This window comes from Bactrocera tryoni, unplaced genomic scaffold (genome assembly GCF_016617805.1).
Source record: "Bactrocera tryoni isolate S06 unplaced genomic scaffold, CSIRO_BtryS06_freeze2 scaffold_11, whole genome shotgun sequence".
Lineage (NCBI taxonomy): Eukaryota > Metazoa > Arthropoda > Insecta > Diptera > Tephritidae > Bactrocera > Bactrocera tryoni.
The window spans coordinates 13,675,482-13,787,566 of NW_024395824.1; the positions used below are offsets into that span (position 1 = coordinate 13,675,482).

Sequence of the window (112,085 nt, forward strand, 5' to 3'; positions counted from 1 at the left end):
AAGACCGGAAAGTGAAAGCTGCTTGAAAGCCATGTGTAAAAGAATCGTTTCTGGCCACTCCCAAGTGAATGGCGATCAGAGAACTTTCCTCACTTGCGTGAACTTCTACACATGACTCCATGAAGAGAGCTTTCCGGACTCAGACCTTAGAGTCTATACACAAACACACGGAATACATTAATAATTTAGCGGCAGCCATGGTTTTTAATTTACACTTTTTTGTACAATGTTCTGTGCAAGCGAAATCTATAAAAAAGATACATTATACATATACTATAATAATCATAAAATAATGAAATTTGTATTCTTTACAATCACTTACCTTCTTTTTCCATTATTCTCAAATGTAAGGATGAACACATGTGTTAATCGATGATTGTGTTTTTAAATTTTTTCATATTTACTTAACAATAGATTCGGATTAAATGCATATGTTAAGCATTTATTATAAACTATTTCAGTACTAGTTTTCAATAATTGTACTGTGCAATTATTAATAGGAAGTTTTACTGCTGAAATTTAGTTAAAGAAAAACTAATTGCATGCAATCGTTTCATAAATTACGATTGTGCACTTGCACTCATCTCTAATAAGCTAAACTAAACAGCTGATTGCTTGCCCTTCTTTTCACCATACTATTTGGTGAATATTTTTGAGACTGTATCTGCCAGAATACCATAATGAGACATTCTGACTAACAGAGTCACTAAATTACGATTGTAACAACTAGAAACATGAGATAATCGTGACAAACAGAATACCGGCATAAGACAAATAAAGTTGAGTGTTAATTTAATAAACCAATAAAGTAATATAATTTAACTGGCGCCCAACGTGGGGCATGGGAAGAAATATTATAATAAATTCATAAATTTATATTCCTCACAAAGATAAAAGGTTTAACATAAACTGGATGCTGCAAGTTTTTAATTAAGGCACACTCTCAACCTTCGGTGACATTGGAAGAAGGAGAATAAGGAACCTTTCCAAGTGTAAAAAAACCACCACGTGGCAAATTTAATTATCAAGCAACGGTTTTTAAGAAACCTCATTTATACTGCGTTAAAAAACAATTTAGTTAAAATACGGAAACAAAATTTGTAAGAGATCTGCTCAGTATTTTTTAGAGATATAACGTATAAAAAACTATTTGAAAACATTTATAAATTTTTCTTTAAAATATGTATATGAAAAAATTATATCGTTTGAAACTACGTGTTTAACTTCAAGTTGATGAGCGACCTTCAATTAGCTAACCTTTTTGATACATTAGTTTTAAAAGATAAAAACGAAATAAATATGAATACTAATGAACTGACAGCTATTGTTACTGCAGCGATATCAGATGCATTAAAAGCACAGAAGGAAGATTTTGATAAAAAGTTAGATTAAATGGCAAAACAGTTTACTAATACACGGACTGAAAACGTAGAATACTTTGAGGAAGTAAGAAGTGTAAGGAATGTGCAATGTGATGAACCCTCGATCTTGCAAAATGTTTACCTGAATTTGGCGGCAAACAAGAACATGATGTGTCATGGAGGCAGGCGGCGCACACAGCCTACAGATTATATGAAAGGAACGACGGAAGTGCTAAACACTACCAAGCGATCGCAATAATTAAAAATAATATTAGAGGTTTGACGACAATAGAAGGAGTCAACCTTCCGAAGGAAGGTCTCTTTAATACAAGACTTATCAATTAGAATATTCTAGTGCTCATAAAAACCCGAATTATCAAAGTCATTACAATAATCAAAGAAATAATACTTTTATTCACAAGGATGGGCGGGAGTAATTGGAATAAATGAATGTAGACCCATTAAAGTCTCGACTTCGTCCCGAAATCAATTCAAATAATTTTCAAAGGTTTAGACAAAGACAGTTTTCTCAAAAAACTAGTAACCAAGGACAGCATGCTAAACGCAGATCAGATTTTGATAGGAGTACTGGGCCTAAATTTCAAAGAATAAATCACATTACGCAAGATACTGTTGATAAAATTTCTTACGAAAACGTAGCAGAGAATGAAATTAATGACATTGAAGGAGAGATAAATTTTTAGGGAAAGAGCCCTGCTACCTTGGGTTAGCAGAACAATAGAAGCTGAAAAAAAGGTTATTAAAATGTTAATAGATACAGGTGCTTCGAAAAGTTACATTAATCCCTTTAACGAACTAAAGGTGATTGAACCATTAGCTAAACCATTTTTAGTAAAATCAATTCATGGTTCGACTAAAGTGATTAAGAAATGTACAATAAATTTATTCGGAATAAATTCTGACTTTTTTATTTACCTACCCTGATAAGTTTTGATGCGATAATTGGGCTTGATTTACTAACGCAGGTTAATGCCATAGTGGATCTAAAAGAGGGATGGTGAAATTACACATGACATTGGAAAAGAAAGTTATTATTTACTAAATGTGGAGATAAATAAAATAAATATTATAAAAATTCAACACAATAACATACCTCTTGAAGTGAAGGGAGAATTTCTAAAAATGATCGAGAAACGATCAAATGCATTTGCAGACCCAAATGAATATTTACCATATAATACAAATATCGTTGCAACCATTCGTACAAAACATGAAGAGAATATATATTCTAAGTTATATCCTTATCCATTAGGTGTAGGAGATTTGAAAAATTAAATAAAAGAACTTTTACGTAATGGCATTATTAGGCCCTCGAGATCTCCCTATAACAACCCAATTTGGGTAGTGGACAAAAAAGGTTTCGACGAGTTAGGTAACAAGAAAAAACGCTTGGTAGTAGATTTTCGAAAATTAAATGAAGTAACAATTGATAATAAATATCCAATTCCAAATGTAGTGTCGAAATTGTTTAAGATTGGTCATTCGCAATATTTTACAACCCTTGATTAGAAATGAGGTTTTCATCAAACTGAACTAGCAGAACGAGATAGAGAGAAAACAGCATTTTCTGTAAGCAACGGGAAATATGAGTTTTGTAGACTGCCATTTGGTTTAAAAAATGCCCCTAGCATATTCCAGAGAGCTATAGATGACGTCTTTAGGCAACAAATAAGTAAAAACTGCTATGTCTATGTAGATGATGTTATAATATTTTCAAAAACAAAAGAACAACATATTGAAGACGTAAACTGGGTTTTAAAAAGACTTTATGATGCTAATATGAGAGTGTCATTAGAAAAGTCACATTTTTTTTTAAAACGAAATCGAATACCTTGGGTTTACTGTGTCAAGAGGAGGCATTAAAACATGTCCGGATAAGGTTCATACAATGTTAAACTTCATTGCATTCATTGACGAACATAATGCTAAATTGCATTATACACCAGGAAAAGAAAATAATGTGGCCGATGCTTTGTCCCGGCAGTAGATTAATATGGTGGAACAAGACCCTAATTCTGATTGTGCAACGATCCATAGTAAACAGTTATTAACTTATACCATACAGGCGGCTGAAATACCCATAAATTGTTTCAAAAACCAAATTATTATATTATAGAAGAAGCTGAGAATTCATCTAAACGAACTTTTATTATATTTGGAAATAGAACAAGACATATTATAAATTTTCGTAACAAACACACTATTTTAGGTATTATTCAAAACCTTGTCAACACCAACGTAGTAAATGCAATCCATTGCAGTCTACATATTCTAGCCTACATCTAGCCAACACGATCTAGTAAAATTATTTCTAAATACCAGGTTTAAATATGCCAAGAAATTTGTGACTGATATATTCGATCCAAATGACCAGCTTGAAATCATAATTACAGAACATAATCGTGCTCACCGCGCTGCACAAGAAAACGTAAAACAAATTTTGAATGACTATTTTTTTCCCAAACTGGAAAAAAAAACAAAAGACATGGTAAGAAATTGCAAAATCTGTGCAAAGGCAAAATATAATAGACATTATCAAAGGCATAAGATTGCTGGATTTTTTAACAAGTTTAGACAAGTTTTCCAAATTTGCAGTCGTGCAAACTGTAGCATCTAGAACAATTGAAGATATAAAGCCCCAACATTTTTCCTAATGCTAAAGTCATTTATTGCGATAATGAGAAGTCACTAAATTCCCATACCGTCCGATATCTTCTTGGAAACAGTTTCGGTATTGAAATTGTTAATGCTCCTCCACTCCACAGCATATCTAACGGACAAGTAGAGCGGTTTCACAGCACATTGGTGGAGATTGCAAGATGCACAAAGTTAGAAAGGGGTATTGATGACAAACGGGATTTAATTTTATTGTCAACAATAGAGTACAATAAACGATTAACTCAATAACTAGTAAAAGTCCAATAGACATATTTCAACCCAGAACCGACAATTCTAACGTAAGTAACGAAATATCATCACGGTTCAGACGCGCACAGCAACTAGAATTAATTACCCACAACAGGCTGGTTGAAACAGTCTTGGCAAAGAGAAACACTAGACTTGGTGATAAATTAACTCCTCTCTATGAAGAACAGATAATAGATAAAGATTTAGGAACAACAGTTCTTATTAAAGGGAGGGTGGTTCATAAAGACAATTTGAAATAGGTCGCATTTTTTGCTTGAATTAAGAACACAAAATAATTTTTCATGTAAATATATAACGCAAAGGTTATTAAAAACATGCTACATTAACTGAATAATTGCTAAGCACCAGTCTGAATTTATCGTAAAAAAATTTCAACTGATTGTAAACTGAGCATTTCACAAAATTCATTTTATTCTATCAACATTTTGTGCTTAGGCTAATGAAGTTAAACATTTTTGAATTATATGACTAATTTCTAAGGAAATATTATAAAAATGTAATAAACAATATTTAATCTAAAAATTAAAATGAATTGTATGAAACATCTATCGCTTATTCCAGAACGAATCCATATTTCAAAATTATTTGAACAAGTATTCTGATTAAAACGGGGGCAAGAAAAAATGCTATTGTGTTTGTATGTAAGTTAATTTAATTAAAAAATGTTGGCTTAAAAGGATTTTGATATTTTTAACAATCGAGCATGTAAAATGTAAATGCACTCGTTACGGGCGAATGTCTGGTGGAAATCCACGGCGAACTGGCGGGACAGTATCCCGATGAAAGTCTGTAGGTGATCGTTCATATAATGTTTAATGAAGCGCGCAGGATGGACCCGATCTAAGTAGAGTAGAGTAGGTGTCGACGCGGCGTAGTGTATATGTTAACGTGTTGATGATCAAATTGTGAGTGTCGAATGTTTATGTGTTGATGGGCGAACTGCAGCTGACGAAAAGATGGCTTTCCCGTTGTCGCTTCCTTTTGTGAGTTGGGTTGCATACGAAAGTGGTGTGTTCAGGGGCGTCGCGAGGATCCAGATCATGGGGGGGTGAGTCCCTTTGAAATGCCGACTCATTTCAAGAATTTGCCGATTTAATGTATATGTTTATAAATATATATAAAATAAGGATATCTTCATTTCGTTTATTAGAACATTTGTTTATTCGAACACTCGTTCATTTGAACGCCGATTCACTCGCTGATTTGAATTTTTAGCATTGCTGTATACCTATATGATACGATATGATAAACTAATCATAATCTCCTTCGTCAATTTAAACAGAACGAGTTTCTTGTGAATATAAATATTGCACATATAAAAGTAAATTAGGAGATAACCGACTTTTGAAAGAATGACGATCGATAGTATATTCATTCTTCGAACTTAAAAAAAATATATATTCAACCACTGTTATTCGAACATTGTAGTGTTTTAATAATCCTCGTGGAAATTACGAAAAGGACTCTTTTTAAGCTTGCTTCCGCAATTATAGATTATTACTATTTATTGCGTTTTACTCAAGTTAGAATTTTCATAAATGCCGGCTAGTGAATTCGCAATGGATATGACGTAAAAATTAATGTGCAATAATATATTTTGATGAAATTCTTAAAAATATTCAATAAATTTTGACAACAAATTTTCGGGTACTTGGCAACTCTTACTGGAATTGCCGAAATGAACTTTCAAATTTTTAGTTATGATATGAAAACGGCCGAAAATTCCGACTGTTTCATAGATGGGGGGGGTGTCACACAACCCATACCCCCCCTCGCGACGCCCCTGGGTGTGTTACATTGGTGTTGTGTTGTAATGTCATCAGCTGTGATGAATTAAGCTGGCGTATTCGGATGCGCCAGTTTTACCGGATAGAGGGGATGGTTGCTTAACTCATTTAACCATCCTGGGCCCCCTAGGCGAATATTTTGTCTAGTGGTATACGTATAGGTATGTATTTCGACGTACTACTGGTGGAGTAGCCGAAGCGCGGAAGTATTTCTTGATAAAGTTGTAATATACTCATGTTTGTTCGTGCGTGTAGAGAACGGATTTTGGTTTGAAACATACCCATGTATTTAAATGTGCATTTTAATATGCGGGTAGGTGCTTAAGAGAAGCAACTTTATTTTGCGGATTTATTTGATTTTACTGACAACTTTTTGTATTTGCGATTTTTTCTTTTTATCGTTTTATTAAGTGGATTATTTATTATTTGCCCTTTCTGTATGAACGGCAATTGTTTGCATTTAATTTATTCTCGGCTAATGAAGGATAGTAACTCCACGCCTGGCTCCGATATGGACAGAATGGGTACTCCTTAGCACTGGAGTTAGGGCTGTGACAATAGAAGGATCTTTTGCGAGAGAGTGGCCGGTATTTGCGAACGGCTTCATTAGAATTAGAATTTTTTAAGTGGGATGTTCAAGCTTTACAACAGACTCTCACCAACTCTGATGAGGAGCGCTTATGAAAGAATGATAAGAACGACCTTTGCTTTTTGTAAGCCTGAGTGCGTCACACTATCGCATTGGACTTGTTGAACCTTAATTTTGTTTAAGATTTTATTTATCCTGAAAATTTACGAAAAAATGTTGATTTTTCGACTTTTGATACAACTGTGTTTATTTGTTTTTATTTTATGTTTTTATGTATGCGCTAATTTGGCGTTTAGTAGCCCGCCACCGCTCTAGGATCTGTTCAGAATTGTTTTGTTTTTTTTTCATTATTGGCGAAAGCCATCCTGCGGGGCCAAAAAGTTGTATGTGCTTTTAATATAGGAGGCAGTTTCCCTATATCTCGAAATTTGCTTAATTGTGTATTAAGGTATTGATTTTGTTTTTTCTCAACTTGAGTTGTCATGGTAATAATTGGTTCTTTAATTAGTCCACTTTGTGTTTCGCTGTGTAGCGTTAGAGCTTTTTGTGCCTTTGAGCAACATGGTGTCTCTTGGCAATTTTTAAAATTGTGGATTTCGGGATTTGCTTTTGCTAAACCCGTGGTTTCTTTTGTGTAAGCGTTTTTTTTTTTTGGAGTAAGTTAGGATATCTGCTGTAATGAAGCATTGAATGGTGTCTTTTGTGACAATGGAAGAAATTAACTTTGCTTTTGCAATTTTTATATGTATGCGCATGTGACAGACAATTTGTGCAAAGTCTTTTTGACCTGACAAAATTATTTCGTTCGTTAACTGTTAAGTTAACCTCTGTTAACCTCTCGCAAGGGGTGGGGCTGACCTCAGGCTACTACCGGGGTCACAGCTGGCGGATAGTGGACGGCCTACGCTAAGTAGGTTAGCTGCGAATAGTAATACGCAGCCCCCGACCAAGAGCTGCAGGAGAGGAGGGCTTGGCTCAAAACGCCTAATATGCCCAATGAACCTCCGGCGAAGAGGCGAGAAGATGCCGCCTTTAAATAAGCGTCCACAACCCCCATCAGGGTTGCACCGAGGGAGAACCTACCCACGAGAGGACGGCAACAAAGCGACGAGGGAACCATACAGTAAGCAGCACCAAAAGTGCACAGACGACGGCGAAAAACCCTGCGCAAGCGCCCATCAGAATCGAGGCCAGTAAGGTTCTGATTATGGAATACTGGAAACAAATAATGGATTAGTCTGACAAAGGGCTGGTGAGGGCAGTATTCTATCACCTCAGTAGGTAAGAGTGACATTTTACCGAAATGGCTGGCAGGCTAATACTGCTCTCGCCTCCGTCTCGTTAAAACCCTGGAAGGTCTTCAAGTACGTTTAATGCACGTCGCCAAAATTTTTTTGGTTCAGTTCGTTTCAGGTTCAGTTGAGATGAGCTCCTGATTCGTGCCTGAACCTGGCTCTGAACACAAGCTCCCATAAGGACTTGTGTCAACCCTAACGTGGCCTCCCTGCTTGCATAGATAACCACGGGGTTCATAAAGGGCAACTGTTACAACGTGCGGTAGCGCCTTGAAGCGGAGACCCACTAGATCTAAAATGAGTACACCACAACAACAACAAAAACACCAACAGAAGGAATCACATAAAGAACAACAAAACAAAGATGCTCAAGACGAGGAATACGGACCGTGTTCCGCAGAAGTAGTAGGATGCTTAGATCCCCTATACTGACCATCACTCCCAAGCAAGTCGAAAAAGCGGGAGAAAAAATAGCCTTAAAAGAAACTCCTGTCACACAGGAACCACCAGCAAAACAAACAGAAGGGAAGAGCACCCCAGTGGCCACCACAGAAGGACCTCAAAACTCACCGAAATAGGAGTACATCACTCAAATGAGACGAGCAGAAGAGGAATCTTTGGAAAAATGTAAGAGTATCGTACAAATCATGAAGACGGCGATGGCAAAGCAAAAGAACGTCAGCTTGGATGTCAAGAACGGAGCGGCACAGCTGGACGAACTCTTTGATGTAATGAAGAGTTACCGCAGAAACTGGCTCATCGCAGAAAACGAGAAAAGACGCGGACTTCTAAGCAGACGGATCATGACCCCAGAGCCAACAACCTCGAAGCGGCGGGCGACAAGCCCAGTGGAGCCTCGAGAAACAGTGCGACCAAGAAGCGAAAAGGACGGCCAGTGGCAGAAAGTCTTGCCCAAAAAAGCAAGGAAGACACTCACAACCGAAGGAACGGAAAACAAAAACCCAAAAGAGGGAGGACAACAAGGGAGGAATACCGTCTCAAACCAGAGAGCAAAAAGCAGGCCCAAACGACAATCGGAGGCCGTAATCATTAAGCCAGCAGAAGGAAACAACTACGCCGAGGTCCTCAAGAATATCCGTAGCAAGGTAAACCTAAGAGAAGCGGAGGTAAAAATCAAAGGGATCTGCAAAACAAGAGGCGGGGCTCTACTACTAGAGCTGGAGAAGGGACAACCCACAAAAGCCAATTTCTGCGAGGCACTCAAGACAACCCTCCGAGAATCCGCAACTGTGGCCAACCTTTAGACAAAAGCATCAATAGAGATCAGAGACCTCGACTCCCTTTCAACAAAGGAGGAAGTAGCAGAGGCTGTAAAGAAAGTGCTACAAGACTCCATCGGAGACTTGACGATAAGCATAACAGCACCTAACATAAGAGAGCAGGTCAGGGCATATATAACGCTCGACGAGGATAAGGCTACACTGATGCGACAGGCACGCATAAAAAACGGCTGAGTTAACTGCAGGCTCCGACTGAAAGAAACCCCAAAAAGATGCTTTCGCTGCTTTGGACCAGGACATTTAACCTGGGACTGCAAAGGGCCCGATAGAAGAGGAGAAGGTGTCTGCATAAAATGCGGCCAACCAGGTCACAAAATGATAGAGTGCACAAAACCTCCCTCATGCTGCCTCTGCGTGGAGGCTAAACACGAAAAAGTTGACCATATCCCGGGTTCCGCGAAATGTATGGTATATAGGAAATACCAAAACAAATTAATATCTTACAGGCCAACATGCATAGATGCAAGGCTGCTGACGCACTACTCTCGCAAATGGTGATGGAGAACGCCTAGGAGTTAATCATCATAAGCGAGCAATACCAAAAGAAAGAGAGAGGTACCTGGCTGGAAGATAGCAGCTCGACCGCCGCTATATGGCTACCACCAGGGAGTAACGCCATCGCTGTAGACAAAGGGAACGGCAATGGTTTTGTCTGGGCCAAATGCGACCTTTTTATAGTCATTGCTGGCTACTTCTGACGCCAAGCGATAGCATACAGGAATTCCAAGAAAAGCTCGACAATATTGAGGTTACAGCCAGGTCTATAGAAGGTCAACTAATAATCGCCGGAGACCTAAATGCCAAAGCCGTAGAGTGGGGTATGCCAATACGGATTCGAGGGGAAAGCGCATCCTAAGAGAAATGGCTGCGCGCCTAAGTCTAATAGTGCTCAACACGGGAAATACAACCACGTTTAGAAAACCGGAATGCGAGGAAACCACACCGGATATTACCCTATCATCAGAACGCATGGCCGGCTCAATATGGTAAAGAAATGGAAAGTCCTGGAGGATTACACTGGTAGCGATCACCAGTACATTTGCTTCACTATCGATACTGGAACAAACGCTAACCAGCACAGGAAAAAGACTGCAACACGGAAGTGGAACATTTCGAAGCTAAATACTTCGAAACTGATCTCTGCAATAGACGACCAAAACCCATCTAGCAGCTCCCCAAATAATGCAAAAGAGATTGTCGAGCACACAATGTTTAATATAATAAGAGCCTGTAAAAAATCAATGCCCAAGGCTTCCCACAGCAAACATAAGGCAGCAGTCTACTGGTGGACTGAAAATATCGCCCAACTCAGACGCACATGCCTCCGCCTTCGCAGATCCTACACGAGATCCAGGCGCAGAGGAGCCGCACCCGAAGAAGCCGAGTAATACAAAGCAGCAAAAAAGGAGCTGAAGCACGCCATCGACGACAGCAAAAAGAAAAAATGGGAGGAACTACGCGAGGATATAAACAGAAACCCCTGGGGACTCGGATATGAAATAGTTATGAAGAAACTCGGCGCTCGAGCAAAGCCGCCTGACTTAACCGCTGTCAAAATGGATCACATCGTGAACGCGATATTCCCCACACACGAAAGCAGGGCTAGTGATCCAGAACAAACACTAAGATCTGCGCAAATCCCCCTGTTCACCCTTGAAGAGCTGCAGTTAGCCACTGGCAAGCTCAAGGCCAACAAATCACCCGGCCAAGACGGGATCCCAGCAGAAATCCTCAAAATAATCGCTGCAGAGCGCCCGGCAGTACTACTGAACATGTACAACGCCTGCCTTGAAACCGGAATATTCCCTGAACCATGGAAGAAGCAACGGCTAGTGTTAATCAGTAAAGGAAAAGGAGACCCCGATTCGCCATCAGCTTACCGTCCTCTATGCATGATTGATACAGCGGGAAAGCTATACGAAAGCCTCATAAAACCCAGACTCGAAGCGGCCATTAACGAAGCTGGAGGATTGTCCCCTAGACAACATGGTTTCAGACCCGGCAGATCAACAATAGGAGCCATAAAATGCGTCGTCGAAAGCGTAGAAGCAGCGCAGCGTAAATGGCGTAAATATAAAAGAATAGTGTTACTGGCGACTCTAGAAACGCTTTCAACAGTGCTAGATGGGTGGACATGATCGACTCTCTGGAAAAAAGCTTCAAGATACCCGACTGCCTCAGGGCTGTGGTGCGGAGCTACCTTAGCAACAGAAATCTGCTTTATGAAACTAAAGAAGGGTCACGACAGATAGCGGTTACGTCAGGAGCAGCACAAGCATCCATTCTAGGCCCAGACTTATGGACTTATTAGCTACGACGCTATAATAAAATTAGAAATGCCAGACGAATCATATTTAATTGGCTACGCGGACGACATTGCGGCAGTAATCACAGCAAGGGACACAGAAGAAGCGCGAAGAAAGCTGAATCAGGTCAATATACGGACGCAAACATGGCTTGACACACACAACCTCCAGCTCGCTACGGAGAAAACAGAGCTACTGCTGCTAACAAACAAGCACATACCTCTCGAGATAAGCACGCACACAACTACGGATATTCTTAGGACGCAGAGAGCAGTTAACTACCTAGGCGTAAGACTGGACCCCAGACTAACCTTCTGGGTTCAAATCCAGCACGCCGCAGGAAAGGCAGCGAAGATCAGAGAAGAAAAGAGAAAGCTCCTAATGTCGACGACAATAAGCGTCTTACTATACGGATCCGAGATCTGGGCAGACGCGCTTAAAAAGGAAAACCGGCGTCAGGTAATGGCCAGAGTGCACCGCACCGCAGCCCTCAGAGTTGCATCAGCGTACCGGACAGTATGAGGCGATAATGCCCTAATTGACCTTCTAGCATATGAAAGGAAAAAACTGTGGGAGCTAAAGAAAGCATCCAATATCAACAAGAGCGCAATTCAACAAATAAGGAAAGACACAATAACAACATGGCAACAAAGTTGGGAGAATCAAAGTCGCGACAGATGGACGGCCAGGCTAATAAAACAACTAGACTTATGGACAAGCCGTAAATTCGGAGAAGTCGATTTTTACACAACTCAGTTACTATCCGGTCACGGATACTTCAAAAAGTACCTCCACAGAATGGGAAAAGTCGAAGAGCCGTCATGCCTATATAACGACGCGACAGAAGACGACGCTGAACACACATTCTTTGAACCTGGTTGGCCCAATAAACGCGGACAATTTAGTCAGCGTCATGTTGGAGAGTGAAGCAAACTGGGAGATCATCAAGAATTTCGCAGCAGCTGGACGCAGGTCCGCAGATGTAAATCTCTCAATGAGAAAAATGGAACGCCACCCTGAAGTAATGCAAACGTGGGCGATGAAAAAAAAAACACCTCTCGCAAGATGTAATTTTATGCCCTCTTTTGCATAGTTCGCATGACGTTTGGTTCTGATGTGAACATTTATGTTTTGTAAAAGTTTTTGTTTAAATTATTTTTGTTACTAACTTGGGGTCTATTTAAGCTTCGGTTTTGGTCGTGTTTAATGTTCTTTTTTTGATTATTTTTCCTTCTAACCTTTCCGCAATTTCATATTGGGTGGTGAGAAAATCTTTCATTTGTGGCCACGTTGGGCACTTTTTTCGTGATGAGAGCGATTGCTCCCATAGAAGTAACGACTTTTCTGGTAATGCGGCGGTGCAAATGTTTACCAGAATAGGGTCCCAGCTGTCTGTTGGAATATTTTGTGTCGACAGAATCGACAAACAATTAGAAACAGTGGATTGTAGTCTTACAAATTCTTCACTTGTTTCTTTCTTGATTTTAGGCAAATTTAATAGTGTCGTTACTTGTTTATCGACCAGAATTCTTCCGTTTTCATTTCTCGCTTTTAGAGCTTCCCAAACCAAATTGAAATTATCGTCATTAAGAGCGAACTGTTTTACTATGACACCTGCTTGACCTTTTGTCTTGTATCGGAGGTGATACAGTTTGATGTAAACGTGATGTTGATGTAAACGGCTGTAAACATGTCCCGGAAGGACGGTCATTCCTCATAACCTCCATAGAATGTTTCTGTGTCACATGCGGCCACTTCGAGGTGGATGCCTGAACTTGCCTCTTGACTGTCTATTTGTGGCAGCTCTACTCTACTGTGGGGAGTAGGTGCAGTTGCTTTAATTAGCTTTAATTGATCGGAGATCATAGCTTTTGTTTCTTCATATTGGTCTAAGCAGTTTCCAAAAATATCGCAAGCCGATGATTTAAAATTTTGTGGTAGATCTGAATTGTTAGAATCTATTATGGCCTCATGAGCCGCTTGGAGGCCAGTCCAAAAAGTTTTGAGATTTTGGCTCTTTATTTCTAATAACGATTCCGAGTTTTCGTGAATCGCTGAAGAGGCAAATCTAGTGCAGTATCTTGTTAAACTGTCACTCTCTGAAATAAATCTAGCAACCTGTTTTGAGCGTGTAGCTCCTGCAGGTGTATTTTGATTTTTTTTCGTTATTAACCATTTTTGTTACATTGTGTATTAAAATATTTCTCAAACGAATTAAATTTTCCTAAGAGTAAAATGATTTGAATAAGGCAATTGAATTGAAACCTTTTTTAGGTAAATGTTTTTATTTTCAGTTAAAGTAGCTAAAAAACGAATATGTTATTTCGTGTTATTATTACTGTTTCTATTTATTTGCCAACTAATAATATTTATTTATCGAAAGCCTGAACCCCATGTCAGTGTGGAACTTTAATCCGAACTAAATCTCCTACCGTCATGTGCCGTTCCCCCCGGTACCACCGTCAAGTATTACGTCGGGAGGATGGTTGAGTGACACTCAAGCGTACGTGATGGTCAAAATGCATTCAGTTACAAGTTGCATTTACTTGGCCCCACCTCTGTTGGTCTGATAACCCCCCTCGTTCATTGTTCGTCGCCAACCCTTCCCGTCACGTCAACGTTTGTGTGTTTGAGTCGTGGTTGTCCGTTACATTTCTTCTCCGCTCCGCCGCTGTTCGCTGGCACGTTGGGATTTCATTACCCTGGCTGCAACTTCGCAAGCAGCTTTCCACTTCTCTGTCGATTCGACCATTTGGCTTACCAAATTTTTGGGAGTTGGGTCTACACCGAACGCATCTTTTAGGTATTGCCTCTCAAGATTATACATATTTTGGGCACTGGAAGAAGGTGTGTTCAACATTTTCGACGGTATCGCCTCCGCAATAATCACATGTGTCGTATATGCTTTAAAGCAGCCATGCCCTGTGAGAAGTTGAGTTAGGCGAAAATCTACCTCACCGTGTGGTCTATTTAGCCATAGTTCGACATTGGGGATCAACCGGAATGTCCAATAATACTTGGACTTGTATGTATGTATGTGCTTATGAAGGTACTTATGTTTTGTGCAATTGAGAGCTCGCTGAAGAGATCAATGCGCTATTTACATAAGTATGCACGAATTGCTTGTGTGTTTATAAATATGGTTATCTTAACCTTCCTCGGTTCTTCGGGTCATATTGACCCGAATGTAAAGTTTAATTTATAATAAAAGTAGTAATATTTAATAGATTTCATAACGGCTTCGTGACAATTATTAATTATGCATTTATTGTAAATTAGTATTGTGAATTTATGCTGATGTCTGCTAAATTAAGGAAATACGCATTTTTTTTTATTTTGACCCGAGTATGAAAGAATCCTTGGGTCAGAAATACCCGTCTTTGATGAAACCATACTAAACGTCAATGCTTTGATTCAAACATACAGCTTCTAAGACCATATTTATTATTGTTGAATATCAATTATACCCAAGTCACTAAGCGATTAATTGTTGATGGTAATCTTAGAAATATTGTTTCTAAGTGGGTAGAATCATATTGCTTTCGTCGCCCTCTTACAAGCGTTGACAGTTTTTTGTTTCATTAGTTATTTGTACTCGTCGCGTTCGGTTGTTCCATGATTTCTCAATTTATAAACTACGATATAAGTTCTGAAAATTAAATAATAAGTGAAACAGAGAATAATTCTGATGGAAATCCTACGGACAATATTCAACCAAATTGGAACATTGGAAGTAGTAGCGATGAAGTACCTCTTTCAAGATATAAGTATGACCAATAAAAGTGTTAGTGAAAATGAAATGTTATCAAAAAATGGTGAATTTGTGTGGTCGAAAATCTCATTAGAAGGAAGAGGTCATTTGGGCAGCGCAAACCTAATAAAACTTACACCAGGAATTACCAGATATGCTTCTAATCGCATCAATACATTTAGAAGCGCTTTTGATTTATTTGTAAACAAACGCATAAAATCTATAGTTTTGAAACAAACAAACATGGAAGGAGCTTCACGGTTTGGAAATGAATTCGATGCGATGGATGAAATAGAGTTAGATGATCTAGTTCTTCTTATATTTGCTGGCGTTTTCAAGTCTAACGATGAAAGCCTAGACAGCTTGTGGTCTGAAGTTTATGGACGACCTATATTTCGAGCAAAAATGTCCGTAAAACGGTCCAAAAAAATTACCGCCATTTTGCGTTTTGATAAACGTTCGGATCGAGAAGAAAGGAGACAGAGTGATAAATTAGCAGCTATAAGATATATATGGGATGAATAGGCGACACTATTGCCTACGTACTATAATCCGAATGCAAATATCACAATTGACGAACAGCTACTTTCATTCAGAGGTCGGTGTTCTTTTCGCCAATATATACCAAGTAAACCGAGTAAATACGGCATAAAATTTTGGATTTTGTGTGACAATGAAACAAGATATGTTCGTTCAATTCAATGCTATACCGGAAAACTTCAAGGAAATGCTCCGGAAAAAAATCAAGGAATGCGTGTTGTTTTAGATCTGACAGAGGGCTTTCAGGGCTACAATCTGACATGTGATAATTTTTTTACATCATATGAATTTGCCGAAACACTCTTAGACTGTAAGCTTGCCGTTCTTGGAACTTTACGCAAAATTAAAGGCCAGATACAATTAGATCTTTTGGATACGAAGAAACTAGTGTTTTCATCCACATTTGCATTCAATTCAAAAATGGTTCTTGTCTCATTTATTCCGAAAAGAACAAGAACGTAATTTTACTCAGTGCAAACCACAATAAGATTGAAATACATGATTCAGAGAAAAAAAACCTAAAATGATCATGGACTATAACGCAACTAAGGGAGCTGTTGATTTTCTAGACAAAATGGTTTTGGCCTATAGTTGTAAACGAATGACAAGAAGGTGGCCTGTAGCCATATTTCATAATATGTTGGATATCTGATGTTTCAATGCTTACGTATTATATTGTGATACCAATCCTGATTGGAAACAGAAGAGGACTGTAAAAAGACGTCTGTTTTTAGAAAAACTGGGCATGGAGTTGGTCAATGATCACATTGAGCGTAGAAAAACTCTTCCTCAGACAAATGCATTGCTGGAATTAGTACAACGAGTGAAGACAGGTGTTACTGAGACAACAGCTACTTTCAGTGCACAGAGTTGTAATAAAAGAAAAAGGTGTAATGTATGTCCGTTATCAAAGATGTCAAAACTTCGAAAATCTGTAAAAAATGTAAGAAACCCATATGTCCAAGACATTCGGAAATTATGTGCCTCTCATGTTGTCAAGAGGAACAAATGTCATAAATTGTGTCTTTTTTATTTGAATAAATATATAACATAAATAATTCCATCTGTATTTAATTTATAAAAACAACACCGAGTTTTTTCTAAATCGGGTCAATATGACCCAAAGACCTTAAGTTTGCGTAGTATTTGAGGAACCGAGGAAGGTTAAGCAATCGAGAGCTCGTTAGAGAGATCAATTCGCTTTTTGTATGCAATCCTGCTTGTTTTTGTTTGCCAAAGAACAAGGGGTATTGCCGGATAGTAGCCAATATGGACTTTGAAAATTTGAATATGTGCGCCCACAGTTTTTATTTAACCGCGATTTGATTATAGTTTTTAGTTACAAATAAGGAAATTTTATTTTCGTAAGTGAATTTTAAAATTACTGTTTTGGAATTTTAAGATTACTTAATTTTTTTTTTATAATTTGCCCTTACAGGCGGATTCTACACATATTGTTGTACTCATATATAAATGTTCATATGTACATGTGTTTGTTAGCACTGCGAAAAGAGCGCAAAAACGAATTGAGTAATGTACAGGTATGTTTCCTATGCACTTATGTTTGTATGTATATATGTATATATTTTTGTTATAGAATTGAGAATATAATGGAAATATATGTATGCCTGTTTTTATACTATCGCAACAAAGTTGCTAAGGAGAGTATTATAGTTTTGTTTACATAACGGTTGTTTGTAAGTCCTAAAACTAAAAGAGTCAGATATAGGGTTATATATACCAAAGTGATCAGGATGACGAGTAGAGTTGAAATCCGGATGTTTGTCTGTCTGTCCGTCCGTCCGTCCGTCTGTCCGTCCGTGCAAGCTGTAACTTGAGTAAAAATTGAGATATCATAATGAAACTTGATACACGTATTCCTTGGTTCCATAAGAAGGTTGAGTTCGAAGATGGGCAAAATCGGCCCACTGCCACGCCCACAAAATGGCGGAAACCGAAAAGCTATAAAGAGTCATAACTAAGCCATAAATAAAGATATTAAAGTGAAATTTGGCACAAAGGATCGCATTAGGGAGGAGCATATTTAGAAGCAATTTTTTTGGAAAAGTGGGCGCGGCCCCGCCCAAAACTAAGTTTTTTGTACATATCTCGGAAACTACTATAGATATGTCAGCCAAACTCTACAGAATCGTTTTCTTCAGGCATTTCCTTATACAGTTCAAAAATGGAAGAAATCGGATAATAACCACGCCCACCTCCCATACAAAGGTTATGTTGAAAATCACTAAAAGTGCGTTAACCGTCTAACAAAAAACGTCAGAAACACTAAATTTTACGGAAGAAATTGCAGAAGGAAACTGCACCCAGGCTTTTAATACAAATTGAAAATGGGCGTGGCCTCGCCCACTTATGGACCAAAAACTATATCTCAGGAACTACTAGACCGATTTCAATGAAATTCTTAACACCCTGATGACATGTACGAAATATGGGTAAAATCGATTCACAACCACGTCTTCTTCCAATATAACGCTATTTTGAATTCCATCTGATGCATTCTCTGTATAATATACACATTAGGAACCAATGATGGTAGCGGAATAAAACTTTACACAAATACGGTTTTTGAAAAATATGTAAATGACTGATAATGAAATCTCGATTATCACTTTATCATGCGAGAGTAGAAAATGTTCGGTGACACCCGAACTTAGCCCTTCCTTACTTGTGTTTGTGTTGCTTTTTATGCTTTAATTTTAATTTTTGCCTTCGCTTAATAATTTTAAGCAACCCTGCTTATTTCTTAATCAAGTATGGGTTTTGCTGGATACGGGTGCAAGTGAATATTTGAATTTTTATTTTGTTGGTAAGGTAAGCTTACTTACATATACAGCAGGCATTCAACCAATATTTAATAAATTATACATAAATGTATATACATATCTAATGCGTTAAGCGGTATTGCTTTTTTGCTTTTACCGTGTTTAGATTTTTTTCCTTTTTTATCAAGCCGTTGAAGCGGCTTTTTAGCAATACATATGTATATATTTGCATATAAAAATTAAAAGAAACATAATACTCTCACTTTGTACTCGTATGGTATGCATTGCAGGGTGTATTTATGTGCATATATTACTGCCTTCTTCTATTTGTTCCTCTCTCTGCGTTCCAGCTGGCTACCTCCTTCTGTCGCTGCTTGCTTATTTGTTGTAATTATCTCACCCTTTTTTTATTTTATTGGTGCTATGGTTTTTCGCGCCCGATTTCTGTTTTAGCTTACTGTTTTTTTTTTGGTCACCACACTTTGTTTGTGTTTTTGTTTGAACATTTTTTTTTGTCACTTCACCGTGTTTTATGTTTTCTTAACTGCTTGGTAGCTTTATCTTAGAAATGCACTCTGTGTTTTTTGTTTGTTTTGTTTTTTCACTGCACTGCAGCTACTGTTGATTCTTTTTTTTTTTTTGTTTATTAGTTATAAGTATATGAATATGTTGGTCTTTTTTGATTTTTGTTCTGGTTGAGTCACTGCACTGGTTTTTTCACTGCACACTGTTCTTTTGTTCAACTGCACTTTTTTTATTTTATGTCTCGTTTTTGGATAAACGTATAAAAACATTTTTTATTTTCTATATATATGTGCATAGGTATGTTTTTAATTTAATTAAAAAATGTTGGCTTAAAAGGATTTTGATATTTTTAACAATCGAGCATGTAAAATGTAAATGCACTCGTTACGGGCGAATGTCTGATGGAAATCCACGGCGAACTGGCGACAAAGTGTCCCGATGAAAGTATGTAGGTGATCGTTCATATAATGTTTAATGTAGCGCGCAGGATGGACCCGATCGAAGTAGAGTATAGTAGGTGTCGACGCGGCGTAGTGTATATGTTAACGTGTTGATGATCAAATTGTGAGTGTCGAATGTTTATGTGTTGATGGGCGAACTGCAGCTGACGAAAAGATGGCTTTCCCGTTGTCGCTTTCTTTTGTGAGTTGAGTTGCGTAAGAGAGTGGTGTGTTACATTGGTGTTGTGTTGTAATGTCATCAGCTGTGGTGAATTAAGCTGGCGTATTACGATGCGCCAGTTTTACCGGATAGAGGGGATGGATGCTTAACTCATCATATTCCATTAAGAGATCATTCGGCATGAAGCAAACAATTCTGCACTACTACACCATTATCTTATCGCTCTACATTCTGTTTTCTTAATCACCAGTGGCGTAGCTAGGGGGGGTGCGAAGGGGTCCGTCGCCCCGGGCGCAACGTCTTGGGGGCGGTAAAACGATCTTCGCTGTTTTTTAATATTCAGAAAAATACTTCAACTAATTTTTTTACAAAATTTATTATAAAAGATAAAGAGTTGTACACTCACAATGCAATTATCTGAATAACAATGAAAAATATTAATTTTTACTCGAATATGTACTCTTCAGTCTTTGAATTTGTCTTATAGTGGGTTGTCAAAAAATTCTTGCGGCATTTTTATTGAATTTTTTTTTTTATTGAAATTGAAATGAATTTTTGATGACTCATGCCCAGCTCTTGACCAATGCTACGGCTGCTACTATGCCCGTCTCGCAATTTTCGACGACAGCCCTTCCGGAGCGTGGCGCATCTTCGACCACCTCTACACCAGAACGAAAACGTTGAAACCATCGTTGTGCGGTGAAAATGGAAACTGTATCGGGTCCATAAACTGCACAAATTTTATTGGCGGCTTGAGATGCATTTTTGCCTTTATCGTAGTAGTACTGTAAAATATGCCGTATTTTCTCTTTATTTTGCTCCATGTTTGCGACACTATAACTCACAAACGACTTAAAAGAAACGACAATCAATGAAACACGTGTTAGCGCGTGAAATGAGCTTTCCAAAAAGGTGCGACGAATAAAACTAGAACTACGCGCTTTCAGCGCCAACTTGCGCAAATATCGCAAGACTTTTTTGACAACCAAATATCTTTCTTAAAAATAGTGACAGAACTTAAAAATGCACTTTTCTAGCTTTGTCTAGCGACGTGTCACTCTCACAGTTACCCTATGCTTTGAATGTAACAAATACTTTTATTTCTCCAAATTTTCAAAAATGGTATTTAAAAACTCCAATTCGGGCAGAAATTCCTGCAAATTGTGTCAAAAGTGTACAAAATATTGGGCAAAACTGGGTTTTTTCTATGGCTTTTAATAAGATGTCTTCTAACTTTACTATCAATTTCCTCAAAAACCGTATTGTGAGAATTTTGTAACTTCAGAATTTGCGTGGCTTCTAGTTCCTAAATTGTATATACTTAACCCTGGTCGAGACCAATGGTGCTTGGCTAGGCCGTGTATGTATGTTTACATACATTTGTATGGAAATAAGTGTTGTATTTACGCTCGTATACGTACTTTTTTTGAAATTTCTTACCTCTCGATTTGGTTTGGGCATACTCTGAACTACCTGTAAAAGAACAAGTAAGGAAGGGCTAAGTTCGGGTGTCACCGAACTTTTTATACTCTCGCATGATAAAGTGATAATCGAGATTTCATTATCAGTTAATTACATATTTTTCAAATACCGTATTTTTGTAAAGTTTTATTCCGCTATCATCATTGATTCCTAATGTACATATACATGTATTATACAGGGAAGGCATCAGATGGAATTCAAAATAGCCGTTATATTGGAAGAAAGCGTGGTTGTGAACCGATTTCACCCATATTTTGTACATGTGATCAGGGTGTTAAGAAAATATTATATACCGAATTTCATTGAAATCGGTTGAGTAGTTCCTGAGATATAGTTTTTGGTCCATAAGTGGGCGAGGCCACGCCCATTTTCAATTTGTATAAAAAGCCTGGGTGCAGTTTCCTTCTGCAATTTCTTCCGTAAAATTTAGTGTTTCTGACGTTTTTTGTTAGACGGTTAACGCACTTTTAGTGATTTTCAACATAACCTTTGTATGGGAGGTGGGCGTGGTTATTATCCGATTTCTTCCATTTTTGAACTGTATATGGAAATGCCTGAAGAAAACGACTCTGTAGAGTTTGGCTGACATATCTATAGTAGTTTCCGAGATATGTACAAAAAACTTAGTTTTGGGCGGGGCCGCGCCCACTTTTCCAAAAAAATTGCTTCTAAGTATGCTCCTCCCTAATGCGATCCTTTGTGCCAAATTTCACTTTAATATCTTTATTTATGGCTTAGTTATGACTCTTTATAGCTTTTCGGTTTCCGCCATTTTGTGGGCGTGGCAGTGGGCCGATTTTGCCCATCTTCGAACTTAACCTTCTTATGGAGCCAAGGAGTACGTGTACCAAGTTTCATCATGATATCTCAATTTTTACTCAAGTTACAGCTTGCACGGACGGACGGACGACGGACGGACAGACGGACGGACGGACGGACGGACAGACAGACATCCGGATTTCGACTCTACTCGTCACCCTGATCACTTTGGTATACATAACCCTATATCTGACTCTTTTAGTTTTAGGACTTACAAACAACCGTTATGTGAACAAAACTACATTACTCTCCTTAGCAACACTGTTGCGAGAGTATAAAAATGAAACTCGTATGCGGCTATTAAAGTGAATGATGATTAAATGAACGCATTCCTTTTCGTTAATTTTTTGATTTATTTAGGAGCATATGAATCATTTTTGAGCGATTTTTCAATTGATTTTATGATGATGAGTCCTGAGGAATACAAAAAAACATATGTAATCAATTTTCGCATGCTGTTGACAAACTGGATTTGGAAATTTAGAACAGAAAAATCGAGTTTTACGACGCAATTTATCGCTTTCTTGAAAACAAAGTCGCAATCTCTCCTTCCTTTGAGTGTGTCAGCACCTTTTGGTGTTGAAGCTACTAATCGTGATGGGATGTTGAGTGAACGACCGAAAAAGGATTCAAAAGCCAAACAACAAGATAGAGGTTTGATGACATTGGGATTGTTCATACGATTTTCGATATTGGGCGTTGCCAATGTTCTCGATAAATTGTAAGGAAAAGTGCGTCGTGCATCCTTTTTATCTAGATAGTCGATTTCTTTGCAAACTACGAAAGCAGCCAATCCCATCACATCCAACAAGTTGCAAAAAAAGGCAAATGTCCATCGTTGGCCGTTTTGTAGTGTAATGGGTAACCATCTGATTCATGCATTCCTTGTTGAATAATAAAATAAAATTGCTTCCGGTTTTTGGCTTCACCTTCACAATTCTTTGTGTAGTGTAAGGTTGAAATCAAATTAAGGCAGTCAATATAACATAGCTACAAATCGAAACGAGATTATCGTGAAACCCGAAAAGAGTAGAAAGCAACGGACGAGACGGATTTTTTTTTCAATTCTTCGGGTAAACACTTCTTATTGGCGCGAATAGTACCGACGAAAGCAAGTCCAATGGTAGCCAATCGTTTGGCTCCTGTCAGTGTTGTGAAAAAGTTATCAGCTCCTATTGTTCTGCCGGTGCTTCCGGACCGTTTCACAAGTTTAAGTAATACATTTTCTCCTTGGTTCACTTCATTCTCCCCGCCTTCCTTTTTTCCCGTGTACAATATGCCTTGCAATGGGTATTTTGTTTGTGAGTCACTTGCTCACCAGATTTTCACACCGTATTTGGCTGGTTTTGATGGTAAGAATTGCGTAAACTTTGTCTTGCCACGAAACGGAAACAATTGCTCATCAATCGTTACATTTTCATGCGGCTCATAGTTTCTGGCGTCAACAACTTGAATCGTTTGAGTGGCATCGCCGCTCGAAAGATGGGAAGAGCATCTGTTTGCCACAAAAGTGGTGTAAACTGCATATTATTGTGCGTTACACCACAAGCAATAAGAATGCAAATTGGTCTCTTCCATAACGATTTGTTTGACTGATGATAATGAATGAAATATTGGTAGTAAAAAACTGTTTGAATACCTCAATGGGAACAGAGTTTTGTTGCCTCGGTCCAGGCCTAAAGCGCATAATATTGTGTGCACGAGTACAAATTGTTTCATTAGGCTCTTTTTTCCATACTGTCCCATCTTTACCGTAGTAAGAAGTTTCAATAGCAGCTGGAGTTTCACGCTCTTCTTCTTCTACACCATCGATTACTTCCTCTTCGTCGCTATCTAATATTTCATTTGGCTCGATTTCGATTTCATTTCCAATATCCGATGCATCTTCAAATGGCACATAATCGACATCTCTATCATCGTCATCGCTTTCGAATGGATCCACTTCTTCACGCACAACATCATTATTTTCATTGTGAATGTCATTTACCAATGCTGATGTTAAGCGATCATAAAAATCTGCACTGATGTTTCTAGAACGTAATCGTGTATTATACATATATTCCACTTCATCACTCATTATTATAACCAAAGCGAATAAAATAATAAAAAACAAGATGAGAACTGGCGCGAAATAATTTTCACAGTAATATGTTGTGCGTTCAACAATCTGTCATCAACTGACTTGCATAATACAAAAGAATACAGAAAACGAATTCATTAGAGAGAGAGAAGAAGAATACTGTAGCAAAAATAAACACACAAAATCCTGGTTTTCTTCTTTTGACTGTTTCCCTCTTTTTCTCTTCTTTCGCACGAACAAGTCGAGCGCAAAGAGCTCGCTATAGAACCGAATGAACATATTTATTTATGCATGTGAGTATGTTTATTTGAGTGAGTACAAACCAATTTGGACATGTAACGAACATGAAAACAGATAAATCAACCGTGCGAAGTGATAGAAACATACCAAAGTTCATATATTTTCATACGATATCTAGTCTAACCAAGCACCATTGGCCTCGACTAAGTTGTAATATTATTGAAAATTCTCAAGCGTTTTTGAGAAATAAAATTGTTTTCAAATTTGTTTGGTTTTGTGTTTGTTTAATCTTTTGTTTTTAAGGTATAGTCACTTAGCACAATTTAACCAATTGCCTGTACCGAACACTTGAACTTACGGAAATTGCGACTTCGAAAAAAGCGAAAAACGAGAAACGCGAGCGAATTCTTTGGCAGTCTAATTACAATTATTTCTTTATTCTAGTTCATCTAGTTACTTAGCCTAAGTCTTAAAACTAACGGGATAGAACAGTTTGAATGGAAGTATACAGGTATGTACAAAAAGAGGTAAGTAATTCATTTTGTTAACTTATAAATAGTAATAGATTAAGGTAAGTATATTTAACATTATTAGGGTAAGTACAATTAAAGGAAAATTTTATAATTCAAAAATAATATGCATTTCAGAAAAGTAATAAATTTTCATTTCATTTTATGGTGAACATATACATATACAGAAGTCGCTTGACGCAACACCGGCCACCTTGACAGGATCAGGATCCTTCAACATCCATGGGCAATAATGCAAGTTTATGAATTGGGCGCTTAATGGTGCCCGCCTTGGTTACGTCTGCCACTCGTACCTTGCCGTCTTGGCCTTCGATGGTTGCGTCGACGCGGCCGATTACCCACTGCTGCGGCGGCACGTTGTCTTCGTGAACGAGGACGAGATCGCCTGGCTGCAGGTTGCGTTTGGGGTGGAGCCATTTGTTGCGTTCCCTAAGGCTCGTTAGACATATGTAGTTTGGACCACTGTTGCCAAAACTGTTGCTTCAGACAGCAAACAAGTTGCCATCTCTCGCAGCAACGAATTGGGTCCGTTGGTACTTGTGCTGGGGGCAGTGCTCGCAGAGGACAACCTATTAAAAGGTGCGCTGGAGTTAATGCTTCTCCGTCGTTGGGGTCCTGGCTCAACGGTGTTAGGGGACGCGAGTTCAAAATGGCCTCCACTTCGGCCAGTAGCGTTGAGAGCTCTTCCGTCGTTAGTAGAGCGTTGCCGAGTGCGCGAACGATTAGATGCTTGGCGGACTTCACGGCCGCCTCCCATAATCCGCCGAAGTGCGGCGCCCTGGGTGGTATAAAGCCAAAGCTGAATCCTTCTTCGGCTGCGAACCCCATTAGTTCTGGCGCTTGCGCTAGAAACGCCTCCTTCAGCTCGCGCAGCTTGCGGTCGGCGCCGACAAAGTTGGTTGCGTTGTCGCTGAATATTTTCTGTGGCATCCCCCGGCGACCAATGAACCTTTTGAGGGCGAAAATAAAAGAACTAGTAGATAGGTCCGAGACGAGTTCTAAATGTACTGCTTTTGAAGTGAAGCAAACGAAAACTGCTATATAAGTCTTAACGGGTGGTCGACCACGTATTTTTAACGTTGTATATATGGGACCACAAAAATCTACGCCACATATCAGAAAGGGTCGTAAAGCTCGAAGTCGTTCAACTGGCAAATTTCCCATTATTTGCGTTTGCAACTTCGGCTTTCTTCAATTTCTTACGGTTCTACTGCAAGCTTCTCTGGCATTAATTAGCCATATGCGTTCTCGAAGAAGCGCAACCAAAGCTTTTGCCTCAGCGTGGTGATTTCGAAAGTGCAGGAACCGTAAGTAAGTGATAACGAAATGCGAATTTTTATTCAGTAATAATGGGAATTTGGCATCGTATGGGAGAGTTGCATTTAATAGGCGACCTCCTTCTCTGATTAATTTAAAAGAAAGCGACGTATCCGAGTACTCATGCAAGAACGGGTTGAGTTTTTGCAAGTTGGCGGGTAGCGTCGTGCCTTTAGTCAGTTTTTGGATTTCGCTCGCAAACTCAGAATGTTGAATCACCTGGACAATTTTCAAAAAACTCAAGTTTAATTCGTCTGCCGTCAGAGCTCTTCCCACAGTAGGCGTTTTTGGTCGCCTGATCCATCGTAATAAATATGCGACCACACGAAGCAACTTTTGATGAGAAGAGAATTTTTCAATCAGCTCTATTATAGTGTTATCGTTCACATTTGCAGACAATGTGAAAGCGTTTTTCTTCTTCTCTAAGGCTTCGTTTTCTGGGGAGAGCTGGAAGTGAGCGTTAATTGGCCATAAAGCGGGGGTCTTCTAGGAGGAACTGTGGACCGCCAAACCATATAGAATTATTCAATTTTGTTTCGTTGGCACATGTCGCCACTGTACATTGTCAGTCAATTCTTGGATTTCGGACACTCTATTTGCGACAAAGGTTTGTAATGAAGATGGATGTGTTCTTACTCAGTGCAATACAATTTCAGAGTCTGTCCAAAATGTTATTTTCTCGAATCGTGGACTCAACATTGGTGCAACTCGTGACCATAATTTGGCAAGAAGATGTGCTGCCGAGAGCTCGAGACGCGGAAGAGACTTGGTCTTCAGCTGAGCCACTCTAGACTTTGCAGTAAGCAGCATACATTTTACACCACTAGCAGATTGGCTTCGTATGTATGTGCAGCATCCGTACGCTCTTATTGAAGCGTCGGAGAAGCCATGGATTTGGCATGTAGCAGTCGACTCTAGGTTTACATACCGAGGAATGCTAATTGACGAGAGCTGCAGTAGGTTGGCTTTGAAATACTGCCAGCTAGTGTTGAGGCGCAATGGAATCGACTCATCCCAATCTAGTTTTTGAATCCAAAGCTCTTGCAATAAAATTTTTCCTTTGGTAACTAGTGGGGCTAATAATCCAAAAGGATCGAAAAGGCGAGCGGAGACTGACAATATGTTCCATTTAGTGGCTCGCAGATCATTAAAGTTGGCATCCAACACAAATCGAAACAAATCCTCTTTCGGCAACCAGTGGATTCCTAGTGTTTTAATTGAATTTTTGTCATTGAAACTTAATGACTTTTCAGTGCAATCACTGTCGAAAAATTTAGGGTGGTTCGAAAACCACTTTGTTAAAGTGAATCCTGCCGAGTTTAATATTTTAATTACTTCACTTCTTATAAGATCTAGAGACTCAAAATTTTCAGATCCTGTCAATAAGTCATCGACATAAAAGTCTCTTCTAATGGCCAATGAACCGAGTGGGTATTTAGTTGTATTAGCATCGCTGAGCATTTGTAAACACCGAGTTGCAAGAAATGGTGCAGGCGCAGTGCCATAAGTAACGGTGTTAAGTCGAAAAATTTGAATATGCTCTGAGGGATGCTCTCTCCACACAATAAGCTGCCAATTTCTGTCCTCTTCGTGCACCATTATTTGGCGGTACATTTTAGTAATGTCTGCCGTTAAAGCGTACTTGTGTAAACGAAAACGAAGAAGAGTTGAGTACAATTCTTCTTGGATGGTTGGGCCTACCATCAAAAGTTCATTCAATGAAATTTGAGATGAAGTACGAGTCGAAGCGTCAAAAACAACACGTAATTTGGTTATTGTGCTTTCGGGTCTTAAAACGCATTGATGCGGAATGAAATAGTGTGGCTCACTCGGGATCTTATTGTTTGTTGGGCTCATGTGACCCAGTTCTCTGTATTCATTCATCAAGTCCAGATATTTGCGAAGTTATGGATCTTTTAATGTCTTTCTCTCCAGTGCCTGAAACCGCCGAACTGCGGTTTCATAGGAGTGACCGAGTAACTTACGGTCAGCTTTAAAAGGCATTCTTACTTGAAGCCGTCCTGAAGGCAATACTTGAGTTGTTTTGACGAAAAATTTTTCACACTCTTTTTGCTCTTGTGTGAATTTGATTCCAGTTTCTGAAGGTAATTCTTCTAAAGCCCAAAACTTTTGGACCACCGAATTAATTGACGTTAAGTCATCTTCAGATTGGCATAATGTGCTAGTTGCAGAAGGAGGAGAACTTAGATTGCTAGCATATTTGCCAGACACAACCCACCCTAAAAGGATTTTCTGTAGCGTTGGTTGATTAGGGCCACTTTTAATTTGGCCAACCGCTAACAGATCGAAAAAGGTTTCTGCACCCAACAAGATATCAATCTTTTTTGATGTATGGAATTCTGGATCCGCCAATTTAATATTGTGCGGAATTTTCCAGGCATTAACATTTATGTTATGGTCTGGATGATTAGCCGAAATGCAACGCATTATCCAGAATTCCGCCGAAAATTCGTAATTATTTACCCGAGACTTAACAAACGCGCTTAATTTTGTCCCCACTTTCGCATTGGAATTTCCAATTCCTATAATGTTTAACGTTTTGTGTTGGCGACGAATCCGCAACTTTTGTGCCAAGTCCTCCGTCATCCAGTAACGCTCTCGCAGGCAGGTATTCACCATAACTGGTCCTCACTTGAATAACTGCTGTCGCCAACATTACCCGATCCGGCATACTATATGTGGTTGATGGTTGCGGATGAGATGCAGCGGGGAAGGAAACCGGGTACTGGTGCAACAATGTGTGATGCGATCGATTGCATACACGACATCGATCCGCTCTGCACTTGGATACCGTATGCCCCTTACGCAAGCAATTTATGTATTAGGGCACCGATTTCACAAACTCGAACCGCTGTTGTACAGGAAGCGCCTTGAAAGTGGGGCAGGCAGTTAAAGTACAAGTCGGCTGCTTTGCATCTGCAGCAACTAAAGCAGATTTTGTCCTGTCCATGTGTTGCTGCTTCATGTGGCTCATGCTGGTTGTGGATCCGGATTTCGTCCTCGAACAGGATGCTCCTTCCGATGCTAACTGCTGAAATCTTCTATTTAAAGTTGCTTCGCAATCCTTTACCAAATGGTTAAATTTTTCTATATCTGGGATATTTGGATCATTATGAACCAAGCTCTCAAACAAACTCATAAAATTTTTAATCTCTGAATATTCTCCCTTGAATGCAAATTCATTTTAGGGAGTCTTGACCTGTGAGAAGCTACGAAAGATGTTTCGGCAATTGACGTTCTATTTTTAGCTAAAATATTTTTAATTATTGATTTCTTTTCAACAATTATGTCCTCTAACTCCCCTCGGGCCATGTCGTCTTCATCAATCTCTTCAATTTTAGATTGGCATTTCATTAGCTTTTCGCTATGTGAATTTAATATGTCGAGCCGACATTCCAATTCAATTGGATCTAACGACATGGTTTTTTCTAAAAGGCCCGTATTTATTCGCAAAATACTATTTTTTGCCACCGTCCTTAGACGCTTTAATGACTTTAAGTCGATTAACTCCTTACTTGGAGAGAGGTTGGCGATAGTTGGCTTTGGCTTGCTCATTTTGCGTGTTTAAAAACCACAAAGGTTGGCAACAGATATATTAAAAATCGATAACGAAAACGAAAAAATATATATATATCGGCTCCCAAATATTCGAAAGCCAAACCAATAGCAATAAAGGTTGGCAACAAATATATTTGGAATCGGTTACGAAAACGAGAAAGAATAATATCGATTCCCAAGTATACGAAAGCCAAACCGATGAGTTGTGCAAAATGAGCACTGGCACAGACGAAAATTGAACGCGAAAAAATATTGTCCAATAATTAAATTTGCGAAAACCCGAGATAATATGCGAAAAAACTGACCGAATTAAAATTTTGAAATTATGCGATTTAAAAAAAGGTCTCACCTTAATGTAGGCGAATCCGCAATCCCAAAATCCCTTCACATTCACTTCAATATATGTACATATATAATACGTATATGTATGATATATAATATATGTAGAAAACGATAAATAAGCGTGTAATGTGAAAAGGGAGAGCCAAAACCCGAAAATGTGCGTTTGCAGTGTTATTATTATTGTTTTTTGTTTGCACCACTTTCAATAATTCGCACTCGTTACCTGGTGCGTCGGCTGTTTGCCGGCGCTTACGTCCCTCTGGCACAGGATATAGCGGCAGCTCATTCCCACGACGACTTACACAGAAGCGGATTGACTGCAGCAGCAAATTGACGGCAGCAGCGACGTGATGGCAGCAACGGAGCTATAAGAGCAGCAACGGGATGGCAGCAACGGTGATGACGATGGCAGCGGCTTAATACCAGCAGCAACGGGATGGCAGCAACTGTGTTGACGATGGCAGCGTCTTAATACCAGCAGCAACGGGATGGCAGCAACGGTGATGACAACAACGGCTTGAGCTTACCGGTTTCATCACAATGCGGCACTTTAGGAAGTTTATAAAACTGTTTTTTTTTTTGTTTAATTATAACGTAATTATTCTTATTAACTTTTGCTTGAGCTTTTATTTTCGCCCACCACTGTACCGCATAAATAATTCACCTTGCACTTTACCACCTTTTCTTCTTATTCTTTCTCAGGAACTTCTTTTAGCAACCCACACTATGTATTTATTTCTGTATGTGTATATGTGTTGGAGGATGGGGTCATGTGTAGAAGTTCACGCAAGTGAGGAAAGTTCTCTGATCGCCATTCACTTGGGAGTGGCCAGAAACGATTCTTTTACATATGACTCAAGCAGCTCACGACTTCCGGTCTTTGACCAAGTATCCTCTGGGTAGCCTAAGAACATCCGTTCGAAGGTGAGCTAAAGTGAGAAGGCGAAACATCCCCTGCATAGGGTTGTGCGCTGGGTTTGGGACCCGCCATGTAAAAAAGCCTACCCCAATGAAAAACGACAAACAGCCTCGGATGAGAAACCCCTCTTTTGATGACGACCATGGCAAACGAAATAAGGACAACGATATCAGGGCATGCACCTGGAATGTCCGGTCCCTTAATTGGGAAGGCTGAAAGCGCTGCCCAGCTGGTTGATGTCCTCGTGAAAATAAAGGCTGACACCACCGTCGTCCAAGAAATGTGATGGACGCGACAAGAACTGAGACGAGTAAGTCTTGTAGCATATACCACAGTGGCTATGTAAAGGAGCGAAAGTTCGGTGTGGGATTCGTGGTGGGAGAGAGACTCCGTCGCCGAGTACTATCATTCACTCCGGTGAATGAACGTCTAGCCACAATCCGCATCAAAGCGAGGTTCTTCAACATATCGCTGATCTGCGCCCACGCTCCGACGGATGAGAAGGACGATGTGACCAAAGAGGCCTTTTATGAGTGCTTGGAACGCACTTATGAGAGATGCCCCCGCCACGATGTCAAAATCGTGCTTAGCGACTTTAACGCCAGGGTGGGCAAAGAAGGTATCTTTGGCACTACGGTCGGTAAATTCAGCCTCCACGAGGAAACATCCCCAAATGGGTTGAGGCTGATCGACTTCGCCGGGGCCCGAAATATGGTTATCTGTAGTACTAGATTCCAGCACAAAAAAATTCATCAAGCTACCTGGCTGTCTCCGGATAGAAAAAGTACCAACCAGATCGGTCATGTTGTGATAGACGGAAGACACGTCTCCAGTGTTTTAGATGTGCGTGCGCTCCGAGGTCCTAACATCGACTCGGACCACTATCTTGTTGCAGCCAAGATTCGCACCCGCCTCTGTGCAGCAAAAAACGCACGCCAACAAACACAAGGAAGGTTCGACGTCGAAAAGCTGTAATCACAACGGACTGCCGAACGATTTTCTACTCGGCTTGCACTCCTGCTCTCTGAGAGCACTTATCAACAACTCGGTATAAGGGAACTGTGGGACGGCATTTCAAACTCCTTACGTAAAGCTGCATCCGAAACCCTTGGTTTTCGGAAAGTGCAAAAGAACAACTGGTACGACGAGGAGTGCCGCGCCGCAGCGGAGAGAAAACAGGCTGCCTACCTCGCAACGTTACGATCGACCACAACACGTGCGGGATGGGATAGATACCGAGAATTGAAGAGGGAAGCGAGACGCATCTGCAGACAGAAAAAGAAAGAGGCCGAAATGCGTGAGTATGAAGAGCTTGATAAGCTGGCCGACAGGGGTAATGCTCGAAAATTCTACGAAAAAATGCGGTGGCTTTCAGAAGGTTTCAAGAGCGGAGCATACTCTTGTAGAACCCCCAAAGGTGATTTAGTGACCGATGCCCAGAGCATACTTAAATTATGGAGGGAACACTTCTCCAGCCTGCTGAATGGCAGAGAATGCACAACGCCAGGAGAAGGCGAACCCGATTCCCCAATCGATGACGATGGAGCAGACGTCCCATTGCCCGACCATGAAGAAGTTCGAATAGCAATTACCCGTCTGAAGAACAACAAAGCGGCGGGGGCCGATGGATTGTCGGCCGAGCTATTCAAACACGGCGGCGTAGAACTGATAAAGAGCGTGCATCAGCTTCTTTGTAAAATATGGTCGGACGAAAGCATGCCCAACGATTGGAATTTAAGTGTGCTATGCCCAATCCATAAGAAAGGTGACCCCACAATCTGCGCGAACTACCGTGAGATTAGTCTCCTCAACATCGCATATAAGGTTTTATCGAGCGTATTGTATGAAAGATTAAAGTCCACCGTCAACAAACTGATTGGACCTTATCAGTGTGGCTTCAGACCTGGAAAATCAAGAACCGACCAGATATTCACCATCCGCCAAATCTTGGAAAAGACCCGTGAAAGGAGAATCGACACACACCACCTCTTCGTCGATTTCAAAGCTACTTTCGACAGCACGAAAAGGAGCTGCCTTCATGCCGCGATGTCTGAATTTGGTGTCCCCGCAAAACTAATACGGCTGTGTATAGTGACGTTGAGTAACACCAAAAGCTCCGTCAGGATCGGGAAGGACCTCTCCGAGCCGTTCGATACCGAACGAAGTTTCAGACAAGGCAACTCCCTATTGTGCGACTTCTGCAACCTACCTCTATAGAAAATAGTCTGTGCTGCAGAACTTAGTAGAGAAGGTACCATCTTTTATAAGAGTGTACAGCTGCTGGCGTATGCTGATGATATTGATATCATCGGCCTCAACACCCGCGCCGTTAGTTCTGCTTTCTCCAGACTGGACAAGGAAGTGCAGAAAATGGGTCTGGCAGTGAACGAGGGCAAAACGAAATATCTCCTGTCATCAAACAAACAGTCGTCGCACTCGCGACTTGGCTCTCACGTCACTGTTGACAGCCATAACTTTGAAGTTGTAGATAATTTCGTCTATTTAGTAACCAGTATTAACACCACCAACAATGTCAGCCTGGAAATCCAACGCAGGATTGCTCTTGCCAACAGGTGCTCCTTCGGACTGAGTAGGCAATTGAAAAGTAAAGTCCTCTCTCGACAAACAAAAGCCAAACTCTATAAGTCGCTCATAATTTCCGTCCTGCTATATGGTGCAGAGGCTTGGACGATGTCAACAACTGATGAGTCGTCGTTGCGAGTTTTCGAGAGAAAAGTTCTGCGAAAGATTTATGGTCCTTTGCGCGTTGGCCACGGCGAATACCGCATTCGATGGAACGATGAGCTGTACGAGATATACGAGATATACGATACATCGACATAGTTCAGCGAATTAAAAGACAGCGGCTACGCTGGCTAGGTCATGTTGTCCGGATGGACGAAAACACTCCAGCTCTGAAAGTCTTCGACGCAGTACCCGCCGGGGGAAGCAGAGGAAGAAGAAGACCTCCACTCCGTTGGAAGGACCAAGTGGAGAAGGACCTGGCTTCGCTTGGAATATCCAATTGGCGCCACGTAGCGAAAAGAAGAAACGACTGGCGCGCTGTTGTTAACTCGGCTATAATCGCTTAAGCGGTGTCTACGCCAATTAAGAAGAAGAAGATACATCGTCATACGTAATCGACAAAATTACTTTTTGGTCCTGACTGAAGCATCGGCTTTTAAGCTTAAAGCCTTTAATGCTGCTACTTTTACACCTTGGATCACGGTGTCATCCGAAACAAACTCATCCAGAGTTCTTTCAGCCAGAAACCTAAAGATTTGCTGGAGATGGCTATAAACCAGAGGAGAAGGTGTTTTAAAGTAAAATTGGTACAAAGTGACCTTTTACATTAAAATAATCGTCATTTGGCTTCAATTCATTTTCTAAGCCTTTCTCTCTCTCTGTGAAACGTTAAGTAACTAATTTTCCTTTCCTCTTCATTTAATATAAAACTTACATTTGTTTGAATTCTTATTTCTATAAAATTAACATTCTGAAATATCCTCCAGAGCTTCTCGTGTTACATATGTTAATAGCATTAAATTTTTAGAAATACCGAGCGATTCAAAAGCATTATTTGGAAAAAGATTACTTAATTTCCTAATTTGGTAATTGAGCTGGAATTAAAACACTTACAACTTCAAAACTGGGTTGGGCTACAGTTAGTAAATGTGTGTTTTCTGATCTCTAATGCTATCAACAAAATAATCCCTGGACAATGCAAGGCATGAAGTTCGGGCATGGGAATTCAGCATTTCGAACCACAGGATTAAATAATAGAATATCGAATACTCTCAAAACAATGCATTGTTCTTAATTATGGATACCAAACTCACTTTCCTACGCACAGATCGCTCACCCATATTGTATGTCAATATTGTAGCTCTGACAGACGACAGCGCTAATTTGCATTAGCGGGCTTAATTTACATTTACTTGCGCATTTGCCCCATGTTAATGCAAATTTGTAATGCACAAGAATTTCGTGCATTTAGCTGAATTTACCAAATTTAAATAGGCAACACTGCTCAAAAATGGCCGATTTTTGCTATTTTTTTGACAGATGTCGCTTGAAGTCTGCCGTCTCCTTTGCGTTTACAGCATCAGAGGTAAGCAGTTTTATATTGCTAATTAAATTATGTGTAAGTATATTAACAAAAACAAATTTTAGTATTTTGAGATGGCAGAAAATAAACAACGCAGAGTTTGCTATCCACTTTTTCAATATTCTTAACTTTTTCGGACACTTTTTTCGCATTACAATCAATTATTGCTTTTAATTTCACTCTATTATCTTTGAACGTAGTTAATTATAAACGAATTTTTTCGTTAAACTTATATTGATTTTCCAAAAATACCAAAGTTTCTATCAATAATTTCTCTTATTCATTTTTATTTCACTTTTTTTTTTAATAAATAAATAAATTTAACAATCAGCTGTCTAAATGCACAATTTCAATGCGCATTAACGTTGCTTAATGCGTATTAATTTTGCTCATCTCTCAGGGCTATTTGCCTTTGTTCAGCAACCATAGTCCCTCAACTCTGTGTGTGAAATTACTTCGGCAGTGTTGCCTGTGATGAGAAAGCATCACGTTCACCGCGAAAATTCTGACAACACTGCTAAAGTCAGCGCAACATAAACATTTTAAATCCGCGATAAGGTGGAGGAGGATATGTAAGTGAATTTTTAAAACAATAAGAATCTGAATCGAACCAATATCGTGCTTCAGAAATTGATGAAATGGAATATGGAACAAATTGTAAGTATACGCTTTCTCTCAAACCGTCAATAATTACCCCTGGCATAATTACATATCACAATACATTTACAGAAAAAAAGCACTCTCCCTATTTTGTCTCTTGCCCCTACACAAATCCCTCACACGAAGTCCTTAAAATTTCTTGGGTTAGTGTTTGATAATTGTAAATATGTTAGATTAAGCTTACTCACTAGACTAAATATAATGTTCCCTACCTCACAACCAATTTCGCATTCATTCAAATTCATTCCAATCAAAACTGTCACTGTAGCTTTGATGTTTTACCAAAGTTATCTCCTATACTTACAGCTGAAGCGACTGTGCTATACGGAGCGGTTCCTTTTGTTGTACAAATTGGAAAACGACGTATACTGTGATGGCAATAATGCTGCATATACTACTATGTATGAACAAAAAATAGTAATACTTTGTTCATACTTTATATAATGAATTTATTCTTCCGAATTTATGTTGTACCCCTCAAAAAATACCCTTTGGCCCAAACACACTTCTGCAAACGTTTCTTCCAATCCTCGAAACAGCTGTTAAAGTCAGGTCCTGGACATGGTTCGCCTACAACGCGTTCTCGACCCTCTTTGAATAATTTGTACCAATCAAAAACACTTGCTCGCGACAAACAATAATCACCGAAGGCCCTTTCCAATATTCTGAACTGAAATTTGATTCCACATACAAAATTTAAAGTAACTTTGTTGAATAATTACGCTCATCGTAAAAATCGCCGAATGCACTTTACGCACTTGAGAAAGACTAGCGTATACTTAACACAAATGTTTATTTTGTTTGGAAATTTGGCACAGATGTCACTGGCAGTCATACCAACCTAGAAAACAAATTATTCAGCGAATGGGTTCTCGCGAGTTAAGGCACATGTAACTTACAACACATCACTATCACATGGGTCAATGTCCAAAGTACGCGATAACACTAAACTAAACACCATTATCAAGAACAACAAATTATATGTATTGTAGATTACCCATTAGTATAAATAGATGCATAACCACACACGCTTTGTATTTTGTATTTTGAAGATTACCAAATAAAGAACGTTCTCCTGTCAATGCAGAACTAAAATATTTTTTTGACTAAAATAACCCAAGTGTTATTAATTGGCGGGCAACGTGGGGCACACATCAAAAAAGAATTCAGTGAATAAAATCCTTACGCGTGGGGCTCCTGATAAAAAGTAAAAGGATAACCTTTATCCTTCAAGCCAACGCAAATAAAATAAATAAAAAGTGAAAATTTAATCACAAGTTAAAACCTAAAAAATGAACGGCGAAATTCAAGCACTCTATACTATAGTCACCGAACTACAGCGAAAAATAGCTTCAATGGAACTAGCTAATCCAACATTAACTCCTCAAGCGTAGGAAGAGGACGACGTATGTGTATACAATAATGCACAGGAGATAGATTTAAACATGTTCAAACTAATAGGAACATTCAGCGGCGATCCTAAAGAATATCGACTATGGAGAAAAATAGTGACCACTCACATGAATAACATTATGCAATTCAGAGGAACAAAATTATTTGCTCAAGCAGTGCTTAAACATTTAGGGAAAATAACCGGCAGTGCATCACAGGTCCTGGTTAGCAATAACACCAGAACTAATTTTAATGCAATCATCGATCGGCTTGACATAACCTTTGCCGACCAAAATAGAAATGACGTATAAAAACGAAGCAGTCCTAGCATCACATAATAAAGAAGCACATTTAAAAGCCACGAGAACATACATCTCCGGCATTAGAAGTTCCTCAATCAAAAACGCATTATACTCCAGATACTGTGCATCACTCACAGAAGCTCACGATATGGCCAGAACTATGCAACATGATGTCGGCTATCAACACCTAGAATTCATACCCAGGATGCGACCACATCCGCAACAAAACTATACAGTAAACAACAGGAACACATTTCCTCAAAGGATCCAACAACCCAGAGTAGAACCTATGGAAATAGATTCCTCAACACGATTCCGACGACCTACACATCAAAGAAACATACAACTACCAAACAACCCACCAGTCCAACCAAGACAGCAACCAACCTTCAATCCCTTTCAGACAAGCAGTCCAAACATTTGGCAACCAATTCAAAAGGTATAGAGACGAAACAGTCACTAACGCCCACAACAAATCACAGCGAGTGAACCAACTCAACAATGAAAGAAGCGAAATCCAGTCACTCTACAACGAACCAAACAGCAACTGCACTGAAGAAGAACATTTTTTATAAGGTACCACAGTCTACCAACACTCAAGACAACCGCGCCAGATGGTAAGTCCGTGCACATACTGATCGATTCAGGTGCAACCAGTAGTTACGTAAGCAAAAATTATAAATACGCAAAACGTATACCGTTAGGAAAAATAATTAATACAACAATACTTCATGGTAGTTCAAAAATAACACATAAAAGAAAAATTAATCTAGTAGGATTCGACTTAGAATTTCTAGAAAAAAATTAATTAAAAGACTTTGATATCCTGTTAGGAGAAGATTCATTAAGGAAAATGAAGGTGAAGGAGGACAAAGATAGATATTTTCAAGTAATCAATAACATTTACTAAAGTGTCAAATCACTCAAAAAGTGCAAAGGTAAACTATACAGTAGGCGAGAAACAGTTCGAAAATTGCATAAAAGATTTAATGAAAAACAATTATAGAAACGAAAACTTACCGTATACAACTACAATAAAAGCTGAAATTAGAACAGAAACTAATGATCCTGTATGGGTTAGGCAATATCCATATCCATACGCGGATCAAGATTTCGTAAAAAAGGAAATAAATAAATTATTAGCAAACGGTATAATAAAAGAGAGCAAAAGCCCATACAATGCCCCGATATGGACCGTCTCTAAAAAAGGATTAGATGAGGAAGGAAAACCAAAAAAGAGAACGGTTACAGATTTCCAAAAGTTAAACAAAATTACTACTGCAGATAGGTACCCGATACCAGCTATCAATATGACTCTACAAACCTTAGGAGAAGCAAGATACTTCACGACGCTAGACTTGCAGTCAGGGTTCCACCAAATTCTAATTAGTGAAGAGGATAGGGAAAAACAGCCTTCTCCATCAACGGAGTTAAACATGAATTTTTACGACTCCCATTCGGCTTAAAAAATGCACCATCTACATTTCAAAGATGCGTGGATGACATTCTCAGACCATACATTGGTAAATGCGCGTACGTATACATCGATGATGTCCTAATATATTCAACATTCCCCGAAGAACATATGAAGCACATCACCGAAATTGTTCAAACATTACACAACGCTAATATGAAAATCTCTGAAGAAAAGTCAAAGTTTTTCCAAACACAAACCGAATTCTTAGGACACGTAATAAAAAACGATAGAATAACAGTAGACCCTGAAAAAATAGAGGTAATAGATAGGTATAAAACACCTGAAAGTTTAAAGGACCTACGCTCATTCTAAGGCCTAGCTTCCTATTATAGGAAACTCGTGCAAAACTTCGCACACATAAGCAAACCACTGACAATATATTTGAGAGGAGAAAACGGCAACATTTCAAAGAATAAAAGCTCCAATGTAAAAATAAGACTAGATAAAAATGCACTAGATGCTATAAATACAATAAAGAAACTATTAAAAGAAAAAATCGAATTATACCAACCAAACTTCAACCACAGTGGATACAGGTGTAAGTGTTCGGGTTCGGTCCGGCACATTTCAAGTGAACCCCTCGATCATAAACGATGCAATGGGTCGTGTTTGGCCGATTCTCGTGCTTCGGCATCTTTTTCTTGCAAATCGTGCAAATATCGAAGTCCTCTTCGATGTCAGTTTCGGTCGGAGACGGGCTTCTCTTCCGTGGCGTCTTCGATTTGCCACGGCCTTTTTGCTTCTTGGCTGCTGGTTCATCGGCTGCCTTCGTCAATTTTTGCCGCTTTTTTTCGGCCTTGTCACGCAGATCTGCGACAACCTCAGGCGATGTCAAAATCGTTGACTCCATTGTCTTGCGGCCACGTTTCGGCGCAGGTGTGCCCAATTTCAACGGGCCAACCGATTTCAATGCATCACGGAGCTGTGGAGCCGAAACAAGAGACAACGACGATGATGCAGCACCACTTGTTGAAGCTGGGGCACTTGTCGATGCCTCCGACGTTGACACCTCCTCATTCGCAGCAGTCACAATGGCATCATCAGAGGCAAGAACTCGACGTTGATTGTCGGCGTCTTTCTCTTCGTCACCGAACAAATTTTCGCCGCTCAGTTCTGAAGCGACAAAGTCAACTTTAGTGAAAATTTACGGGTTGAACGGGTAGATGCCAGTTGTTCGGAAGCCGGATTTGATGGTTTTCAGCGTTAACATAACATCGAGGCACTGATCGACAAGGAGCGGCACATGATGCAGATCGAAAGTGACACCAATGTTGGACTTTTTCCATGCATCATGCTTCACGGTCATCATGCCTTTAAATGGTGCAAATACCGCAACATCTAGCGGCTGCATTTTGTGCGTGCATTTCGGCGGAAAAGACAGCAACGTGATGCCATGATCCAACGCCAAATCTATCGCCTCGATCGATAAATGCGAACCGTCGTTGTCCAGCACCAACATGGTTGGCGAATCGGCATTAGCACCGGTGTGCTTGATGAAATGACGCATGAATTGAGAGAATACGTCAGAGTTCATGTAACCAGAACCGTTCGCAACACCAACAGCGCCATGACTCGCATGAGTCATAAAAATCTTTTTCATGTTGACTCGGGGAAAGAGGAAGAATGGCGCTTTAGACTGGCCACTAGCGCTGACGGCCAAAGCCAAAGACACATTGGTGCCTTTTTCGGCAGATGTTGATGAGCCGACCTGCTTTTGTCCTTTGCGCGCGATGGTTTTGACAGGTCTGGTTGGCACGGTCGGGCACCCGGTTTCATCCATGTTCCATATTCGGTGAGGTTCAAACGGCGTCTTACCGAGAACGGATGAAAGGTTGGCAAAGAATGCATCGACATTCTCTTTATTGAATCGCTTCGCACGGTTCTGGTTTACTTGCTCTGGTGTTCGCAGTGACAAATTTTTGTGGCGTTTCATGAACGTCAACTGCCAATCCTTACTCGCCTGTTGATCGTCATTCCATGGATCCGGATACGACGCGCCAACTTTCCGAGCAAATTCATACGCGAGCTTACGAAGCTCCATCAAACTAATTCCATAGTTGATGTCGCTGGCCTGGAGAATGTAGCTTATCAGCGCCTTCTCTTGTTCGATGTTGAAGATCTGAAATAAAAAAAAAAAATTATTTATAATTCGATGAAAGAAAAAGAAAGAAACCAGCAGAACTCACTGTTTTTGTGCCCATCGTCGTGCTTTCAGCCAGCAAATTCTTCATTACATCGGCATTGGCAGTAGTAACGTCGATGCTCGCACCATCAAATGCTGCAATATAACGCATCAGGTTGGTCCTCGGAATTTTGTGTGCCGTCGCAGATTGTCGAACGTTGTTGTGATGTATTTTCACCGACTTGATCGCCTCCAAAATGTTGTCGAAATCAACAATTTTCTCTTGTTTGGGATAGTACCGCGGCATAATGACTAAAAAAATTTTTCGGGGCACGAAACTATCAGGAAATGTTGAAAAACTATAGTGTTGTTGAAATTCTGCACGAAAAATCACTTATACACGTCAAATATACGAAGTTAGCATGTCAAATGTAAAAAACTATGTGGCCCGACATTCCCCGTAATAAGTGGATTCCCCAAACGCTCATATTTGCAAAATGGCGGTGGATAATGAACACAATGTAAATTCGTGCAAAATTTCTTTTGTGTGTCGAAGGCTAAAGGCTCAACTAATATTATAAACATATTAACCTGGATGAATTTATTGGAAAATGTGAAAAAAATCAACTGTACACAGAGTTGAAAAAAAACTTTCGGAGTGTCGAATTTCTTTTTGTTGTCGCAGAGAGGTTATAACACGTGTTCACAGCTCGAGTGCTATATAGAAACTGAGCTTAGTATGAGACGAGCCGATGACAATTGGTTGCAGCTGTCAACCTATACTAGGAAAAAAAATATCGCGCTGGCCCGGGATTCCCCACCTACGCAAAAGTGTTTACTCAACACAAACTAAAAGACATAACAGACCCAACAGATAGAGAAAATATATTACAATGCACACATACCAGAGCGCACAGAAACTCTAAAAATAATTATCAAGAAATTACAGAAACTTGTTATTGGCCAACACTAAGAAAATACACAGAAAAAATAGTCAGACACTGTACAAAGAACAAATATGAAAGAAAACCAATTAAACACGTAATCGGAACAACGCCAACACCCAATTTAGCTGGCACATCTATACAAATGGACATATTCCAAATACGCGGCACGAGATACTTATCTAGCATTTGTCGCTACTCTAAATACACATATTTACGTAAACTCGACACGAAGCGACAATTCCACGAAATAATAGAAGAAGTCATCACACAAATATTCCCCAACTGTACCGAACTAATGATAGATAACGGAAACATATTAAGCGGCGTCGGCACAAGTGCACCAATGAAAAAGCTACAAATTAAACATATACTCACAGCAGTGCATCATTCAACATCGAACGCACAAGTCGAGCGGTTACATTCGACGATGCTAGAAATAGCTAGGACATTAGCAGCAGACAAGGAAAGTACAGCAGATGAAGAAATATTTCTGGCAGTAAAAGAATACAACAGGACACTACATTCAGTAACCGAAGCAAGACCAGTAGATGTATTCTTTAACAGGAACCTACATCCTGACATAGCAGAAAAAATAAAAAAGAAACAAAATTACATGCTTAAATAACACAACAAGAAAAGAAAACACAGAGAATTCCAAGAAGGTCAAATAATCTACGAAAAAACCGACAGAAGAGATAAATCCAGTCATCGTTATACAAAACATATAGTAAAAGAAAACCGTGAGGACACAGTCTTAACAACCAAGGGGAGGATCATACACAAGGATAACATACGCAATGTCAACACAACAAATATAGATATTGCTGGTAACAATACTACTACTACATAAACAACTGCAAACATACGAAATAACTAACGTCGAAGACAAAAAATATATTCTAACACAAACAGACCCATCTTACATATACAACGAAGAAGATTATTTATTCCACATAATGAATTTAACGACAATCTTAGAATATTATGAAACCATAACAACATCCATAAACGAACACCACAACAATGAGCAAATAGCAGATACGATGCTCATACAAAGGATAGAAGCACTAAAGGATCAGTTATTAAAAAGGAGACACAAACGAGCATTAAATTTCCTAGGAAGTATATTCAGCTTTATAACTCATAAAAATAAAAGAAAAAATAAATAATATCATAAGAAATAATAATAAACTCACACTTCGAAAAATTATTAGATACGATTAACCTTAAAGCCATTAAACAAAGAATGGTATTGCAGGAAATACAAAGGGAACTGTTAGACTTAACAATAACAATAAATTTTGCAAAAAAAAAAAATTTTTATTCAAGTGCAATAAATATAGAAGAAGTGGAAAAGATCCTGAATACAGAAAAAATAACCCTTCCAGCTACAGATATATTAGAATACGCAGATATACATATAGTCAGGGTAGATAACGCCTTCATTACTATATATAAATACCCAATCATATCAAAGCAATGTAATACCTACGACATAACTGCTCTAAAATATCATCATGGGAAACTTATATTAGATCCATTGATAGCACAATGTAATAATAAACTCATAACAATCACTAAATGTAAAAATAATATGAGTAAATATATTTGTAAGCAAAACAAACAAGACAATTGTACTATTCCAATATTAGAATACCAAGAAGCCTTTTGTAATACAATAGAAGAAAATAATATCCCCCTATTACAGATAAACCAAGGAAACATTCTCCTCGAAGGAGAACACAAAATTAATAATGAAACAATTAATGGAACTAATTTAATACAATTTATTGATACCATAAAAATTGATGGTAAAGAATGTCATAACCAAAAAGAAAAAATTAACGAATATATAAAAACACACTCCAATGATAAAATTAAACTATTAGAAATCTTGAATGGAGAATCTATCTATAAATTTAACAACATCCAAAAATTACATACATTCATAATCCCTTTTGAGGAACACCCTATTAAAACAACTCTTATAACAATAAGTATAATCGCTATTTTAGTAATTTTAACATATTTATCATTTGCATTTGCAGTACTTAGATATAAAATATTGAAAACACAACGAATGACACAAAAACGTTACGAGGAAATACTACGAAAACAAGGAATGGAATATCTAACCAAGAAGAACACCACTACAACCGTATAAAAAGGCAGGAGCCTTTACTCTTTTTAAAAGGAGGGGAGAGTTAAGGCACATGTAACTTACAACACATCACTATCAAATGGGTCAATGTCCAAAGTACGTGATAACACTAAACTAAACACCATTATCAAGAACAACATATTATATGTATTGTAGATTACCCATTAGTATAAATAGAAGCATAACCATACACGCTTTGCCTTTTGTATTTTGAAGATTACCAAATAAAGAACGTTCTGCTGTCAATGCAGAACTAAAATATTTCTTTGACTAAAATAAACTCATTTTTGAGCACGCTTTTGGCAATATAGGGTAAATTTTTTTTCATAATTTTTTTTTGTTCGTAAACCTTAGACGCGTTTTTCTCAAAACTACTTTTTCAAAGCCCATGTTCACTGTCATTACAAAACTACTTGACCGATTCATGAAATGGCCTCTGAAAATTTTTAAATGAAAAAAAAAATATTATCAGAGAACAATGGGGGGAAGATTTGATTATGACTTGGCTAATTTTTCTTAATTTTTTATTTTCGAAAAACTTCCAGCCGAGTTATGGTGAACAGCGCAAAGTGGTTTTTTCCCAAAACGTTCTGCGGGAAGAACTATTACTGGCTTATGCTTCAATATTTGTGCATGAAAAAATTACCATATATTGTCAAAAGTGTGCTCAATAATGTACAAGAGGTCCGAATAATATTACTCAATCCATATTTAGGAAATAAATTCGCAAAACAATATTTTTTTACCTTATAATAATATATAACCCGAACCACTACACTACTGGAACATTGTCTTTCGCATTGCATCCTCCTAACTTCTTTTTTAATACGGTTAGAACAACACGCACTGCATTATAAAATAGGCAAAAGGGGTACTTATATTTCATTGTTCAGTGGTTTTGAATATTGGAAAAGAAATTACTTTCAGTTCATATAGAATTTAATGAGACCCTAAGTAGATATCATTAGATCTTCTTCTGCACTTCTTAAACTATTGCTATAAGGACACTTCTATTATAACTAATATTTTTAGTAGAAATAAAGCTTTAACCTTCTCGGATACATTGGACACATTTTGTATTTGAAAACAGATAATGACTCAGCATTGACTATATGAAAATAATTCGTCTTTAGTGAACCTCGAATGCATAAAACTTATAGAAGAAACGAAATTAGAGTAAATTACGTATTGTTTCTATTCACGTTCTTGTTGTAAATATTGAAATGACTTATACGTCCAATAAATATTATAGTCTCACCGCACTGTGTAGTATAAGTAGTTTTGTTTTGGCAACGCGCAGAAGCGTGTCCGAGGATTTTAGAAAAATTAAAAAATCAATAAGTGCTTGGTTGTTGCTTACGGCGTCAAAAACGGGATAACTTAATAAAAATCCACGATCTCTTATTAGCAGACCATTAATTAAGGGTGCGCGGGATAGCTGATTCAGTAAGTGTCTCAAAGGACGGCATGAGTAATATTCTACATGAAATATTGAGAAATTAGTCCGTACGATGCGGGCCGCATTATCTTACTCAATCCAAATCATTAGACGTTTCGTGACCGTCGACCGAATCATTTAATAACTCCAATTCGGTGTTGTAAAAAAATGGTTCCATTTGCTCTTCCGAATCGGCCGAAAGCAGCTAGGAACTGCTGCGGCTGTACCGTATTTTTTTCTGAAAAAAAGTGTTCAATTCACTATGTTTCTTCCCGTTATCTTTGCGCTCTTGTCCAAAAACTTTCATGCAAAAGCAACAACAAAGTTATGGAGTTGAATTCGTACAAATCGATGCGAAAAATATTGTCTATTGTGAGAATATTAGTATTTTACCTGATTTTAATGTACGCATTTAATTTTCATCGAATATGAATTTGTTTATATACCGTAGTTTTTTGGTTCATATTTAATTTTATTATTTCTTTACTTTTAGTTGGCACATATGTATGTCTGAATGTATATAGTAAGGATATATGCTTGTATGTATGTTGGCGGCATTATTTAATCGTTCGCTTATTTTTACGCTGGTTGCTTGCTGTCTGGTAATAAATATAAACATGTTTGAATTCAAATGTGCTAAAATACTTTTAAGTAATGGTTTGTAATGCTGATACTTTATTATACTTCGCAAGGGCGTTCATGGAGATAAGTTTTACAGGATGTAGTTTACTATATATTGTATAATTAACTTAATCAATATATTCGACCATTGTTTCATTATATTTTCAAATAAATACCTTCTTTAATAGTTACAAGTTATAAATATAAATTGCTTAATTTAACTGACCACTCTGCGTTGTTGGTTTTTGCGTAATTGATTACCTTTCAACATTACAAGACATTTAAATTAGCCAGATCTTCAGCTTTAATTTAATAAAGGAATAAACATAGGCAAAATAGTATGTAGCACACTAAAATGCTAGGAACTTTGTTGCATATTTTTCGAAAATTTATTTTATGTTAGTTTTCGTTTATTTTCACTAAAATTTTATCCTTTTAATTTATTGTAATACACCTATCATCTTAGACACGTTTGTTTGTTTCTTTTCGTTTTGGTTATGACTGATTGAGACCCCAGCCTTAATTTTTAGATAATTAAATCTTGGTTCCTTTAATACATATTACGTGATAATTACACAACACTCAAAATATTGTAATATATTCTCATTCATATCTATTGAAGCACACTTTGATTGTGTCACTCTTTGGCGCTTCCATATCAATGTTTGTTTTTCCTACTTTTCTTTATTTATATTCTTATTTTCGCTTATTAATGCGTAACTGCAACTAACATAAATTTTGTGTGTTTCTATGTATATTTTCACGTGTATATCAGCCGCTTTATATTGAATAATGTAATATTTTCTTCTTTATAAATCGAGGTGTTAGATTTTAAATTACGTTACTAATGTTACTTTATTTTATTTTATTTTTTTATTTATTTTTAATTTTTTTTTTAAAATAGGAACTATGTGTATCTGTCTTTTAGTATAAGTTTTTTTGTTATCATAAAACATGTTGCGAGTATTCTTTGCAATAAATCCTTTTAACTTTTAGTATGTTTTGTATTTATCACTCCGCTTGGCAGATTTCTCTTATAACCGATTTTCATTATATGACCATGTTTTTATTGTTAGTCATCGTAGCCGTCCAATTATTCGAACCCGTCACTTGAGAAATTATCTGTAAACAATATGAAAAAACATGAGAATAAATGTAGTCTAAGACAAATTCACATAATTATGAGCATAAACTTAAAAAAAATCAAAAACAAGTAAAGAAAAGCTAAGCTCCGGTGTAACCGAACATTTCATATTCTTACAACTTGCAAGGATCAGAGCCAGAGGAATATAAACATATTCAGGTGTTGACAAAACTACATATTAAAAAATGTTTTCGTTTAATATAGCCGGATTTCAACTTTTCTCGTGATCCTGATCATTTATATATTTATAACCCTATATCTATTTTGCTTAGTTTTAGGTGATACGTACAACCGTTAGGCAAACAAAACTATGTATAATGCTCTGTAGGAACTGTTTGCAAGAATGCTTATTACTTTCCAATGAGCAAACGCTCGTTCCTGTTTTGGGTTGGAGTAAACGACTAAAGCGGAAAAATTATTCAAAATGATTATTGTCAACAATTTTTCGAATTACATATCAAACTAAAATAATTGAAATTTAAGTAAAAAACAGGTTTAATTTGTTTTCACTTTTCACGTGTGAATTTTAATTAAAATAATGTGTAATTATGATTTAAACAGAAGTTAAGGCACGTCACAATATAACAAAATTAAGATGCTTGACTAACTTATACATACATACTATACATATATGTATGTATACACGCGTGTTAGAATATAATGCGAGGTGTTTATTCAAGAAAAAAACAAAAAATATGAAACATAATTTCTTTTGTTAAACATTATTCTCAATTATATAAGTCTTTATGTTTATTTAAAGTTTAATGTATTCATTAAACGGTAAGGCTATTTTCGTTAATGTTATTTTGTTAAAGTTATATTCAACAATCAAATTTTAATTTTGTGTATATAGGACATTTTCCTCATAATTTATTATTGAAATTTCATGTTCGTTGCTAAAAACAATATTATATATTTATACATATATGATTTTATAATAAAAAAACAACAAATTATATTTGCTTGTCTGATTGTATAAAAACATTTTTTAATTAATATTTACATATATGTACATATTTATTAGAGTTTTATAAGAAAGTAACAATAATAGGAACTTTGCGTAAAACTGAAATTTATATGGTATATCTACGTTAATTGATTTAATATAAATCAATTAAAACGTTACCTTACCACTTATACGTATCTTTGAAAAAACATTTTCGCCAAAGAAATAAATAAAAACTTCTGGTGGACTTATGTTGTAAGTTAAAAATAAATTTAAGCGAAAAGTAAAACGATAAAAATTCTTATATCTATAGGAGGTCTTCTAAAGGGAAGAAGATATTTTACTGTATATAAAAATCAAGGGTTGTACAATTCCCAATTTTGGCTTTGTAAATGAAAAAAAATATGCAGGGATGAGCATGTTTGTTGAACTATACATATGAAGATTTATGTCAATATATGGTATATTGGGTTATAACTATGTTCGTGTGGCTTGTCAAGTTGTTATTCCATTGTATATGTAAATATACCGAACATGCATTGGAAACAGTTGTTAAAGTCAATTTCCGGAATAGCTTTCAAGCGCCTTAGCTCGTAGCGATTCACGTTTAACGTCTTCATTTGACTCAAAATGGTTTCCTCGGAACGGTCGTTTTAGTTTGCTGAATAGAAAAAGCCACACGGAGCTAAATCAGACGAATACGTTGATTGCAGCACGATATTGTTTGAAGATTAGGCGAAAATCAAACGAAGAATCAATGTAATATGCAACGGAGTAAATATCTTTACTGATCGAATTGGTATAATCTGCATAAAGTATTAGTATATTGGAAGGAATAATGGATGAAAAAAACTTTAGTGGGCCACATTGAGGAGCAACTTGAAAATCGATGGCTACCTTTTTTCATTCTGATACCTATTTCGATTTCATTTGCTATTGGAAAAATCATGTAAATTCGTTCAATGTACATATGTACATGAACTTTCTCGTTGTTTTCTTTTTTAAAACCCTTTCCTCTTTCAGGACTTAGGCCTTACTGCTGGCCAAAAACTTTAACCGTATTTTGTTAATAGGCCTTAGAATTGTTTTTAATGAAGTAAACAGTTAACAAAGTATGCCACCATTTTATTGATATTTGTTCCCAAACTAAATCTTTTATCAACGAATTTCATGGACCCTCTGGTGGCGCCATCTATATGTCGACTGGTGCGTAGAATCAGCTATCTTTATCGATTGTTCAGTGAGAATTTCATGACATTTCATCTATTGGAATTGAAGTTATTGCGTTTTAATTGTCAGGATGTTTGTGTTATCGGTGTGAAAATGAGTTTCGAACAAAGAGCCAACATTAAATTTTGTTTTAAAATTGGAAAAACTTTTACCGAAACATTTCAATTGATGAACCAAGTTTATGGCGATGATTGCCAATCCCGTAGCAGAATGCACAAGTGGTTTCAACGTTTACAAAGTGGTCGTGAGGACATAAATGACGATCAACATGTGGGCCAATCAAAATCCGTGATCACCGGAAATTCCATCGAAACTGTGCGTGAATTCATCAAAAATCAGCCGAAATCATCATTGAAATTTATGGAAATGGAATTGAACATCTCCAAAATATCGATTTATCACATTTTAACTGAAAATTTGGGCTTACAAGTGGTGTGTGCACGGTTTGTTACGCACAAATTGACTGACGCCCAAAAGTTGCTCAGAATCCAACATTCGAAGGGCATCATTAAACCAATTATTTGATCAAAAATCACATTTTAACCATTATCCACTCCCCGTATTCACCTGATATGGCACCGTGCGACTTCTTCCTTTTCGGCAAAATGCATTTGCCCATGAAAGGAAAGCGTTATGCCGACGTAGAGGCCATTCAAAAGGCTTGCACCGGCATACTGGCGGCCATACCGGCCATCGAGCGTAAAATACTCGTTCGACATGCTTTTGGACCATGCAAAAAACTGTATTGAAGCAGAAGGAGACTATTTTGAATAAAATAAATTGATTTTTCCGAAAAACCCATTTGTTCTGTTGTTTTGGTTTTTAAGTCCTTTTACCTGTTTACTTTGGAATGCACCTTGTATGTCATGTTCGAATGTTCATCGGTATGCCTTACCATGCCGAATGGTGTGACTGGAAGATTTGAGATAGTTTCACGTTGTCAAGACGATTCCTTCTGAAAAGAAAGTGAAGAAGAGCCGTTTGCATACTTTGCTAAGAGGAGTCGATCAAGGTAATTTGGCGAACAGGTTTGGAGATGGGTTTCCTAATTACAGCATACAAGATCACTCTACTGAGTAGATAACTTTGTTAGTAACAATTTGTTGCTAAATAACGGACATAATTTTGTCCTAAGCACCAAAGAAGTGAAAAGATTTTTTGGAGTTATGCCAGCTACCACCAGCAACATACAGCGAGGGGAAGAGTGTACTATAGATGACGATCTTCGTGTTTCAATGGTTGTAAACTTGTTTAACTCATTCAGAGCAATTCTGGCCAATGGCGAGCTCTTCACGAAACATTAAATACATTAAATACTTTGAGCGATGTCCATCAAAACAGTTTATAATAAGAAAACTGGTTTGAGTTGGATATCGGAATTGGGCAGCAATAACTGTAGATACATATTGTTTGAGTTTTGACTGTAGATATTACTAAAGATCTGCTTGGTGAACGAGTAGTTAAGTCTTAACTAGAAAAATTACTTATAGTGCCAAAGAAACATATTGTATATTTTGATAATTTTCTCCAAACTACCACATGCAATACAATCCAAAACTATTGGGTTACAGAGCTGCTTGTCCAAAAACAAAATTAAACTAAGTGCGATGCTTAATTTGCCACTCTAAGTGCTGCTGGCGAAGTGAGTCGTGCACAAAAACACTTTGCATTGAACGCAAGTGCTTTGTTTAATTTCATACTCAAATTGCCCATTGTTCTCAAAAATCAAACAGACAAATTTACGGTTTTTATCTTTAACTTTTATACATCAATTAAGTAATAAATGACACTGAAATAATTTTCTTCCACAAGATTTGGGTTGTGTGTTAATGGGTTAAGTTAGAGCGCGAGAGATATGTAATACGAAGGATAAATGTTTTATTATATATACTTGTATTTACTGTGTATTTAACGTAACCCTACATTTAGAATATGTACATATATAGTTAATTAAAATGTTGTTGTATTACCAATGCAAATTCTAGTCGTTGACAATGGACTTCTGTAAAAGTCGTTGTTTTCTAGTCATAAATTAATTAACAAGTTTTTCACTAGATCTAAAATCTCGGCAATACAAAATAAAGTAACTCACATTGATAAAAAATTCAGTTTTGGTTAAACCTTGTTTATATCTGATAGCAGAAACTAAAATTTTTCATGCTGAGTTGCTAATAATGCATGAAAAAATAATTGAACTAACAATTAAATAGTTATTCTCTGGCTTTATGTTGCTACAGAGTATAATAGTTCTGTTCATCTAACGGTTATTTGTATCATCTAAAACTAATCGAGATGGATATGGAGTTATATGTATATTAATGATCAGAGAGTTAAATTCCGAGGGACAGTCTGTCTGTCCGTCCGTCTCTGCAAGCGATAACTACAGTAAAAATTTAGATATCTTAATAAAACCTGGTCCATGTGTTCTTTGACAAATAGTGGATGAGTTCGTGCATGAGCGTAATGGGACTACTACCACGGCCAAAAACGCCATTAACCGAAAACTTATAAAATGCCATAACTAAGCTCAAAATTCAGATATAAACCTAGTTTCGTACACATGATCGCAATAGCAAGAAGCGTTTGGATACTGAATATTATAAATGGGGCGAGGCCTGTTCTCTAATGTTTATATCGCTTAAACCACTTAAGTTACAATAACAAATTTCGCTAAGGCCAATCCTATAATAACTCCTTCCGACCATGTGAAAAGTAATGAAATCGAGTAATAACCCCGCCTCTTTCCCATAAAACGGGTTTCTAAAAAACTACTAAAATCAATAATTAAATGCGGCAAAGACATTATATTTTACACCCAGAATGATAAAAGAGGGCTTTATAAAAGCCTAGTCAAAAGTGGACGATAGGCGTGGTAACGCCCACATTTAGGTGAAATAACATATTCTCGGATCTACTCGACCAATTTCAAACTATTTCGGTACTTGACGTTATACTAACTATTCCATGTTATATTGTGAAAATGAGCACAATCGGTTTACTCTTGTGTCAAAAATGTGTTGAATCGGGTAAATACTTCCCTTAGCGTGCATATACCAATTATAAAGAATTTCGAACTGTCAGATGACTTTATACTACATTTGTCGGCTGATATGGGAGTTATTTGAATAAAATTGAGAGAGCGTATTTTTCTAATATCAGTGTATTTTTGTATTTAAAACGGAGAAAATCACGTGAAAACTTGCCTTAGACTCCATATAACTGACAAACCTTATGAACCTGAGCCTTGATCCAGGCAAGTTGGAAGAGTATGAAATATTCGGCTAAACCCGAACTTAGCCCTTTCTTATATGTTTTGTTTTGAAAATTACATAGAATCTCTTTTTCGGGAGTAAACATTTTTTGAATTAAAACAAAACAAGAAACTATTAAGAAACGGCACAATAGACCTTAGGCCGCGGTGCAAACCTCAATTAATTATCTTTATAATCAAGAATAAAAAAAAGTAAAGGGTTTAGAATTAACATTTTTCATGTTTGCTTACTTCGTGTTATACAACTATTTATTTCAACTAGAGTTCATAACGAGCTATCATCTTCAAAATTTTTCACATTTAAACGATTTATATTTTATTAATATACTATATATAGTATACTCTGATTGTGAGATCAAAAATTAAATTTTCAATTTATACTATTAAAGTAAATAATAAAACTTCAAATTCTCTATTCCAACATGTTGTGTATAAAAATATAATTTTTAATCCCAAAATTTTAGAAATAAAAAATGCTATATTCCGTATATAAAAAGTTTTTTTCGAGCTTTGAAATAAATTAGTGGGTTCGTCCTTATTAATTCTGCCACAAGTGTATCCATTTCGAGTTTTTATACTCTACAACTAGTTGCTACAGAGTATTACAGTTTTGTTTGAGATATTTTGATGAAACTTGGTATCCGAATTCCTCTGTACAAAAAAAAAAATTGAGTTCGTAGATAGGCGTAATCGGATCACTGCCCCGCCCACAAATCGCTGTTAACCGAAAATATTTAAAGAGCCATAACTAAGCACTAAATTAAGATATAAAACTGTAATTTTATGCAGAGTATAGCAGTAGAAAAAGTGTGTGTGGCCCCGCCCTCTAACAAGTTTAATGCACATGCATATAAATCTCCTAAGCTACTTAAGCTACAATAACCAAATTTGTTGAGTACAAATCTTATAAGAACTTCTACCATAGCGTAAAAATGGATGAAATCGGATGATAACTCCGCTCACCCCCATATAACGGTACTGTTAAAAACTACTAAAAGCGTGATAACTCAATAAGTAAATACGTCAAAGACATTAAATTTTACCACCGAGATGATGTGATGGGCGTGGCACCACCCACTTTTTTGGTGAAATCCCATATCTCGGAACCCGATATCGATTTCGACAAAATTTAGTACGTAACATTCTCCTTACATTCTTATATCACACTGTGAAATTGGGCGAAATCGAACTACAAGCACGCCGACTTCACATGTAGCCCAATTTTAAATTCCATTTGATTCGTTTAGTTTCCAGTACACAAATCAAGAAGGAATTAATATAACAGGATAAAGTTTTGCAGGAATAATGTCTTTAATATGTGCCACCTTTTGACCAAAAATTGTTGAGATCCAATAAAAACCGTTCAAGCCTCTAGGTACCGAATATTTAGACCCCAGTACATAAAGTTGACTTTTGATCAAAAGTGACATATATAACTGAAATTAAGGGATAATCCTTCTCTTATAATGGTATGTCTGTATGTCCAAAATAGGTTGAATCGGACCAGCACTTCCCTTAGCCCCCATATACCTAATACAAAAATTTTCGAACTTCGGGGTGACTTTGTACCGCATATCTCGGCCAATATGAGAGTTATCCCAATGAAAGTAAGAGACAGTGTTTTATTCATAACATTGTATCTTTGTGTCCAAAATAGATAAATTTGAGCGAAAACTTGGCCTAGCCCCTATTATCAGAATTTTCGAACATCCGGCTGACTTTACTTTATATGATTAGTGGTTTAGTAAGTGACATGTTAATAGTATGTATTATTGGGAAATATAGATAAGATCTGATCGATATTACCCCAACTTCCATGTACTACATATAATGGTTTTCGTTTATGTAACAAACCTTATTTATCTGTCAGTATAGGAGTTGTATATAGTATATATGTACATATGTATATGTAGGACGAAGAAATGCTACCGTGCGGACTGGACGTTTTTGATACACGACAACACTTACTGAACGACAGTGACGAAAACGGAATAATACCAATAACGGACCCTTCACTTGGATAACGGATGTCAACGCAGAAAGTTGAATAAAACACCAATTATATTGTACAAAGAGAATTAGTCTAGTCTTTTTTATTTCCACAAATCGGACTTAGTTGGTCATTTGTTTTCCACAAATTTAGGGCTCAAACGATTTTCTACAGGCAGTTAGGGTGCGCTGCGAGAGCAAACTTGAAGGCAGCAGCATTCGGCACCAGATCGAGACTCCCGTAGACAGTAAAGTGGAACAGCGAAACAAATCTAAGTTTTTGAAGCGGTTTTTGGAGGTGCATAAAAACCATAAGCTGGAAGTACAGGTGGAGTACAGTTTTAGTATATTTGGGTTTTGATAGAAGTGCAGAAGCGTAGCAAGCAAGCAGCAAAGTTACGGTACGTATACAACAAACAAGTTGCAGTTGGTCCGTATTGTCAAACGATATATCCAGCGAAACGGTTTCGCTGCAATAGCGCAGCAGAAACAGCGGTCAATAAATTGCAGTAAATTCGTATTGCGAACAAGCAGTCTATGGTTGCGCCGCAACAGCGCAGCAGAATCGGCAACAAATAGGTTGCGGTTGGTCGTGTTTTCGAACGAGAGGTGTATGGAAACGGTTGCGCCGAAACAGCGCAGCAGATTTCGCAACACATTACTTGGAGATAGTTTATGTTGTCAAGCGAAATATTCAACGAAACGCAATTGCGCAGCAGAAACAGTCAATACGGCAGCACAAGTACATAAGCGTAAAAGACAACGTTTATTACGCATTACTAACAAGTTGGCAACGAACGGATTGCAGCCGATTTTATTGACGAACGGAAGAACAACGACAGCGCAGCAGAGTCCTGCGCGAAGCGGTGAAGAAGTGTGTTTGCGACGGCAGCGAATGTTCATCGTCAGCAACAAAGTTCGAACGGCTGGTTTGACTGAGGAAGTTCCTGATTCAACGAGGATTACAGGTTACATTCATATTAAATTAAAAGAGTTAAAAGAAAAGCTAATAGAGGGAGGTCTACCGACAAATGGACGTAAGAAGGAATTACGAGACTGACTTCTGACCCACTACGGTCGTCTTACCGATGACGATGAAAGCGAGAGTGAGGTCGAATCAGTGAAGCTGCTTTGTGAAAGTGCGTTGGGTAAAGGTCCGGTGCCATCCACAGTTCCGCATTTCACATTTAGAGAAACTGAGGAAAGTTTGTCGTTATTTATGAGTAAAGACGGGCAGGAAGTAAATCAATGGGCAGAATCTTTTGAAGAAAATGCACATTTAGGGGCTGGTCGGAAATTCATAAATTTATGTATGCAAAACAGCTTCTCAGAGGAGCAGCTGGGGAAATTATTCGAAGCCAAACCCGAAGGATGGAGTCATGTGTAGAAGTTCACGCAAGTGAGGAAAGTTCTCTGATCGCCATTCACTTGGGAGTGGCCAGAAACGATTCTTTTACACATGGCTCAAGCAGCTCACTACTTCCGGTCTTTGAACAAGCATCCTCTGGGTAGCCTAAGAACATCCGTTCGAAGGCGAGCTAAAGTGAGAAGGCGAAACATCCCCTACATAGGGTTGTGCGCTGGGTTTGAGACCCGCCACGTAAAAAAACAATACCAATGAAAAAGTTGAAACAGCCTCGGATGAGAGACCCCCCTTTTGATGACGACCATGGCAAACGAAATAAGGACTACGATATAAAGGCATGCACCTGGAATGTCCGGACCCTTAATTGGGAAGGTGCAGCTGCCCAGCTGGTTGATGTCTTCGCAAAAATAAAGGCTGACATCACCGCCGTCCAAGAAATGCGATGGACAGGACAAGGACAGAGACGAGTAGGTCCTTGTGACATTTACTACAGTGGCAATATAAAGGAGCGCAAGTTTGGTGTAGGATTCGTGGTGGGAGAGAGACTCCGTCGCCGAGTACTATCGTTCACTCCGGTGAATGAACGTCTAGCCACAATCGGCATCAAAGCGAGGTTCTTCAACATATCGCTGATTTGCGCCCACGCCCAGACGGAAGAGAAGGACGATGTGACCAAAGATACCTTCTATAAGCGTTTGGAGCGCGCTTATGAGAGCTGCCCCCGCCACGATGTCAAAATCGTGCTTGGCGACTTTAACGCCAGGGTGGTCAAAGAAGGTATCTTTGGCACTACGGTCGGTAAATTCGGCCTCCACGACGAAACATCCCCAAATGGGTTGAGGCTGATTGACTTCGCCGGGGCCCGAAATATAGTTATCTGCAGTACTAGATTCCAGCATTAGAAGATTCATCAAGCTACCTGGCTGTCTCCGGATCGAAAAACTACCAACCAGATCGATCATGTTGTGATAGACGGAATACACGTCTCCAGTGTTTTAGATGTGCGTGCGCTCCGAGGTCCTAACACCGACTCAGACCACTGTCTTGTTGCAGCCAAGATTCGCACCCGCTTATGTGCAGCAAAAAAACGCACGCCAACAAACACATGGAAGGCTCGACGTCGAGAAGCTGCAATCACAACAGGCAGCCGAACGATTTTCTACTCGGCTTGCACTCCTGCTCTCTGAGAGCACTCGTCAACAACTCGGTATAAGGGAACTGTGGGACGGCATTTCAAATTCCTTACGTACAGCTGCAACCGAAGCCATTGGTTTTCGGAAAGTGCAAAAGAACAGCTGGTACGACGAGGAGTGCCGTGTCGCAGCGGAGAGAAAACAGGCTTCCTACCTCGCAACGTTACGATCAACCACAACACGTGCGGGATGGGATAGATACCGAGAGTTGAAGAGGGAAGCGAGACGCATTTTCGGACAGAAAAAGAGAGAAGCCGAAATGCGTGAGTATGAAGAGCTTGATAAGCTGGCCGACAGGGGTAATGCTCGAAAATTCTACGAAAAAATGCGGCGGCTTACGGAAGGTTTCAAGACCGGAGCATACTCTTGTAGAACCCCCAAAGGTGATCTAGTGACCGATGCCCAGAGCATACTTAAATTATGGAGGGAACACTTCTCCAGCCTGCTGAATGGCAGTGAACGCACAACACCAGGAGAAGGCGAACCCGATTCCCCAATCGATGACGATGGAGCAGACGTTGAAGAAGTTCGAATAGCAATTACCCGTCTGAAGAACAACAAAGCGGCGGGGGCCGATGGATTGTCGGCCGAGCTAATCAAACACGGCGGCGAAGAACTGATAAGGATCATGCATCAGCTTCTTTGTAAAATATGGTCGAACGAAAGCATGCCAAACGATTGGAATTTAAGTGTGCTATGCCCAATCCATAAATAAGGAGACCCCACAATCTGCGCCAACTACCGTGGGATTAGCCTCCTCAACATCGCATATAAGGTTCTATCGAGCGTATTGAATGAAAGATTAAAACCCACCGTCAACAAACTGATTGGTCCTTATCAGTGTGGCTTCAGACCTGGAAAATCAACAACCGACCAGATATTCACCATCCGCCAAATCTTGGAAAAGGCCCGTGAAAGGAGAATCGACACACACCACCAATCTTCGTCGATTTCAAAGCTACTTCCGACAGCACGAAAAGGAGCTGCCTTTATGCCGCGATGTCTGAATTTGGTGTCCCGGCAAAACTAATACGGCTGTGTAAAGTGACGTTGAGTAACACCAAAAGCTCCGTCAGGATCGGGAAGGACCTCTCCGAGCCGTTCGATACCGAACGAGGTTTCAGACAGGGCAACTCCCTATTGTGCGACTTCTTCAACCTACCTCTATAGAAAATAGTCTGTGCTGCAGAACTAAATAGAGAAGGTACCATCTTCTATAAGAGTGTAAGCTGCTGGTGTATGCCGATGATATTGATATCATCAGCCTCAACACCCGCGCCGTTAGTTCTGCTTTTTCCAGGCTGGACAAGGAAGCACAGAAAATGGGTCTGGCAGTGAACGAGGGCAAAACGAAACATCTCCTGTCATCAAACAAACAGTCGTCGCACTCGCAACTTGGCTCTCACGTCACTGTTGACAGTCATAACTTTGAAGTTGTAGATAATTTCGTCTATTTAGGAATCAGCATTAACACTACAAACAATGTCAGCCTGGAAATCCAACGCAGGATTGCTCTTGCCAACAGGTGCTACTTCGGACTGAGTAGGCAATTGGACAGTAAAGTCCTCTCTCGACGAACAAAAGCTAAACTCTATAAGTCGCTCATAATTCCCGTCCTGCTATATGGTGCAGAGGCTTGGGCGATGACAGCAACCGATGAGTCGACGTTACGAGCTTTCGAGAGAAAAATTCTGCGAAAGATTTATGGTCCTTTGCGCATTGGCCACGGCGAATATCGCATTCGATGGAACGATGAGCTATACGAGATATACGACGGCATTGACATAGTTCAGCGAAAGACAGCGGCTACGCTGGCTAGGTCATGTTGACCGGATGGATGAAAACACTCCAGCTCTGAAAGTATTCGACGCAGTACCCGCCGAGGGAAGCAGATGAAAAGGAAGACCTCCACTCCGTTGGAAGGACCAAGTGGAGAAGGACCTGGCTTCGCTTGGAATATCCAATTGGCGCCACGTAGCGAAAAGAAGAAACGACTGGCGCGCTGTTGTTAACTCGGCTATAATCGTGTAAGCGGTGTCTACGCCAATTAAGAAGAAGAAGAGAAACCCGGTACTCGTGATTGGATATATTTAAAACACGCTTTAATAGATAAATTCGAAATATCATTTTTATCAGCTGAGACACATAGACTTTTAAGGAAACGTCAAAAGAGACAAAACAAAACATTTATTGAATTTTTATATGCCTTAATGGAAATAGGGAAGCGGGTAAAACTGGAGGAAGCTAGCGTAATAGAATATTTCATACTAGGTATTCCCAATTCAAAATTGAAAAAACGGGTTTATACCTAACAAGGAGTATAAGGGAATTAAAAGAGCAAATAAAAATTTATGATAAAGTTAAATATAAACTAAAGGTCAAAGTTGCAAATGGAGTCAATGTCAACGAAGATAGAAAGGAAAGTATTCAACGTTCAATTGTAAACCGCGCATGTTTCAAATGTGGCGAAACTTCGCATATAGCAAAGATTTGTACAAACCAACAAATTATATATTACAAGTGCAACAAAGTCGGCCATAAACGCAACGTATGTCCGACGGTTCAAACGAAAAGTGAAAGAGATAATTTGAATACAAGTACCGAAGTAATCTTCAAACCTTTAGAGGCCGATTTTGGACTAAACTTAAAAATGGTAAAGGTAGGGAACGTAATTTTTCCTTCGTTGGTTGATACGGGCAGTCGATACAATTCGAAGTAATTTTCAGTCTTTAGAGGCCGATTTTGGACTAAAGTTAAAAATGGTAAAGTTAGGGAACGTAATTTTCCTTCGTTTGTTGATACAGGCAGTCGATTGTGTTTGATCAGAGTAGATATAGTCGAAAAACTTAATCTTAAAGTAAAACCAAACAAAGATAAACGAGTGCTGGGCGACATCGGTAATTCAGAAGTGGTCACGTTAGGTAGCTTCGAAACCAGAGCTAAAGTAGATGATATTGAGATAAATATCATATTTCATATTGTCAACAATGGGGATCTTCAATATCCGGCATTAATAGGACGTTCAATTTTGGGTCAAATCGATTTAATAGTAAACGTGGAGAGCGATAGGTTTCTAATGAAGGATAAATAAGATACTTGTCAGGCGAAAAACAAAAAGTATAATGACAAAATTGCAGAAGTGGCAGAAATAGCAGCTTTAAGTACGATTTGTGTAGATGAACAGGAGCCGGAGCCAATGTAGGATTTGTCACATCTCAATAAGGGAAAAATGTTAGAAGTGGAAAAGCTGATTGTTCTATATGAGCCAAAGAGAATAAAATTTTCCGCGGTGAAAATTAAAATTATTTTAAAGTGATGGCTAGATGTTCAGGAATATAAAGTTTTTACCACATTAGATTTGGCTAACGGATTTTTGCATGTTCCTGTCGAAGAAAGTTCCAGAAACAATACATCGTTCGTAATACTGAAAAGTCAATTTGAATATAAATTTGTGCCGTTTGGCACAAATGCAATAACGGAAGTTCATACAGATGCATCAAAGCATGGGTATGGCGCGGTAATGTTGCAAAAGAGGGCAGAGGATGAAGCATATCATCCAGTGCAATTCGTGTGCCAGAAAACAAGTTCAACGGAAAAGTACTATCATTCTTACGAACTTAAGTGCTCGCCATCGTCAACGCAATAAAGAAATGGAGAGCGTATTTATTAGGTCTGGAATTCAAATTTGTAATGTCATTTGCTATGACATTAAGGAAGAAGAATATTCCGCCACGAGTAGCTAGATGGGCAAAGTTTTTGCAAGAATTTAATTATGCTATACAACATCATGAAGCATGCCGATGCTTTAAGTAGATTAGCGTATATGTTAGTAGACGAATCGTTACATCACAGATTAAAAGAGGCACAAGAAAAGATGAATGGGCGCGGGTAATTCGCAAAATACTGAAAAACAGTTCTTACGGAGACTTTTTTATCTCTCGTAATATATTGTACAAAGATCCGGCAAAGGAACTAATTGTGGTACCAAAACAAATGGAGAATCATTTTAATAGCACATAAGTAAGGGAATTTTTCAATTAAAAAACTTGTAATTGTGTAGGAAAATACTACTACATTCCAGGACTCAAGGAAAAAGTCAGAAATATAATTAGGAGTTGTGTCGAATGTTTAACAATGAACACAAAGTGTGGTAAATTGGAAGGACTTCTGTCGCCAATTGAGAAAGAAGATTATCCTTTAGGGACATTTCACATAGATCATGTGGGCCCAATGGCAACGACCGGGAAACAGTACAAATATATCGTAGTTGTAATCGACGCCTTTACAAAATTTGTGTGGCTCTACCCAATAAAATATACAAGCGCGGAGGTGGTTATAGAAAGGCTTTCGAAGCAAATTGACTTTTTCGGCAACCTGCGTAGAAATATATCTGATAGGGGATCAGCGTTCACTTCACAAGCTTTTAAAAGTTATTACGATAATAATAGTATTCGGCATGTACTCATTACGACGGCGGTGCTAAGAGGAAACGGACAAGTGGAACGAATACATAAGGTAGTAATACCAATGTTAGCTAAGTTATCTCATCCGAATAGCTCACAGTGGTACAAGTATGTCGGGAACGTTCGGCAATTTATAAATAATTCTCCAAATCAAAGTACAAAACATGCCCCATTTAAGAATTTAATAGGTTGCGACATGCGGGTAAAAGAAGAGCTAGCCTTATACGAAATTTTAGAGAATGAAGCAGTTAGGGAGTTAAACGATGGACGTGATAAGTTACGCGAAATAGCTAAAGAAAACATACAGAAAATTTAAGAAGAAAATAGGAAGTCATTTAATAGGAAACGTAAAAAGGCAATTGAATATAACATAAATGATTTGGTTGCAATCAGACGGATACAATTTTGAAACGGAATGACGTTACGACTTAATTTTTAGGGCCATACAAAGTAACTAAACGACCGAAACCCGATCGATATGAAGTAGAAAGGGTGGGAAATAATGAGGGACCTAAGACAACATAGACTGCTGTGGACTATTTGAAAAAGTGGTAACGTTATTCGAGGCGAATAAGTAGTCAGGAATGTCCGAGTCGTAGGACGAAAAAATGCGACCGTGCGGACTGAATGTTTTTGATACACGACAACACTCACTGAACGAAAGGGACGCGAATGGAATAAAACCAATAACGGACACTTTACTTGGATAACGGACCGCAACGCAGAAAGTTGAATAAAGCACCAAATTATATTGTGCAATGGAAATTTGTCTAGTCTTTTTTATTTCGACCAATCGGACTTAATTGGTGATTCATTTTCCACATATATATATAAAATTGCTTAGATTTCGATCCTCAAGCTGTCGTGTACCTGAAAGTATTTCCCTGACTTTGATTCTTACAAGTTGCAAGAGTATAAAATGTTCGGTTGCACCCGAACTTAGCCCTTTTTTGCTTGTTGGATGATATATTGTTTTGCATTATACTTGACGATATACCATACATTTTTCGAAATGACAATCAGAGCATCGATCTTTTTTAAATCTTTTCGTAGTAAGGTGGCCACTATTAGGATTGCATGAAAGTTAAATTATATCTTTTGTTGAATATTATTGCCAACTATTAACGTAAACTACCCGATTTTTCAGGACTCAGTCAATAATATATTCAGTTCAAAGAAATAATGACAAAAGATAAGAATTACGGAATAAATCAGTAGATAAAATTTTATGGAGATACGGATCGTATGAAAACTGGCATTTGAACTTTTTTTGAAACTAGATAAAGAGAGGGTTTAATAAACGATATTCGCTACGAATTGTCAATAGCATATACCTACCATATGGTAAGCGTAAAGAGTATTGTGATGCGAAATTATATGATAGTTAGTCAATTGAGAGCTCGTGAAATTGTCATACTTTTACTCAGTTAGAGATATATAAATTGTTCGATAAACATCATTTACCGTTTACACACAATATTTTTATACATATTTAGTGTATATATATATTATATCAGGACTTAACCGCACTGCTTTTCCGCATGGGTTTCATGAAACTCACCAGTTATTTGATTACAATTGAATATTTGCTGAATAATATATTTTTCATGTGCATTGGTTAATTGCGTATGCGTTGTACTGGTTGTTAATGTACAAGATGTGCTGCTACTGTTTGCTGTTATTCTTTCATTTCTAGTTGATGGGTTTTGTTTGGTCTCATTATTATCATTTAGATCTAGTGCATTCCCATCACTACTATCCTTGTATTCGCCTATATACGTATCTTCATCGTCAGTAATACTGGTTACCTGCGATATGTTTGAAGAAAAAAAATTATTTTTGCTGCTGCTGCGTTCGCTATCGTTAATATTATATTGCGTTTTCATTACTTTGTTATTGACTATGTTGTTAAGGTCATTGTAATGCTTATAATCTTGAGCTTCGACATGTTGACCACAATTTTTATTTCCGTTACTGCTTTTATTATCAGTGTTGTCAATATTCTCGGCACTGAAAGTCAAATTAATAATTTTATAGCTTTCTGGTCTTTTATTATTTTCTTCTGAAGTCTGTTTAGTTATCTGTGGTTGTAGCCCTTTGCATCGATTGTAACTCATGTCGTTTGTTGTTAGTCCCTTGCTTTTATTATTAATATTGCCACGTTCATACCATTCCATTAATTCGCTGTTTTGGTTATTGGATGTATAATCGATGGCCCGCTTCTTTGCATTTTGTAGTTTAAGTTCCTTATATATTCTCGTAAATGTGCCAAGTCTATCGCTACCGGCAATATCATTATCCATATGCGCCTTTAAATTACTATCATGAGTACTGTTAAAATCAGCTTCGTCACTCGTGACATATTTTCTTTCTTTTAAATCGGAGTTAGTATTTGGCTTGTCAGTTGCATTTTGCTTATTCCCATATTCTACGTTGTCATCAGTTCCTGCAGTTGAGAAGATTTTAGAATCGATATTAAGTTTGACCTCAACAGCGGTTTTCTCCAATAATTTTTTTACTTTACATATGTGGTCAATAGATAAGGCATGTTGCTGAATGTTTACTTGAGACAGTTGGGATAAATTACATCCGCCCAATTCCATTCCAGTGTTGGTGTTATTACTAATATTAGAGTCAGGTAAAAAGTTCGCGTCCTTGCTGCCGTGTCTTCTAATGGATTTCAATGCATTTTTTTGAAACAGTCCATAATCTCGGTTATTTTGCGAAGCGTCCTCGTAGTTACTGTCATCGGATATAGCGGTAAAGCGTTGATTGCGTGATTTTTTATCTTTGGCACGTGAGTTTTGGAACCAAACCTGTTAAATAGAGAAATATGAGGATATGTCATTGGAAATTCAACTCGTAAATTTGTACAAGCATTATTGTTTTTAATGTGTTTGTGTAATGTTACATGATTGGCATTAAATTTTGGATTTAAAATTTCTTATAAGATATTGAATAATGAATTAAGATAAAAAGTGGACATTTTCGGTTAAAGGAAAACCCTTAAAATAGCATCCCCCGAATTCCGGGTTAAAAGAGATATGAGGGGAACTATTGTTTCTTTGTCGCATCCTATTTCACAAACCACAAATATCGAATAGAAGCTACCTCATTTGAATACATACTTTAGCGTTGTTCTGAACCGGTAATTAAATATCTTACCAGTTAAGAAAATGATTGTCTATAACTCACATAAACTCGCGTTCTTTCATAGGGTGGGTTAATAAATAAAAAATGTTCATTTAATAAGTTGTAGATTTGTATTCCTTACACATTATGGATGGATGGAGTCATGTGCAAAAGTGCACGCAAGTGAGGAAAGTTCTCTGATCGCCATTCACTTGGGAGTGGCCAGAAACGATTCTTTCACATATGGTCCAAGCAGCTCACGACTTCCGGTCTTTGACCAAGTATCCTCAGGGTAGGCTAAAAACATTCATTTGAAGGCGAACTTGGTGAGAAGGCGAAACATCCCCTCTGCAGGGTTGTGTGCTGGGTTTGGGACTCGCAAAGTAAAAAACACTTCCAATGAAAACTAATCGACAGCCTCGGATGGGAGATCCCTTTTGATGACGACCATGGCAAATGAATTAAGGATTACGATTTTGGGGCATGCACCTGGAAAGTCCGGTCTCTTAATTGGGAAGGTGCCGCTGCCCAGCTGGTTGATGTCCTCGTGAAAATAAGGGCTGACATCACCGCCGTCCAAAAAATGCGATGGATGGGAAAAGGACTGAGACGAGTAGGTCCTTGTGGCATTTACTACAGTGACCATATAAAGGAGCGCGAATTCGGTGTGGCATTCGTGGTGCGTGAGAGACTCCGTCGCCGAGTACTGTCATTCACCCCGGTGGATGAACGTCTAGCCACAATCCACATCAAAACGAAGTTCTTCAACATATTGCTAATTTGCGCCCACGACCCGACGGAAGAGAAGGACGATGTGATCAAAGAAGCCTTCTATGAGCGCTTGGAGCGCACCTATGAGAGCTGCCCCGCAACGATATCAAAATCGTGCTTGGTAACTTTACCGCCAGGGTGGGCAAGGAAGGTATCTCTGGCACTACGGTCGATAAATTCAGCCTCCACGACGAAATATTCCCAAATGGGTTGAGGCTGATCGACTTTGCCGGTGCCCGGTTATCTTTGGTACTAGATTCCAGCAAAAGAAAATACATCAAGCTACCTGCCTGTCTCCGGATCGAAAAGCCACCTACCAGGTCGATCATGTTGTGATAGACGGAAGACACGTCTCCAGTGTTCTAGACGTGCGTACGCTCTAGAGATGGCAAATATTTCAGTACCTGTGATTTTGTCACTGCTACTTAAAAATCACTGGTCACAGCTGTGACAAGTTTCCTAAGTAGCAGTGACTGGAATTAACGAACACATGGGTAACTTCAACAAAGTAGCAGTCATAGTATCACATGAAAAATTGCGACTGTGACAAAGTAGCATTCACAGTGTAACATAAAAAATTGCGACTGTGACAAAATAGCATTTACAGTGAAATATGAAACATTGCGACTGTTGCAAAATAGCATTCACAGTATAACATGAAAAATTGCGGCTTTGATGAATTCATATTCATTAAAGCTATGAATTCTCTTCAATTATAGGTAAGTAAAAATTGGTTCACATATAAAATAAGTTAATTTAGCTTTAAACGGGTAATACATATGTACAAATTAAATTGATTATATAAACCGCAATGGGGTAGTAAAGCCAATTATAAAACTTTTAATCCTAAAATTGCATCAATTTTATATACATATATATTGGTACTGTAAATATAAGAAACGAAATATTTTTAAAAGTATGTTTTCGTTTACTTTAAATAGTTTCTATTAAGAATCCTTATATGGAAAAAAACCTTCAGAGATTATATCTATTGTGACTTAAAAAATGTGCTTCTTAAAAATTAACGGATCATTTACATTCATTTTTGTACGAAACGGTTACAAATCATTCTGCATATACTTAGTAAAAATTAAAAATGTCTGTATCAAAAAAAAACCAAAACGAGTTAAGTGTGGCAATTTTTTAAAGAGGTGGATGCTGTTTTCGCAAATTGTGATATTTGTAAATCCAAAATATCATATAAAACGTCAACATCAAATTTAAAAAAACATGTGGAACGGATAATTTTAAAGTTATATCAAATTGGTATTGTGAAAATGCTTTTGCAGTCGGAAATTACGCCAGCGCCGCTAAATGCGCCTGTTACTTTTGAAGAGGATATTCCATCAACTTCGACTGAATTACCAAAGCCTTTAACACAAACTAAGCTTTAAAATGTCGCGCGGCTAAAATCAAAAAGTGAAATTACAAGCAAATTATTGCAGCTCTTTACGGTGGATTTGCAACCTTTCTCTATAGTTGAGGACAAAGGTTTTCGGGAATTTGTAACAGCCCTAAGTCCATCTTATGACATTCCTAACAGACGTGTGATTTCAAAATCAATGATTCCTGCATTGTATGAGGAATGTAAAAATAAGGTGCAGGAAATGATTAGGAGGGAAAAGTTTTGCATCACCACTGATTGTTGGACATCGCGCAACACGTCTAGTTTCATTGTTGTAACGGCACATAATGTCTCCGAAAATTTTGAACTAATGTCAGTACTTTTATCGTCATCCCAACTAAAGCAAAATCATACAGCTGAAAACTTAAGTGAGGCGATACAACAAATCGTAAGTGATTGGAAAATTAACGAAAAAATATTGCTAGCTGTTTCGGATAATGCTAGTAACATAAAAAGTGTCATAATCAATAAGTTAGGTTGGAAGCATTTTGGATGTATGGCTCTCACAATTAATTTAATTGTAAAAGAAGGATAGCGCGTTCCTGAAATAGAACAAGTAACTGATAAAGTTAAAGTAATAGTTGCTCACTTCAAGAAAAGTACTTGAGCGAATGAGGCGTTTGAAAATTAGCAGCGCAACAGCGGTAAAGAGCCTCTAAAATTAATTCAACAAGTTGAAACGAGGTGGAACTCCACACTGGCAATGTTGGAGCGTTTTTCGGAGTTGGAGAAAGTGGTGAAATGTACCTTGGTAATTATAAACAAAAATTTTCCTATATTAACCAGCGACGAGTGGGCGACTGTTGCTGCTTTGTGCAAAATTTGCAAACCATTTAAAGATGCTACAGTAAGCATTAGTGGTGCAACATATTGCACAGGTTCGCTGGTAATACCAATCGCAAATGGTCTATTCGATGTGTATAGACACTTGCGAACTGAAATATTTTCAAACACCATACAAAAAGTGATTGAAATTTTTTTAAATGGAATTAGGCAACGTTTTAGCAGTTTACAATACAGCAATACAACTTTTCTCGACCCCAGATTCAAATTAGTGGCGTTGACTGATGAATCGGCAGCACAACGGCACAAAAGCCATTATTGAAATTCAGCGCTAGTAGTTGCGACCCATTTCATTGGTGGCTTGAAAATAAATACAGATACCCTAAAATGGCAGAATTAGCAAATAAGTATTTATGTGTTTTAGTCTCCTCCGTTCCTTGCGAGAGAATTTTTTCCAAAGCGGGGCAAATTGTAGGTGATCGTCGGGCAAAACTAAGCGAAAGGAATACTGGAATATTGTTGTTTTTGAATACAAATGGAAAATATTTATAAACATAATATTTTGGCCTTCTTTTCCATTTAATGTAATTATTTTTAACACTACTTAATTTTATCTTTTATGTATATATTTTATATTTGCTGATTTTCTAAAAATGAATTTACTATTTTAACTTCTGTTTATTCTAATAAATATGTACATTGCACGTAAATGAAAAAAGGAAACAATTTTGCTCTACTTTATGGGCCTTTGTCTGTCACAATTTTATTACAGTCACAGTTTAAAATCACTGCTACTACAAAGTCACAGTCACAAGTCGCAGTGTTCCTTAAAAGTCACAACATCGCCCATCACTAGTACGCTCCGAGGTCCTAATATTGACTCGGGCCACTATCTTGTTGCACCCGCCTCTGTGCAGCAAAAAGTGCACATCAACAAACACAAGGAAGGTTCGAAGTTGAGAAGCTGCAATCACAACAGATACTCCTGCCTCTGATAGCACTCGTCAACAACTCGGTATAAGGGAACCGTGGGACGGCATTTCAAATTCCCTACGTACAGCTGCAACCGAAGCCATTGGTTTTCGGAAAGTGCAAAAGAACAGCTGGTACGAAGAGGAATGCCGTGTCGCAGTGGAGAGAAAACAAGCTTCCTACCTCGCAACGTTACGATCGACCACAACACGTGCGGGATGGGATAGGTACCGAGAGTTGAAGAGGGAAGCGAGACGCATTTGCAGACAGGAGAAGAAAGAGGCCGAAGTGCGTGAGCGCGAAGAGCTTGATAAGCTGGCCGACAGGGGTAATGCTCGAAAAATCTACAAAAAGATGCGGCGGCTAACTGAAGGTTTCATGATCGAAGCATGCTCTTGTAGAATCCCCAAAGGTGATCTAGTCACCGATGCCCAGAGCATATTTAAATTATGAAGGGAACACTTCTCCAGCCTGCTAAATGGCAGTGAACGTACAACGCCGGGAGAAAACGAACCCGATTCCCCAATCTATGACGATGGAGCAGATGTTCCATTGCCCGACCATGATGAAGTTCGAATAGGAATTACCCGCCTGAAGAACAACATAGCGGCGGGGGCCGATGGATTGCCGGCCGAGCTATTCAAACACGGCAACGAAGAACTGATAAGGAGCATGCATCAGCTTCGTTGTAAAATATGGTCGAACGAAAGCATGCCCAACGATTGGAATTTAAGTGTGATCTGGCCAATCCACAAAAAGGGAGACCCCACAATCTGCGCCAATTACCGTGGGATAAGCCACCTCAACATCGCATACAAGGTTCTATCGTGCGTATTGTATGAAAGATTTAAGCCCACCGTCAACAAACTGATTGGACCTTATCAATGTGGCTTTAGACCTGGTAAATCAACAACCGACCAGATATTCACCATGCGTCAAATTTTGGAAAAGACTCGTGAAAGGAGAATCGACACACACCACCTTTTCGTCGATTTCAAAGCTGCTTTCGACAGCACGAAAAGGAGCACCTTTATGCCGCGATGTCTGAATTTGGTATCCCCGTAGAACTAATATGGCTGTGTAAATTGACGGTGAGCAAGACCAAAAGCTCCGTCAGGATCGGGAAGGACCTCTCCGAGCCGTTCGATACCAAACGAGGTTTCAGTAAAGGAGCTGGAGAAAATAATTCGAGCTGCAGAACTTAATCGAGCAGGTAAAATCTTTAATAAGATTTTTTTTTTGATGTACAGCTGCTGGCGTATGCCGATGATATTGATATCATCGGCCTCAACACCCGCGCCGGTAGTTCTGCTTTCTCCACACTGGACAAGGAAGCAAAGCAAATGGGTCTGGCAGGGAATGAGGGTAAGACGAAATATCTCCTGTCATCAAACAAACAGTCGTCGCACTCGCGACTTGGCTCTCACGTCACTGTTAACGGTCATGCTTTTGAAGTCGTAAATAATTTCGTCTATCTTGGAACCAGTGTAAATACCACCAACAATGTCAGCCTGGAAATCCAACGCAGGATTGCTCTTGCCAACAGGTGCTACTTCGGTCTGACTAGGCAATTGAGAAGTAAAGTCCTCTCTCGACGAACAAAAACCAAACTCTGTAAGTCACTCATAATTCCCGTCCTGTTATATGGTGCAGAGGCTTGGACGATGTAAGTGGTGTCTGCACCAGTAAAGAAGAAGAAGAGCATTTGAGCATGTGGAGTACTGATATCTAATATTTTACGGTCAAATATTATACTAATTTGGAGGCAATATTCGTTTTATTGAAAATTGAAGATTTAAGGTCCTAGATACATTGGTCTCGGCTAATATGATATAATCAAGAGATGTATTCCATTGGCGAGATCAAGTAAATAAATACTAAGCATCACTTGGTGACACATTGCAAAACAGAAATGACTAGTTATTCGTTGTGAACAAGGCCAAAATCGCCTATGTTGTTTCAAACAGAGAACAAAAGCAACACAACCATTGGTATGGTATTTACTGTTCAATACCTAATTCTAGTCCGCAACATTTTATACTAATTTCTCTAATGTTACTTATTTTGTGTTAGCGCAATTTCATCACGTCACTAGATTTTATTCGAGTTGTAACAAAAGATGTCCTGTTTGAAGACTACTAAGTATGTTGAAGAAATAAATACCTTTACTTCATTCATGGCTGGTCACACACGGCAATAACAGTTCGAAAAACTCAAATATTCACATTTTTTACAAACACACTTTTCCAACTGGCATGACTACCGGTAAGGAAATTTCATAACAGGTAGTACACCAAGCACTTACACAAACATAAGCATAACATATGTATATCCATATCCATATTAATATTATAAATGCGAAAGTAACTCTGTCTGTCTGTTACTCTTTCATGCCTAAACGGCTGAACGGATTTTGATGAAATTTGGTGTGGTGACTGATGATAACCTAGAAATGGTCATAGGGTATAAATAATCACGCTATCGTTCTTAGGGGGTAGGCAGTAGGCAGATAACTAAATTGAGTTAGTGATTTTTAGTCGTTTTTGTTGGGACTTTTGCTCTTTCACGTCTAAACGGCTGAACGGATTTTGATGAAATTTAGTAAGGTAATAGATGGTTACCTAAAAACGGATATAAGATCAAAATGATCACGTCATCGTACTTAGAGGGTAGAAAGTAGGCAGAAAACTGAATTGAATTAGTGATTTTTTTATGGTTTTTGCTGGGAGTTTTGCTCTATCATGCCTAAACGGCTGAACGGATTTTGATGAAATTTAGTTAGCAGATAGATAGTACTTAATTACATTTTAATTATTAGGTAGTTGAGGTAGCTGTTAGATGTAGGTATTTTCTTAACCAATCATTCATATCTCGCTTTCTTTGCAGTCGCCTTCATTTGTTAATTCTCAGTTCATGTGCATGTTGACATGTATGCAGCATATTGTTTATGCTACATGGTATGGAATTGTTTTTAAGTGCACATGTTGCGTGACCTTGGGTTTGTTTTAATGTGAGTACATTTACAAACAGTTGTTAAAATGTATTCTAAGAACCCATGGGTTATCATATGTAAACATTTTATCCTTAGTAATGCTTGTGTTATTGTTTGTTGAATGCTATTGTTTTGCATGACAATGCATTTTAAGGGGTCCCGGTGGTCTAGAACGCTCAAATTAAGGGTGTTTTCTGAATTTTTTTTAAGGTTTAAAAAAAGAGCAATCAATTTAAAATTTTTACAGTTTATTTATACACTTATGAAAAGTACAAAAATGTTTCTTTCTTAAATAAAAAAAAATTTAACAATATTAAAAATGGCGTCCAAAAAAGCTATCTTAAATAATTACTCCCGGTGCCGTTATTTTGACTCTTCTGAACATCTGAAACATAAAAACCAAATAAATTATTACTTAGTAGGAGTGCAGCTATCGCTGGTAATACAACCAAAAAATAAAATTGAAAATTAAAAAAATTTCGCGCTTTTGAAGTTCAGATTCTGAAAACAACTATTTTTGGTAGTAGGTGATCGTAGCCCCCGCGATAGATGTTGATCTTATAAACACCATATTAAAATTTCAAGTGATTCGGAAGGACAGTTTTTTTTATCAACGGCACGCCGAAAAAAGTAGTTTTGAGATACCGCGCGCTACCTGCTAAAACGGCTATAGAAGCTAAAATAATGTGAATATCCTTCCATAAATTTTACAGTATATTCTTAAAGGACTATACTTTCCAACCAACCAAAAAAAAAATCGATGTTTTAAAAATTCTAGACCACCGGGACCCCTTAAGTATGTGTCTGTTTATGTATTTGCTTTGTACTGTCTCAGCATTGGTGCAGATAAGCCTGTTGAATTTATTTGAACATAGTTTTTTAGGTTCAATACGTTATTGATTGATTTAGATATATAGGCAGAGCTCGAACTGCAAAAGTTGCTAGAAGCAAAGAATCTGAAGAGCAGCCTCAGACGCGTCAGATGTTAGATTCTCAGCGCCACGCATCTCAAAGGGCCTCTGAGACGTTTACGCAGGCTCAGGCCCGTCAGACCCTGGATGCTGAACGCCACGCATCTCAAAGAGCTTCTGAGAAAGTGGAACAGACTCAGACACGTCGAGTTTTAGATGCCGAACGTCACAGGTTTCATGCATGGATTTTTATGCCTATAACATGATGATACGAGAAAACAACTTTAACATTTTTCAAAGATGCAAGCAACTGGCCAATCAGTTTTGCGTTGACATGTACGTTAAAGATGAAAGCGAGAGGTTACGGTACATATCGTTACATTAAACTAAACTAAGAGCAGAGAATTACATCCATCTTCAAGACGCTGTGGCAAATTACGCCAATTTAAATCCAAATAACTTAGGTCGCATGGTCATTTTACCGTCTTCATTTGTAAATAGCCCGCGGTACTTACACGAATATACTCAGGACGCGTTTGTTTATGTGCGTACACATGGTCGCCCTCACTTATTCGTCACCTTTACTTGCAACCCAGCCTGGCCCGAAATAGTCAATGAGTTGATGCCGGGGCAAAGCGCAATAGATAGACATGATGTAGTCGCAAGAGTTCTTAGACTAAAAGTTAAAAAACTAATGGATGTGATTAATAAAGGCCGAGTGTTCGGAGAAGCGAGCTGCTTTATGTACTCTGTCGAATGGCAGAAAAGTGGACTGCCACATGTCCATATATTATTGTGGTTGAAAGATAAGTTACGACCCGATCAAATAGATAACATAATCAGCGCTGAAATTCCGGATCCTAACATTGACAAGACTCTCCATGACATTATTGTAAAAAATATGATTCACGGTCCATGCGGACCCGAAAATCCACAGAGCCCCTGCATGAAAGACGGATACCCGCAGTATCGTAGAAGAGCGCCAGCAGACGGAGGTCGAACAGCAACCGTGAAACTCCGAAACGGTAGCGACGTTACGGTTGATAATAGTTGGGTAGTCCCCTATTCACCACTTTTATCAAAAATGTTTAACGCCCACATAAATGTTGAGGCATGCGGTTCAGTATATATATCAAGTTTTTTTCAATTTTAGAAATACTGATCTTGCGAATCCCGTAGATGAGGTACAAACTTAGCAGCAACGAAGCCGTGTGGCGTCTGTTAGGATTTCCGTTGCACGAAAGGCATCCCACCGTGATACATTTCAGCGTGCATTTAGAAAATGGTGAACGCGTTTATTTTAATGAACACAATTTCCACGAACAAATAACTACTCCGCCAAAAATCACTCTCACTGCTTTTTTATCTTTGTATCAGAGATCAGATTGCAAAAACTCTTCATTATGTCGAGGTGCCGAGGTATTATACTTGGGATGCAAGTAGGAAAACTTGGAAACGTCGCATTCAAGGTACTTCTGTTCAGGATTGGCCTGGCGTCAAATCTGGAGATGCTTTTGGACGAGTTTATACAGTTCATATTAATAACATGGAATGTTTTTGTCTACGGATGCTTTTACACCACGAGCGCGAACCTACCTCTTTCAATGATCTAAAAAAATATAACACACAAGATTATTCTACATTTCGAGAGGCATGTGAGGCAAGAGGATTTCTGGAGAATGATAACCATTGGGATGTGACACTGGAAGAAGCTGCTTAATGTAGATCAGCAGGCAAGATGAGAGAGCTATTTGCTGTATTAGTAGCGACATGTGGTCTTTCAAATCCTCAACAATTGTGGGATAAATACAAAAATTATATGATAGACGATATATTGCACAGATTACAAGAGCGAAATCCCAATGTCACGTACAGTGATTTAATTTACAATGAGGATCTGACAAAAATGGAAGACCAGATTAAAACAATTTCTGGAAATGATTTATCAGATTATGGAATGAACAGACCATAGAGAACCTAGGAAATCAGTAGCGATTTAATACGGGAACTAGATTACGATACTGCTTCCTTACAACAACAATTAACAGAGTCTGTTCCACGTTTGAACCCAGAACAGAGGTTAGTATTTGACAATGTTGTCAAAAAAATCGAAGATGGCGAAGGTGGTTTGTTATTTGCCAGTCTGTAATATAAGTAAAAACAGCGAGCGTGGACGTATGTTGCATCAATGTAAATTATTAGTTTGGGATGAGTGTACCATGTCCCACAAAAGAGCAATTGGAGCTCCAGATCGGACTTTGAAAAACATCAAGAGTAATCTAAATATAATGGGGGGATGGTGGTACTTTTAGCGGGCGATTTTAGACAGACTTTGCCGGTTATCACTAAAGGCACCCCTGCAGATGAAATAAATGCGTGTTTAAAAGCGTCAACGTTATGGGTGCACGTAACAACGTTTAGTCTGTCTACAAATATGAGAGTGCAACTACACAATGATGTACAATCTGGACAATATGCTGCTGCTCTTCTTAAAATTGGAGAAGATCGTATGGCAAAGGATGGTAATGGACATTGAATCGTGAATTCTGCAATGTTGTGCATAATACAGATGATCTACATAAATAACTTCGTCTATAGCGTACTGCTAACTAAATGAGGAATAGAGAATGGTTATGTGAATGGTTATGTGAAATGGTGGGACAAATAAACGAGCAAATTATGTCACGCGTGGGAGGTGATATTGTTGAGTTTTTCTCTGTAGACACTGTAATGGATACTGAACAAGTAACATCATACCCTGTAGAATTTCTTAATTCTTTAGAACTGTCGGGAGTACCTCCAAACAAACTGTGGCTGAAAGAAGGTGTTCCTGCCCTTTTGGTGCGGAATTTAGATGCGCCAATACTGTTTGCACACGGTTGCAAATAACACACCTCGGTCGCAATATTGTAAAAGCAATCAATATGACTGGAATGGCAAAAGGAGAGAATGTTTTAATCCCCCGTATACTCATAATTCCGACAGATTTGCTATTACAGTTTAACACGTTGGCTGCCAAAGCCTTTTTAGAATTTTGATCGTTCAGGAGCAATGTCATTTAACAATTTGGTCACCTGAGGCCAACAACTTATTTTTGTTCTTTTTTGTTTCTTAGTGCCTAAAAATAGGTTTTGACTACTCGCGACTTTATTTTGGTCCCTAATTTTGCAGTTATAACGGTTTTTTTGTGTCGAACATTTTCGTATGACATGGCCTGAAAAAACCATTAAAAATACACAGCGGCCATGGGAAATACAACTAAATGTTCACCGCAGGCCAGAGAATCCAAATTCCATATAAAATTCCATATTAAAATGTACGAAAATGTGCGACGTAGCCTAAGGGTAACATTTAAGTGTCGCACGAAAATGTGCGACGTGGCCTCAGGGTAACATTTAGGCGTCGCACGAAATTGTGCGACGAGGCCTCAGTGTAACATTTAGGTGTCGCATGAAAACGTGCGACGTGGCAGCCAACGTGTTAAGAGATTACAGTTTCCGCTGAAAACCGCATTCGCTATGACGATAAATAAAGCTCAGGGGCAAACATTAAAAGTAGCCGGCATTAATTTAGAAAATATCTGTTTTTCTCAAGGACAATTATACGTGGCTTGCTCACGTGTTTCAGGTCCACAGAATCTCCATGTGTTGGCCAGAGAGGGAAAAACAAAGAACATAGTTTACAAAAATGTACTACAGTAATAAGGCCTCTTATTTTTAGCTTCCTACATTATTATACTACTTACATTAAGTTAGTACTTCCTACGCAGACGATTTTGCGGATGTCACACTCTCTAACATCGGGGGTTGGTAGGTAGGTAGTAAGTGATGTTTTAAACCAATTTACATTATTTACTTTTTATATTTACTAAGGAAACATTCGGAGCTATCCATTATGTGCTTAGGTTGCTTTTGAAGAAATTTTGATGTGAAGTTGAGGACCGGAACACGATAGTGGGACATTGTTGCAGGGGGACTTACTGCCGGGAGAAAACGAAAAATCTTATGCGGACAAGTCGCGGGTAAAAGCTAGTATATACCTATGCAAAGAATGTTTTAATGTAACTTGACTTGCAAAAATTGAGGTATCTAACTCTAATATGGCAGAGAGGATCGCAGTAGCAAAGGACGTTTTCGGTCAAAAAAAGTGGACCTTGCCTTGCCTTGTACGTGGCATTCCTGTAGAATCTGATAATATGTAGTAACTCTTCGTATCAAAAATGGGTTGAATTGGGTCGATACTTTCCTGAGCCCCATATACCTAATATAAAAAGTTTCGAAATTGCGAGTGACTTTATATATCTTTAGTATGTGGCATGATAACAGTTAATAGATAAAATCAGGTCGATAATAACCCAACTTCCATATACTACATAAAATAATTTTCTTTTTCTATAATATATGTGAATATAAAATTGCTTAGTTTCTGATCCTCTAGTTACGTTTTACATCTTACTTAAGATATTCTCCTGGCTTTGATTCTTGCAAGTTGCAGGAGTATAATGCTCGGTTGCACTCGAACTTAGAGCTTCCTTACTTGTTTTGAATATGATTCCGTTGAACTGCCAATTCTGCTGTTCACATTTCGCTTCTGCAGCTTTTAACATGACGGAGTGAATATGAGTACTAAAATAAAATGCTACATTCTAAAGCGCATTTTGCGTACCATAAGTTAAATCAATGCAGATTTCTTATATTAGAAAAAAATATTATAACAATGTGCTAACTGAGTCCTTTTTTTTGCAAAAGAGTATATAGTATTAGTTTTTTTCACATAGCGGTTGTATGTATCACGTAAAACTAGGCGAAATAGATACCGGGTTATATATGTATACATATGTACATATATAAATAATCAGGATGACGAGACGAGTTGAAATCTGACGGATTGTTCGTCCGTCCGTACAAGCTGTAACTTGAGTAAAAATTAAGGTATCTTGAAGAAACTTGTTACACATTTTGCTTGGCAAAAGAGTAAAGCGGAGTTCGTTATGGGTATAATGTCATGCCCACAAATCGCCGTTAAAACAAAATCTATAAAGAGCAATAACTAGGCCCTAAACTTTCATATATAGTAGAACTGTAATGGCACATTTCAGATTCGTAGTAGCAAGGGGCACCACTGGGCTAAAAATGTTGAAAAATTGGTCGTTGCCCCGCCCCTAAATAGCTTTAATGTACATAAATATAAATCAATCGAGATAAAATAGGTTACCGACACTGTGAAAATGAAAAAAATACTAAATGCTTGATAAATCAATAACCAAAAACTCCAGAGACATTATGGGCGTGGCACCGACGTCTTATAGATAAAACCACATATCTTGGGACCTGCTCGACCGATTTCAACTAAATTTGATATATGACATTATTTTGAAATTCCTATGTCACAATATGAAAACTAGCGAAATCGGAATACAACCACGCCTACTTCCTGTACAACACACTTTTAAATTCCTTTCCATTTTCCAAGAAGTCATTAGTATAACGAGATAAAACTTTGCACGAATATTGCCTTTGAAGTATACTACCTTTTGACCAAAATTTGTCGGAATCGAACGACAATTATTCAAGCCCAGTTGACTTTTGGCAGATAATGTGGTTCAATGTGTGAGATTTATAATTGAAATTCAGAAAAAAACTCTTTCTTGATAATAGTATAGAAAGATTTTCGAACTTACGGGTGACTTTATACCGGATATATCGGTCAATATGTTAGTAATTTTAAGGAAATTTAGAGAACAGTATATCTTTGTGCCTAAACTATATAAAATTGGCCGAAATCTTGAATCCGAATTTTCGAATACCCGGTTGACTTTACTCAATATGTTTGGTGATCCGTGGGGATCAGTGACTAGCCTTGATGAAACATTAGCAACATTTTACATTGTATTAGTCTGTGGCCTTATAACTGCATGTAGTATTGGCAAAAAAATAGCTAAAATCTGGTCAATACTATCTCCTACATATATACCTAATAATTTTCGTAAAAATTAACTGAACGTTTAATATTGGATATTCTACAGTTTAACGCCATATAGTACTGCATATAATTATTTTCGTTACTCCATCTAACCATATGCCCTTCCTTACTTGATTCAACTAGTTTTATATCTAAGTTGAGTTTTGAGTTGTCAAAATACTCTTAATTACAAAATATAGAAACACGTTAAAAAAGGGGATTAGACTAACGACAGATGCATCGTTTTGCGAATGTAAATGCATATAACCTACGCCCTCCTACCATGGTTAGGGTTAAATAGTATGGATGTTTTTTAGAAATGTTATTTTTAATGAGGCGATACTTTTTTGTGGACTTGATCATTTTGAAAGATTTTACTTGACCAGCTTTGTTGTCCATTTAATAATGAACAGACTTATTCCGGAACACCGTCATATATTCGGTCTGCATACTCGCTCAGCAGAGTCGTTAGTTTGAAAAGCCACGGATCGTGGGGTCCAAAAAGAGATAGCCGCCGATTTGGATTTTCACAAGAAAATTTTGTTCAGAGATGAAACTCGTTTGCCCATATAATGTTGATGAACAAAATTTTCGCATTTGTAATGTCATGATAATACACCAGTCATTAAAAAGTGACTCTATGGGCAGATAGAATCATTGGTACATATTTACAGTTATAATTATGTTACAGTCAATGGATTGTTCCAACAGGTACCCGCCTCATGCTACGCAGCTAACGAAACAATGAAAATATTGCAGGAAATTTTTGGCGAGCGCATTACCTCGAGTCGTGGGCCTGTGGCGTGGTTTTCAAGATCGTGCGATTTAACACCGCTGTACTATATTTTGTGAGGTTATATGAAGCTCGATATGATGATTGGCGTCTTGGCAGAGAATATTTGGCGCCTTACTGTTGATATACGGCCAAATTCTCGGGAAACGTGGTCGAAAATTAAGCCTCTCGGCTGCAATTTACGAATGGATGTTTCTGAACTGTGACCAAAATTCTTTAATACTAGTTAATACGGTACAATATGTTCCCCGTTATATTAAAAACAAATATTAAATATTTCCTTAATATGTGACAATAACAATTGTGATTACTTCAGTTCTTTGAGCAGTCGACCACACAATTCTGTGCTGAATACTACACCAATTACTGATATACTTAAAAGAAAAGCACACTACTTTTGGTAAATTTAAAATCACCAAAGAGATATAACGAAGTTAATTATGATATCAATTCAGTCCACAAATTACAATACGGTACTTTGATGACACCTGTTAGTGTTGCATCAGGAATGGAAAAACCCAGAAAAAATACGGAACAAGCAAACATGCCATTGACATTCAAAAATACTTAAGTTTTTTCCATCTTTGGACTGAATATTGTTTTTGATTTTTTTGAGAAAACAACATCCAGTCGGCTCTCGTTAATTCAAACCTGGATAATTCGAATATCTCTGTATTTCAAAATTATCATGTCCCCTAGAATATCTTTATATTTCGAACTACTTAAATCAATAAATTTTTATGCACTTGGTAATTCGAACGAAAAAATGATTACTATATAACAAAACGACGCGTTAATTGGAACTCATAGGCGTCCAACACTCGACAATTCAAAGTTGCAGAGAGAAAGAGGCGGAAAGATTTTAAGTACATTTTGCGACATGTTCAAACATGTATCAAGGTATACGAGCTTTTGTTTTTGTTATGGTTAGTTTGACTATTTGACACACACTTCCACAAACGGGTTTGTTTAGTTATCATTCAGTTACAGTTACTCTTTCGTTGGTATACAGATTAAAAGTTTGTCCTAGTTATGAGCCTTAGAAAGTATAAATGTTTGACGATTGCTTAAAAGAAGAAGTTAATTGAACAAGTAGAGGAAGGTGAGAAGAAAAGTGATATTGCAAAGGAATTTAAGATTTCTCTGAGTTCTTTAACCATAATAAGGCACAAGGAGAAAATGCTTCTCCACCTGCTGGAGTACGAAAAAGAACTACTAAAGGGGAATTTCTTCGTCTGGAAGAAAGCCTGTGTAGAAAGACAGTGTAGAGGGTAAAAAAGTGTCTATTGGCGGAAACTTATTGAAGAAGCAAAAGAGTTCGCGTCTATTCTAAGCATCAAAAACTTTGCGGCAAGTGAAGGGTGGCTTACAAATTTCAAAAAGAGAAATGAAGTTGTGTTTAAAAAAGTTTGTGGGGAAAGTGGAAGTGTTGGTGATGCAGTTTACTTAAATTGGCACGGTAAATTGAAGACCTTGATTGAAAAATGTGATGTCCGAGACATTTTTAATACTGATGAAACTGGCCTATTTTTCAAATATTTACCGGACAAGACGCTTACTTTTAAAGGTGAAAAATGTCATGGGGGAAAACATAGTAAAGAGAAGTTGACAGTGTTACTTGCAGTAAATATGAACGGATCGGAAAAACTTAAACCCTTAGTGATAGGAAAAGCAATGAAACATCGATGAGTGTAATAAATTCCGACTGATTATCGTGCTAACAAAAAAGCTTGGATGACGACAGAACCTTTTAACACAACAGTCCTCCTACATTTTGCCACGTGGAACTCTACTTCTTTCTGCCAAATACAACTTCCAAATTACAACCAAGGGATCATTCATAATTTTAAGACGTTCTATAGTAGAGAAAATATTAAGCTCGTTTTAGAATCTCGAGACAAGCAGCTAACTGCAAATATCACGGTTCTGACCGCTGTTTTACTGATTGACAAGGTATGGAAAGCTGTAACACCTCTAACGATTCACAACTGCTTCAAAAAATCCGGTTTCTTAAAAGAAGATGTTCCAATATTTATGGATTACAAAGAACCAGCAAGAAAACCATTAGTTGACATCAGCGGTGTGAGTTTTTCTGACTTTCTTCAAGCGGATGAAGATATTGCTGTCTCAGGTTCACTAACCAGTATAACAGAGTTCTCTCAAAAGATTAATTAATTCACATAATGAACACATATGTATGTACAGGAATGTACCTCTAAACTTTTGAAATTGTTATAGAATAGCAGTAAATAAATACAAATTTATCAATACTTAATAATTCGAAGTTTTGTTTATTTTATCTCACAAATTTCGAATCATTTGATATTAACCGGTATGAAACCAATTGTATTGCCAATAATTATAATGTATTATGTACGTATATGGGAGTTCGAAAAGATAACGATCGAGTTCGACCGTATAGATTCTGGGCTTATATTTCTAAAAAGACAAACTAATTAAAAGTTAACTAAAAATATTGTTACATAGCAGTTAACAGTGCGATTGAGCAATAAATCATTATAATTAAGCTAAATTCGTGAGACCATATACAATATTATTCAATTATGATTCAATTTCTTATGCTTTTTGCCAAGTTTGAAGTTTTGGTGGACTAAAATATAGTATCTTAAATATTTATGTTGGTTTTAAAAACGAAAAATATTTAATAACGGTAGTATATAAATCGTAGATATATATTAAATATTTATAACTATGTTTTTTTTTTGTTGATTGAACATATGTAGATAAGATGTGCATGTTGTATTTCTATTGAACACGTTTATTAAAAAATGTTACCTTTAAAAACGTATCCAGACGAAAAATATGTGTTTTCTATACAGCAATGAGTTGGCACAGCAAGCTAATGAAGCAAACTCTAAAGTTAAAGATCAGTTCATCAACAGCAACATTTTATTTTACTAAAACAAATAAAAGAAAAAGAAAATAAATCAAATCAAACTTGAAAATAAATTGCATTAAATAAGAAATTGCGGTAAGTAAAACAAAAACTAGAGTCGACTCTGATTTATAATAACGCTACAGTTACACCATCAAGAATTTGCTTTCGAGTGGTTCGCATAAACTACTTGTCAAAATTGATTTAAATTGACAGCTGTGACTTAGGTTAAAAACGACTCTATATAATATGCCGTAGTCAAGGAAATAATCATTGAATGTTTTGCCCGAAATAAATAATTTGCTGCAAAGACTGAATGAGAACAAAGAATGTTATGAAAAACAAGATCGTTATGTGAAAACAACTTTAGAATACGTAAATTCAAAATGCTGATTTTTTGTTTTTTTTTCAACTTTACTGGGCGCATAAACATTTTCATTTTTGCAGAAATTTATTTATATATTTTTTATTTTGATATCAGTCCAACGATTTAACGAAAGATTCAAATTCCGAAGAATAACATGGCTTTTGTTGCATCATCAGTTGTTTTGACTTGATTATCAAGTTGCCCTACGACTTGTTTGGAAAATTAAATATTAAAACGACATTCAGTTTCGGGAAGTGACAGTGTAGTAGTAAAAAAGTGTAAGTGTATTGCAACTTGGAAGCAATTTTTTTATTGTGTAACGTCCACGTAAACGTCAGTTATAAAGCAGTAATGGCCCGTTCACATTCAACTTTCCTCCCTTTAATTGACAATTCATATTTTAAGAATGAAGCGAAGAAAGCAAACGATATGCCAGAATGAACGCTTTGCTTTTAGTGTCTCTTTCTAATAAAAATTGCGGTTGTTGCTTGGCGAAATGTAAAAAGATGAGTTGCCCAAAACTCTGTTTCGCCTTGCTGCGTTTCGCTTCGATGTGAATGTCTCATACAAAAGCATACATCAGAGTTTTCCGTTAAACTAAATAATTTGCAAAGCGAAGGAAAAGTTCTATTGAATCAGCATAAGGAAGACGTTGGTTCGGGTTTAGAGGGTAATTTTATGCACTTACAATTTGTAAGAGTAAAGAATATGCTACAAATATTTGCTATTATTATAAAAACTTTTTTTTAATATATTTTCTCATCAACCGGAATTTAGAAGAAAAACTTTCGGATAATAAATATTTCTTATTAAATTAAATTATGTTCAAGAGAACATTCTCATACAATGCTTATGTAGTATATCATATGTTATATACAAGGTGCATTATAAAGTAAACAGGACTTTTTGAATCGAGCACCCCCTGGTGGCGCCATCTATATATCGACTGGTGCGTTAGAATCTGCTATCTTTATCGATTGTCCAGTGAGAATTTTATGACATTTCATTGATTGGAAATGAAGTTATTGCGTTTTACTTCCTGACACTGTTTGTGTTATCGGTGCGAAAATGATCGTCGAACAAAGAGCCAACATTAAATTTTGTTTTAAAATTGGTAAAACTTTTACCGAAACGTTTCAATTGATGAAACAAGTTTATGGCGATGTGGTCGTGAGGACATAAATGACGATCAACATGTGGGCCAATAAAAATCTGTGATAAGCGGCAATTCCATCGAAACTGTGCGTGAATTCATCAAAAATCAACCGAAATCATCATTGAAATTCATGGAAATGGAATTGAACATCTGTAAAACATCGAATTATCACATTTTGACCGAACATTTGGGCTTACGCAAGGTGTGTGCACGGTTTGTTCCGCACAAATTGACTGACGATCAAAAATTGTTCAGAATCAGAATCATCGATCGACGCTTGTGACCGATTATTTAACCAAAAATCACTTTTTAACCATTAACCACTCCCAATATTCACCTGATATGGCACCGTGCGTCTTCTTCCTTTTCGGAAAAATGCATTTGCCCATGAAAGGAAAGCGTTATGCTGACGTAGAGGCCATTTAAAAGGCTTGCACCGGCATACTGGCGGCCATACCGGCCAACAAGCTAAAACACTCGTTCGATATGCTTTTGAACCGTGCAAAAAGTTATATTGAAGCAGAAGGAGACTATTTTGAATAAAATAAATTGATTTTGCCGAAAAACCCATTTGTTCCGCTTTTTTTTTAAGTCCTGTTTACTATGGAACGCACCTTGTATATATTAGATTTATGGCAGTTAGAAAGGATACGAGCCATTTAGATCCCTTCATGGGACTGGTCACAAGTCGGAGTTACGGAGAAAAATTTTTTTCCCACATCTTCGAACACATCACATAATGGAGGTTGGCATTGGTATTACCCGATCCCGGCCATTTTCCCATCATAGTGTAATAGTAAAATGCAACATTATTGGAAACATCGCTTTTCTCAGTTTTAGTAGGATTGAGATATGTACATACTAAGTTGGATATTATGTAGTGTACTCTCGCTCAAAGTTTTTAGTTGTCGAAATAGTGAATCAGCTATAAACATGGCATCTTATACCATGTTCAGACCGACACTTAATCACACGATTTCGGCTGTTGAATGGATTATCCCACTAATCTTAAAAATTTATCTAGATTTCGCCATACAAAAATGACAGTTCCAAATCACTTCATTGAAATGATTTCAAACTGATCCACGCTAAATCTCTCTGTGCGACTCTGATTTTGCGCATTCTACTTGTCAGCACTGAAAATCTGTTACATTATCACAGCTGATTTAGACACTACAAAGGGGGAAAAATGTAAACAAACAAATTTTTTTTAAAGCAATGAATCTAATTTCACCTGAAAATCGACTTAACAAATGAAAAAATGCATTCATTATTTCTATTATATGGAAAATATTAAAAAAGACGGCTTTTATTAGAAAATACTATATGACAATCTTTCCTTTTGATAAATATTAAGCGATGTGGATTCTTGAATGACAATAACAGCTGTTTTTTTGATCTTTCTAACGGCAGTGAGAACACTGTTGGGTTATGAAATGCTTAAATGTAATCTAATCTTTTAAATTTTCGGTCTGAACATGGTATTATTAACTCACATATATTATTGAACGAACAAAAATATATATGTGTATGTATATAAAAGTAATCCATGTAAATGGAAGTAATCCGTGGAGACGTTTCTCTTTCTTCAGCATCGAATTTTAGTTTATGTAAAATAAAATCTTTATTTAATTTTGTTAATCATAAAGTCAACTATACGATGGAATATGATTATATGTATTAAGTATATGAGGGCTGGTAAAGTACTGAACCATTACTATCACCAGACTACACTACTATCAGGAAAGACGCCAATTTAATTTCAATAAAACATACATATAGATCGATATTTCTGGTATAAAGGCAGCCATCGACATTGGTATATTTTTGGTTTGGTTTAAATTAGTATGAATGAGAATTTTATAGTATTACTAGAAGAGAATAAAGAATTATATTTTTTTAAGAATTACTTAAATATTTTCACGCAACATTATTCGATTAATTTCACTTAAATTTGTTAAGCAAAAACTAATAAATTAAGCTTATTTCACGAATTAACAAAAGTGTTTTTTTTTTGGTTTACAGTTTACATGCTGCTCTATGCTTTTTCTTGACATATGTATATAAAGAATTACCTCACAAGATGGCGGCATAGTGTAATTGTTTTTGTAACATTTGTCACAGACAAACCGAAAATAGTAAAGGTAAATTCTAGCCGTAACCTTATATACTATCATTCTTGGTATTATGGTTTTGAACTCTGTGCCATTGCGGTTGACTAGAATATCAAAGACGCACAACTGCTACCAAGCGTTTGTGAAAGAACATTGTGTTTATTTAGAAAAAATATTGACATAAAGTAGAAAATGGATAAATAAACTATTTCATATATAATTTCAAACCATTTTATTCAGTTGTTTTGTACAAATACATAGAAAGGTGAAATTTCTTGAGTTCGTGGAGAAAAAATCCGAAACTGGACAAGGTACAATTTGGAGGTAGTAAAAATAGAATTAAGGAACCGAGGGAAATGTTTAGAACAAAAAGAGTCGATACAATATACGTTGTCTTACTTGCAGTTAGAAAGTTCCAATATATTAAAGTGATCACGAAAATTTTTTTTCAACACTTTTGCCTAAAACATTTTTATCATCGTTATATAAATCAAATCTAATGTTCATTTTAATAATTATTCACCTTTTCGTTAGCAATAACTAAATTTAATTCCTTAGATTTTTCATTAAAGTAATTTAGCTGTTTAATTGTCAAATCTTCACTCTCTAGGTCGGCAACTTCAAGAACCTTCGACTGAAAAAACAAAAAAGGATTTTGTTTGATCTAAAGTCGCATTGCTTTAACTTCAACACGAAAAGGAAACAACGGCCTCAGATACGTGACCCCCTTTTTGATAATAAGCTCGTGGCATGTTAAGGATTATGATTTAAGGGCATGCACCTGGAATGTCTGGTCCCTTAATTGGGAACATGCCACTGCCCGACTAGTTGATGTCCTCGTTAGAGTAAAGTCTGACATCACCGCCATCCATGCAAGGCTACAGACGGGACAAGGACTGAATCGAGTAGGTCCTTGTGGAATTTACTACAGTGGCCAAATTGAGCGCAAATTTGGTGTTGGATTCGAAAGAAAGATAGACTCCGTCGCTGAGTAATGGCATTCACCCCGGTGGATCAACGTCTAGCCACAATCCGCATCAAAACGAAATTCTTCAACATATCGTTGATTTGCGCTCTTGTCCCGACTGAAGAGAAGGAGAATCTGAACAAGGATGCCTTCATTGATCACTTGGAGTGTACCTATGAGAGCTGCCCCCGCCATGATGTCTAAATCACGCTCGCCGACTTTAACGCCAGAGTGGGCAAAGAAGGTATCTTTGGCACTACGGTAGGTAAAGCCAGCCTCAACGATGAAACATCCCCAAATGGTTTGAGGCTGATCTACTGTGCCGGGGCCCAAAAATTGCTTATCTGCATAGAAATTCCAGCATAGAAAATTTCACCAACCTACCTGGCTGTCCCCACATCGAAAAGCCACCAACCAAATCAATCATGCTGTGTTAGACGAAACACACGTCTCCAGTATTTTAAACGTGCGTGCGCTTCGAGGTACTAACACAGACTCGGACCACCACAGCGGAGGGAAAACAGACGCCTACCTCGCAACGGTACGATCGACCACAATACGTGCGGGATGGGATAGATACCGACAGTTGAAGAGGGAAGCGAGACGCATTTGCAGACAGAAAAAGAAAGAGGCCTAAATGCGTGAGTATGAAGAGTTTGATAAGCTGGCCGAAAGGGGTAATGCTCGAAAATCCTACAAAAAAATGCGGCGGCTTATAGAAGGTTTCAAAACCGGAGCATACTCTTGTAGAACCCCAAAGGTGATCTAGTCCCCGATGCTTAGAGCATAATAAAATTATGGAGGGAACACTTCTCCAGCCTGCTAAATGGCAGTGAACGTGCAACGGGAGGAGAAGACGAACCCGATTCCCCAATTGATGACGATGGAGCAGACGTTCTATTGCCCGACCATGATGAAGGTTGAATAGCAATTACCCGTCTGAAGAACTACAAAGCGGTGGGGCAGACAAATTACCGGCCGACCGATTCATATACTAACTGCGACTAACTGATAATAAGCATGCATCAGCTTCTTTGTAGAATATAGTCGGACGAAAGCATGCCTATCGACAGGAATTTAAGTGTGCTCTGCCCAATCTACAAAAAGGAAGACCTCACAATCTGCGCCAACTACAGTGGGATAATCCTCTTCAGCACCGCATATAAGGTTCTATCAAGCGTATTGTGTGAAAGACTAAAGCCCACCGTCAACAAACTGATTGGACCTTATCAGTGTGGCTTTAGGCTTGGCAACTCAACAACTGATCAGATATTCACCATGCACCAAATCTTAAAAAATATCCGAGAAAAGAGGATCGACACACACCACCTCTTTGGCCACCTTTAAAGCTACCTCTATGCCGATATGTCTGAAGTGGGTATTCCCGCAAAACTAGTACTACACAGCCGTATTACGTTGAGCAACACCAAAAGCTCCGTCAGAATCGGGAAAGACCTCTCCGAGCCGATCGAAAACAACCAAACGAGGTTTCAGACTAGAATATATGGAGAAAATAGTTTGAGCTGCAGAGCTTAATCGAGTAAGCACAATCTTCTATAAGAGTGCACAACTGCTGGCGTATGCTGATGATATTGATATCCTCCACGGCGTAAGTTCTGCTTTTTCCAGACTACATAAGGAAGCAAAGCAAACGAGTGTGGTAGTGGACGAGGGCAAAACGAAATATCTCCTGATCAAACAAGTAGTCGCCTCACTCGCGACTTGGCTCCCAAGTCACTGTTGGTAGTCACAACTTCGAAGTCGTAGGTAATTTCGTCTATCTTAGAACCAGTATTATCGCCAACAACAATGTCAGCATCGAAATCCTACGCAGAATGAGTCTTGCAACAGGTGCTACTTCGAACTGAGTAGGCAATTGAGAAGTAAAGTCCAATCTCGACGAACAAAGACCAAACACTATAAGTCACTCATTATTCCCGTCTTGCTAAATGGTGCAGAAGAATGGACGATGCCAACACTTAATGAGTCGACGTTACGACTTTTCGAGAGAAAGGTTCTGTGGAAGATTCATGGTCCTTTGCACATTGGCAAAAGGCGAATGTCGCATTCGATGGAACGATGAGCGGTACGAGTAAAATGACGAAATTGACATAGTTAAGCGAATGAAAAGAGATATCGTCCGCATGGATGAACATATTCCAGTTCTGAAAGTATTCCAGGCAGTACCCGCTGGGGGGAAAGCAGAGTAAGAGGAAGACCTCCACTGCGTTGGAGAAATCAGATAGATAAGGACCTGGCTACACTTGGTGTCTCGAATTAGCGCCGAATTGCTAAGAGAAGAAACGATTGGCGCGCTGTTGGTAACTTGGCTATAACCGCGTAAGCGGTATCTACACCATTAAAGAGAAGATATTAATCCAGAAGTAAAATATGTTGTGCTGTTGTCTTGAAAAACAGTAAATGCCATTTTTCGTGAAGGTATCTTTACTTGCAGAAAAAAGCACGAGTTGAAAGCTTCAGGTTGATATCTCAAGTACTGAGGGACTAATTCGCGTATATACAGACAAACAGACGGATTATTTATATATACTCGTAAATTTTTAGGGTTTCTGACGTTCATTTTGGGTGTTACAAACTTCGTGGTAAACTTAATATACTCTGATTAGTGTAAAAATGGAAAACCATACTTTTGCATGCACACGATGCAAAATTTTTGTTTGTTCCCTTTAGAGAACGTGAATGACACAGATAACAATTAGATGAGCGAAAACATGGTGTGAAATTAAAAGTGAACATATACACATACATATATAGTATATATTTTCGAACATTTCTGCAGACATTTGGGCAGATTTCTGTTAATGTAAAACAGTTTTTATCATTTTCTCCTAGACTATTCGAAATTTATAAAAAATGTGTTTCATCGTTGCAATGTTGGACTTATTAATGCGATGTCTCGATTTGGAATTTTAAAAGCACACTTACTTGTACAACCCGTTTTTTAAGATTAACTTTTTTTGCGATCTCCTCAAGCATTTTTCTACTTGGGTTCGATTCGTTTTGATAGCATTCATATAGAAAATTTAATTGCTCTGGCAGTATTGTAGTGCGTAAACGTTTGCTTTGTTGTTTTTCAGTAACACCAGTGACTGTGTCTGCTGTTGTGTTCGATGACCCAACGGTAGGTTTATTATTTGAATTTGTAGTGGAATTCGGTGATGATATTGGAGTCTCTGGTAACTGTCTCTTATCCATTGTTTGTAGGGCTAATTCATTATTTCCAAGGCCGTTGGTTTCATTTTGTGCTTGCAGTAAATCGTTATAATACTTCTGCTGTTTACTTTTTTCTGTCGATTCGGATTTTTGATTGACATGAAGAAAATCTTTTAAATTATCAATATGGTCATTGTTAAAGTTGGTAGTTGTTGTCGCTTTTGTTTTTGATGACTCATTTGATGCTTTACGCTTTGCCAGATTATCTTTTTGATTTTTTACACATCTGACCAGAGATTTACTTAAATTCTTGAGCTTATGTTGATCATTGCCATAAGAAGATGGAGATTGTAGGTTAGTAGCTAGTTTATTAATTTGATCCATTTTCGCTAATTTATTAGCCACTTGCTTATAATCCTTGTTATCAGTATCGTTACTCCTTTCAACTATGTTTATTTGGCTTTTGTGACCATAGATTTCATTCGATTTTTGGTTATTGTCATTAATATGATCATCGGTATCAGTATAAATTTCAGCGTCGTCAACATCCATACCACAACCATTACTACTTTTTTCGTGGTCGTTGTTGTCATTATCGTAATCTGGAAAATTAATAGTACTATTAAGGACATCCAAAGAGTTTTTGAACAAACTTAAATCGGTTATATCATACCGATCAACTCTAGGTGTGGGTGTATGGTCACTAGTCGATATTGGTATCGGATTATTTACACGTTGGACATGTGATGTCGATATTGGCGACGCTGCCGTGTGGTCATTTATTTCTTGGTTCGAGGCATTTAACTGAAAAAACTTTTTTGATTCATTCAGTTGATAGTACTGTAGTAGAACATCTATATTTGGCTTATTCTCACTACCGAAAAATCCCGCTTGGGACGGCAAAGCACTCATTTGCTTTATGTGTTCATTTTTTTGATAATATTGATACAAGAAATCATAATTACTACGCTTTCGTAACTCACTTTGATGGTAAAAGTTTGCTAAATATTCTATTTCGATTTCTGGTTCATTTGATTTTTTGTGTTGTGCTTGAAATTGTTGCTTCAATTCATTGTTGCTTTCGTTTTGCATAAAATACTGATATAAAAAATCGTATCTTTTACTTTTTGAAAATGAGGCAGAGCTGCTGATTTCACCATCACCAGAGCCACAAATTCCTGGCACTTCATCTGTTGTTGAAGATGTTTCAGAACACTTACGTTTTTTGGCGGGTGGTTGGTCTTGCTGTTCCAGGAATTGATGGTGCTGCTGATGCGTGGCACTGGCAGTTGCAACCTGCTGTAAACTTTGCAATATGCTGCCAAATGAACCATAAGCGTCTGGTAAGTTTGTGATTTGTGTGGTAAATAAGCTAGGATTCACTAGATGTAATAACTGATGCTCGCGGAAATGTTCGTAGTAACTGAATTGTAATTTGCATTTGTCACATTCGAATTTTGACTTGTGCACTGGACCTTGCGGCAGCAATTCACTGCTATCGCTACGCTCGCGTTGTGTTTGTGGCGGAGTGGGTGTAGTGGATGGACTAAAATCAGTCATTGACATTGACGATTTACTAAATAAATGCTGTGGCGATGTAAGGTCAGGAGCTGCGCTGCTGGGTGATGTGCTGGAAACGTTGGCAGTACTTGACAACACCGCTGTTGCTCCAGCATTAGAAATATGTTGATGATGTAATTGATATGCACTGCTATTATTTATATCCATCGAGGAATTGGAGTCTTCTGAGCTGAGATTTTGTGCGATCTGTGCTGCGGCTATTTGTGCCTTGGCCGACTTTTTATTATTTTCTTCTTTAAAGCAATGATTTTTCTGGTGGCGTATCAACTCGTAATAGCGCTGAAATGTCATATTACACTTTTTGCAGGCGTAGTTAATATTATGTTTTTTCTCTTCAGTTTCGTAAAGGGAGTTATTTGGTTGATTTTCATAAATCTTCCGCTGTTTTTGGCGAGCATTCTAAAAAATAAGAATAATTAAAAGAAAATATATGGATAGGCGTATGTTTTAAAAGGTATAAGTGGATCTTAGATGTCCAGATTTAAATTTTGGTGTGTTACTTTCATTATAAAATAATTAGTAATTTTGGACAGGTCACATTTTCTAGATTACATCAGAAATAAAAACCTATAATTGACTCAAAAGGCCAAAGTTAAAGGTTGGAAAATATTATAATTTTCAATTAATGATTTAATGAACAAAAATGAATGCTTCTTAAGAAGCGAATGCCAGCCTCGTTGTGGCTATGTTATACATTATTTATTATTATAATACAGTGAAAAAATTATTGCCTATTAAAACAAAAACGCTATAAGAACCCAAGGGATTGAACTTGAAGTCTCACAGGTTTCACATGGTGCATCCAAGAAAAAAATCGACTTGTTGAGCAGCAACAAACAGCAAAAGCTATATATACAAGGTGTATTCCAAAGAAAACAGGACTTAAAAAAAAAAAAAAACAGAACAAATGGATTTTTCGACGAAAAGTATTTATTTTATTCAAAATAGTCTCCTTCTGCTTCAATACAGCTTTTTGCACGGTCCAATAGCATGTCGGACGAGTGTTTAAGCTCGTTGGCCGGTATGGCCGCCAGTATGCCGATGCAAGCCTTTGAAATGGTCACTACGTCTGCATAACGCTTTCCTTTCATGGACAAACGCATTTTTCCGAAAAGGAAGAAGTCGCACGGTGCCATATCAGATGAATACGGGGAGTGGTTAATGGTTAAAATGTAATTTTTGGTAAAATAATCGGTCACAAGCGTCGATCGATGATTCTGATTCTGAGCAATTTTTAATCGTCAGTCAATTTGTGCGGAACAAACCGTGCACACACCTCTCGTAAGCCCAAATGTTCGGTCAAAATGTGATAATTCGATGTTTTGAAGATGTTCAATTCCATTTACATGAATTTCAAATATGATTTCGGCTAATTTTTGATGAATTCACGCACAGTTTCTATAGAGTTTCCGGTGATCGCTGGCTTCGATTGGCCCACATGTTGATCATCACTTGTTTCAATTGATAAAAAAAGTTTAGGGCGATTGTTACCTATCCCGTAACAGAGTGCACGAGTGGTTTCAACGTTTTCAAAGTGGCCGTGAGGACATCAACATGTGGGCCAATCAAAATCCGTGGTCACCGGAAATTCCATCGAAAATGTGCGTGAATTCATCGAAAATCAACCGAAATCTTCATTAAAATTTATGGAAATGGAATTAAACATCTCCAAAGCATCGATTTATCACATTTTGACCGAACAGTTGGTCTTACGAGAGGTGTGTGCACGATCACATTTTAACCATTAACCACTCCTCGTATTCACTTGATATGGCACCGTGCGACTTCTTCCTTTTCGGAAAAATGCATTTGCCCATGAAAGGAAAGCATTATGCAGACGGCCAACGAGCTAAAACACTTGTTTGGCATGCTTTTGGACCATGCAAAATGCTGTATTGAAGCAGAAGGAGACTATTTTGAATAAAATATATTGGTTTTGCCGAAAAACCCATTTGCTCTGTTTTTGTTTTAAGTCCTGTTTACTTTGGAACACACCTTGTATAAGCATATTTGTTAGATATTATATATGCGCTCTGCAGTCACTTTTTATGAATAGAGTTTACGCACTATGTGATTTCACAGTCGCTTAATGTTTTCATTGTAAGTTATAATTTTGGCCAGAACAATTTCTTACCTGAAACCAGACAACAATAACTCGTGGAGAAAGCAATAATAGCTTACTTAAATACTCCAAATCGCTATCCTTTGGATAGGAGTTATTCTCAAAGAATTCCTGTAGTACCTTAATTTGATAGTCCGTAAAGCGTGTGCGATTTGCGCGCTTTCCGCTAGATGTGGACGATGCATTCGATGAATTCGAATTGGTGTCAAACTGAGAAGACGGCGAATTTTTATCGAAAGATTTGCTGCTTTGAAAGTTTTTCGGCGGACCCATGTTGTTACCGTGCATGTTGGCAGGATTTATATTGCTGCTATTTTGGCCGAGCGGCAAATTGTCCAATTGTTGGTTTATTAACTCATTAATGCTGGCATAGTGAGTGGCTACAACTGTAGAACTGTTGTTTGGTGACTGAGGTCTGGAGAGGATGTCTGAACTGCCGCTTTCTGATTTGGTCTCATAACTATATAGGTTGATATGCTGTGATTGTTGCTGGTGAATATTTTGATTTGATTGGCCAGACAAATGTTGTTGTTGGTGATTATGCTGCTGCAACGGCGTAACAGCAGCCGTTTCCACTGCTGTGTTCTCTGGCGTTTCAAGAAGTTGTTGTTGATGTTCAGTCGCTGGCAATGCCGATAAATACTGTTGTCGTTTACTAAGCAGCAATGTCGATGACGTGCTCAATAAATCTTTCTCGTCTTTCTTATGCTGTTCTCGTTGGCTTTGTTCTTGTGATTGCTGCTGTTCATTTTGACGTTGTGGACTCCCTGGAGTTGTAATGTGTGGCTCAATATTATCATCGAACGGTTCAGTTTTGATTTCAATTAATAACGAGGAATCGCCACATATGTCCGACATAGGGGTTGGTTTTTCTTTTGAATTGTTTTTGGAATTAGACGTATGCATATTTTGCTTTTGTTGTTGGTGCTTAGAGTTATGCTGTATAAAGACCGAATTGACAGAAATACTAGTTTTAAAACGGCATAAGGCTTTAATATATTCTGAATAATTACATACATATATACTAATATATATATACTATATTGTTGTAGTAAAACTTACCGATGACATCGATAAATCCTCGTTTAGCGGCATAACTTTTGCGTGTCCAGTGCGTTCGTATTCTTCTAAATTCAGTGTTGTAGATGGTGGATTATTAAAGTTGTAGGGGGAGTCTTTGTTTCTTTGACGTTCTTTAAACAACGTATTCCGAAACCAATGCTTGACGACCTTTAAGTGATGCAACAAATTTGTTTAATTTCCTTCCTTCTTGCAACAGATTATTTCTATTAAATCCCACAGAGAAAATTCCTCAGAGCTATCGGTTCAAAAGTATGACATAAAAAGCTAAGTTTATATTTTTGGGGAATGGAGATTACAAATTATTTTGTAATCATCAACACAGAGTGGGTACTCAAGGTTTTAATATAAGTCATAATAGCGCTTTTTCAATAAATAATACTGAGTGCGTATCAAGTTGAGCTCTAAGGAGATTTCTGTGAGTTCGAAATAAACAATATGACTTTACCACAAAAGTTATGAAATAAGTTATACCTTCATTGGCAAATTCGCTTTTTGTGACATTTCCATTATACTTTCTTCGCTTGGTGAATTATTAATATCAAAGTGGGCTCGCAGAATTTTTAGCTGGTCGTCAGTGATACGCGTCCGAGCACGTTTCTGATTACTTCCCATCTGAAACAAGAAAATTATAAACTGTGTTTTAGTTCTTTATACTAATAACCTCGGATTCTATGTAACTGTAAAATACTGTTGTAACACGTCGTATTATATTATTTTATGTCCAAACAGAAATTAAACTGGCATACCGTGGAATCAGAACCTTTGAGGGAATCAAGAGAGGTCGAGAGCGTTTTTCTATCTTCGTTTGTTGAAAAGAGAACCAAAAAAAAAAATAGATTTAATGAAATGATGCGTTCAAAATCCGGTTAAATTATTAAGTCTGATAGACGGATCCGCAGGACCTGTTACAGGATCGAAACCTCCGGAAAAATCCACCGATCTGGCAGCCCTCTTTTCTATTAAGTTTAGGACCGTAAATTTACCTTTCATACATATATACACACATGCACATGGCTTAATCGCTGCTTAGCATAGACAATATGGTAATAACTCTTTGATTCAAGAGAGTGCTGTCCTATTTAGTCAAATATGTACCAAGCTACATAATGGAACTTCTAGCGTGTGATGAGTTGCGTTGTCCTCATAGCATATAGCTCCCATACAAACTGCTAGATCATAATCAAGGTCTTGTAAGAACAATTTGAAGATGCCTTCACGAAATTTGGTACTGATTATTATTCAAGGCAACACCATAATTCTCAAATTGTTCGGACCACTTTACAGTAAAACTGACCGATGAAAATGTAGGTAAAGATCTTTATAAAAGATTTTTTTTCCTTATAAAGTTACCTTAAATTTTCTTTGTTATCTACAGCCAACTAAGAAGAACTAACAAAACGTTGTTTGTTGGATGAAAACCATTGACCGGTTACCTGATAACATTTAAATATACATATTGCTAAAAGAAATGCGCATTCTTGCCGTTTTGTTACCAAGTTAACGTTTTGTGATGCTCAGTTAACAGAATTCCTCAAGTTGAAATAAATGTGAAAAGCATTAAAGATAGCTCATTTTTGTTTGATTTCATTGCACATACTCGTTCATAACTTTTGACCAATTATGCGATGGAGTCACATATAGTCAATTTTATCGCAAGTCATATCTCAAATACTGTATTTGTAAAAATGCATTGATTTTACTGCTAAATTCTTTGATATGTGGCAAATAAGTAATTGAGAAACACTGTAAACAATGATGATAAGCTATTTATATCATTACCTACATTTCTGTGAACTGACTTATTCTACTCTTTTACTAAATCGCGTAAATTGTAAGCAATTTTTAACATTCACATAGGCACATATTTTGCTACTCTTGAAGATGGAGCGGTGTTTAAGGAAAATAGTTATAGGAATTAAAGAGGAAATTATTATTTTCTTTTTGCATTACATTTTCGATCAAGTTTTGTATATTATTCTAATTGTTATTTGCTATATATTAAGAGAATAAATTATAAGAAAGAACATTTTTTACAAAAATCGACATTGATTTTATATTCTATTCTTTTTACCTGAACGGTATTTGTTGGTGCAGATTGCTGCGATTGGGACTGAGGATGTTGCTGCAATGTACCTATTAGGTCCGCTCGTGGCGACACTGATGTGCATGGTACCGACATATCGTTTCCACATTGAAGAGCGTTGGCACTTGTGTTGTGAGTAACTTTAGGTGTGTGAGTGGAGGTTAACAAATCAACATTGCCACCAGATCCAGAATTAGTGCCGACCCCAAATATAAGCGGCGGTGCAAGATTCATAAAGTTCATTGACATAATGTGATGAAACTGCATTAAATTAAACATCTCGACAGGATTCAATTGCAATCCTGATGTAGATGCTGCTGCAGTCAATTGTGGCAATTGTTGAATGTTTTGAAGATTCTGCTGGTGAAGATATTTTTGTGTTAAGAGGGAACTACGTGGTTTCATTTGTAAATGCTGCGTCAGATGGCCACCGCTCTCTGTTAGCTCATCGCCGCTGATATGCTGTTGTTGCTGTAATGGTTGATTTAATAACGCAGCGGTGAAAGCAGCAACATGTTGTTGTTGCTGCTGGTCTTGCAATATGTTAGCTGGTAATGGAGAAGGCGCGGCGTTGGGAGATTCATTTGCTTTCGGTGTCATCGGAGGCGATTCACGAACTGCTAAATCTGAATTTAATTTAAAAAAGTAAGTTAAGAGAAGTTTCATGGATAAAGTGTACTTTTTAATGAAGTAGGAAGATAAGAACCCACTTCACATATTTGAAAAAACATATTGGCGGATACAGGAGTCATTTAATACGAATAATAGGTATTTATACTGTAAGATAAGTTTAATATACAAGAACATGCATTTACCATTGATGTCTTGGTTTTTAGCTGCATTGTCTGATATAACTTCATTTAATTGGGTTTTGTTTTGGACGTGACTCATCTGTAAGGCTGGGGATCCACGGCCGCTACAGCTTAATGCTGTCGATGGACTGTTACTGGCGACATGTTGATCGCCGCTACTATGATGTGTTTGATCGATGTGCTTTTGTAGCGCTTGAGTAGTACGAAAATTTCGTTGGCAGAACATGCATTTGGTGGCTTCGCGCATAGTGTGATATAGCAAATGGGTAGATAGTTTTTCTTGAGTTTTAAATGCAAGTGAACAATGTTTACATCGGTATTTATACACATGTCGCTCGGATATGACCAAGCTAGTGTGAGTATTTTTATAATGGATGACCATTGCAGCTTGAGTGGGAAATGTCGATTGACACGGTCGACTTAGATGACTAGCAGCCAAACAACGGTGATCACCATTTGGCAACATTATGAAATGTTGCATTTTTTGCGCATGTTGCAACAATTGTAATTCATGCTTGAATTTTGAACCACACTGTTCACATGATAGTTTATTATTATTTAGCGATTCCATGGAATGCATGTAAGTCGAGGTATGTGAAACGTTGAGATTTAAAGGCGTGTCATTTGAAACTTCCATTAGCGATAAGTCTAATTCTGTCGATGCTTTAATATTAAAATTACCAGTGATAGTTTGTTCAGTTGTTGTTTCGGTGGCAATATTTGAGCCTTTACACTCTTTAGCTACAGTAAGCGTTACTGAGGTTTTACCGTTCAAATCCCAAGCGCTAGTGTCTACTAATTGTAGGAGACGTGACAAACCATCGCGATTCACACTATGTATATTCATCAAATGCATTTCCAATGTCTGTTTGCTATCAAATGTATCTGTACAGAGGGGGCACTGAACGTTGACTGATTCTCCGGAAATTGTTTTGGTACTTTCAACCAATGCGTTGACTCCACTTGTATCCTCAATTAGCTGTTCTTCTTGTTCAGCGGTCTTTTCCAGCTCACGTAACACATTATGAATTGATTTGGGTTGAACTATAGCTGCTGAAGTTTCGTTATTACTTATTATATTCGGGGTCGATGTGAGCCACGGTGTAACTGTCGACACATCCTGTAGCGACATTGTATTTTGTACATCTGTGGACTTTACGTTTTCCTCATCTTTTGGGGTACAGAGACGCTCTCTTTTAACAATAGTTGAGAAATTATCATTTTCTGAATAAGATTTATTACTAGGAGCACGGGTGGCAGTCACCGCAGAAGCTGCTGCTGTCGCTGCCGCTATAGCCGCTTGAAATGCTTCTATGGCAGCAGAGTTCGTTGGGATGCTAATGTAATCTGGCTCAGTTTGAGGATGTACTGCACTCAGGTGCAGTTCCATTTCTGTTTTAGAATGTGCAAAGAAATCACAATTGTTGCATTTAAATACAACTGAGGGCATGACGGAGGGGCTACCTCCCGGCAAGACTGATGATGAAGCATCTTTATCATCGTTAATAGTTTGAAAGTTAAAAATATTGACACTATTATAGCTTTTGTTGCGTACACTGGTGTTTCCTGAAGCAGTTGAGGAGCTAGATGACGGTGAAAAAGAGTTGTGATCTCTACTAGACGTAATACAGCCGAAATCATCGTTTGGTAAGCGTGCCATTGGCACCGGAAAATTGCCGAATGGCGATACAGATGTAGTACTGACATTCTCAATTCTGTTATTTTCTGTGTAAAGAAAAAAATATAAGATTGTTGTGTGTTTATTAGATATACAGAGATATTTAAGTATGAATTGAAGATATTCAAAAGTTGTTATGCAATTTTTAAGGTTGTCAAACAAATTTAACAAACACCTTTACTTCTAAATATGTAATTCCATTGAAACCATAAACCGTACAAAACCCACCCCCCAAAAGTTAAAAGTTATTCATTATTTTCATCATAAGTGACACTCCGCGAAGAAAAAAAATTTGACTTGCAAGTACAAAATTATAAAGATGGAATCATCTTGTGACTTTATCTTTAATTATCCCGCAGACTGATTGAAATATCTCGGGAGACAAACATAGCAAAGTGGCTGAGATCGATGTTAACTGCCTTAACAAATATTTTGAGCTTATTTTATTAAGGCGGTTAACAACGTCGATTTCTGATGATCTGGTGATTCACAAACTGTGAACATCAGTCCAAGTGATATCTATCTATGTATTAGGATCAACCCTACAATATAACCAAATCTAGACAACAATCTTTGTAATGTCTAAATCAGCTGTGATAAATTTCCCTGCTGATAAACAGATGGCGCACAGGGAGATTTCGAGTAGATTAGCCCCAAATCTCTTCGATGAAGAGATTAGCCATCGTTTTTATATTACAAAATTTTTCAATACGTTATTGAGATAATCTAATCTTCAGCCTAAATCTCGTAAATAAGTGTCGGAGGGAACAAAGTATATATAATACAGAATCCATACACTGATTACAGCGACTATCCAACTTTTTGATACCAAATTTGTAGTACGTTTTGTGCTTTACTTCAAAATATTCCTCATATACAGCGCTCACCTCTTCATTCGACAAAAATTTCTTCTCAGTGAGCTTACTTTTGAGACCTGAGAATAGGGAAAAGTCGCTGTTGTGCAGCGACGGATAATACGGTGACTTGTGATACGGTACATTGTCTTCGGGAAACAGCACTTTTCACAGTTTTCTGCAAACGTGATTGTTTTTCGGCGATTTCGTCTTTCAAATGGACCAATAACACTATGCACTAGTCGATGTTGAAGTCCTTCCTTTTTCAAGGTAGTCAATAAAAATTATTCAATGCGTATCTCAAAATACAGACGCCACAACATTGCCAGCCGTTTTTTCACACTTTGAGGCGGTTAAATGTGCAACATTTCCAAACACTGCTCTGAATTATTAAATCGTCGTTGTATTTGGTCAAAAGTGAGCTCGCGCGGTACCCACTTTACATAGTGATTGCACTTACCCCAATATTCAAAAATGATATGATGTACAGATTCAGTTGATATCTTTAGAGAGCCAGCTATCTTTTACAACTTCACAAAAACATCATTACGTTGTCCGTCTTCGATGCCCATTTCACCATGTTCAAACTAATCATACCAATCCTTGATGGTTAAATTTCCTGGAGCAGTGGCCTGAAACTCGCCGTCAGGCCGAAGTTTTGCTTCAACTATATTTTTCCGCTTCAAAAAACAATATTTTATCAATACTCGAAATTCTTTCTTATCAATTTTTTTCACAATGATAAAAGTTGCTTCACTCAATTCACAAACTAATAATCCGACAGCTCAAATTTAAACACGGGCCTTATGAAGGTTACAGCTAACTAAAAATCTTATGGACTTAATTGTAGTAGAGCCATCTATGTGTCAGACTGTCAATTAGCTGTTGTGCAGGATAATTTCTTTTGGAATGGTTTATAAAGTAGATGCCGAAAGTGGTATGTTTTGTAAAAACAAAAATATTGAAAAAGCTTCATCCCTACCCTCTAAAAGGTTTAATGTACTCCAACTCAAGCTGAATCAACCGAACATTGTTTAAATGTTTCCTTCTACTCCTTTTCAATACAGTATGAAAATTGGGGAAATGAGTAACAACCGCGCTCTCTCCCATACAATGACGTTGAGTCGGTGTACATATAGTTACTTTATTGGCGTGGCCCGCCCACTTTAAGGGCCAATTTCATAACTTAGGAACTCATTTTCTCCTTCACATATCGCTGCGTAGATACCCTAGAGATGTGGTAGCTCTCAACTCACTCAAATTGATCGAGTTGGAGACAATACTATTCAAATCTCATATAACGAATATGAAGACGTTTATCAATATGGCTGACATTATGCCAGAAATATCTATCAATTTGTAAGATATGTTTTTGAAAAGAAGTGGAAATTTTTTCCTGATAACATTTTGGTCTGATGATTTTGTTTAGATAAAATTCAGTTCGGTTAGTGAATTCCATCCATAAATTATCCCAGCCCAATTTCTAATTTCTTTTGTACTTTCACAATTCGCATATCTCGGTTTTATCGCAAGATAACTCAATTAACTTAATGAATGTATTTTGATTAGCGTTAAAATATTAAAGATTATGGATATAAGTATGTACAGTTGCATCTTAATAATATGATGAATATAGTCATTTGTGTTAGTTACATATACTCAATTTAAAATAAATAATTATCTTGCATATAAAACAAAATGTACAAATACAACTATGTACAATGGACCTATATAGAACTTAGTAATAAACCAAAAATAAAAAATGAATTTAAAAATTCATCGAATAGCGAATATTAAACTCGTACGCAGCAAATGAAACCATTTTCCCGTCTTTGATTCTTGCAAATTGCTCAAAGTGCAAATGTTCATCTTCACGCAAACATAGCCCTTCCATAGCTATTCTACATTCTTGTTATTTTTTTTTTGGGCCGAACTGAATAGATCTGCTGCTCTAAATAGTATGGATAGCGCATCTACAATTAACATATGCTCATATTGGGTAAAATATATACTTTACCTAATCCCCCCCCCCCCCTTAAAACATTTAATTTATTTTTCCACAAACAAAAGAAATATAAATTAACTTTATTAATAGAGCTGGGTGCCTTAATTTCGTATCACCTAAACAGTCTCAGTTCCTCTCACGCCCACCACTGTATTAGGACAGAAATTGCGACAAGGATCTAATAGAACGAGCGAAACTCGAGGCATATAGACTAGGCATTCGGTACTGGTCTCCTCAAATAACATATTCTTCTCTGTTATAATGTGTTGCCGTATTATGCTATACAACTGTTAACTTATACTAGTATGTTTTTAATATTTGTATACTCTTGTAACCAGTTGCTACAGAGTATTATAGTTTTGTTCACCTAACGGTTGTATCATATATACATAACTATACATAAATGATCAGGATGACGAGAAAAGTTAAAATCTGATTGACTGTCTGTCTGTCCGTCCGTCCGTCCGTGCAAGCTGTAACTAGAGTAAAAATTGAGATATCTCGATGAAACTTGGTACGAGTATCAGGGTTTCTTAGTACAAAAAAAATTTCAAGTTCGTATTAGGGCGTAATCGGATCACTGCCACTCTCACAAATCGCCGTTAACTGAAAATATATAAAGTGCCATAACTAAGCACTAAATTAAGATATAAAGCTGTAATTCGCAGCAGAAAGGAGCCCCTGTGGGCAAAATTTTTTTGAAAAAGTGGGTGTGGCCCGCCACATTTTGATCAAAAATTGTTGAGATCCAATAAAAAAATAAAAAAACTATTCAAGCCCCTAGGTACCGAATATTTAGACCCCAGTACCTATAGGTCAATGAGTGATATATATAACTAATTTTAAGGGACAATCCTTCTCTTATAATAGTATGTCTGTATGTCAAAAATGGGTTGAATCGGACCAATACTTCCCTTAGACCTAATACAAAAATTTTCGAACTTCGGGGTGACTTTGTACTGCATATATCGGCCAATATGTGAGTTATCACAATGAAAATAAGAAAGCGTGTTTTACTTATAACGGTGTTTATTTGTGCCTAAAATACATACATATGAGCGAAAACTTGGCCTGGCTCCTATATTACTAATATCCGGATTTTCGAACATACGGTCGACTTTACTCTATGTGATTAGTTTTACACCTTAAAGTATTGCTTTGACTTTGATTCTTGCAAGTTGCAAGAGCATGAAATGATCGGTTGCACCCGAACTTAGCCCTTCCTTACTTGTTTTAAATAATTTTAGATTATCTAGTTTTGATAAAAATTTTAATTACTGTATTTAAACATCAATTAATTTTTCCAAAAAGAGTACAAATTTTATCAAAAGAACCTTTGTGTAAATGACTGTTGAACCGTGTTATTAAAAACATTATTAAAACATTTTTAAGCAACAGACGCTTTTCGAATTTGACATATGTACATAGTTTCACTTTATACTGACTCGGCGAACATTGTTTTACCATTTTTATATTTATAGGAAATATTTAAAAAAAAATTAACTTTGTAGTGTATCACTACATAGCATACAACAAAGTCGTTTTCTCTGTTCCAAAGTCCCTATGTATGCTCAAATCTTTACAACTACGCAACGGATTTTGATGCGATTTTCTTTAAATAGATAGAATGAGGAATGTTTATATGTATAATAACATCCATTAAATATTGGAAAAACGTTATTTTTGAGGTTTCTAATGTGTTGTCGTAATAAATTACATTTCTGTCCGCTTACATTGCAAACGCAGGCTGAAGAGTACGAGATTTATCAAAATAATGCACTAAGCATTGTACATATTCAAACGTCTACAGAAAACTCAGGGATGATGTATGTCTATTTCTTATGGATATACCACAAAACCATTTTTTTTACTTTTTACGACAAATAATGGCTAATTTTCGAAGCGATTTTAACCAATACAACATTAATCCTTATCCAATTAAATACCTTAAATGCATTAACGATTTAATATAGATCTAAATGGCCCTTTACAGCAAATGTTTTAAATGTATATTTTCGAAGATATTACAGATTTAAAAATTGTGATAACAGTAACTGTTTTTCAAGCAAGAGACGTGCTATTTATTGGCACGCTCAGGTCGCCTCGGTACCGCCGCAAACGCTACGTCCCGCAATTTTTCCATTTCATCTCCTTCAAAGTAATCCCCTCCCGCATCATAGCACTTGGAACAATTTTCCGTCCTGATGGCCATAAGAACCTTCTTCGATTCAGCTTTTATATCCTCAATTGAGTCAAAACGGTCTCCTCGGAGTGGTCATGTGAATTTGCTGAGTAGCCAGAAGTTACAGAAGGTAAATCAGGCGAATGCGGTGGTTGCGACGCGATATTAGATGAAAATGTGGCGAAATGATGACGAATAACCAATGGCAATTTATGAGATGGTGCATTATTGCACTTCTTTGTGCAATAAATTCAGACATAGTAGAAATCGAAGAATTCACTTTTTGAGCCTTACAAAACGACGCGTAAAATTTAGCATAGATGTCACTAACAGTACTATCAACATACAGAAAAAAATTTAACGATTCGAAATACACGCGAAGTATAAATTAAAATCTCACCTTTCAATTTGATCACAGTAGTATATTTATAAAAGAAAGTCATGTTAGTTACACTATTTATAACTCAAGAACGGCTGAGCCGATTTGGCTGAAAATTGATGGGAAGGTAGCTTAGAACCAGGGAAAGGACATAGGATACTTTTTATGTCAAAATTTAATACAATTCATTAATACAAAAATTATATTTCATGAAAATGAAAAAATTATATAATCATGAAAAAACCACTTGAAAATTTTATTACTTCAAAAAAAGAAAGAATTAAGTAAAAAATATAACAACACAGAGCTTATGCGGGAGAACAGCAATTTTCATATGCATGCATGGTTAGTGTATGGGTTATACTGATTATTGCTCCTGAACCAGGCAGTGTTTTTTAGAACGAACCTGTCAGATATATTTAATATCACAAAAAAATGGCATTGACATCTTCATCGTCACGGCATTGTGGCTATTTTACTAGATTATGGGCGAAGAACGCAAATTCATTCACAAACGCATGTCAAACAAGATATCTAACTGGAAGTGTTGATAAAATGTCTATTATAATTTGAGATATACAGAAATCTTTTCGAAGCATTGCACAGAGCAGTGCAATGTTTAAACAGAAACGATGAAAAATATATGTACGTACTATTTCAAACTGATCCTTCCTAAAAGATAATAAAATTGCTAAATATTGGACATGATAAAATACAACTGCAACCAAATACACAGTGTAGTAGATTAAAACTGCCTCAGTAATCATTCGATGAATATTATACCACGTGCATCCCAAAAGACTAATGCCATAACCTTGCCAGCCGACTTTTTGTCTTTCCACGCTTGAGAACCGGTTCGTAATATGCAATCCAGTCCAGTAGGCTGACTGTCAATTAGACTCGATAATCAATCGATGCACAGCCTAAATTCAACAGTATTTTCCGCCAAAAAGCAATGCCTTATTAACAAACGAAATGTTTTTTGAATCATTTTTTTTTTGTAAACTAACACAAGTTGCTACACCCAAAATGCTATATCTCTTTAACTAATAGTTATAATCTAGCTAATAGAAATCATATAGATAATATTAGTAGTATTATCTATACACCCTGTCAAGAAAGTATCGGGAACTCATCATTTCTTCCTAGGTTGTTACAATTGTCCTTAATTATGATGCCAAAAATTAGCGTGATCTGTCGACTAGTGTGTTTACAGCAGTTTTTAATATCAGTCGACCTCTGTAGTGTTTGTCGAATTTTAAAATTTAAATCAACGTATTTGTGTTAAATTTTGACCAAATACTCAGCAAATATCATTGAGTAAGCACCGTATTCACCTGATATGGCCCCCTGTGAGTTTTACCTTTCTCCGCACTGAAATATTCACTTCAGGGAACACGCTTCGACTCAATTGAAGACATCAAAACAGCTGCTGAAGGCCACCTCGGAAAATTTTTTGACGATTGGAAGAAGCGTTGGCGGATGTGCATCGCTTCGAATGGATGTTACTTTGACGGCGATAAAATAAATTTGGATGATGATTGAAAAAATTTAGTTTTATTTATAAATTACCGATACTATTCTTGTATAGTCGTAGGTGTGTGGGGGATGTAATTATAATTGAAAAAAGAGTAAAGAAATAATGTATATTAAATTTGATTTATTGATTGGTATTTATGCATCGAAAATAGTTCATATTTTTGCTACTAATTATTTCAATTAAAACTTAAAAGATAAGTCTCTCTGCGCAGCGGAGAGTACAATATTTTTGGCCAGTCCGTCTTTAGCGAATACAACGTGGATGGTTTGCTCACGCGAGAACAATCCACATAAAGTTGTCCGTGAGAAAAGCAGGATGTACCCAAATCTAAGCCTGAAACAGCCAACGTTTAGCTTTGTGAGTTCTTCATTGCTATTACGAATGTCAATCTAATTGGAAATTGACTGCTTTTAACCCTGGTCGAGACCAACGGTCTGATACACTTAGTGGAGGCTAATGGTGCTTGGCTATGCCAAGTGGTGTTTACATACATTTGTATGGAAATACGTGTTGTATTTACGCTCATATATGTACAATATACATAGATACATTTTTGAAATTTCTTTCCTCTCGATTTGGTTGAAATCAAATTGACTGCCTTGTTCACGCTTGGCGTGGCAATAGCGTTCACAAAAAATGTAACATTTTGGGAAAAATTACATTTTTTCTTAACCTTTTAAAACGCTATAGCGGCCAAAGTATTTGACCTAGGTGGGTCAAATAAATTGCACCGGTTAGGTAATTTAAAGGCCCCACCGGGGTCGTGGCAATAGGCGAAAATGGGTTTTCACCATGTCCCCCCTTTTGTTTCACTACAGTTGGGGGGGTATAGCGCCGGGGGGAATCAAAACCATTTTGCGAGTTAGTTCACCTCCCCTCTATCGCTACCAGGGGCGTGGCAATAACGTTCACAAAAAATGTAACATTTTGAGAAAAACTACATTTTTCTTAACCTTTAAAACGCTCTGCGGCTAAAGTATTTGACCTAGATAAACATAAAAACCAATTTGGACATGTAACGAATATGAAAACAGATAAATCAACCGTGCGAAGTGATAGAAACTTCTGGAGAAAATAGTTCGAGCTGCAGAACTAAATAGAGAAGGTACCATCTTTTATAAGAGTGTACAGCTGCTGGCGTATGCCGATGATATTGATATCATCGGCCTCAACACCCGCGCCGTTAGTTCTGCTTTCTCCAGACTGGACAAGGAAGCAAAAGAAATGGGTCTGGCAGTGAACGAGGGCAAGACGAAATATCTCCTGTCATCAAACAAACAGTCGTCGCACTCGCGACTTGGCACTCACGTCACTGTTGACAGTCATAACTTTGGCACAATTCCGATTTCTTTGGCGCCGCGATTTGAAGGTACCGTTGGAAAGAGGAGTCCTCCTGATTAAAAAATATAATTATAGGTTCCACAACCGCTTAGTTTACGAGATATTCGACCTAAAAGTTCAAAAATTCCCAAAATTCGAGCATTTCAACAAGCTATTTTACCGCATTAAACACACTTTACTCACATTTTTCACTTCAAATTAATTAATTTAAACTATAAACTTTTAAATAAATCCACATTTTACACTTTTAACAGTTTTTTTTACCGAAGAAATCTTTATTTTAAAAATTACATTTTACACTCGTAGTGAACATCATGTGAGTGCTAAAATTACGACGAAATGGAGCACTGCCATGTGATAATAAGGAAATTCGCTGAAATGCCTTTTTTCCCAAAAATTCCTCTATCCATTCATATGGGTATGTTCTTTAATTAAATTTAATAAACAAATATGTAATATAATATACTAATATTATATAATAATATTTAACCATTTTGTAATGAAAACTCAAACTTTGTTTGAATATTAGTGCAAGATAACCAAAAAATATAACCACTTTATAACGAAACTCAATATATTTTTTTTTATTTTAACGCAGAAAGGAGTACTATGCGAAAGTACTTCAGTGACCCCGGGTATTCGCTCGACCAGGGTTATTTTTTTAAAGCGCGGCCGAAGGCCACCAACGCAGAAAGGAGTACTACGCGAAAGTACTTCAGTCACCCCGGATATTCGCTCGACTAGGGTTATTTTTTTAAAGCGCGCCGAAGGCTGCCAACGCAGAAAGGAGTACTACGCGAAAGTACTACAGTCACCCCGGGTATTCGCTCGACCAGGGTTATTTTTTTAAAGCGCGGCCGAAGGCCGCCAACGCAGAAAGGAGTACTATGCGAAAGTACTTCAGTCACCCAGGGTATTCGCTCGACCAGGGTTATTTTTTTTAAAGCGTGGCCGAAGGCCGCCAACGCAGAAAGGAGTACTACGCGAAAGTACTTCAATCACCCCGATATGAAATAAATTTTACAATATTATTATAGATTTTTACTTATTTATTTTTATTAAACACAAATCGCATATTATACATATACTTACATATGTATATAAACAAAGAAAAATCGTTAAGAATCCTACAAATTTGGTGCTTGAGATGTGGCAACGCTCGTTTTCCTCATAATTGTAAACAATCTAGCCTTTGCAACGATGAGTGTTCTAAGTGATTTTTAAATGAATAAATATAGGTAAAATATTACAAAATAAAAGTGAAATGTGAACTTATTTCAATCTTTAAAGTGTATATTTAAATATAACAAGAGAAAAATGTGAAAAAATTTAGAGAAACATAGAGAAATAACATATTTTCTTAGTGCAAATTTTTGAATTTTTAAACGTGAATATTTCAAAAAATATTAGTTATTTTTACATTATTTTCGGATATTCCTCCTCTGGAGAAGCTACCCTATCCGCACATATCCCATTTATATGGAAATTCGTTTTTTTTTACCCCGCCGCCAAAGTAATCGGAATCGTGCCATAACTTTGAAGTTGTAGATAATTTCGTCTATCTTGGAACCAGCGTAAACACCACCAACAATGTCAGCCTAGAAATCTAACGCAGGATAACTCTTGCCAACAGGTGCTACTTCGGACTGAGTAGACAATTGAGAAGCAAAGTCCTCTCTCGACAAACAAAAACCAAACTCTATAAGTCACTCATAATTCCCGTCCTGCTATATGGTGCAGAGGCTTGGACGATGTCAACAACTGATGAGTCGACGTTGCGAGTTTTTGAGAGAAAAGTTTTGCGAAAGATTTATGGTCCTTTGCGCGTTTTCCACGGCGAATATCGCATTCGATGGAACGATGAGCTGTACGAGATATACGATGACATTGACATAGTTCAGCGAATTAAAAGACAGCGGCTACGCTGGCTAGGTCATGTTGTCCGGATGGATGAAAACACTCCAGCTCTGAAAGTATTCGACGCAGTACCCGCCGGGGAAGCAGAGGAAGACCTCCACTCCGTTGGAATTACCAAGTAGAGAAGGACCTGCCTCCAATTGGCGCCACGTGGCGAAAAGAAGAAACGACTGGCGCGCTGTTGTTAACTCGGCTAAAATCACGTAAGCAGTGTCTACGCCAATAAAGAAGAAGAAGTGATAGAAACATACCAAAGTTCATATATTTGCATACAAAATATATGGGCTCTAGCCAAGCACCATTGGTGCACTAAGGTATAATATTATAAGATCCTTTTTTCGTCCTTTTCGATACGATATCCTTGAATTTTTTTCTGAATTCTATAGACAATAAAATTCTAGGAAGCTACCTGGAATCGCAAGTCGTTTGCTACACTCTAAATATATTTAAATCACATTTAAAAACAAAATATGCCTGGCCAGATCCGAGGGTCTCGATGACGGTTATATTCAATTGGCTCATCTGCTATCATAGGGATAGTAATAAATTTTTGCCGCGGAACTTAGATTGGTTTGCTTCAAAAGACGAACATTTATTGGCATGGTATCCACAAATTACCAGAAAGGTGATCAAAATGTGTTAAAAGGATTGGTTAGTAAAAATCAGATGAATTTAATTTTAATTATTTTTGGAAAAATGTTTTATTTCTTATGAATTTTATAACTAACTGAAAAAAATTGTTATGAATGATTTATCTGATTATAACAAAATATAATCAGAAATATAATAATAACAAAAAATAGAAAACTCTATGTAGGAGGACGTTCCCGTTACAACTAAAAACTCATGTTTGGAGAGGCTTTCTTAGAGGTGTCTAGAAACCTATTTTTCCGAGTACCAAACGAAAAAAAAATTTTTTTTGAATCACTCTAATATACAAGTATGTATATATAATGTTGTATCATACAGATCGAAATAGCTTTTAGAGACTCAGAGTAAGCTTTCCCATAAGCATCCGAATACATTTACGTTCACAAGAAAGCGTTTTCAAATTTGTGCATTCATATATTATTGCAGGTCACAACAAACAGTGTAAATGCTACATAAATTTTTTAAGTTTCATTTATTCACTTCATACACTTATTTATGCGCTTATTCTTAAATATACATACATATTGGAGTGTAAAGCTGCCAACTGTGAAAGTATATTTGTCAGTTTGGTTCATGTGGCATATTTATGATTGAAAAATTATGTCTGTGTATAATTTTGAGCATATGTGTATAACAGAATATCTGCAGCTTGTTTGCTGTTTTGGGCTCATAAACTGAGGAAGGAGGCATTGCAATTACTAGTAACTCGAACGCTTTCAAATTTTGTGCATACACATCACGCATGTCTATAGAAACATTTTTTCTCCGTGCAATATTTATTACAATATTTCAGCGCTTTCCAAAAGAGGAAGAATACTCATTCAACATATAGAATCAATATTTTGGTCTTTTTTTACCACGCAGGCCTTGCGTTGTTGCTGGATTTGCCATAATGAGATTTCATTTGACTTACCAAATAAAATGGATATTTAGTCGTTTTTTCTAATTTATTTATATTTTTGTCTTATGAATATGAAAACTTATTTTTTATTTTCACAATGAGGAGACATCTACTTTACTGCTTCCTACAACAGCTATATATATAAAAGAAAGTTGTTGTTAGTTACACCATTAAACCTCAAGAACGGCTTAACCGATTTGGTTGAAAATTGGTGGAGAGGTAGCTCAGAACCAGGGTAAGGACATAGGATACCTTTTATCTCTTTATATCAAAATTTAATACAACTCATAAATACAAAATTTATGTTTCAAATAATAAGTATTTGTTCGAAATTCATGTTTTTAGGAATCATTTGTATGTATGCCTACAATTTTAAACAGATTCTTCTTCAAAAATAATACAATTGCTAAGTATTTGTAATAGTAGAAAGAACTGCAACCAAATACGCAGTGCAATGGATTATAACTGGCTCAGTAATCGGTCGTTGAGTATGTATTATACAACATGCATACAAAAAGACTGATGTCATAACCTTTCCATCCGACTTTTTCGTCTTTCCACGCCTGAGAACCGGTTCATCATGTGCAGTTCACTAGAATGACAGTTGATTGGACTC

General features: G+C 37.5%; 3 protein-coding genes and 2 long non-coding RNA genes across 5 annotated transcripts; 2 read left to right on the plus strand and 3 right to left on the minus strand.

Moving 5' to 3' along the window:
- Positions 1-25,123: 25,123 nt before the first annotated feature.
- Positions 25,124-30,505, minus strand: LOC120779633. Its single transcript, XM_040111980.1, has 2 exons — positions 30,421-30,505; positions 25,124-25,908 (listed from the first exon to the last, which is right to left on the minus strand). The coding sequence occupies exon 2, from the start codon at positions 25,887-25,889 to the stop codon at positions 25,389-25,391; it is 501 nt and encodes a 166-aa protein (XP_039967914.1). The 5' UTR covers positions 25,890-25,908; positions 30,421-30,505; the 3' UTR covers positions 25,124-25,388.
- A 9,675-nt stretch (positions 30,506-40,180) lies between these two features.
- On the minus strand, positions 40,181-41,276 carry LOC120779741. Its single transcript, XM_040112115.1, has 2 exons — positions 41,242-41,276; positions 40,181-41,174 (listed from the first exon to the last, which is right to left on the minus strand). Exons 1-2 carry the CDS (start codon positions 41,254-41,256, stop codon positions 40,200-40,202), a joined length of 990 nt encoding a protein of 329 aa, XP_039968049.1. The 5' UTR covers positions 41,257-41,276; the 3' UTR covers positions 40,181-40,199.
- A 5,099-nt stretch (positions 41,277-46,375) lies between these two features.
- LOC120779787 (zinc finger protein 2-like) lies at positions 46,376-101,125 on the minus strand. Its single transcript, XM_040112163.1, has 9 exons — positions 101,104-101,125; positions 98,025-99,746; positions 97,198-97,835; positions 95,598-95,738; positions 95,106-95,273; positions 94,056-94,982; positions 90,113-92,320; positions 63,508-64,762; positions 46,376-47,466 (listed from the first exon to the last, which is right to left on the minus strand). The coding sequence occupies exons 1-9, from the start codon at positions 101,123-101,125 to the stop codon at positions 47,438-47,440; spliced, it is 7,110 nt and encodes a 2,369-aa protein (XP_039968097.1). The 3' UTR covers positions 46,376-47,437.
- On the plus strand, positions 85,630-86,419 carry LOC120779889. The gene is made up of 2 exons (XR_005705751.1): positions 85,630-85,904; positions 86,111-86,419. It is a non-coding gene; the product is annotated as an uncharacterized LOC120779889 (long non-coding RNA).
- LOC120779888 lies at positions 95,746-97,169 on the plus strand. Its single transcript, XR_005705750.1, has 2 exons — positions 95,746-96,434; positions 96,502-97,169. It is a non-coding gene; the product is annotated as an uncharacterized LOC120779888 (long non-coding RNA).
- Positions 101,126-112,085: the final 10,960 nt, after the last annotated feature.

Bases quoted from the DNA above. Each gene is read 5' to 3' on its own strand.
- LOC120779787 (XM_040112163.1), bottom strand. From the start codon at position 101,125: ATGGGCATCGAAGACGGACAAC. The intron at 99,747-101,103 runs GTAATGATGTTT...TTCTTTACACAG, and splicing joins GGGCATCGAAGACGGACAAC to AAAATAACAGAATTGAGAAT. The intron at 94,983-95,105 runs GTAAGTTTTACT...GTCTTTATACAG, and splicing joins AGGATTTATCGATGTCATCG to CATAACTCTAAGCACCAACA.
- LOC120779633 (XM_040111980.1), bottom strand. From the start codon at position 25,889: ATGCCACAGAAAATATTCAGCGACAACGCAACCAACTTTGTCGGCGCC.